Raw genomic sequence first — 144,179 nt, 5'->3', positions numbered from 1 at the left:
TTTTTCCACTGCACTGACATTTCTTCTTATGTGGTACCTGTGATATTTAAGGTGTCTGATATGTTGAATATATATATATATATATATATACACACACACACATATAGATAGATAGATAGATGGATGGACTTCTATATCACCACACTCCCCAATTTTCAGTTGAAATTTTTCTTGATCAGATATGCTCATCAAATACATTTTTATGTTAAATTTTATCTTAAGGAACCAACCATCATTCTTATTTCTTAAATTGTAGTTCAGAAATCCAAATTCTTTTTTCAAATATTCTCTTCTGAACCAGCTATTCACTTCCCAAATCCCTCTTTCTCATCTGAAGACTTTTTCTTTTACAATGATGTAAACACTAATTATAAAGACCTAAAGTTTTCAGTTTCTAGCCTAAGACTTCATAATCCCAGAAATGTTTCTTACATTCCTTCTGACAACATCATTTGTCTTCATCTGAATCATTAGCAGTAGACAGTAGTCACCATCAGTATTGATATGGGTTGAGGTCCCTTTAAGATTCCTTTATGATTCCCAATATCCCCCCCCCCTTGGCTGAAGAAGCCAGCACCTTTGATTCACAAATCCTGGTCAAAAGCACCCTTTTGAATTCCAATGATATCTGGCTTTCCCAGCCCCCACTGGATCTGAGCTAACTTGGGCTGTCTCAGTCCCCACTCTAATGTTCTACCCAGGTTTCCCCAACCCCCTTCCTCCTTATCTAAAAACCCATTGAGTTCTATTCAATTCTAACCTTGGCCAAACCCAGCCAGGAATCTGGGACTCCAATCACCTTCAAGATTATAAAAAGGGGAACCTGGAGCCCACTCTTGGCAGGAGCCCCAAACATGGCACCCTTACATTGGCCATGCCAAGGATTCCCATCTGCCTGGCGCTAGCTCTGGCCCTGGCGTCTTTCTACCTTTACCCTTACTTCCAAACCCTAAATAAATCTCTTTTATTAATCTGGATGTTCAGGCCTGTAAATTCCTTTACAGAAGACTCCGCACCATCACTAGAATACATTTAACTATGTATCCTTGCGCTGAACCAAAAGGGGTTACCCCTTACCTAATTCTCATCAGTATCACCACATCCACCAGTAGTAGACAATAGGTTTTAACCAGACTAGCAAAATCATAAGCACAATATTAGAAACCTTCCCAGTAAATTCCTTGGATATTTGGACTTGCAGTAGAAGCATTAAACTACTTCTTTATATAATTAGCTAGAGAAAAGAGAAGGAAGTGAAGAAGTAGTGAGGAGAGTGAAAAAAACATTATTAAAAGAAAGGTTGGGAGAGAGAACAGACTAAGTTGAATAATCTTTCTACTTTTTTCTGATCAGAATCTTCATGGAATTGTTCAGTCTGGCATTTGTCTATGTGCATGGATCCTCATTCAGATTTGAAACATAGAAATAATACCTTGATTAGGTGTTTCAGTGCATCAATTCTACAAATATTAATAAAGCACCTACCATGTGGAATGCATTGTGAAGGAATACAGAAATGAATAAAATCACAAGAACCTTGTTTTCAAAGAGCTTACAGAGGAATTAGAGGGAAAAAAAGAAAAAAATGTACAGAATCATGCTTAATACTGCTGGAACTCTGTCTTCCCAGAAACCAGCCAGAGTCAGGATAATCAAGTCTTTATTTTTTGGTCTCTTGAGCTCGATGTCAGGGGATTAGATCTAGTAATCTCCACACCACCTTTCTCTCTCAATCCCCAGGAGAGAGAATGCCTCAATTTCCTCCTCCTACTCTCCCCACACGTGTCACTTCCCCCTCTTTGTCCCACCAATCAAGTCAGCACAGAATAGCTAGGGAGGGTCAACCTTCAAACAAGTTAATAGAGAACTGTCTAATTGACAATTAGTCTCATGTGCTCCATTATCCAAGTGCATTTGCTCAGTTCTAGCCCTTTACATTATACAAAGGAAATATGATCAATACATAGAGAGAGACAGATGAAGTACTTCTAGGAAAGGAGAAATCACTCTTTTAAAGGCAATATTTTTCTTTAAGTTATTTTTGTTCAATTATTTTCATAGCCAGAACCACTACATAGTGAAATATTGAATTCTTGTCAAAAAGAGCAATCATACATTGGCCTTTAAGTAGGACTAAAGAGAAAAACTTCTTTTTCCTCTCACAAATCCTTGGTATAACAGGAAAGAGAATTTTTGCTTTGGTCTTTTGTTTTACTTTCTGGGGTTGAATTCCTAAATCATTAGGGAGAAAGCAGTTTATTCTCTTTCAGAAAAGCCAAAATCTAAAGAGGGTTCATCAGCACTCATTTATCCCTCCTTCTGAATTTGCCCTGCCTGCTGATGTTTGCTTTTTGCAACTTCCATCCCCAATCCTTATAGACACATATCCAAAAGGCTCAGCATAAGGTTTGTCTCAGGACAAACCTGAGTGAGGACTCTTTGTAATCAAGGACCAGCAGGAAGTTCCTGAGCCTTTTGGATATGTGTCTATAAGGATTGGGGATAGAAGTTGCAAAAAGCTCATTTGCACCCATAAAAACTTACCTAGTCTGAGTTCCAATTCATTCAGGGACCTGCTTTCTGCTAGAGTAAGATAGTTAGATCAATAGGTAGGTAGGTAGGTAGGTAGGTAGGTAGGTAGGTAGGTAGGTAGGTAGGTAGGTGGATGGATGGATAGATGGATAGATGTTAGATAGAACTTTTATTAAGCACTCATTTTGTTCCAACCATTGTGCTCAGTGTTAGAAATATAAATAAAAACAAACAAACAAAAAAAGACAATTCTCTGCCTAAGGGCTTTATATCCTAATAAATATCCTTCAAGTGTCATTCCCATCTTCTATAAAGAAGCTTTTCTCATTCCATTTTAAACTGCTTTCCTCAGGTATACATAGAGAGGTTTACATAAAGTATTTGAAGCAAGAGAGAGCTTTTGGAGTTTTTGGGTAGGAAACTGGAAGTAATGAGGGAAATAGCATGAATTATCAGGATTTGTCCTTAAAAGTTAATCTCAGGTGGTCTCAGACACAACACTTCCTAGCTGTGTGACCCTGGGCAAGTCACTTAATCCCAATTGCCTCAGAAGAAAAAAAAAAAAAAAAAAAAAAAAAAAGGTAATCTCAGGTATGAATTTACCAATAGGAGAAGACTACAGGGACAGAGGCATCTCCAGGGCATTATAAATTGTGCTAGAATGTTAGTCATTGATAAGAGCTTAATAATAATAGCTAACACTATTACAAACCTTAAGATTTACAAAGAGTTTTCTAGAGTTGGGAGATTGAAACAGGATCTCTAATCAGTTGAGTCATCCCTGGCCCACTTGATGAAATTATAAAACAGAAGGAAATGAAATGGTAAGGTTTTGCTTTTTTTGAATTTGAAAGGACCAATTATTTTACCTTTAAAATGGTGTGCCCCTTTTCAGATTTTGAATTTTTTATCTTTAAAAGAGTATGAATCCTTCAGTGACTCACATTCTGTGTCTCACTGATAGACTATAAAAGAAACATAAAGAAGTGTATACTACTTCTTTAATCTTTTAGGTGTGAAATCACCATCTATCAACCTAGCAAAAGGATCAGCCACATATTTGATATCTTTAAAAAGCAAGCTCTACAGTTAAGAGAACTCAAAAAATCAAGAAGAAAGCCAACTATGAAGGAATTAGCAAGTTTTTAAGAGAAATCTTTGTCTTTTCCTTTCTGCTTTTTCCAGAGTACAGAAGTTAGGAAAGAGCATTTCTTTCTCTCCTGCTCCCTTCCTTCACTATCATACAATACTTTGCCCAAGAGAAGACACCTATCCAGCACAAAACAGGTCCCCAAAAGTTCAGCTTTAGTGTCAAGTTGAAATGTGAAAGGAGCAGATCCAAGGGCTTTACCCCTTAGAAAAATGCTTCTTTCAGGAAGATCAGTAGGAGGATACCTTAAAAAAAGATAAATCACCAAGACCCTGAAATGCCAGGGATGTGAGTTGCCCTTGCCATTTACATTCTCTAAATGTGCCCCTCTCTGCCTATATAATATCTATATGTTCCACTCTTCCCAATGATACTGTATTTGTGGGATAGTAAACCTCAAGTTTTATGAAAGAAATATTTTATTATAACTTCTTATCATGGTAAGTAAATTTCAGTAAATGCATTTTCTTTTCTCTAATTATATTCTCTGACTGTTGAAGGTAAACACAGTGGTGGAGGCTCATGAATAGTTAGTTTTAGGATCACATACCCCCAAATGCCTTAAACATGTGATATCATTCCCAGGATATTCAGATCATGAATACAAGTTGAGGGAGTAGCCCAGTAAGATGTATAGAGGACTAGGTACAATTGTCCTTTTTATCTTAATATATTATCCCTCCTAATATATATCTACATCTTAAATGGATTTGGTCATTCCTTGAAAGCAAAGAAACTTCAGGTCCTATGACAGACAGTCAAAAATTATTTTGGGATCTTCCCGCATCCCCTTAAGTCATATTTTATGATGCTTGCTTACTCTATGTTTAGGGGGGGAAAAAATCTTATTTTCCCTCAATATCCTTCATGACTTCAACCAAAGCACTTTTTCTTCTTTTATTTACTGAACTCCTTTGAATGGATGTTTCTGATGTTTATGTGTCGTAAGTAAGAGTTCAAAAAACTAATTAATGTTTAAGAATATCTGAGCTGAACAGAAAGGATACAGAAGGGAAAGGGAAGATAGAACCACTTCTTGGAGTGAGTAGATTAATAGCAGTTGATGGAGGAAAATCAGAAATGCTCAACTAATTCTATATTCTCTGCCAAGACCAATGATATCGAAAGTACAAAACAAAAATGTCTAATGAGGAATTGATATAAAAAATAAATTAGGAGATAGGAAAAGAGTACATAGCCAGTATTATTCTAATCTATTCTGGGAATTCTCTCATGAGGTGACTCTATCAATTGGTTCATAATCCACTTCATGCCCCCTAAATATACTAAATTTTTGTCCTTGGTCCTCTTCTCCTTTTAAAGTATCTCTTTATCCCTCTTTTTTTTCTCCTCATCAGCTTCCAACTCCTATGAGAGTTTCGGCTTAGTAAACCTAAACTCTGAGATATTTAATTTTCATCTCTATTTAAGTGACTCCCTAGTCCCAATGACTCCTAAATGGTGTGTGTGTGTGTCCCTAGACTTTCTCCCTAAATTGCATTCTCTCATCTCCAACACCTATTGGACTTTTCAAATAGTAAGTCATAGCATCTTTGAACTCAACAGATCTAAAATTGAATTCACTGTCTTTCTCTTTAAATGTTTACCTTTTCCAAACTTCCCCATGTCTTTCAAAGCATTGCCATTCTTCCAGTCTCCAGGTAGGGAATCTATGTGTTATTCTGGACTTCATACTTTCCCTTACTCTAAATATCTGATCAATTGTCAAATCTTAATTTTTTCCCCATCTTTTTATCCATTTCGTTCTCTCTACTCACTTGGCCATTACCCTAGCTTAGCCCTTGATCATTTCTCATGTAGATGACTTTTAATTTCCTAATTGCCCACACACACATCTAAAATCTCTTCTCACTCTAATCCACCCTCCACAGAGTTGCTAAAGTAATTTTCTTAAGGTGCAGGTCTAACCAAATCATTCTCCTACTCAAAAACTTCAGAAGCTCTCTGTTGCTTCAAGTACCTTATGTAAACCTCTCTATTTGATATTTAATGCCCATCACAATTTGGCTCTGGTCTGCCTTTCTAGTTTTATTAAACATTACTCCTCACCCTCAATTTTATGATCTAGCCACACATAATACTCCTTTTTTTTTCTTTAGGGACTTCATGCTGACTGTCCTCTATGCCTATAATGTGTTCTCTTCTATACCTAACACAGTTTTGAAATATAGTAAGTAGACTCTTAATTAATATTTGCCTATTGATTGTTAAGTTTAAATCACCTGGCCAAGAGGTATGCTCTAAGATATAAAAAAAAAAAAAAATTGCAGAACCATTGTCAATTATCTTTAAAAGATCATGGAGAATAGAAGGGCACAGGAAAAATCAAAGAAGGTCAAACAACTCAATTTTCCCCCAAAAAGGACAAGGATGAAGTCTATAAACAATTGACCAGCACGCTAGCTTTTGAATCCTAGAAAAATTATTTTAACCCCAACAAATTATTATTTGAGGGATGATTAGTGAATATTAAGGAAAAAGCCACAATGATTTCAAGAGCAGGTCATGCCATAGAAATTCACTCCAGTCTGTGTAACCCGGACATTTTGTAATGGATCATTTGGTTTATATGCACATTGAGCCTGACTAGGACAGAGTACAGTGATGGTATAATCCACCTCATTCTAGACACTATCCTTCTATTAATATAGCCTAAACTCACATTAGCAATTTAATGGATTAACAAATTCATTAACTATGGTCACACTTCCGTGGTCATGACTAATCATTTGTTTGTTTTAAATAAAGAGTTCTACCTTCATTACAATCATTACTGACCATAAGAAAATTATTATGTTTGAATTTGTCAATGTGTTGTAATTATTATTTTGATTCACAAGGATACAGGCTCAATCAATACTTACACACACACCTACAATCAAATCTAGTGAGGAAGTGTGTTGGAAACAAGCTCCTCTGAGAGCTAGAATATCTGAGTTCTAACCTGATTGCCTGACCTTGGGTAAGAGAGGTTTACTTGACCTTGAATGAGCCAGGCAAAAAGAAAAGCATACACAGAATCAAAGAGTTCCAGAGCTGAGAAAGACTTCACCTATTTCATCACCTTTCTTAGAGGATCAGAGCCAGGATTAGAACTCGTCTTCCTCACTTACCTTCTCTTAACTTTTTACTTTACATCTAATTGTATCTTCCTGAGCGGTATAGCAATACAAAGGTATGATTGAATAATTTCTTTCTAATCAATAAATTTACAGGCTCTTCCTCACTAATTAGACTCATTAAAAGGAAAAAAATATTTATTAAACACTTAATATATGCCAGACATTATAGAGAATGAGTGTTTTTTTCCTTTTAATGAGTCTAATTAGTGACGAAGAGCCTGTAAATTTATTGATTAGAAAGAAATTATTCAATCATACCTTTGTATTGCTATACCGCTCAGGAAGATAAAGAAAAAGAGATTAAAAAAAAGAAATATAATTTTTAATATACTATTTCATTTGACCCTTACATCAGAGATGGTAGCAAATGCCATTGTTACAGCCAAGAAAACTGCAACATATAGTTGTTAAATGACTTGCTGGGGGGTCATGTAACTTAAATATCTAAGGGCAAATTTGAACTCAGACTTACCTGACTCCGAGTTTAGAACTTGGTCCATGTATGTGTTTTTTTCTTTTTCATTGTTTCCCCATGATTTTAGTGCCTGAAATCTAGTAAGTCTAAGGACTTACTAAATGTTAATTCCCTGACTGTCCCCAAATTCATTAAAGATTAGTAACTTAATGAGCTAGACAAACTTCTTTTCCCTATAGTAATTACATTTATTTCTCTATAATTAAATGAATATTAAAATTATTATGCAATCCATGAACAGTGAGAAGAATAAGGGTGTGTATAGTTTCAATATTTTGTCTATGACCAATGCCACAGCCTGAATCATTTCAAATTTTCATTCTAACAGATAATTCCTCTTCTCTTATTTAGAAACTTATTCTTACACCATTCAATTCATTCCAGATAATGATCAAATTCACTTAAGAATCTTTTCCATATCTCTCCTCAGCTAAAGAAAATTAAATGTTTTGGAAATAAGCTAGACTTTTTTTCTTTTCTCTCTTTTATCTTAAGAAATAGTCTTTCCAAAATATACTATGCTTGCAAGTTTCCCCATAGACTTTTTCATAGAATTATTTTTAAAATTTTCTTTATAATGCATCATAAAAATTCTGACAAGGAAGAAATTTCACATTACTTTCTTTCTCTGTCTAGAAGACATTAATACTTAATGTTAGGAATTGTTATAATAGAGATATTATTCATGGATTTTAGTTTATTAGTAATGTAGTTGAACCTTAACAAATAACTTCAGTTTTCTTGCTTAAGATTTAATAGGCCGGGGCAGCTAGGTGGCACGGTGGATAGAGAACCAGCCTTGAATTCAGGAGGACCCTAGTTCAAATCTGGTCTCAGACACTTAACACTTCCTAGCTGTGTGACCCTGGGCAAGTCACTTAACCCCAGCCTCAGAAAAAAGATTTAATAGGCCATGTGATATAGCTGAAAAAGGATTTGGAGCTAAAAGACTTAAGATCAAATTACTTAACCTCTTCAGGCCTCAGTTAGGAAACTGAATCTATAAAATGAAGAATTCAGACTAGATGTTCTCTAAGGATCATTCCAGCTCTAAATTAAGCCAAAAATATTTGGAAAGAGAAATAAAAAGGGAGGAGCAACCAATTAAATATTTGACACAGACCCACGAAATAAATGAAATGTTATAACAATAATAAGATCAATAATAACTTATGTCTATATAGTGCTTTACTATCTACAAAGTATTTCCATAAGAATTATTTCATCTCCTCCTCACAGCATCCCCATAAGGTAAATACTATTGATATTTTTAATCTCCTTTTCATTGATGAAGAGATGAGTCTCAGACATTAAATGGTTTGCTTGAACTAGAAAGTGACAGATCATGGACTCAAATTAACAAAGTTTTCTGATTCTAAGTCTAGTGTTCTTTCTGACTTTTAGGCATATCCCCTTGTCCCTGCCTTTTTAGAATTTGAACTGAAGCTGGAAGGGGTGTAAAGGGGCAATCTATACACACACACACACACACACATAAATAAATAAACTCATACACATACATATATTAGAAGATAATGCAAAAACTCATATAATGAAGTACTAAATTGAATATGATCAAGGGCTCATATGTATGATGGCCAGGATAGGGAGAAAACAACATCATCTAGAGTCACCAGGGGAATGTTTCATTGGCTATATAAAAGTTAAGCTAACTGGTTATAATGATGAGAAGAAAGCATTCATAGAATCACAGAATTTCAGAACTGGAAGAGACTTTAGATATTATTTAGTCAATACCCTCTTTTCTTAGAAGAGAAAACCAAGACCCAGAAATGCAAAATTACAAGTCAAGCATCACAGAGCTGATTAATGGTAAAGCTGGGATTAGAACCCAGACCTTCCTGTCTTGTTCTAACAGAACACATTCCAAGCAGGTAGAACAGCATATAACAAAAATAAGCATATCATATGCAAGTAACAATGAGAATCATGGCCACCTGGCTCACAAGGTACCTAGAACTGAGGGTATGTTTTTAGGTCTAAATACTGTTAGGCTTAGTGGGGAAAATGTTCTTTAAATTACCATACTTATTTCATTACATCTAATTGAATAAATCCTGGAAATTCTCAATTTAAAATGTCACTAATTTAGGGAATAAAAACTGATATAGGCTACTTAAGAGCTGGATTTGTAGAAGAGAAATTAGGTGGCAGACAAAAGATCATCATACTTATTATTTAGCCTGAAATAATGGCACTACTTACAATATACATCTCAGAGCCCATTCCCAGTCACATCCAATATCCCTCATGTCCCAGCCACTGCAATGCCTGTGAATTGCTTACACAAAATCTTGAACAAGTAGCCCCAGCATTATGCCCTCAAGGCAAACAACTGAGAGAGATGACAAGAATGTATGTAGAATAATGTGAAACTACCTACAGGCAATTTTGGTTCTTCCAAACCAGATACCAGAAGTCATCTCACACATAGGAGTCACAGTACGACTAACTGTGAGTTTACTCCTCTTAAAATGAATATTCAGTATGTCCCTTGGGACACATTCATCACATAAGTGGCATCCTTTGTCCTGCCTTCTCCTTCAATACAGGGGAAAACATCAGCTGTGCAGTGTTTCTATGTCATAACGTATCATATTATCAAGAATGAAATGTTATACTGGGCAATCTTACTCATTTAAATCTCTACTACAGTCTGGGTACCAATAAACAGATACAGATGTTATCGTGAAAGTGGAAAGTCAGTGGGGTCTAGGGGAAAGAATATGGTATATGCTTCCATGCATCAATTTGGAATGAATAGTAATAATGAATGAGACAGAGTATATAAAATCCTTGCAAATCTCAAAGTGCTCTATGTCAGCAATTATTAATATTATTGTTGTGGAATTGTAAAGAAATGATAAAATTATTTTAAAATTTATAATTTTTAATTATAAGAATTATATATAATTTTAGAATTATAAATAACTATGAAAGGCAATGTGATATAGTGAATAGAGAATAGTTTCAAAATCAGAAAGTTCCTATAATCTGGACTACAACACATATTATGTGATTTGGGACTTAATACCTGTGATTCAAGCAACTCTCTAAGACTAAGTGCCAACCTGTATAGGTGGAGGGAGTTTCTTAATTGGGAGTTCTCTGTATCAGTGGAATCAAAGATCCAGTTCCTGTCCCATAGACACAACTGCGTTTGATGACAGCCCAAATGATGTCTCCATTTATGTGTCAAATCATTAAGACCAACAGAATTTGGTTCACATCAACTCTCACCTGTCACCCTGAGCAAGTTAGCTAACCCATATGGGTCTCAGTTTTCTCATCTATAAAATGGAAGGAAGAGTTCACAAGGTAACCTCTAAGGTCCCTTGCAATTGTGAGTCAATAGACAATAATATTATTTTAATAATAAGAAGAATAGCCTGTGCTTACAAAGTGCTTTAAGATTTGCACAGTTCTTTACAAATATTATCTCATTTGAGCCTCACAACAACCCTGGAATTATTATGTCCATTTTACAGTTGAGCTTACTGAGGCAAACAATGAGTAAATGACTTGCCTAGTGCCACACAGCTAGTAAGTGTCTGAATTTTTCTGAATCAAGTCCAGCAGAATTTAACTGCATAGTTTTAGTGAGCGCAACAAAAACAAAATGAGAAACCCACAGCATGCAGGAGAAGTGGAGATTTGTAAACTATGGATTGCATGAAATTATAAATATATAAATGGAAATGGTTTCTTTTAATTTCTGCATTTTCTTTTTTATGTGTCACAGCAGATGCACTTTAAAGAGAGGTATAGATGAGGCAAGTTTTTTGGTTTTATCCCCCCCATCAACTGTAACTCCTGGGTAAGGGTCTTTAAAATGTTTTCATTTCCAGGAGAGAACAGGGAACCTGATGTACATAATGCAATAGGCCAAGGATTGAAGCAGCATTCTCAGGCCTAATCATCCAAATGGGAAAGGACACGCAGAACAGAGGAAGAGAAGTGAGATGATCCAACAGGGGAAGCAGAGAACAGGGGAAACAATTTGATATTGACTCTGACATGACATATCAAAGGTTCCGAAGGGAGAGAAACATTTCATTTGGGAATCAAATGAATCATTATAAAGTTGAGAGAGAAAAAGGACCTCACAGATAATAGGACTGGCTTTCAGCCATCTTCCTAAAGAAGTAGCCCAGAGGAACTCTTCAAGTGCTCAATTAGAGCATGCTGTCTAGATACTTAAAATGAAAAGCTTCAGGGATTTCAGCTAGACAGCATCTTCAAATTTTTTATTCTATTGAAATGACCTTTAATCTCACAGGTGACCTCTTCTACCTGCCCACTAACCTTCCTACAAAAGGTTATTTCCCTTAAAGTATTTATATTATATTCTTTCTACCCAAAAGTCTATCCCCTACTACAGTTTGTGGCTATTTTTTTTTTACTTGAACTAATATTACTACAGACAAATTACTTTATTTTTAAATATTGCATTAAATGCTTTAAATAATTATAATAAATAAATTTTAAAATATTATTTTTTTAAAGAGTCACATTCATGGGCAGCTAGGTAGATAGAGCACTGGGCCTGGAGACAGGAACACTTGAGTTCAGTTCTAGAGAAGGAAATGGCAAGCTACTCTAGTATCTTTACCAAGAAAACCCCAGATAGAGTCTTAAAGAGTTAGATAAAACTGACAAGACTAAATAACAAATATATTCATAGAATCATAGATTTACTTTTTTCCAGATTTTTTTTTATTAAATAAAGCTTTTTATTTTTCAAAATATATGCACAAGTTCAGCTAGGTGGTACAATGGATAGAGCACCAGCCCTGAAATCTGGAGGACCTGAGTTCAAATCTAATCTCAGATATTTAACACTTCCTACCTGTATGACCCTGGGCAAGTCACTTAACTCCAACTGCCTCAGCAAAAAAAAATTTTAAAAATAAAATAAAACATATTCATGGATGGATTTTTCAACATTAATCATTGCAAAACTTTGTGTTCCAATTTTCCCCCTTCCCACACCCTCTCCCCTAGATGGCAAATAACACAATATATGTTAAGCATGCTAGAAATATATGTTAAATCCAATATATGCATACATACTTATACAATTATCTTACTGCACAAGAAAAATCAACTCAAACCAGAAAATAAAATGAAAAAGAAAAAAAAATGCAAGCAAACAACAACAAAAAGAGTGAAAATGCTATGTTGTGATTCACACTCATTTCCCATAGTCCTTTCTCTGAGTGTAGATGGCTCTCTTCATCACAGGATCATTGGAACTGGTCTGAATCATCTCATTATTGAAGAGAGCCACATCCATCAGAATTGATCATCCATCGTATAATCTTGTTGTTGCCATGTACAATGTAGAATCAGAGATTTAAAGCTGTAAGAGACTTCAGAGACCATCAAGTTACAGTTGAGGAAACTGAGGATCCAGAGAGATCCAAGGTAACATAGGTAGTAAAAGGGGAATGATTTTAACCAATGATCCCTAACTCAGATCTAGTTAGATCTTACCTGTGTCTTAGTTTATCCTAGTCCTGATTATAGTTGTTTGGAAGAATCAAATTTTCCACAGAAGAAGCCTGGCTAGTGATGGTAAAAGTAGTAGGCCTTTATTTAAATAGCTTATTGCATTTAATTTAAGGAAAGACTTTGTGGCTTAATTTGAGACTTGTTGGGGCATAAATGAAGGTAGAAAGAGAAAAGCAAGAACAAGCCTAAATTAGAACTACAATCCTTGAACCTTGGAGAGATTTTTACAACCTTATCTCCAGAAGAATTGACCCTCCTAAAAAAAAGTGACCATCTATTTAGTAAATGATCCAGTCTAAAGCTAGCTCTGCAAGGTAAATTTTTCTTTCTGCTACTGCCTCTATTTATCTGAGTTAGGCAAATAGCAACCCTTTTATCTTGGCTTTTTTTCTTTAAATTGTGTGAAAATAAGAAAAGATAAGGAATCATAAATTTGGAGCTAAAAGGAACCTCAATAAGTCCAGCCATCTATTTGAAATGAGGAAATTGCCATTCAGAGAGTTTAAGGGACTTGTCCAATATCACATAGGTAATAAGTGTCTAAAGATGGGTTTCAAATCCAAGTCTTCTTAACTCAAGATTTAGCAGTATACCCATTCCACCTGGAAAGTCAAAAAGTATTCAAGAATTCCTCAGAAGGACATCACATAAATGTAGTGCATTAAGGATTAATTTCCTAATGAACCAAAAGTTCTTGAAATTAAAGAGAAGAAATGTTACAGTTTAGAAAAAAATTATGAATCCCGCAACCTCTGTTAATTAGGTGTAGCTATGTTTAGGGGTATTGCAAGACTCAAATGAAATAATAGATTTGAAGCATTTGCAAACCTTAAGGTATTATATAAATGGCTGTTTATTATTATTATTATTATTATTAATTATTATTATATATTATGTATTTAGGGGGCAGAATAGATAGAGTACCTGGTCTAGAGTCAGGAAGACTCAGCTCCCTGAATTCAAATCTGGCCTCAGACATTTATTAGCTGTGTGTTCCTGGTCAAGTCACTTAATCTTCTTTGCCTCAGTTTCCTCATCTGTAAAATGGAAAGGAAGAAAATGAAAAGCTATCCTGGTATCTTTGCCAAGAAAACCCCAAATGGGGTAACAAAGAGTTGGACATCATTGAAATAACTGAAAAACAGCAAAAGTCATCATGTCTCTAGTCTGATGATGATTTTTTTCTCTTGAAATTTCTATTGTTTTCCTTAATCAGTATTATAAGGCAATACAGGGATGTGCAGGTAAATGTTTAATAACTAGGCTGAAGAGGAAGGTAGGGCTGAGTCAGAGAATTTATGCATATAGACTTTTAAATGTAATCTGCATGATTGCATTTTCTTAAATATAAAGGACCAATAAGTCCTATAAAACTCCTGAATGAGACCTGAACCAAATTGAAATTTAATTGGGAAATGTTTAATAAAATCAATAAAAATACAATACAACATAAATAATGTCAACTTGTGGTTTTTTTAAAGTCAATAAGTAATGGTAAAAAGCCATTTCTCTTTGAGTTTGCCCTTACTGGTCTAGATAATCAACCAAACAATAAAGCAAGTCTGATTTCATCTCATCACAATGCCAAGTTAAAAATGTTTATTGAGTGGAATTGCTGAATGGATTCCTAGCGATTGCCCATTTCTGAGGTGTAAATGCTCACAAAGAAAATTTAACTATGTGCTCTCACAAGCCAGCAAACCCTGTGTAGAAACAGCCAATCCTGGGTTTTTGAAACCTACCTTATTGGGAGAGAAAGAAAGAGAAAGCTATGACAAATTCCTACCAAACTGCAAAGACTTAAGGCAATGCTTAGCATTTTTGTTGTCTAATGACCAGACTAGATAAATTCAGAGTATCTTAGCATTAGGTTGACAGCAGTGTGCTAAAATTTCAGTTCAGTAACAGGAAAGAAAAAAACCCTTACTCTTCTTAGGAATAAGAATAAGGATAGCCAGGAACATTAGATATATTGGGTGTTCCAAAACATCCTACAAACCTACCTGTAACACAGAAGCAATGCAATATGCATTAGCAGAAGGCAGAAGACTCCCCAACAAAAATCATGAATCCTTGAAATCCTGAAAGCAATGTCCCTGCAGTAATCACTTGCAACAAGCAGATCCTGTTTTTTCATCATCAAGTCAAAGGAAGTGAAATTGATTTTTTCTTATATATTTCTCCTATTCATCTACCATAATTGGGATGCTGCTCATCAATATACAAGCAGAGAAAGCTGTGAATAGATGAGACTTCATGAACAAGTGGAATCCAATCCAATTTCTGTTTATTGTATACTGAGTCTTATCCTATCATTTGCCTTAAAAAGCATAAACTTTTTGGTGGGAAAGACAAACAATGTTAAAATGTTTCAGGGAGATACAAAAATAGAAGTTCGCAGCAACTGTAGCATGTACTTGAGAATATAGGTGCACTAGTATAGAGAATTCTAGAAAAAAGTGCAGAATGAATGTTTCTCATTAGTCACAGGGCACACAGATAGCTTCAGGGATTGATATGTAATGCCACAGTTTCTTTTAATTGTCCTGGCTCAGTTTCCCTGAATTGTTCTGCCTCAGTCCCCCTTCCTGATCATTAGGACTGATATAACTTAGGGCTGGCTACTCTAGAGTCATAAACTGTAACTGTTTAATCTCAGATAAGGGGAAGATCTTTTATTTCAGACATCCTAGTTCCTAGGTCCTCTTAAGTTATCAAGAATTTATGATCGTCTCCCCCAACTTGTCAGAATCAAATTTATGGTCTGCTCACCAGTGCTCTACTCCCTCTTCCCCCCTCCCCACTTGCTCCTCCCTCTTTGTTTCTCCTAATTGCTGAAGTCCTATAAAAATCCCTGGAATTCTTCACTTGTTGCTGAATGCTTTAAAACAAGAGCCCAATTCAGCCCTGGGGGCAACATGGATCCTGTTTTGTCCTCAGCACAATCTCTCCCTCTCAAATAAAATATTAAAAACTCTCTAATCTCTATCTTGCCTCAGTTTCTCCAACATTACAATAGTGGACCTTGGTCACTAGTTCCATCATAGTGACAGCACAAACAGAAAGTATATAATAAGATGTAAAAGAAAGTCAAGAACATATATTAAATGTTCTTTTATATCAAAGCAATCAAAAGTCCAGGCCAAAAAAAAATTTAACTGCCTTATGTTAGACATTAGGCAAACAAAATTAAAAACAAAACAGTTCCTACCCTCAAGGAGCTTACATTCTACAAATATATAGGGGGGCACTATTATAAAATGTATAGCAAGCATGACAGATAATAAATGGACCAGCTGGTTAACATATAGACATAGTTTGTTTTACTGTGCTTCAAAGAATTTTATAAATTGAAAATTTGTGGTAAGCTTGCTAAGCAAGTCTCCCACCATCATTTTTCCACTAGCATATGCTCACATATTTCTGTTTCACATTTTGGTAATTCTCATAATGTTTCAAACTTTTTCATTAATATTATATCTGTTATATCAATTGTGATCAGTGATCTTTGAAAACACTATTGTAATTGTTTTGGGGAATCACAAACCATGTCCATGTAAGATGGTAAACTTAATCAATAAATGTTTTCTGTTGCTCTGACTGTTCCACCCAACTGACCACTCCCTATCTCTCTCCCTCTCTTCTGGCCTCCTTATTTCCTGAGACACAATATTTAAATCAGATCAATTAATAACCCTACAATGGCCTCTAGTGTTCAAGTGAAAAGAAAAGCTAATTTATGCACAAAACTTCATTGATGTGTTATTTTAAGAAATTTCCCAGAGACCCAACCTTCAGCAACCATCACTCAGTCAACAGCCATCAAAATCAAGGCAAGACCTTCTATAAGCAAAAGATTAAGATTTACTATAGGCTCAAGTAATGGTTAGCATTTTTAGTAATAAAGTATTTTTTAATTAAGATACATACATTTTTAAGTCATAATACTATTGCACACTTAATAGACTATAGTATAGTATAAACATAACTTTTATATGTACTGGAAAACCTAAAAAATTCATGTGACTCTCTCTATTGCAATATTTGCTTTATTGTAGTGGTCTGGAACGGAATATGTCCAAAGTATACCTGTATACAGATTATAAATACTTAACAAGGTGGCTGAAAATTGGATAGACTAAGCCAAAGTCAGGTTGTCTGGAAAAAGTACGGATTGGTACATACTCTGTAGAGGGCTCTACTTGAAGTCAAGAGAACCTGTGTTCAAATAATTTATTAGTTATATGGCCCTGGATGTGTCACTTAACAATTCTGATAATCACACCTACCTCAAGGATTGTTGTGAAGCTCAAATAAGATAAAATATATAAAGCAAATCTTAAAGCTTTTTACAAATGCAAGTTATTTAATTGTCATTTCTATTGTTTAGTGGACTTCTGTCTCCGTTTTGATGAGTGAAGATGGATTCAGCTCTCCCTAAAGGACATTCAGTTCTGTAATTAAGAAGCTTGAAAAAGAAGATATGCTTAAATATTACCAGCAGAGTGGATTATTTGACTTGAAACCCCCAAATATCCTTGTACAACCAATCATCAACATTTACTGAGCTCTCAACATGTTCAGAATGCAGATTCAAGTTCCATTTCAAAAGTTATAACAGGAAATTTTCTACTGGAGAATGAATGCCATCTCAGGGTTGCTAAAGTGCTCCATGCTTGATGGGTACATGAAGAACATCAGTGATTTCTTTTCCCTAATCAGATGATGCATTTTCCCAACACATCAAGGCCTCTGCAAAGACCATAAAACAGCCTGAAGGCAAATTAAGTGGGCTAGCCATCAGAACCACATCACTGAGAATAACAGAAGAAGAACCAGTAGATGAAAGAACTTTCCATTCTAGCTAAGTAGGGTCCGGATCTTGACCAAAGCTGGTCACAATGATTGAGCCAAATTCTCTCCGGACAGATATAGTCTCTTGGTCATGTAGCCACGTGTCCGATATTCCTCCTACACTCCCCAAAGCTTGGCTCACTAAGATGGAATCATATCACAGCAATGAAAAAGACCTACCCTTTACCCATTCTTAGCCCACCAGTGACTGAAGGAGAGGGGAGCCTTATTCACATTTATATTCTGAGCAAATCTTCTTCCTCCTCAGCTAAGAGGCATTGAGGGTAACCAGTGGTGGTTTGAGTCAGTTTTGTATTTCTTGCCCCGAGCATCGCCTCAAGTCACTTGCTCTTGCTTCAGAGGATCATTTGCTACTGATGTTTGCTTGGAGCAGCAGCAAGATGTGATAGTGCTTCCTTTGCTTCACAAAACAAGCCACCTTTCAAAGTAAGGCAACAAGCTTTCCCACAATCCCAGACAGGCCTTAATGAATACTGGAGTGGGTAAATAAGAAGGTTTTCAAGAATCAGGACCTGTAGAATCTTACTGAGACTGCTCTGTGAGACTGTATCACCCTGGGGAGGGAACCCTGATAACTGAAGCCAGAGGACTTCGCTGAAATCCTGACTCTGATACTGGCTAGTTATGTGATCCTGGGCAAGTAATTTTATCTATCTCACTGAGCCTCAGTTTGTTCATCCCTAAAGTGGAGATAATAATGTTTGCACTTATGGACCTCACAGGCTAGATTTAGGGAAGGTTTTTTTTAATTATAAAGTGCTGTATATGTTATTATTTACTTTTATTATTTACCATAAAAGAAAAAACACAAGATTCATCCAATATTTGTTTTCTTCTGTGATGTGTGCTCCCCTCAAAATGAAAAACTGCCTAAACACAACAGTTTATATCAGATGAAGGAAATCAAACCGGAAGAATTTCAGATAAATAAAGAGTTTTTCTGCAAAATGGAAGCCTGAGAAGCAATGATAATAACATCACAACTTTCCCCATCACAGTTCTGATATATCACTGGTCAGCATAAGAAATCAAATGGGAATTTAAGGGAGTTTTGTAGAAAGTGCAGACAACTTGTAAAAAAGGTAGTAAATGACACAAAAATTTTAGAAACTGAGAAGTACATAAAATATCTGCATAGTATTGTATAATGTCAAGAAAAAAAAAGAAGGAAATTTGTGGAGGGCTTCACTGTGGAGGGCCAAAACAATTTTATGCTGTTTTTCCAGATCATGAGGGCTCACATCCCTAATCCCCATGATGTAGAAGGGATAACTGTACATTTAAGGGTGGTGCCTGGATCCTGGAGGTTAAGTAGCTTGCAGATGGTTACAGAAACAATAGGCTAGAAATATTTCTTGAGTTTAGGTCTCATCCTGATCGTAGAGACTAGCTTTTTTTCTACTACCACACACTGACTCTATCTCTTACTTCACAAATAAGGAAATTATGACTCAGAGGTGCTAAGCACTTACCAAGAGTAACACAGCTAATTAGTATCAGAACCTTGTATCCAACCCCTTTCTTCTGGTCCTATATATCCCTTCCCCTCAAAAATTAGTTTGCCATTAAAGAGGAATGCTAGGTGTTCTGCGCCTGGTGAGCAGAACTCGGTGCTCCAAAGTTAAATAAGATTGCTGCTATTAAGAGAGAAACTTAAATCTTAGAAAAACATGAATAGATTTGCATGAAATAATGAAGAGGGAAATTAACAGAACCAAGAGAACATTGTAAAAAAATATTGTTTTAAGAATTACTTTGAGTGAAAAAGTCATTTATATATTATTATAAATTACCCAAATTATAAATTTTTAGAAATTCCCAAATTAACTACAATACATATATATGTACATATATATATACATATACATATACATATTCATATCTAATGATAACCACTTCAGGGGGAGAGGGAAAATGTACATAATAACTTTAAAAAGAATAGCAAGGAGTACATAATAGATTTGCAATTTTAATGCAATTATCTTTTTTATTACATACTATCTTATGGAAATTCTTGTTTTGTTCCATAAATGAAAAATAAAATAAAAGGTTTTTAAAAGAGATAACCTACACTATGAAACTCTCCAGGACACAAGATATACCTAGTCATGAGCAATAACAGCTTTCTTCTCACTGCTCCAGGGAGGAAGGATGTGCAGATATACACATATCCTGGACTGATGCCTCAAATCTGTAGTGAGAGTACGAAATCCTAAATAATTATTAGTTTTCATTTGATCCTCTTATTTCCAACATCTCCCCTGAAAGCCAGTACATCTAGCCACCTTTATATATACCTGCCTATTATTCAGGTGTCATACCTCTGCTCTCTTTGCGCTTTTACCAAGATTCAACTCAGCTGCATTCAAATCTGACCTCCTATAAAGTAAGGCTCATAAATAGTATATCTTTAGGCATGAAATGTATGTAGACTTTAATGGACAAATTACTGAATCATCACATTTCAGAAATGGACAGCACCTTAAAAGTTTTATGTGTTATTATTATTAATATCATTGTACCATGTTATGGAAACGTTTGTTTCATTCCATAAGTTAAAAAAGAATTTTTAAAAAGTCACCTAATCATCCCTGGACTATCTATAGCTAAACAAAAAGTACTTCTGTGTAATCTTTACCAAATAATTATCCAACTTTTGCTTGAAGATCTTCAGTGAGAGGGAACTCTACTTCCCAAAGCATTCCAGTCTGCTTTTGGACAGTTTTAGTTGTTAGGAAGATTCTGCCCTTCAAAAGCTTCCAGACATCATTCTTAATTCTTCTCACTGACCCAAGGAAGACAAATCCAAGGCCTCTTCCATATGAGCTTTTCAAATTCTTGAAGAAAATTACCATATTCTTTCTAAATCTTTTCTTAGCAAAAATTAATATTCTCAGTTTTTTTAACCATTTTTTTCTTTTTTTTTTTTTTTTACTGGATTAAAAGTCAGAATCCTACTATATAACCATTTTTTTCAATGGCATGATCTCCAATGCCTTCTCCATATTTACTGATTATCCTTAAGTTTGTCACTCTAAGTTTGAAAAAGTAAATCAGAAAAAAAAAAAAAGAAAGAAAAAGTGAATCTGTACCAATACTATATATGAGCAGCTAGGTAGTACAGTGGATAAGCAATGGGCTTGCAGTCCTGAAAACCTGAGTACAAATCCAGGTTCAGACACTTACTAGATGTGTAACCCTGGGCAAATCACTTAAATATGTTTGCCTCAGTTTTCTCATCTGTAAAATGAACTAGAGAAGGAAATGATAAATCATTCCAGTATCTTTGTCAAGAAAACCTTAAAAGGAATCACAGAAAGTTGGAAACAAACTAAAATGACTCAACAACAAAACAATCAATGTTAATGGATCTAAACCCAAAAATAAAATGGAAGCTTTTTAAATGTTCTTTCTAGATATAAAAAAAATGTAATTATCCTGGTTCTTCTTGGTCTTGTAACACAATTCAGAGGTTCCAGTTTCAGGACCACCAAGAATAAGAATACCACATTACTTCAAGATTGCAGAATGTTTCTTATCCACCTGAAACCAAAAAAGTACTGGATAAAATCCCAACTCCTACAGGATTTATGGGCCAATTTTCTAAACTAAATTGGTTTGCATAAGCTTTGGATAAGCATCAAAAAATTATGGTTTCTTATCTAAAGTGAAGCTCTCCATTTTTTTAAAAGAAGTGATAGTTTTTCAGGTAGTGGTTTCCAGTTATATGAAACCAAAGGAAAACAATGATCTGGAAAATGAATGTTACGAATCAACAGTTCCTGCACTGAGAAGGTAAGAGACCACATTTCAAGGAGTCCATGAGTCTATACCTGAAGTAAATAACATGAAACAAAATTCACCAATGAAGTGGAGCTACATTTATTCAAACAGGTTATGGCTGAGTTAATACCAATCACAGAACTGCTATCTACCTGAACAACGGACTGAATGTCACAGATCTACAGAAATGCTAACCTGTTACCAGACCCTCACCAAAGAACTAATGATTCTTTCCTAGTTCTCCTCCTATTTTTCTGACCTTCTCTTTTCACTCTCCTTTCTTTATCTCACCTCCTCCCTACACCCCATCTGTATGTCTCTCTTTTTCTATCTCTGTCTCTGTCTTTCTCTCTCTCTCTCTCCTTCCCTCCTTCTTTATCTCTTCGGACCTTCCCTCTCTATTTCCCATGCTCCGTGGGCTTAATTCTCATTTCTATGAATATACCTACCAAATCTATACACTAAAATCACATCTGTCTCCAGAGCTTCAATGCCCACTGGTTGTGTAACAGACATCTAAAAGTCAACATGTCCAAAACAGAACTCCTTTAAATAACCTCCTTTAAATCTACACTCCTCCTCAACTGCTCTTCTCCTGTTAACAGTACTATCATCTTTTCTAATGTCATTTGTTTGGTAAACACCTGATTGACTTTTCAACCTCATTCAACCTACAAATCCAGTAAGTTACCAGATCTTATTGAATCTTTCTTCATAAATCTGACCTCTTTCTCCTCTCACACAGCCACCACTCTAGTTCATCACCCATTCCTGGACTATTGTAATAGCTTCCTAATTGACTTACCTTGTTTCCACTCTCTCTGCTTTCTACTCTTTCACACAACTGCCAAATTGATAATCCAAAAATACAGATCTGACCATGTCAGCCATTTGTCCAACAAGCTTTGGTGGCTCTGTGTTATTGCTAGGATAAAATACAAAACCCTTTCTGTTTAGTATTTACATCCCCTAGAGTATCTTTCCAGACTTATTCCTATCACTCTCCTTTTACATTCTGCATTCCAAACAAACTGATCTTCTTGCTATTCCCTTTCCATCTCCATGTCTTTGCATAGGCTTTCCCCTATAATGTTTGGAAAGTTCATTTTCACTTCTTCTAATTCCTAGACTCATTTTAAGTACCACCTCTTTCCATACAAAGCCTTTTGTGATCACCCTAGTTGTTACTCTTTTCCTCACCATTTCCCAGAAAATACATTATTTTAGTGTGTATATATTATGTACTTATTTAATTCTATATGTGTTAATTAAACAGTGGGAATGCTTCATTTGTATATCTTTTACTAGTATAATATCTGACATATAGTAGGCACTTACTAAATACTTGTAGGCTTGAATTAATAAGGCCAATCCATTCCCAAGAGTGTAAATCTACAACTGTCAGTTTCTCCCTGATGCCACCTATGGCTTCTTTGATATATTTAGCCACTCTAAATAAATCAATCAACAATCAGCATTGAACTCCCACAGGATGAATAGTATAGAATTAAATGCACATTTAAAATGCATATTTTAAAAGCTAATAAGAACAAAAAAAACTTTAAAGTAACACAGGAGATTCAAAGTAAAAACATTTTAAGTACAATTTTAAAACTTAGTAAATACAAGAAATTTTATATTAGGGCAAAAGATTCAGAGTAAAAACTGTAAAATTTATACCCATTTCTTTATCATAGAGATACTTGTACTGAACAGAGAAAATAAAATCATTTAGTATAAACAAAACACTTATTTAATAAAGCAGATTAATAGGTAATTTGCTAAACAGTGAGTAGTTACAATATAGATTCTTTTTCCTTAACTTTTCTATTCCCTACTACCAAAAAAAACCAAAAAAAAAAAAAAAAAAACCTAACAAAAAAAGGGGTTCACAAATTACCTTTGATTAATTTTCCCTCCCTCTCAAATTACCTTTGATTAATTTTCCCTCCCTCTCTTAAAAATAATAACAATAACAGAATTTGAACTCAAGTCTTCCTGACTCCAAGCCCAGGGTTCAAATCCACTTTACCACCTATCTCCTAATTACTTTGATAACACTAGTTACGTCATCGTCTTTCCTCTCTCTTTCTTCTTCAAAGAGTCTGTGTTTTGCCATTCATTCTATAATCTGTCTCTGATTTGTTGCATGAGCAAACTTGGACTACTAAACTCATATTTGATAGCTGGCTCTTCTGTCTACAGGAACTAAAAGTCATCTCCAATATACAATGTTACATTAGAGTAGGATTTTAGTGGAGCTTTCTTCCCAAATACTTAGCCCTATATCTAGTGTCTGTAAAAAGGGATATCTTCTGAATATGTGTTTTAGACCACAAGTCCTTAAAGATAGAAGTCATATTCTCTCTTTTTGTTTTAACTCCCATAACTCCTAAGAATGAACTCTTTATCCAAGGAGTTCTCAGTAAATACTGTTAGCTGGAAGTAGAAATAGGTAAATCATCTCTTAGAGAAGAGCACCACCTGCTGAAGCAACAAATGGAAACAGCCTCCAAAGCCAAACACATAAGAGCAGAGACACAACTAAATGGAAAACATTTTCTTAGGCAAAAATCTATTTTTCCAAAGATAATTCTGGCAAAACACACACACACACACACACACACACACACACACACACACACACACACACACACAAGATTTTCCCAGAATTTATATGAGAATTTGTTACTTTTTTTCACTTTCATTTAGTTGTGAAAATCTATCGCAATATTAACCTTTGGAGGTCTTTCATCCCAATTCAACTTGAAAGTAAACTGTTTCCTCACCATTGCACAAACTACTATATCTGCAAACAACCTTCTCTCAACTATTGACCTTGCTAATAGAATAATTAGGATTCCATGTTACATGGCTTCTTCAAGGCATAATGGAAAAGATTATCTTCATTTGCAAAGCTCCATCAGGTCAGTTAATATTGCCTAGCTTCTGACCAATAACTCTTTACTGGAATCTCTGACAAATGGCTGTAAACTGGTTCAGGGAAAGAGAAAGAATGGGAGAGAAAGGAAAGGAAAGGAAGAAGAGAGGAAGAGAAGGAAAAGGAAGAAAGAAGAAATTAGAGGGAGAGAGAAAGGGAAGAAGGAAAGAAAAGAGGAAGAAAAGAAGGAAACTGAGGAGGAAGGAAGGAAGATGGGAAGGAAGAAGGGAAAAAGGAAAGAAGAAAGAAAGGAAGAAAGAGAAGGGAAGGAAGGAAGGAAAGAATGAAAGAAGGGAGGGAGGGAGGAAGTAAACTGTTCTTTTCCCTTCTTTCCACAACAACATCCCCAGCATTTAGGCAGGTATCTTCAACATAATAGGTGCTTCATAAAGGCTTATTGGCTTGTTGCTGACACCTCAAAACCTAAGTTTCCTAGGCTGCAAAGTAGGAATAGAGTGTTGTGAGGAAAGAAGTTTGCATATTTTTAAAGCTTTTTGGTATATAAATATAAGCTCTTACTGTTATTAAGTGTTTTATGAGCATCAGGCAGCTTAGTTCCTAATGAACAGAAAACCACCTAATATGAAGAAAGTAAATATGACTGCACTAACTGTCACAGCATTTTGAGATGAAGAGAAAAATTAGAATCCTTAGTTTCCCTTAAAACTCAGCTCAAACACTACCTGAAAAATTAAGCCTTTCCTGATAATTCCAATTACCTTATATATTAGTCCAGTATATACGAACATATTGTCTTCCTGAGTAGGATGTAAGCTCCTTGAGGACAAAGACTATTTCATTTTGTCTTTGTCCCTAGAATAAGACTTATAAGATAATGAGCATATAACACATGTTTGCTGATTGATTGTGGAGGAGAAAAAAAGAATGCAATAATAATTTTTTTCAAATAAGGAAATGTTGTTGCCATATACAACTGAAAAGGGTAGACAACTCAAGGAAAAAGATCCCTACCCTTTTTTTTTTCCTGGAGTGAGTCTATTCCATTAACATGTTATTGATTTCAGTTATGGTTAAAGCTAGTCATTGTCCCCCAAAGCTCTCAAATCTTCTTAGATAATGAAGACTCTGGCATATCAACAAACTCTGTTCTCCTCAAAAAGAAAGAGCACTGAGCTATAACTATGTCTACCCCCCACCCCAAATATCATTATTCTAAGAGAAATAATTTTGGAGTTCTATTTGAGCTCCTTGTATTATATTATATCCAAGTCTTTACTCCTTGTCAGTTCTACAATGAACACATGTAGCATATAATAATTAAAAGTTATAGGAAAGAAAAATCAGAGAAATATATATATATGTAATGAATGAACTCTCCCATTGGAAGAAAGAGATCTCAGCTCAACCAAGAGAGAAGATCCTAGATCTTACACCAGCATGGAACACTGAGTAATTTACCTCCTCCCTCAAAATGCTCTTTGAGTATTGATTTACAAATAGCATTAGAGCTTCCAGATCTACTGGATGCATCATAAAACTCAAGGACATGAAAAATATGAAGAATTAAATTCAGTAGTTTTCCTTGTGTCAGAAATTCAACTGTAAACACTGAAGTCAATAGTGAGCATGGTAACAACTTGGTTATATCAAGTAGATATAAGAATCCTGAATACTGAAAAATACCACTTTTGGAATATACTTAAGAAGAACTGACCTGAAGATAAAGGAATTATTTATAACAAAGAGAAAAGTGTATAATTCAAATCTATCAGTTTTCAAAAAGCAGGAAAAGGAAAAAGTATGCAAAACTTTTCATCAGATCTCTCTATAGAAAAAGGAATGGACTTGTTCTGTTTAGCCCTAGACTTTAGACCTAGGAGTAATGGGTAGGGGTTGCAACAAAGAAAGTTTAGACCCAATAACAAAAAAAACTTTCTAATATTAAAATCAGTCTCCTCATCTCAATGAGGATCTTCAAGCAAAGGCTGGACTTATATGTTGGATATGTTACAGTAGAGATTCTTTTCCAGATATGTATTGTATTGAACCATATACCCCGAAGTCATTTCCAACTCTCAAATTCTTTGATCCTGTAAAAACTGAATCCAATACATACCCAATATCTGAGATGAGCTGACAAAGATATCCAAGACTATGCAGACCAATATACAAAGCTTTGTAGGATACAAAAAAAAAGTTTAAAAAGAAACCTGTGAACCATAAAAAATTTTTGAGTTGTAAATTTTAAAATAATTCTACCATGACATAGCTAAGAAAATAAGGACATAATTATTTCATTTTTAGTCAATTACTTGAGAGGATATATTTAACTCAGCTATCTCTAAACATTTCCCAGGAACCCACCTCCAGTTCATAAAAATAAACCTAAGGTGATTTATATAATGCTTTAAGGTTTGTGAAGCACTTTAAATACATTTTAATACATCTTTCAAGAAATAGATCCTATTTTTTAGTCATGTCTGACTCTTTGTTATCCCATTTAGAGTTTTCTTGACAAAGATAATGAAATGGTTTATCATTTCCTTCTCCATATTATTTTATAGGTGAAGAAACTTAGGCAAATAGGTTTAGTGACTTGCCCAGAGTCACACAGGTAATAAATGTCTGAGTCAGATTTGAACTCAAAGAGTCTTCCTGACCAGTGCCTATCCAATGCACCACTTACCTGCCCTAGGGCCTGCTATTACCAATATTTTGTGAAGCCAGAAGAAAGAAATTAAACCTACCATGTTGAAATAATATATACTTTATACTCATTTGGGTAGAATTAAATACTTCAGCGAGAGCCAAGAAGAATCAAACTTCAGAGAAGGGAAAGATTATCCTGATGTTGAATGATTTTTTTTTCTTCAAAATGGAGCACAGCAATCCTCATAATCAGTTAAGATGCTAAGAAAAGGGAATATTTCTGTTTCAACTGAATTTTCTGGCTAGTGATTTTTAAAAAAACTCTCATTGAAAATTTTTAAAATACCCATTTTCTGTCCTTAGTAAGTAGAGCATACTTTAAAAATGCAGAATTTTGTTGAGTAAGAATTTTCTAATGCTTCAGGGTCACCTTTCTATATACTAGTGATCCCTGAATAGTCTTGTAGATGAAGATAGTGTAGAAGACAAAACTGAATCTGTGCTGTTTTTGGATAACTTGCTAGAATTAGCTTTATTTATGTATTTTTTGCTTTGCATACCAAGGGCTAAGTACAGAGCCTCTCATATAGCATGTACTTAATAAATATTTGTCTGATAACTTTCCTCCTTCACATTGAAAGCTTATCCCCAAAAGAAATAGGTACACCCAAGATAAAATTTGCCTCTAACACAACTTGGATTACCTATTGCTGACCCCAATCCCCAAATTTGCAGTACCATGAAGCACTAGAATCTTATTCTTCTTTATATATTGAAATGTTTTTTGTGGATAATTAAGTTCATAATTTTAAAAGTACTTTGCTTTTTAAAGTAGTAGGATCAAACTATTGCTTCTGTGCTCTTTCACTAGCTACTCTTGCAAACCTTGGCATCTAATCATTCATTAAATATTTATTAGATATTTACATGTACCAGGTACTATGCTAGGCACGGAGAATAAAAATACAATGAATGAAGCAATCCTTACTTAAAAGAAGTGTGCATTCTAAATACCACATCCATCCCTCTAAGTCTCAATTTCTCCATTTACAAAAAGGATAAGTTAGATCAGGTCACCCCAAACTCAAACACTGAACAGTTCTCTAGTAGCAAAGGATTGTAAGCTACCTCTTCCTTCACAACACATAAGTCCATATATGCTCTATGATCTATATTCACAAATTATTGACCGGTCAATATTTATGGCACATTTGGTGAGTGACATAAGCAAAGAGAGGAGAGGTGGGGGGTGGGAGGGAGAAAAAATACTGTAATTAAAAATTCAAGACTATGTTGTTGTTTTTCCTCCTTGGGAATAAGGCCCTGACCTTGAGAGAGGTACAGACAAAGGCTCAGCTCCCCACAAGCCTCCCCAGGCATGAGTGACTTAGCAGAGAGGTGATAGCCTTCTCCTTCACTTGCCACACTCCAGTGATAAGTTGTACTAACAAGGATCTGAAGGAAATGTGTGAAACCTGCACAGGGAAATGAAGCCCGAATCCCATTCCTCACATCAGCATCAAATTTTTATTTCTTGACAAGAGAGAAGTTCCAGGGAAGGCAAATGAAATGATTAAAATACAGCCAGCAGACGAGAATGCACAAATAACTAGATCATCTGCTGCCCTCCAGTGGGCACTTGAAATCCTGTTCTGGTCCTTCCCCACCAGAGAGATACAGATATAATACAGCTTTAGACAGGCAGGTGAGAACAGAGGTGACCTTGATGTCCCATAAGGCTTTGTAAAACCTCAGGCAAATGATCTAAAAGCCAGTGGCCCCCATAATCCTCCCATCTTTTCATCCTTAGAGATTTCATTTTCCATTCCCAGTACCTAACAGTAACTTGCACAGAATTGCTGCTTTAGTAAATGTTTGTTGAATTGAAATCAGCCTAATTCTGACCTAGACCATTCTCACTAATGAAAACAAAGGATATATCTTTAACATCTGAAGTAAGTTACATGGAAGGAAATAAGAATCTAGCATGAATGTTACCAATAAAAACAAACAAGTAACAACAACAACAACAAATAGTAGGCTGAATGGACCATTGATGAATACCTGTATAGAATTTCCATTTTTTTTTTTTTACACAGGTCTCCAACAAGACTTTTGGTCTCAGCCTAGATGATTCCCAGACAATCTAGTGGTTCAAATCTAAGCTACAGTAAAGTAACATTGAATCTAAGATCAAAATTCATCACTAAATCTTAACCAAATCCTCTATCAGTCTTGAAATCAAGTCATTTGCAGGAGATAGTAAATTGAGACTAGTAAAATAGGCCAGGATTGTGCCTCTGCTCTCCCTAGGGTCACCCTTCTTCCTACCAACATACCCTCCTTTAGATCAAAAAACTGACCTTCAGCAGTTGGAGACTAAAGGAATTTTTTGTACTGTGAGATTTCCAAAAATTACTCTGCCTTGGAATGTATCCAGACAGTGTATTGAAGTAGCAGCCTCCCTCAGGACCAGTCTGTGCTAATGAAAGATTTAAGATTTTTCCGTTAGCCACCAGATCATTTGCAACTTAAACAGTAAGATATAAATGAATCAGAATGGATAAGAACACTATTGTGTACGCAGAATATACTCTACATTTTTTTCCAGAAATCTTATCCAGAAATATGACAGCACAGCAAGGCAAGAGAGGCATCTTAATCAAGTAGAGTATGTTTATTATTATCTTGTTCTTGATATTTAACAGAACAAAGGCTACTTAAATGGGTTTTGGAAGCTTGGCTTATATTGCTGCCATTCGTTTTGATTAAATAAGTTTTCATTTTAGTATTTATACTATGAAAGAACTCTGGCTTCTCCCCACTCCATGCCCCTAAAGATAACCACTATCTCAATCCCCAAGGGTCTATCTACCCACTGATTTAAAAAGAAAAAATATCAACAACTTAGTTTTAATCTCCACAGTTCCCAACTGAGTGATTTTTTCCTCAATCACTGAACAGGCTAGTTAATTTGGCATCATATCGACATGGTTTAAGACTTATAAAATATTCAGTTGGTAAGACTTAATCAAAGCAAAAAGTATAAAATTCAGAGAAAAAAATTGAAGGTCTTTTAGGTAGCATAAAGTATCAACTGTTGGACTTAGAGTAAAGAAGAATTGAATTCAAATTAGATATTTATTAGTTGTATGACCCTTAGCAAATCATTTAACTTTTATCAGCCTCAGTTTTCCCATCTGTAAAGTGAGGATAATAATAGCATCTACTCCCACCAGATTATTACATGAAATGGGATATATAAAATATTTTGCAAATCTTCAAGAATTATGTAAATATTATCCATAATTATTCATCTTAATCTAAGCTGACTCATTTTTGTTAAACAATTTTCATACAATTAATTTAAGCTTTATAACTATATAACCATCAAGTAAGCTCCTTCATCTGTCCTCCTGACACTTCAAAATAGTTTTTTTCTTTCTGCAACCATCCTATCTTATTTTTTTCTTCTTTAAAGATGAAATGTACCTCCTCCTTTTCAAAAGTAATAGCACCTTTATCCTATCCACTCCTTCTTCTTCTGAAACCCTATTTCATGTTTCCCCTCCTTCCCTTCCCTCTCCTCTCCCTTTCTCTCTCTCTCTCTCTCTCTCTCTCTCTCTCTCTCTCTCTCTCTCTCTCTCTCTCTCTCTCTCTCTCTCTCTTTCTCTCCCTCCCTCTCTCTCTCTCTCCCTGTTCCTCTCCCCTCCCTCTCTTTCTGTCTCTGTCTCTCTGTCTCTGACTCTCTGTGTGTCTCTCCTCTCTCTCTCTCTGCTCTCTTTCTGTCTCTCTCTCTCTCTTTCTCTCTCTCTCCCTCTCCCTTCTCTCTCTCTCTGTCTCTGACTCTGTGTGTGTGTGTCTCTCTCTCCCGCTTCCTCTCCCTCTCCCTCTCTCTCTGTTTTTGTCTCTCTCTGTCTGTGACTCTCTGTGTGTGTCTGTGTGTGTGTCTCTTTCTCTCTGTCTCTCTTTTCTCTCTTTCTCTGTCTGTCTCTGTCTCTGTCTCTCTCTGTGTCTCTGTCTCTTTTCTCTCTCTCTTTGTCTCAGTCTATGTGTGTCTCTTTTTTTTTCTCTCTCTCTCTCTGTCTCTTCCTTGTTCTCTGCCTCTCTCTCTTTCTCTCTCTCCCCAGTAATTCCTTTTCCTCTCCCTTTAAATGAGTTGTTGTTATAGTTCTTTTTATCTTTTTTTTAGTTTATATGGAAACAATTCTAGAAGATAACAAAGCTATAATTCTTTTTTATTGTTGTTCAATCATTTCATCTGTGTCTAAATCCTCATGACACCATTTGGGGTTTTCTTGGCAAAAACATTGGAGTGGTTTGCCATTTCCTTTTCTAGTCCATTTTATAGATGAGGAAACTGAGGCCAAAAAAAGGGTTAAGTGACTTGCCCAGAGTCATACAACTAGTAAAAATCTGAAGTCAAATTTAAATTCGAGTTTTCTTGACTCCAGGCCCAGAACTCTATCCACTATGCCACCTTCACTATCATTTTTTATTTTTAATGTTTGTCAAATTTGCTCATATGGATAAAATAATCTCAGACAATAAGATGAGGACAGAAAGTACTTCATGTTATTCTTGTATGATTTTGCAGCATCTCTATGTATAAAGTGGTTTTCGTTTCATATAGATAAGAGTTAATGAGATGAGATGATATGGTAGATCTCTATTTAAAATGCTATTATGCAACAACAACAACAAAATTCGGTTCTGCACATATATATTGTACTTAAGATATACTATAAGATATTTAATATGTATGGGAATGCCCGCCATCCAGGGGAGGGGTGGAAGGAAGGAGGGGAAAAACTCAGAACAGAAGGGAGTACAAGGGATAATGTTGTAAAAAAAAAAATTACCTATGCATATGTACTGCCAAAGAAAATGATATAATTGTAAAAATTAATAAAACAAATTTTAAAAAATAATTTTCAACAGAACAGTAAAAAAATGCTGTTATGAAATTTTTATGGATCACTATCCTGTTCAGATCCTTTGACCATTTATCAATTAAGGAATGACTGATATTTTTATAAATTTGACAAAGTTCTCTATAGTTGAGATACCTTCATCCAAAAAACTGTCTATAAAAATCTCTTCTCAATTTTCTGCTTTCCTTCTAATTTTGGATACCAAGTTTTAAAACTTTTTAATTTGGCACAATCAAAACTATCAGTTTTACATATCACAATGCTCTCTATCTCTTGCTTACCTATAAATTCTCCTATGCAAAAGTCTGATAAATAATGTGTTCTATATTCTTCTAATTTATTTATGATATTGCCCTTTGAATCTAGGTCAAATGTCCATTTTGACCTTATATTGGTAAATGGTGTCAGGTATTGGTCTATACCTACTTTCTGTCAGACTGTTCAAATTTTTCCAACAATTTTTTTTTTTACCAAATAGTGGATTGTTAGTTCAATAGCTTAAATCTTTACGTTAAATCTTTATATTTGTGGTGCACATGATTATCTACTAGCTGTGTGACTTAAACAAATCACCCTGATTACCTCACACACAAAAAAAAAATCAAATAAAAGAAAGGAAAAAAAACTAAATCAACAAATGGAATGTTCAACTAAAAAAAAGAATAGAAAAAGCCAATAAATTTTAAAGCTATTAAACACCAATAGAGAAATTTTTAAAATCAGAGGAGAGATTAACAAAGTTGAAAGTTAAAAAATAAACTATTAAATAAAACCAGAAGTTAAAAAAATAAAGCAATAAAAACATTCAAATAATTAACTAACTTAATAAAAAGAAAAAAAACAAATGTGAATGTACAATCAATGAAGAAGAAATAAGACTAATTCTATGAGTTATTTCACCTAGCTATATGCCCAAAAAACCAAAAGTCTAAATGAAATGAATAATCATTTATAAAAATATAAATAGTTTTACATAATAGGAAATAGGACACGTAAATAATCTTGTCTTCCAAAGAACTGAACAAATTATGAATAATAACCCAAAGAAAACTTCCCCAAGAACTTAAGGATTATATGTGAATTCTATTAAACATTTAAAGAACAGTTCATTCTAATGCTTCATAAACTGTTTGAGAAAAAAATCGGTAAAGAAGGGACCCTATAAAATCCTTGTTAGGACACAAATATTTCTTCAATACCTAAAGCAGGAAAAATCAAAACAGAGAAGAAGATGAATATTGACATATTTATAAGGAAACAGTAATAATATATTATAAATATCATATACCATAACCAGACTGGATTTAAGCTAGATGTGTATAGAGCTGGTTCAGTTTTAGAAAAAATACAAATTAATTGATCATATCTATAACAAAAACAACAGAAGTCATATGATTATATCAATAGGTGCAACAAAGCTGTTCAAATACAATAGCCATTTATGTTTTAAAAAATAATACAAAGCAAAGGAACAAATGAAGCTTTCTTTTATATGATAAGTAATAATTATCTAAAATCAAGAGCCAATGTTTTTCTATAATGCAGATAAACTAGAGGCCTTTCCAATATCACAAGTAAATCAAGGACTCCATTAACATCATCTCAATTCAATATAGCGTTAGAAGTGCTAACTATAGTAAAAAGACAAGAAAAAATTGAAAAAAATTTCAATATAATGTGAGAAATATTAACTATGGTAATAAACAGAAAAAAAAAAGAAATTAAAGGAATAAACATGGGCAAAAAGGAAACAATATTATCCTTTTTTGAGGATGATATGATGGTTTACTTAGAAAACCCTAGAGAGCCAACTAAAAAAACTAATTAAACAGTTAATATTAGCAAAGTTTCAGTATATAAAATATAAAATAAAATAAAATCATCCAGCATTTTTTATACTGCCAACAAAATGCAGCAGGATAAGATAAAGAAATTCTGTTTAAAATAACTACAGAGAGTATAAAATACTTAGGAGTCTCCCTGCCAACACACATATAAGAATATAGGAAGTTAGGTAGTAACCTAATAAAGAAAAAAAATGATTTCTAAGAAACAAAAACAACAATAATATAGATATAACCCTCTTAGATTTTTTTTTAAAGAAATGCTCTTGAGGGAAAGTAAAGACAACCAACAGATTTTGCTGAAGGTGAGAGATAGCATGTAGTTAGCTATATTTGGAAGAAAATAACAAAGGAGAGACAAGATGTTTATATGGGAGGGATGGGACAATGATAACTGACAAAAGAAAGAAGGCAAAGTTCTTAATTTCTTTGTTTCTGCCTTTTTTACGCTGGAAAATACAGAATACAAAGAACTAACAAATAACTAACCCAGAAAAATCTTCCCATGGAGGTAGGTTGATTATTTTTTGAAAAGAAAGGAAAAGAGAGAAAAGTCCTCTCTTGTTCTCTTTCTTTAATTCCTATTTGGACTTGAAAAGGCTTACTTGTTCAACTTTTTTGATGAGATTCTGCTAAATAAATATAAATGTAGATCATGCGATTAGAAATTACTCATTTAATCAATCTGTAATCTCAGTTGTGTGGGCATTCTGTCCATTGATATAAATCTCAAACTGTCTATGTCTTATCTTGAGTAAACCCTAGTTCATTACCTCCCATAAATGTTCTATTGGTAGAATACACAATTTACTGAGGCCTTCTTCTAGAGCTTGATATGGCAAGAATACCAATGGACCAACTGGATTGTCCATTGATTAGGCTTTGATCTTATTACATGGCTGGAAATCTCCTCTTCTCATTACAGATCTCTCTTTTTATGTCTTTTACCAGTTCTCCATACAATGCTCCATTTGAAATATTAATTTGAAACGCTACTCATGTCTGACATTCATCTAATGATTACTTTTTGAAAGACTAGTAATTTTAACTTTTAAGACAAATTAATCACAAGGGGGGAAATGCTTATTGTATTTATTATATGCAAATTGGTGGAAACTGAGACATTGATGTGTATATTTGTGTGTGTGTGTGTGTGTGTGTGTGTGTGTATGTGTGTGTGTGGGTAGATAGGAATTTATTAGCCATGCCCCTTCACTCTCTGTGTTTCAGTTTCATTAGCTATAAAATAAAGGGCTGAACACAATGATCTCTTAGGTGTCTTCAGCTCTAACTCTATGATCCATGACAATGTTTACCACTTTTACTTACACTTTCAGAATATCTCCATTATCTGCAAGAGAAAAATTCACCAGCATTAACCAATCCCTCCTATAAAATTTCATCCCTCCTCACCAATGGAGAGAGAATCCACATAGGAAAAACCACAATTGACATATGCAAGGAAAGGATGGTGATTACTTGGGCTAGAGTAATGGCTATAGGAATAGAGAATATTGTTGATGTTTCTAAGCCCTTCCTGACCCCTGTTATAGTCCAGAAGGTAGCATAGTAGATAGAGCATTAGAATTAAGAGTCATTCCATTCTTGTCTCTCACACTTACTAGCTGTGTGACTCTGAATATATCTTCTGACTTCCTTCAAACTCACTTTCTTCATCTGCAAAAGGGGAATAATAATAATAATAGTGCCTACTTCACAAGGTTGTTGTGAAGATCAAATGAGATATTATATGTGAAGTGTTTTGCAAACCTTAAAGCCTAATATAAATCTTAGCTACCATTATTATTATTATTTTGTTATTATTTTTCAGATTCTTAAAGTCATGAATTTCCCATATAAACTAATTTCTATGTGAACAACTACTTTTTCTTTAGGCTTTATGCTGATGATTTTTAAAACACCATGTCTACATGCCTTTTAAAGGTTAAGTTACTGTTTAGCCAGACACTCAAATATTTATATATCAAGACTTATACTAGATTATCTGGATTAATAGCTATCTTGCAAAGGTCTGAATAATGCCACATGACCTATGTTATTTCACTAAGAATTCACCCACTTAGTTTAACTTGTAGGTAGTAACAATTGCAAGACAGAAGCAGTTTGCTGAATATTGTTACAATGCTGTCCCAGCTCATTCATAGTTAAAGTGATGATTATTTCCCCAGAAGACATTGAAAAGATAGCATGACCAAGGACTTAAGGAAAAGCCAAGCAGGTGTCACTGAAACTCAAAAAAAGATTCTTTCATTAAAGAAAATTGCTTTTTGTAGATACAAACCATGAATCCCGGATCTACCCTCTACTAGTTGGGTGACCTCACATAAGTCATATAATCTCTATATTGTGTTTTTATCACCTGTAAAATGGAAGAAATAATATTTGCATTACCCATCACATAGAGTCATTGTAAGGATCACATGAAAAAATAAATGTAAATGTATGTTATAACCATAAAGCATTCTAATGATATAAAGAGGTGCTACTATTTTTAACTGACAGTTTTAATTTCTTGGAAATGATGGAACTCCTATGTTATTTGAAGTCATATCACATCATCAGACAAATAGAGACTTTTTAAAATGGCTTTTATTTCAGGAAGAAGTCTAGAATTAATAGAAGCCTAATCAGTTTCTCAAAAGTGACTTACAGACTGGGATACTGAAACTAAGAGAGGTTAGTTGAGTAACTTGCACATAATCATAAAGCTATATCTATATATGCATAAGTGTGTGGCTATTTATAAACTAATATGTATTTGTGTGTATATATATACATCCCAATTCTCCATTTGATTTCATGCCATAGTCTTCAACACAAGCAATGTTTCTCTACTTGGTTTTTCCTGTGGAGACAGTAAGAAGAGCTCAAATTGTACCCAAAAACAAATGAAGAATTGTGTAGAGAAGATAAAAAGGGCAATGAGATATTTCAAAAAGTTTGTTAATGAAGAATTAGTGCTTGGCCATCAGGAGAGAAGAAAGTTGTCAAGGACAAATAGTTCCCACAAAACATCTTTTGATATTATCATGAGGGGGGAAATCCTGAATCAGATGGAGAATGAATCTGACATAGATAGCATTTTTCCTCTTAGGTGCAGTCAGATTGAGGGGAACAGAGCACAGAGCAAAAAGAAATAGATGCAAAAGTCCTGAAAATGAGATGCATCAAAATCATGGTCAACAAGCACTCATTAAGTGCCTATTATGTGCCAGGCACTGTTCTAAATTCTGGGTTTACAAAGAAAAGAAAAGCATGGCTCCTATCCCCCTGATGGTCTCATCAAATGGTAAAGACAACATGGAGCATAGTACCCGAAATCAGGAAGGCTTAGGTTCAAAACTGGCCTCACTAGTTGTGTGGCCTTGGATAAATCTCTTAAACTCTATTTGTGTCAGTTTCTCTGTCAAATAGAGACACTTATAGAATCTACCTCCTAGAATTGTTGTGAGAACAAAAAAGATTTATAAAGTATTTAGTACTGTGCCTAACATATATTAAGTACTAAATAAATGATATTATTATTACACTATCATTTAACTATGTATAGAAGAAGCTTGATAGAGGCCATAATGCTTCAGAGCTTTCACTTTGTTGACTTATAGCAAGCCACCCAAATCCCTTCTTTTCACTGAGTACCACTGAAAGTAGAAAATCATTTGGGAGAAATGTGCTATTCTTAAGGTAATATAATCATGTGAAAAATATGACTGGAAATTGGAAATTTTTGGTTCTATTATTAATTTTGCCACTTATTTAATTGTGCAACTTTGGGTAGGTCATTTAGTCCTTATGGAACTACTCATCCTCTTTCCATCCCTTTTTTCCTCTTCTCCCTCCATTCTCTTCTCTTCCTCTGTCTACATAGGGAATCATACCCTTATTTGTCATTGCCCTGGCCAAAGGAATATAAATTTTGATTGCTGAAACCTCAAAAGTTATCTTGATGTTTACAGGCATTTTTTTTTTAATGAATCATGCCTTAAACCCAAATTACTATGGCTCTCATTGATTGGCCAAAGTCTCAGCCCAAGCTTCATTTTTTTTTTTTGGGGGGGGGGTTCTGATTGGCTCAAAGTAAAGGTAAATAACAATTATTTCTGCTTGGGCCAGAAACCCTAAGGGTCTTCCCTTCCCAGATTGATTTTTTTTTTCCTTTGGTTAAGTACCTTTTTTTTTTTTTTTTTTTTTTTTAATTTTTATTTTATTTTATAATTATAACATTTTTTTGACAGTACATATGCATGGGTAATTTTTTATAACATTATCCCTTGCACTTACTTCTATTCAGATTTTTTCCCTTCCTCCCCCAACCCCCTCCCCCTGATGGCAAGCAGTCTTATATATGTTAAATATATTACAGTATATTCTAGATACAATATATGTGTGTAGAACCGAATTTTTTGTTGCACAGGAAGAATTGGATTCAGAAGGTAAAAATAACAGTTTACATTCATTTCCCAGTGTTCCTTTTCTGGATGTAGCTGGTTCTGTCCATCATTAATCAATTGGAATTGGATTAGCTCTTCTCTATGTTGAAGAAATCCACTTCCATCAGCATACGTCCTCATACAGTATCATTGTTGAAGTGTATAATGATCTTCTGGTTCTGCTCGTTTCACTCAGCATCAGTTGATGTAAGTCTCTCCAAGCCTCTCTGTATTTCTCCTGTTGGTCATTTCTTACAGAACAATAATATTCCATAACATTCATATACCATATTTTACCCAACCATTCTCCAATTGATGGGCATCCATTTATCTTCCAGCTTCTAGCCACTATGAAAAGGGCTGCCACAAACATTTTGGCACATAAAGGTCCCTTTCCCTTCTTTAGTAGTTCCTTGGGGTATAAGCCCAGTAGCAGTATGGCTGGGTCAAAGGGTATGCACATTTTGATAACTTTTTGGGCATAATTCCAGATTGCTCTCCAGAATGGTTGGATTCTTTCACAACTCCACCAACAATGCATCAGTGTCCCAGTTTTCCCACAGCCCCTCCAACATTCATCGTTATTTGTTCCTGTCATCTTAGCCAATCTGACAGGTGTGTAATGATACCTCAGAGTTGTCTTAATTTGCATTTCTCTGATCAATAGTGATTTGGAACACTCTTTCATATGAGTGGAAATAGTTTTAATTTCATCATCTGAAAATTGTCTGTTCATATCCTTTGACCATTTATCAATTGGAGAATGGCTTGATTTCTTATAAATTAAAGTCAATTCTCTGTATATTTTGGAGATGAGGCCTTTATCAGAACCTTTACCTGTAAAAATGTTTTCCCAATTTGTTACTTCCCTTCTAATCTTGTTTGCATTAGTTTTGTTTGTGCAGAAACTTTTTAATTTGGTGTAATCAAAATGTTCTATTTTGTGATCAATAATGGTCTCTAGTTCTCCCTTGGACACAAACTCCTTCCTCCTCCACAAGTCTGAGAGGTAAGCCATCCCATGTTCCTCCAATTTATTTATGATTTCGTTCTTTATGCCTAAATCTTGGACCCATTTTGATCTAATCTTAGTATGTGGTGTTAAATATGGGTCCATGCCTAGTTTCTGCCATACTAATTTCCAGTTTTCCCAGCAGTTTTTGTCAAATAATGAATTTTTATCCCAAAATTTGGGATCTTTGGGTTTGTCAAAGATTAGATTGCTATTTTTATTCACTATCTTGCCCTGTGAACCTAACCTATGCCACTGATCAACTAGTCTATTTCTTAGCCAATACCAAATGGTTTTGGTGACTGTTGCTTTGTAATATAGCTTTAAATCAGGTACACTTAGACCACCTTCCTCTGACTTTTTTTTCATTAGTTCCCTTGCAATTCTCGACCTTTTATTCTTCCATATGAATTTTGTTGTTATTTTTTCTAGGTCATTAAAATAGTTTCTTGGGAGTCTGATTGGTATAGCACTAAATAAATAGATTAGTTTGGGGAGTATTGTCATCTTTATTATATTCGCTCGGCCTATCCAAGAACACTGAATGTCTTTCCAATTATTTAAATCTGACTTTATTTTTGTGGCAAGTGTTTTGTAATTTTGCTCATATAATTCCTGACTCTCCTTTGGTAGATATATTCCCAAATATCTGATACTATCGACTGTTATTTTGAATGGAATTTCTCTTTGTATCTCTTGCTGTTGGATTGTGTTGGTAATGTATAAAAATCCTGAGGATTTATGTGGATTTATTTTGTATCCTGCGACTTTGCTAAAATTCTGAATTATTTCTAATAGCTTTTTAGCAGAGTCTTTGGGGTTCTCTAAGTATACCATCATGTCATCTGCGAAAAGTGACAATTTGATTTCTTCATTTCCTACTCTAATTCCTTGGATCTCTTTCTCGGCTCTTATTGCCAAGGCTAGAGTTTCTAGTACTATATTGAATAGTAATGGTGATAGTGGGCAACCTTGTTTCACTCCTGATCTTACAGGGAAAGGTTCTAGTTTATCACCATTACATATGATGTTTACTGAAGGTTTTAAATATATGCTCCTTATTATTTTAAGGAATAGTCCATTTATTCCTATACTCTCAAGCGTTTTTAGTAGGAATGGATGTTAGATTTTATCAAATGCCTTTTCTGCATCTATTGAGATGATCATATGGTTTTTATTAATTTGATTATTAATATGGTCAATTATACTAATAGTTTTCCTAATATTAAACCAGCCCTGCATTCCTGGTATAAATCCTACTTGGTCATAGTGTATTATCCTGGGGATGATTTTCTGAAGTCTATTTGCTAATATCTTATTTAAGATTTTAGCATCAATATTCATTAAGGAAATTGGTCTATAGTTTTCTTTCTCAGTTTTCGATCTACCTGGTTTAGGTATCAGTACCATGTCTGTGTCATAGAAGGAATTTGGTAGGACTCCTTCAATCCCTATTTTTTCAAATAGTTTACATAGCATTGGAGTTAGTTGTTCTTTAAATGTTTGGTAGAATTCACCTGTAAATCCATCTGGTCCTGGGGACTTTTTCTTAAGAAGTTGGTTAATAGCTTGGTCTATTTCTTTTTCTGAGATGGGACTATTTAGACTACTTACTTCTTCCTCTGTTAATCTGGGCAAGCTATATTTTTGAAGGTATTCTTCCATTTCATTTAAGTTATCGAATTTATCAGCATAAAGTTGAGCAAAGTAGCTCCTAACTATTGTTCTAATTTCCTCTTCATTAGTGGTGAGTTCACCCTTTTCATTTTCAAGACTATCAATTTGCTTTTTCTCTTTCCTTTTTTTAATCAGGTTTACTAAGGGTTTGTCTATTTTGTTGGTTTTTTCATAAAACCAACTCTTAGTTTTATTAATTAATTCAATAGTTTTTTTACTTTCAATTTTATTAATCTCACCTTTTATTTTTTGAATTTCAAGTTTTGTGTTTGTCTGGGGGTTTTTAATTTGTTCCTTTTCTAGCAATTTGAGTTGTAAGCCCAATTCGTTGGCCCTCTCTTTCTCTATTTTATGCAAGTAGGCCTGTAGAGATATAAAACTTCCCCTTATTACTGCTTTGGCTGTATCCCACACATTTTGGTATGATGTCTCATTATTGTCATTTTCTTGGGTGAAGTTATTAATTATGTCTATGATTTGCTGTTTTACCCAATCATTCTTTAGTATAAGATTATTTAGTTTCCAATTATTTTTTGGTCTATTTTCCCCTGGCTTTTTATTAAATGTTATTTTGATTGCATTATGGTCTGAAAAGGATGCATTTACTATTTCTGCCTTACTGCATTTGATTTTGAGGTTTTTATGCCCTAGTATATGATCAATTTTTGTATAGGTTCCATGAACTGCTGAGAAGAAAGTATATTCCTTTCTGTCTCTATTTAGCTTTCGCCAAAGATCTATCATATCAAACTTTTCTAGTATTCTATTTACCTCTTTGACTTCTTTCTTATTTATTTTGTGGTTTGATTTATCTAATTCTGAGAGTGCAAGGTTGAGATCTCCCGCTATTATAGTTTTGCTATCTATTTCCTCTTGCAGCTCTCTTAATTTTTCTTTTAAGAATTTAGATGCTGCACCACTTGGTGCATACATGTTTAATATTGATACTGCTTCACTATTGATGCTTCCCTTTAGCAGGATATAATGCCCTTCCTTATCTCTTTTAATTAGATCAATTTTTGTTTTTGCTTGATCTGAGATGAGGATGGCTACTCCTGCTTTTTTGGTTTTGCCTGAAGCATAATAGATTCTGCTCCACCCTTTTACTTTTAGTTTGAATGTCTCATCCTGTTTCAGGTGTGTTTCCTGTAAACAACATATAGTAGGATTCTGACTTCTAATCCAGTCTGCTAACTGCTTCCTCTTTATGAGGCAGTTTGCCCCATTCACATTTATGGTTAGAAGGATTAATTCTATATTGCTTGCCATCCTATTAACCCCTGCTTATGCTTTTCCCCTTTCCTTCCCTTTTACCCTTCTATACAGTATTAAACTGGTGAACACCACTTGCTTTTCACAGCCCTCCCTTTTTAGGATCCCTCCCCCACCTTAAAGATCCTCCCCTTATTTTACCCCTTTTCCTCGAAATTACTGTATTCCCTTCCCCTTAGCTTACTCCTTCCCTTTCACTTTTCAATGAAGTGGAAGAAGTTTCACCATAAATCGAATATGTCTATTGATACACACTATGTTCATCTCCCTCCTTTCTTTCTCTCAGATATAATAGGTTACCTTTGCCTCTTCATGAGATGTAGTACCACCACTTTACACTTTTTTATGATATAATCTCCTTTCCACCACTATTTTCTAAGACAAATTGTACATATGTTCTTTACATATTTTTTTGACAGAAGTATAGTTCTCAAGATTTCTTTTTACCTTTTTAGAAATCTCTTGAGTTCTGTATTTGAAGATCAAACCTTTTATGTAGGTCTGGTTTTTTCATCAAAAATAGATGGAATTCATTTATTTCGTTAAATGTCCATCTTCTTCCCTGGAAAACGATGCTCATTCTTGCTGGGTAAGTTATTCTTGGCTGCATACCAAGTTCCTTAGCCTTTCGGAATATCATGTTCCAGGCCCTGCGTTCTTTTAATGTGGACGCTGCTAGATCCTGTGTTATCCTTATTGTGGATCCTCCATACCTGAATTGTTTTTTTCTAGCAGCTTCCAATATCTTTTCCTTTGTCTGATGGTTCTTGAACTTGGCCACTATATTTCTTGGCGTTTTGATTTTAGGGTCCCTTTCAGTAGGTGATCGATGAATTTTTTCAATGTCTATTTTACCCTCTGTTTCCAAAACGTCTGGGCAGTTCTCTTTGATAATTTCCTCGAAAATGGTGTCCAAGCTCTTTTTTTCCTCCCATTTTTCAGGGAGTCCGATTATTCTCAAATTGTCTCTCCTGGATCTGTTTTCCAGGTCTGTTGTCTTTCTGGTAAGGTACTTGACAGTCTTTTCAATTGTTTCATTTCTCTGGTTTTGCTTGACTCCCTCTTGGTTTCTCCTTGAGTCATTCATTTCCACTTGTTCCAGTCTAATTTTCAATGATGTATTTTCTTCACTCACTTTTTTTATATCTCTTTGTAATTGTCCAATTGAGTTTTTATCTTCTATGGAATTTTTTTCCATTTTATCCATTTTATTTTTTAGAGAGCTGATTTCTTTTTCCAGCTCACTAATCCTGTTTTCCTTGGAGTTGTTTACCTTTTCCAGCTCACTAATCTTGTTTTCCTTGGAGTTGTTTACCTTTTCCAGCTCACTAATCTTGTTTCTCAATGATTTGATTTCTCTATCCACTCTGTCTTTGAATGCATGGGATGACTTCTCCAGGCTCTCTTGCCAAGCTTCCCTTTCCTTTTCCCATTTCTCTTCCAGCTCTCTTGTGAGAGCCTTTTTGATTTCCTCTATGAGGTTCTTTTGTATTGAGGAGCAGCTTATATCCCTCCCAGGGAATACATCTGGGGACAGTCTGTTCCTAGTCTCCTCAGCATTTGAAGTCTGCTCCCTCTCCACACAGAAGCTGTCAATAGTTAGAGCCCTTTTGAACTTTTTGTTCATTTTGTCAGAGCAGGAATCAAAGAAAACAAATTGACAAGAGAAACAATTGGTCTGTTTTGCGGGGGATGGGGCTGGATGGTATTAATGGGCTTCCTCTACAGACTGGGGGTAGGGCAGCAGAGAGCCACTAACAGAACAGCAATGACTGTACTGAGTCTGCGCTCTGAGGCTCCGAGAACGCACTGAGTCAGTCCAGGTGGGGGTTGGGGGTGGCCAGGCTCTGAGAGACGCTGGCTTTCTGGGGTTTTAATCTTCACCTCCAGTGTTTACACCCTGTCCACCGCTCCTGGCTTGCTGCCAAGACGGAGCATCCACACTGGGGCAAAAGCCCTTTCACAGAAACGGCAGAGATTGTACCCCTCCCCCTCAGGTCTGAGCTGTGTGAGCTGCCTGTCTTGCTCTGGCTGTCTGCCCTCAGTCTGCGCCCAGTCTGATTAACCCTCCCCCGAGCAAACACAGACCTTTTCTGGCGACTTTCAAGGATGTCTTCTCTTGGTGATAATTTGTGGATTTCTTTCTGGGTCGAGCATTAAGTCAGAGGCTTGTCATGAAGTAAGTTCTGAGAGAAAACGAGGAGCTCAAGCAGCTGTCTGCCTCCACGCCGCCATCTTGGCCGGAAGTACAATTAATATTTTTATTGACATTTTTGTTCATCTAGTAGTTATCTTCGAATATATGCTTTTCCCCACTCAGAAAGCCATTCCATCTCAAAAGGGACTTCAACGATTACTTTCCTGAAAAAAATCAAAATCATTCACTGGTTAAGTAAAAGAGGTCATTCTCTGCCTCATTTCTTACGTAGGCTTAATCACTGATTGGATGTTGCCTCAGTCAACTAGAAACCTGTTAAAGACCTTACTTTAAAAAAGCCAAGACCTCCCACTGCACACAGGGCCACTTCCAGTTGTCCTGATTTATACGTTGCCACTAGACCTAGATGGTTCTGGAGGAGAGAGTGAGACTAGTGACTTTGCACAATCCCCCCACACACCCCAATTTAAATCCAATTCACTTGCAAGTCATGACATCTCCTTCCTGATGCCATGGTGCTTCTGTCAAGAGGATAAATAATAACATGGACCTCATCACTTTTTTAAAAATTTCCCCTAAACCTGTGATTTCATCTATAGAAACTCCTTTTATTCACATAAATGAACATTTCATCTGAAACTTATAGCCAATCAGTGAACAAACATTTAGTAGTTACTATGTACCACACATTATGCTAAGTACTGGGGCCACAAAGAAAGATAAAAATAGTCTCAGTCTTCAATGAGGTTATACATTTTTTAAAACACTGAAAAAATTTTCTTGATGAAAATCTGTTTTCTCTTTCACCTCTCTCCACCCTTTCACTAAAGAAAAAATGCTATTATAAATATGAATATAGTCAAACAAAACAAATTCCTTCATTGGCCATATCAAAAAAAAAAAATCCTATGTAAGTATTCATCTGTATACTGAGTCCATCCTCTCTGTCAGGAAGTGGCGTCATGCTTCATCATGAGTCCTCTGCATCAGAGGTTGGGCATTGCATTGATGGAGTTCTTAAGTCTTTTGAAATTCTTTGTCTTTGTGATATTATTATCATATAAACTCTTCAAGGATCTTGCATTTCAACAACGTTAGAGAATTACCTGAGGAGCTAAGCAATCTGACCAGTCAACTAAATATGTATCAGGGACAAATCTTCATAACTCAAGGATCCATTTTGACTCCTGTCTCTATCTCTCCTGATCTTAAAATAAGGATACTAATATGTTCTATCAAATATACTTTTTTGCATCTCTAAAAGAGAATTTTTTTTTATTATAACTTTGTATTTACAAGATATATGCATGGGTAATTTTTCAGCATAGACAGTTGCAAAACCTTTTGTTTTAACTTTTCTCCTCCTTTTCCCCAACCCCTCCCCCAAATGGCAGGTTGACCAATACATGTTAAATATGTTAAAGTGTAAGTTAAATACAATATATGTATACATGTCCATAGTTATTTTGCTATGCAAAAAGAAGCAGACTTTGAAATAGCGTACAATTAACCTGTGAAGGAAATAAAAATGCAGGTGGACAAAAATAAAGGGATTGAGAATTCTATGAAGTGGTTCATAGTCATCTCCCAGAGTTCTTTTGCTGGGTGTAGCTGGTTCAGTTCATTACTGCTCTATTGGAACTGATTTAGTTCATCTCATTGTTGAAGAGGGCCTCCTCCATCAGAATTGATCATCATATAGTATTGTTGTTGAAATATACAACGATCTCCTGGTCCTGCTCTTTTAACTCAGCATCAGTTCATGTAAGTCTCTCCAGGCCTTTCTGAAACCATCCTGCTGGTCATTTCTTACAGAACAATAATATTCCATAACATTCATATATCACAATTTATTCAGCCATTCTCCAGTTGATGGGCATCCTCTCAGTTTCCAGTTTCTGTTCACTACAAAGAGGACTGCCACAAACATTCTTGCACATATAGGTCCCTTTCCCTTCTTTAAAAATCTCTTTGGGATATAAGCCCAGTAGTAACACTGCTGGATCAAAAGACATGCACAGTTTGATAGCTTTTTGAGCATAGTTCCAAATAGCTTTTCAGAATGGCTGGATGTATTCACAACACCACCAACAATATATGAGTGTCCCAGTTTTCCTACATCCCCTCCAACATTCAACATTATCTTTCCCTGTCATTCTAGCCAATCTGACAGGTGTGTAGTGGTATCTCAGAGTTGTCTTAATTTGAATTTCTCTATCAGATATAGTAATGCAGGTGAATACACTCAAAAAGGATACAGAAATTTTAAAAACTTAAACTATTATAAACAAATCCAAATTCTTACTGTAAAGGAACGTGTCACAGGAGTTGGACAAGGTAAAAGATGGAGGTCAACCACAGAGAAATGCTCCATTAATTGTAGGTTTGTGTATAAGTGCTTGCAATTCTCCCTTTTTAAGAATAGATCCCAAATATTTGATTAAAAAGGATGGACTTTTGCTGTGAAAAATCACTTGACTAATTACAGAAGCAAAAGGGTGTAGTAAGAGTGGGGATGGGGATAGAGAATGAGGAAGTCAAGAATCCGGCCACTCTGGAGAGCAATTTGGAACTATGCCCAAAAAGTTATCAAACTGTGTATATACCCTTTGATCCAGCATTGTTATTACTGGCTTATATCCCAAAGAAATACTAAAGAAGGGAAAGGGACCTGTATGTGTCAAAATGTTTGTGGCAGCTCTTTTCGTAGTGGCTAGAAACTGGAAAATGAATGGATGTCCATCACTTGGAGAATAGTTGGGTAAATTATGGTATATAAATATTATGGAATATTATTGCTCTGTAAGAAATTACCAGCAGGAGGAATACAGAGAGGTTTGGAGAGACTTACATGAACTGATGCTGAGTGAAATGAGAAGAACCTGAAGATCACTATACACTTCAACAGCAATACTGTATGAGGATGTATTCTGATGGAAGTGGATATCTTCAACATAAAGAAGATCCAACTCACTTCCAGTTGATCAATGATGGGCAGAAACAGCTACACCCAGAGAAGGAACACTGGGAAGTGAATGTAAACTGTTAGCACTACTGTCTTTCTACCCAGGTTACTTATATCTTCGGAATCCAATTCTTAACATGCAACAAGAAAATTGGATTTACACACATATATTGTATCTAGGTTATACTGTAATACATTTAATATGTATGGGATTGCCTGTCATCCAGGGGAGGGAGTAGAGGGAGGGAGAGGAAAATTTGGAAAAATGAATACAAGGGATAATGTTATAAAAAAATTACTCATGCATATATACTGTCAAAAAATTTTTATAATTATAAAATTAATTTTAAAAGAAAAAGAGAATGAGGAAGTCATAATGCCTTCTGAGAATAAAGGATTCAGGTCTATGCATTATATCTGCCAAGCAAACAGGAACACTTAGAATTACAGGGCAATAATTTCATCAAGGGACATTGGGAACTACATAAACCACTTGAGTTTCACTCACAGAATAAGAAATTACTACCCTATAATTCAACATCACCTGCATCTTGTTCTGTGTAATTCATCTGTTTCCTTTGAAGTGCATGGTATTGAAGGCCTCCAACTTGCCATGCTTCTGGATAATTTGATTCTTATTTGTTTTTTCCCTAAGAATTCAGGTAAGTCAGTCAAAAAACATTTATGGGCTCTTACTATGTGACTAACACTGTGAGAAACAATAAGGAGGAAAAATAAATACATGATGGCCTCAACAAACATTTATTAAGTATCTATCAGGTAACAAGGAACTTCTAGGAAATAGAAGTATAAAAAAATTTTAACACATTCCCTGTCATAAGAAGCTTGCATTTTGCTGGGGGCAACAATGTACAAATAGGTGAGTAAATTCATTATAAAAATACAATGTAAGGGGGTGAAAGGAAATATTTGGAGAGATCAGGAAAATTGTCATGTAAGAGGTGGCCCTTGGGTCTAATCTTGAATAGAACTACAATTTATTTAACTATTCTGTGTTTGATAGTCATCCCTTTAGTTTCTTTTTCTTTGTTTCCATTTAACTACCACAAAAACATCTGCTCTAAATATTTTTGTAAATACAGAACCTTTTTTTCTTTCTTTGATCTCTTTTACATATAGACCTATAATTCCAAATTGTTTTACAGAATGACTATGGCACTAAAAATGTATTAATGTATCTTTTTTCACATAACTCCTCAAACATGTCATTACTATTTTTTTTTTTGCCTTCATTGCCAACCTGATTGATGTGAGATAGGATCTCAGAATTGCTTTAATTTGCATTTCTCAAATTAGGAGTGATTTAAGCATTTTTCCATAAGGCTATAGACAGACAATGTTTCTTCTCTTGAGAACTTCCTATTCATATCCTTGGATCATTTATCATTTATGGAATAGCTCTTATTCTTCTATATTTGAATCAGTTCTAATGAGACCTTTTTCAGAAAAACTTGCTGAAAAGATGCTTTCTTTAGTGAATTGTTTCTCTTTTCATCTTAGCTTTAATGGATTTGTTTGGGCAAAAAAACCTTTCATATTTATAGCTATTTTTAAGCAATAACAAAATATTTTGAAAATCATTATTCTACAGAATAGTTTGTTATCTGACACTGTTAAGCCCCCTTCATTTCTATTTTTTTCATTATTTCCTTTGAGATTCTTGACATTTTTGCCTCCTTGTATATTTCATTATCATATTTCTAATTCTATGAAGTAATCCTTTGGTAGTTTGATTAGGATAGCACTGAATAAGTAAATTAATTTAGCTAATACATGTGATAATAGTTTGCAAGGATAACAGGATAAAGGGAAAAGTGGTTTGAGAAGAACCAAAAACATATTGAAGCAAATGAATTCTATCTAAAAAAAAAAAGGAACTTCAATTCTTGTTGGTGTGACATAACTTTACAATCCCTCTTGCACTTTCTCTCCAAGTGTCCTTAATGTTACAGGCTTTAGAACCAGTATCAGTGGCAGTGATTCAGGAAAACAACCCTTAAAGATAAGGAAGCGCCTCATTACATATCATGTAGATGAAAGTATATTCCAAACCATAAAGTCAATACAAATATAAGGTTTTGCATGCACACACACAAATGGAATATGTATATGTATATGTGGGTGCATGTGTGTACATGCATGCGTATTGAATACTTCTCTACTGTGCAATAATAATTGCTGTTTATATAGCAATAAAGTTTGAAAAGTTTTCTACATATATCATCTCTCTTGAGCCATATTCTCTTTACTTTTACTCTCTCTATCCCTTCAAGCTAACCTGATTTTACCTGCCTAAAAATATGGGGGAGACCAGCCACAATATGATTTTGTCTGCATCCAAAATCCCCAAGAACTACTCCTACAGTTGCTCACATTTATACTTCATACTTAATACCTAAGAAGAGAGAGCTTTGAGGCAGTTTTGGAATATAGACTTTTTGCAACAGTGTAAAAAAGGAACTGCAAATTGTCAATCTTAAGATCATTCAGTCCATAGTGGAGTCCAATGAATCAAATCCTATACTCCTTCATTTCTAATATTTCTGGCCTTGCCAATAATCTTTTTCACCTAGAAAAATAACACACATATCATCAATAGAGCACTGAAGGAGCCAAAAGGGTCTATGTGTTTTGTGACCTTGGAAAGAGTTATAAAACTTACTTTCAAGGAAGTAAATTATTTTGGCATTAAAAGAATACTTGTACAAAAGATTTCTAGTAAGAAGATCTGGGTTTATCTAGGTTCAGATCTCAGTTCTATTCCTTACTGAGTAATCTTGGCCAAGTCAATTCACTGGGTCTTTTTCCTCTTCTGCTGAATGAAAGAGGGAGTTGGATAATATGTCTAAGGCTTCTTCGAGATCTAAATCCTATGACTCATTGGATATAGGCACAGAATAAAACTGTTTAAAGAGAAAGACCCTTCTCACGTCCCCTTCCTTGGAGAAAGTTCTTTCAGAAGATAATTCTTCAGGGATGAAATATAGGTCTATGTGTTTTGTGACCTTGGAAAGAGTTATTAAAACTTTCTTTCAAGGAAGTAAATTATTTTGGCATTAAAAGAATACTTGTACAAAAGATTTCTAGTAAGAAGATCTGGGTTTATCTAGGTTCAGATCTCAGTTCTATTCCTTACTGAGTAATCTTGGCCAAGTCAATTCACTGGGTCTTTTTCCTCTTCTGCTGAATGAAAGAGGAAGTTGGATAATACCAAGCTACATCAACTTTCCCCCCTGGAACTCAGAGGAAATTGTAGGCAAATAGTGTGTGACAAGCACTGGAAACTAGTATGGGAAAGATACCAGACCCATGCTTTTCTTTTATGTGTAGAACTCCCTCTCACATAGTTAATAACTGCTCAGCAACTAATAGTCTTAGAGAATGATGAGATTTAGAGGTTAAGAAACCTAGCTTCATATCACCAGTTTGCTTCGGAAAAGAGACTTTAACCCAAATCTTCCTAAAGCCAAGACTGGCTCTGATTCAATTATTCCAGAAGTTCTCAAAGTTTGGTCTGGGTTCTCATAATAGTACTAAGATATTGTAATTGCTAACATAGAAAATATTGATAGATATGATTCATATAAGCAAAGGAGATCAATCATTTTCAAGAGTATGAGGGAGTCCTGTAACCAAAAAGTTTGTGAATCTATTGTAAGATAAGATCTAGTGGCCTTGAGACAACCATAACAATCTCCTCTTAGGAGAGGCTGTGATTCATAGTATCTATACATGTCAACCATTGCAATAAGATTAAGCCATGGAAAACCACTGACAATTATATTTTAAGGTTAATATAGCTATTTGTCCAAAGAGAGCATCTTTACAACTACCAGTGTATATTCTCTCACCCCTATGCCTGTTTCCCTCAAAAATCTTCTATATACCTTGAACATGTGAATCAATCAGTTCTAGGCAGTCACCAAGATCAGTATTTAAGTATATCTTTCTCAGAAGGACACTGAAGGAGTATATTTCTCCTCTCTGGAAGCATGTCACTACTGTAGGACTAAGACTTCCCGCCTGAACATTTGAATGGATCCATAACCCTGTGATCTCTAGTATAATGCCATCCTTATGTGACTGTTATATATTATTTACAAATCTATGTATGTGCAACATGACTAGTGTGAAAATATATTCAAAATGATTGTACATGTATAATCTAAATCAGACTGTTTGCTGTCTTAGAGAGGGAAGAGGAAAGAGAGGGAAGGAGAAAAAAAATTTAGAACTCAAAATCTTACAAAAATGAATGCTGGAGAGCAGTGGCAAAGTGGTTAGAGCACCAGCCCTGAAGTCAGGAGGACCTGAGTTCAAATTTAGTCTCAGATACTTACCACTTCCTATCTGTGTGACCCTGGGCAAGTCACTTACCTCCAATTGCCTCAGAAAAAAAAAAAAAAAAAAAAAAAAGAATGCTGAAAATTGTCTTTACATATGATTGAAAAAATAAAATATTATTGAAATTTAAATATATAAATATGCATGGGTGTGCCCCCCCCCACCTTCTCCCTCTCTTATCTATTATTTATCAATGAAATTTGAATGTTGAACTGGCACCTATTGTTATGGCTTTATTCCCAGCAATCACTCATTAAGCCACATGCTTTCCCTCAGGGTATTTCTTAGACATAAACCTGGTTCCCAGAGACTTTCTTTTTTTTCAACAGTTAGACCCTCAAGTGGGTGTTGAAATAAAAAGGGAAATCTCCCCTTCCCAAAAGGAACTCTCTTGTGCCTAAGAACTATCACAAACCATCTCTATTATAAGGGTAAAGACCAAAAGGAACAGCGTATACAACATGCACACATTTTTTTAAAGATGGAAGCTGATTTGAGAAAGAGAAGAACATAAACAACTGGAAGATCAGGAAAAGCTTCCTTGGGAATAAGCTCCTCTTAGTTTCTTAAGAGGAGCAGAGTAAGAGGGAGGACATTCTAAGTAAGAGTGACTGTTTGAGAAACATGAGGAGACAAAATGTCAAGTTTAAGGAATATAAGTAGGCTAGTTAGGTTGCCTGAAGGGGCATCATAAATGGAAAACAAGATGACAACTTGAGTGTGGAAAGGTTTGGCACCTTTCCACTATGGCACCACCACTGAATTGTACTTTATCATAGAACAGAGGTTCTTCCCACTTGTGTACTATTGACACTTAAGTGTGTCATGGCTGCCTTTAGCAATCCAGTGAAACTATGGATTTCTCAGAATAATATCAGGTCTCAGGTTAAATCCCATATTCTTCAAGAAAGGCTTCTTGAAGCCATACTCCTTCATCCTAATATTCCTCTGAGACTACCCCCAACTTATTCTGTACATGTCTTACTTGTACAATTATTTGCATGTTGAATTTCCTATTAGACAATGAACCCTTTGAGAGTAGGAAATGGTTCTGTTGGCATTTTGGTTTTCTTTTTTTCTTTCTTTCTTTCTTTTTTTTTTTTTTCCTTTCTTTGAATCCCCAATATTCTGCAAAATGTATAACCCATTTATTTTGCTGTTCAGCCATTTTCCATTGTGTCCAACTCTTTGGTGATCCCATTTGGGGTTTTCTTGGCAAACATACTGAAACAGTATCTTTTAAAATGAGTCTTCAGTTCATTTTATAGATGAGGAAACTGAGGCAAACAGAGTTAATGGCTTGTCCAAGGTCATAAAGCTACTAAGTATCTCAGGTCAAATGTGATCTCCGATCTTCCTGATTTCTGCCCCTGTGCTCTTTAGGTGTTTGATAAATAGTAGCTGTATGCATAAAATAAATACATAAGATTACAAAAGAAATATGGTTATCAAAAAATGTTTAAATAAGTTCTACAGACCCCAACTTAAGAACCCCTGTCCTACAGACATTAAGAAGTCATTGATGACAGAAAAAGATGTGGGATGTGAGAAAATCATTGATGGTGGGAGTTGTGAAATGATCCAACCATACTAGAGAGCAATTTGAAACTATGCTCAAAGGGCTATCAACTGTGCATACCCTTTGATCCAGCAGTGTCTCTACTGGGTCTGTATCTCAAAGAGATCATAAAAAGGGGAAAGGATCCACATGTGCAAAAATGTTGGTAGCAATTCTTTTTGTGGTAGCAAAGAATTAAAATGAATAGATGCTCATCAGTTATGGAATGGCTGAATAATTTATAGCATATTAAATATTGGAATATTATTGTTTTATAAAAAATGATGAACAAGCTGGAAAGATTTATACGAACATTGCTGAGCGAAACAAGCTGAACCAGAAATACATTGTATAGAGAAACAGCAAGATTGTGCGATTATCAATTATGAAAGACTTGGTTCTTCTCAGTAATTCAGAGATCCAAGGCAATCCAAATAAACTTTGGATAGCAAATGCCATCTGCTGCCAGAAAGAGAACTATGGAGATTGAATGTAAATCAACACAAGCTATGTTCACTTTTTTTCTGTTTTTTTTTTTTCTTTCATGGTTTTTCCATGATTTCTTTCGTTCTGATTTTTCTCTCCCAATATGATTTATAAAGAAATGTGTATTTACTATTTCAAAGTCTGATTCTTTTTGTACAGCAAAATAACTGTTTGGACATGTATACATATATTGTATTTAATTTATATTTTAACATATGTAACATGTATTGGTCGACCTGCTATCTGAGGGGAGGGGGGGAAGGAGGGGAAAAATTGGAACAAAAGGCTTAGCAATTGTCAGTGTTGTAAAATTACCCATGCATATATCTTGTAAATAAAAAGCTATAATAATTAAAAAAAAAAGAAATGTGTATTTAAAAAATTAATATACATGTATAATCAGAAAAATAAAACAATGAATTTTTTAGAAAGAAAAATAAAGGAGTCATTGAAGCTTTTTTAAAATAGGGGAATGACAAGGTCTACCTGTCTTATGTGGTAGTTATATGAAGAATGACTGGAGACTGTAGAGACCAGAAATAAAAAGTCCAATGTTGTAGCTATTTTAACCAATTTTAGGAGAGGTTTTAAGAGTTTGTTCTACTCTGGCATCTCTGAAGAATAGAAGAAATGCTGTAGAAGTAGAATCAACAAAATATTGCAATTGATTGGAAATGGGGAGTAGGATTCTTGTTTGAAAAGTAGTACCTGGAAGCTCTGTGATGCTAAGCTAAAAGCCCAGAGGCAAGGGACTCTGGGGAGTTTTGACTTCAGGTTAAAAAAATTGCCTTCCAAAAGTTTGTTTTTTATCAGGATCTAAATATAATAACAGATTTAGGTTAACTTATTCAGGGGATATCTGCACTTAGAGAGGATTGTGGGGATGGGGGAGGAGGGAGGGAGAGGTTGAGTAAAGGTTAAAAAAAAAAAAAAAAAAGGAAAAATGCACAGCAGAGAAGAAAAGAAAACCTAGAAGGAAGCAAAGAAAAGCTAAAAAATTTGAAAACTATGTGTAATATTTATTATATAGGTGTTCTTAAAATGAAAATTTATTGTTTTATATTGACTTCTCTCTTATGTTCTACTGTATATTTAGAAATTTTCCCTTGTTTTGTATTTGTTTAAAATGAATAAAAAATTACCAAAAAATGATCATTATAAGCATTTACACTTCAGAAATTGACAAAGGCTACAAATCACAGCTTGATTCATTGTGATTGAAAATAATGTCACTTATGCAAATTAAGTTTAAAAATTTAAAAGCATGTCTTTACCTTTGGAAAGTCAATGATTAAACATTTACCAGTAAGTACAACTATAGAATTTATACTAGTGAAATGATAGTGGGAAAAATTACCTCATATATCATAAGAGGTTTTCCAGTTTTGACCAAAACTTTCTTTCACTGCTAGAGGGAATCTCCAGGGAAGAAGCTCCATCTGTCAATACAGATCAACCCCTAAACTACAAATTATAGTCTGAGGGTATTGCCTGTGGCAATACTGAGAAGTTAAGTGACATGCCTAGGGTCACATAGCCAATATGTGTCAAATTCACCTTAAGCCCAAGTGTTGCTGACCCTGAGGCTAGTTTTGTCTCCACTGTACACCACCTTTCTGAGTTGTTTTAAAAGTTTCCACAAAATTAAAAAAAAAAAACTTTTAAATTTAGTTTAAGTTTAGTGTTGTTTAACTGTTAATGAAAAACTTTCTTTTTTATTAATATTCAAATGTACCATTCTTATTGTGGTGGCAAGGCATCAGAATATCAAGGGGATACTCATCAGTTGGGGAATAGCTGAATAAGTTATAGTATATTAATATAAAGGAATATTATTGTTCTATAAGAAATGATAAACAGGCTGACTTCAGAAAAACCTGGAAAAATTTACATGACCTTGATGAGAGTTAGGAAAGGAGGAACCCCTTTTGGGTCAGTGCAAGGATAGTCCCATGATGGCACAGAGTCCCCTGTAAAAGGAATTTACAGGCCCGAAAACCTAGATTGATTAAAATAAAAGGTTTATTGTAGGGATTTGGAAGTAAAGTTTAGTTAATAAAGTTGAGGGTAGAAATAAGGGGCACCAGAATAGGTCCAGTGGGCAGAAACCCTTGATATGACTGACATAAGGATGCCATGCTTAGGACTTCTGCAAAAATGGACTCCTGCAAAACATGGACTCCAAAGTAGCCCCTTTTATAATAGGGACTCTTGGTGATCTTAAAGGTGGATGAAGTCCCAGGCTCCTGGCAGGTTTTCAGCCAGGGTCAGCATTGAAGAGAATTCAATGGGTTTTCAGGTAAGGAAGAAACTGTGGGGGTTGGGAAAACCCAAATTAGCTCAGATCCAGTGGGGGCTGGGGAACTAGGATTTGTGAATCAAAAGATCCTAGCTTAAAGGGACCTCAACCTCCATCAAACTCATGCTAAGTGAAGTGAGCAAACCAGGAGAACCCTATATACAATAATAGCAAGATTGTGTAATGATCACTATGATAGATTTAGCAATATAGTAATCCAAGACAATTTCAATAGACTTTACATGGAAAATGCCATCTGCATCCAAAGAAAGACCTAAGGAGCCTGAATGTGGATGGAAGGTTACAATTTTCATCTTTTTGTTGCTGTTGTTGCTGTTGTTTTTCTCATGGTTTTTCCCTTTATTCTGATTCTTCTTTCCCAAGACTCATATGAAAATATGTTAAAAAATTGATTGTACATGTATAATCTATATAAGATTGTTGTCTTTAGAACTCAAAAATTTACAAAAATGAATATTGAAAATCATCTTTACTGGTAATTGGAAAAATAATATACCATTAAAGTAAAAAAAATACTCAAATACACCAATGAAGTATGAGTTCATCAATGTGGGCATTCTTTCTAACAATGCAAATTGCAAAATCATCTTTTTCTTTCTAGCTTGTGAAATCCTTATCCATGTCCTCCATTGATATCTTTCATAACAAAGAACTACCATTTTGGACTCAGGAAAAACTCCTTATTAAGGAGACTCTGGAACTGTAATAAATAACTGCTGCTTAGTAATGGTATACTCAAAATGCAAGGACAGTAACAAGCTAAAAAGATCAGCTTCATGATTTAAAATTTTGTAGTTATGACATTTATCAGACCACACCTAAGCAGGAATAAAAACTTGAACAGAATGAGAATTGAAATTGTTCTTTTTAATTCTTTATAACTGGATTTTCAGGGGCAACTAGGTAGCCCAATGGATAGGATGCTGGACATGCAATCAAGAAGACTCATTCCTGAGTTCAAATCTGGCCTCAGATACTTACTAGTTTTGTTACCCTAAGAAAATCACTTAACCCTCAGTTTTCCTCAGTTCCTTTTCTTTAAAATAAACTGGAGAAGGAAATGGCAAACCATTCCAGTACTTCTGCCAAATAAAACCCAAATGGGACTATAAAGAGTCAGATACAATTGAAAAATGACTAAGCAACAACAATAGAGTTTCCATATCTGAAAGATGAAAGTAGACATTTAAATTATAGTAGGTCCTCTCCTCTTCTCCCTCTATCCTTTTTCCCTTGATGATCACATCAGCTCTATCTCTATGCAAGTAATTCTCAAATCTCCTTTCCCAATTTCTATGCTGAACTCTAATTTCTCAGTTCCAACTGCCTTTCAGACATCTGGAACTGGATAAACATTTGACATCTTAAATTTAATATGTCCAAAACAAAATTCATTATCTTTCCCCCTAAAAATTTTCCATCTCCTACCTTCTTTATTACTGTAGAGGGCAGCCCTATACTCCCAGTCCTTCACTAAGAACCTAGAAGTCCTGGATCATTCCTCCATATACAAGCTGTTGCCAAAGACTGCTAATTTCACCTTTGCACTATCTCCTGAACATGCTCCCTTTTTTCTTTTGATATTTCTACCATTCTAGTGAGGTCAGCTGCTGCCTGTCTCGTCTCTCCCTCAATCCGTTCTCCATTCAGCCACTAAAATGATTTTCCTAAAAAGCAAGTTTGATCACATCACTCTCCACCCTCCAACTCAATAAATTCCAATTGCTCCCTATTGTCTCCAAGACTAAGTACAAAATGCTCTATTTAGTATTCAAAACCCTTTATAACCTAACTTTCTAGTCCTCTAATATCCCACCAGTACTCTTCAAGCCAGTGACACAGGTCTCCTGGCTGTTCCATGAGCAAGACATTCCATTCCTTCATTCTAAACATTTATCTAGATATTTACCAGTGCCCGAAATGCTCTCTCTCTTCCATTCTGACTTCCCTAACATCCCTAACTTCCTTTAAATCCCAACTAAAATTCCACCTTCTACAGGAAGCTCAATACCAGTGTTTTTTCTTCCTTATATGTCCTTTTTAATCCTGTATACAGCTTGCTTTGGGTTGTTTTTTTTTGTTTGTTTGTTTGTTTTTTTTTTTTTTTTTTTTTTTTTTGTTTATATGGTTTTACCTCAATAGCCTCAAAGAAAGGGACTGTGTTTTGTCTCTTTTTTGCATCCCTAATGCTTAGAACAGTGGCTGGCATAGAATAGATGTTCCATAAATGAATTAAACTGACCTGAATTGGTTAGTAGTGAATAAATCCCACTGGCAGGTGTAGATGAAAGCTCTCATATAGGTTATACTTTAATTTTACAATTGAAGAAAAGGTACAAATAAAAAGGAAAAGAAGAGGAGGGGAACAAGGGCTATTGATGGTAATGAGTGACAAATCATATCCCAAAATATCCTTTAAGGAATGTCAGGCAAGCCACTAAGGAACATAGAGAAGAGAAAAAGAAAAACAGTGCTTTTCCAAGGCAAACTTTCCTTTTATAATTTATTAAAATTAATGTCCATTAACCTAACACCTGCTTTAATTATATATATATTCTCCCAACTCCAAATACATTCATCTATGGGATTAAGAGAAGGATGAATGTGGCAACTCATCATATGTAAAAACATTTTCAAAAGAGAAGCACATTTCTCCAGCAGATAGTCAAAAAATAAGTGCAAATAGGTTTCTAGTGAAGACTTGAGAATTATAGATGACCACATGATCATTACTAATAACAAGAGAAATACAAAAATTTTTAACTGAGATTTCATCTCTCATTATGTAAACTGGCAAAAATGAAAAACCTTCATACTGGAGAGTCTATAGAAAGAAAGACACACTATTACACTGTTGTTGGAGCTGTAAGTTGATTCCACAATTTAGGATATTAACTTGGAATTAAACAAGAGAATAATTAACATTTATACTTTTTGTGTCAATGATACCACTACTGGGTATGTACCCCAAGAAGGTAAAAGAAAGAAACAAAATTCAAATAACATATTCAAAAATATTAGTAGCAGCAATTTTGTGGTAGCAAAGAACTGGAGACAGCATAGATGGCCGTCAATTTTGTACTTGCTGAAGAAAAAAAAAGTGTGATACATGAATGTAATAGAATATTATTATGTGTACTTAAGAAAAAAATTTTTTTTAATATTAAGATATATCAACTAACACAAAGTAAAATAAGCAGAATTGGAAAGTTTCCTCAGAGAAAGGACAGTCTTGTTTTCATGGTTTATATATTTAGCATTTAACATCATGCCTGGAACATAGTAAGCACTAAATATTTCATTTATCTAAGAAAAAGTATATACACGATGAAGACAACAGAAATGTTGGAAGAGGGAGAAGATAAATGGAGCAAGTTAAAAACCTGAATAGTTCCAGGAAGCAGATAATGAAACATTCCTCTCTCCTTAAAAGAAGCAGAGGACTTATAGGGTACAATGTTATATGCATTATCAAAGTTGGTCACTGTTTTTGCCTAATTTTTATTTGCTGGGTTATGTTGTTGATTTGGCAGGATTACAAGATAGGCTTTAGTGAGGGAGGATTTTTTTTTTTTTTCCAGAAAATGCCTTAGTAGAAAAAAACAAAAGGCATCAATAAAAATTTGTTGCTGTTGTTAGTCAGAGCACATTTGGAATAAAGACACAGAACTCAAACAATTTCATATCCATTAATGATCATTTACACATCAGATACATGAAGCATTGAGACCAAATATACAGATTTTCACAGATTTATATACATAGTGATCAACCTTATGCACAATTCAAATCTATTTTACAGTCAAGTGTACAAGTTTAGATATGGCTTTATAAACTAGTAGTAATAATAGTGCTAAAATAATTCATCTTGTGTAGGTCAAGAAACAAACAATAGGACACAGGTTCCTCTAATTAATAGTCCATGATTAGCAATGTGTTCTTTCATGAAACTTTTAAAAGGAGATTGTACAGATGTCTGTCCAAGTTACTCCTTAAGTATCACAGGAAGAGGGATTTTGATTAAGAAATTGTTGGGCTTCTCAAATTTTCTGAAAATTAAAATCTGTCCAATTTAAGAATATATAAACACATTGAATCATAAAACAACATAAGATACACATACCAGTCGATATCGTTCTGAGATACATCATAGAATTGTTGATTTAAAGCTGGAAGAGACTTGAGAATCCATTAATCATTATCTATGGAGTTAAAAATAAGTTTTCTTTAAGAGAGATGTTAGAAGATGAAGGCTGAGATTTTTACGGGATCCAGTCTTCATAAAAGCTATTTGGATTTAGTATCTGTTTTGTTCAGATCAGAGGACTACAAATATCTTCAACAACATTAAAGACATACTCAATCTGGGGTCCATGATTTTTTAAAAATACATATTTGCTTAACTTTTGAATATATTTTGTTTTCTTTGAAATCCTATGTATTTTATTTTATACATTTAAAAACATTTTCATTAGAAAAGCTCCACATGTTTCACCATATTGCCAAAGGGGTCCCTGACACACACAAAAATGGTTAAGAACCCCTACTCTAAACCATCTGGAACTAAAAATGGAGAATAGAAAGAACTCACAGAAGACTTATTCTAAATCATCCCCCTCTCAGAATGAGAAATACATTTTTTATTATAAACTACAATAAAGAAATCCCAAGTTTCTTTCTAACCAAATATCCAAGCCTTCTCTCTTTTGCCATTCCCACAGCCCACTGAACAGTTGATGATTGTTTAACTGCCTCACACTCCAGAAAAATGTCATCTTTGTTTTTTTAGCTTTAAACAAGTCACTGTAAGATCTTAGATTTAGAAGTAGAAAGGACTTTATGATCAATGGGCCAACTAAAATCACTTCCCCATCTTATAGATACAGAAACTGAGTCCCAGGAGTGGTATATTGAAGAAAGGACTCAACCTAGAGTCAGAGCCCTGCTGCTTACTATCTATTTATCCCTGACCAAGCTACTTTACTACTCTGGGTCTCAATTTTATCATCTATAAAATGAGAAAATTGTTCCAAGTCCCCTTTGATCTCCAACTTTATGATGCTATGACTGGCCAAAGATTAACCAGGTAGTGGATAATCATAAACATAAACTCAAGGCTTCAGACTCCAAATCTAGCACTCTTTCCACTGGATCCTTTGATCTCACCTACTTGAGAATGTCTCCAATTTTCTCTCAAAGACTATTGCAAATTCTCAAAATAAGATTGTTTAATTGGATTTGTTTAAACATATGCAATGCAGCATTTTTGAAGGGGTAAGGGAGGATAGCTCAAAATCCAATGATGAAGAACTAGAATTGTCCAAAGATTGGTTGTCAGTATTCTAGAGGTCTACAATAGAGTAGATCCAAAACACAGGCAGAGTAGGCCATATACGTGGGTATGTGTATATCTGTGTGTACATATATATGTGACTATATCTATACAATTATGTATATATATATATATATATATGTATATATACACACATGAACATATTACTTCCCAGAATATCCCTAGTTTCTTGAGCAGTTAAAAAATGAGGAATAATTACTTAATGGGCCCCTGCATTCATCATTTATATATACATATAAGCAATAGCTTTACATATTAAGTACATTCATTTTCAATTTCTCAACCTGCAATTTGCTTGAAGGATGCCAAATCCCAAGAAAATATGAGTGGAAGTTACCTGATATTAAACACAGGCTTCAGTTTCTTCATCCCTGGAGTTCTTATTAATTTAACATAATTATTCCCACTCCTTCTACTTAACGTTTCAATGCTAACAAATAAAGGACTCAGACCATCATTTTTTCAGATTACCACCATCTAGAAACCCCAGCCATCATAGAAATTTCAATTGTCAGACATCCTGCATAGGGCAGTTCATTGGGAAGAACCTATGTGTGCACTAGGCCTGATTCCATAAGGTTTACTTATTTGAGGTAAACTCATCTTGACAGAAATAAGATGAACATATCACCACTACTGGAACTTATATCCCTTGCAAAGTTGAAAATTGTGTTTAGTCTGTTGCTGCAAAACAGTTCAGATGCAATTTGTCAAAGGTAAAAATGAAACCATGGGCAGATGGTTTCTGTTTTAATGAGCCAAAAGTAACTTCTCATGGAGAATTCCAATCAAACAGGAAGGGATACATCTCAGTCTAACAAAATAATAATAATAATAACAATAAGTCTAAAACATGAAAAATAGCCTTCTTTTTGAAGGCCCTGTAAAAATTTATTCCCTCTATAATTCTGTTCAATAGAAATTAATTAGCATAACATTTCAAGGCATAGTAAGCTACAACAGGAAAAAGAAGCCAATTGTTCACAATGAGGTTGTAAAGCAAGCAAAAGGTGTTACTTCTCCTTTCAAATGAAGAGTTATTTTGTCCATGCACCATGCCAAACAAAAATCAATGTCTGCCAAGAGCAAAAAGCTATAGACTACATAAATGGCTCATGAATGATCATAAATAATAAATAACTATTTTCTATTTTAGATAGCAAGTGGTTTATTATATTCAAAGTTATTAAGAGTGGCTATTCTCCAAAAGTTCATAAAGCAAGAAAAAAAGGCAGCCAAAAGCTGGGAGGAAAGGATTGTCCATGCAACATTAACCAAAAAAAAAAATTTTGAGACTAAGATGCTAAATTCAATCAGTAACTGCTTTGTCTACTCAATAGATTTTTTTCAATGGATTGAACAATTGTTTGTGATTTCATGTAGACATTGTTTTGGAATTGCTCAGTAAAATTGTTTATTTTCACATTGAAAATGTTAGCTTATATGATGAAGACAGAGAAACATGGCCTAACTTTTATGACTTAAAGCAAAATGAAGCAGAATCAGGAAAACAATGTACATAATGACTACAACAAAGATGGAAAGAATAACAACTATAAAACAATTGAATATGAAGAATTATAAGAACTCTGATCAATACAAAGATTCTTCTTGATTCCTGAAAACTGATGATATAGCATGCTATTTATTAGAGAGGCGAGAGATTTAAGGTTAAGAATCTCACACAAACACACATATGTATATATGTATATCTATACATACTATGTATAGAATATACACATATATACATGTGTATATTTTAACACAATCATTTGGAGAATTCGTTTTGCTTGACAGTGCATATTTTAGAAGAAATTGAATTCTTTTTCTTTTTTTTTTCTTTTTCTTTTTTTGCAATGGGATAAGGGGTAGGAGGGAAAGAACATAGATTTGTTAAATATTTTTTATAATAGAGAGGTAATGTGAAAAGTTACATGCACTTTCCTGTGAGGTCACTCTATTATTAATTTTACTTAACTGTTTTCCTTTGTTAAAAGAATACTCACAAAGCAAAACACATAAACTAAACTTAAACTGTCCCCCAAAAAAGAAAATTAAGTTTGTAAAATTATAAAGGACAAACTCGGCCCCAAATAAAAATAATGAAAAAAAGATATTCTACCCACCAAGTCTTTTACAAAGATGGGGGGTGGCAAGTGAACATCAGATTTTTTACATATGTTTTATTGGTTTTGCTGGATATTTTTTTTATTAATTTTATAATTATGACATTTTTTTGACAGTACATATGCATAGGTAATTTTTTTTTTTTTTTACATTATCCCTTGTACTCCCTTCTGTTCCAAATTTTTCCCCTCCTTCCCTCCACCCCCTCCCCTAGATGGCAGGCATTCCCATACATATTAAATATCTTATAGTATATCCTAGGTACAATATATATGTGCAGAACCGAATTTTGTTGTTGTTGTTGCAAAGGAAGAATTGTATTCGGAAGGTAAAAATAATCTGGGAAGAAAAACCAAAACAAAACAACAAAAAAAAATGCTCACGTTTTACACTCATTTCCCAGTGTTCCTTTTCTGGGTGTAGCTGATTCTGTCCATCATTGATCAACTGGAATTGGATTAGCTCTTCTCTATGTTGAAGATAATCCACTTCCATCTCTGCTGAATATTTTTGTCTTGAAAAAAAACTTTGTTACAAGAGGTGACTTCAGGAGAAGGAGGGAGTAGGTTATATGGGAAAACATAGGTCATGTAAAAACAAAAGATGTCAATAAAAATCTAATTTAAAAAAAAGAAGTTGTTGACTTTGGTTTATCTAGAAATTTGAGAGAAGGAAGAGAACAAGGACAATTCTTGGGGTGCTTTTTAGAGCAATTTCTTTTGTTTGATAGAACTCCTGAGAAGGTTTTGCTTTAGTTCCTAGATCTAGTCCTAGCTTCCAGTAGCTCAGAAACATTGGGAGGGAGAGGACACATCCCTAGCCCCAGGCTTGGGATATGCTGGAATTTCTCTCCAGACTATTTTGCTTACTGACACCTCTCGGGATTCCTGAGCCAAGAAAGTTCCCAACAGAGACTTGAAGCAAGTATTGGGAAAATTAGAGTCAAAAAATGGGCAAACTTCTCAGAAGGAATTTAAAAGAAATACACACACACACACACACACACACACACACACACACACACACACACACATACTCATGCAAAAACCCTGAAGCTTTTATATATAAACCTATGCCATAGGCTTCAAGAGAGTTTAATTAGGATGCATTACTGCTACTCCTATTACCTGATGCTTTCAACCTTTATAAGTTGCGCCAATGCTAGGAGAATAAACCAGACCTTCAAGATTTGGAATAAGTTACTTGCCACATATATGGCTTTGGATCATATACTTTCTACTTGAAAGCCAATTCTTTGTCCCTCTTAAATAGCTATCCATCATTCACATGACAGAAGGCAAGGGTTTAGCATTAGTCATGATGAGAAAAACACAACTAGCCAGACCCTGTAAAAATAACCTGAGTTATTTCATATCAATCAAAGGCATTTACCTCCTATTGAAAACAACATTCATACAAATGATCAACACAAAAAACTGAATGAGGACCAGCTCTTGAAGACTTTTAAAGGGCAGGAATGCCTTTCCAGATAATTTGCTGTTCCTCCCTCACACACCAAGCACTCCCATAGCAGTTTGAGCTGCCTACCAGTTAGACAACTTACATTCAAAAAGGTGCTCATTTGATACTGAGTCCAATTTGAAAAAATATGAGCTCTTTAAATCAAATTATTCTTCATAACTGTCTTATCACTCCCCATTATATTCTCATGGTTCAGATAATTTTGCTCTTCAGTCCTGGAATACAGTCTTTCCTTAACTCCACTTTTTAGATTCTTATTTCTTTCAAGAATCAGTTCAATGACCACTTCTATTTGAAGGCCTTATTAATATTCCCAGATGCTAGTGCTCCCCCTTGAAAAACTATTCAATTTCTGTATATTTTGTATGTACTTATAGACAGATTTGTTATCTCCACTTTTGGAACATAAGCTCATTGAGAGCAGGGATAATTTCAGTTTTTTCTATCTCCAACCTTTGGAATTATGCAATTTTCTTGGCAAAGATATTCAAGTGGTTTGCCATTTCCTTCTCTAGCTTTTTTTTATAGATGAGAAAACAGAGTTGTGACTTGCCTAGAGTTATACATCGAACCAAGTGTTTGAGGCTATATTTGAACTCAAGATCTTCCTGACTTCAGGCCTAGAGCTCTATCTATGGTGCTACTTAGGTGCCCTTGCCCACACATAGTAGATTCTGAATAAATATTTTTAATCACCTATTTGATGATAAGAGGGAATCACAGGATCAAAAACTGGAAGGATTGGATCCAATCCCCTCATTTTTCAAAGAAAGAAACTTAGGAGCAGCATAAAGTGATTTAAGTCATACAGTAACAGAGCCAGAATTTGAACTTAAATCTAACTCTAGAGGTAATCTATTTCCATTGCACCACAAACCTTCCACTATACTGTTTGTATTTTCTTAAACCACAAATTTTAAAATTTTTCAAATTTAAAAGAATTTTCTTTACTGGAATACTAAATCTGTCCAGTTAAATGTGAAATTCATAACCATTTTCCTATATGCTATTCTTTTAGGAGAGTTCTCTTCCCATCTCCCAACAAACATACCACCTTCTACACTGTTGGGATTTATTTTGCTTAGGTTTTTTTTTTTTTCAATTTTTTTCTCCTTTCTGCATTAAAGGGAAAAAAACCAATATATGATGAATTTAAATAGCACAATTTAGTGCTAAAAGTTGAGTTCCATTTCTAGCCTTAAATGCATTTCCACTGTACCATGATAATACATGCTATAAATTCATAGGTAAAGAGATCACTATAAACTGAAGTGATTAGAAGTGGCTTCATGATAGGGAAGAATCTGGTACTGGGTTTTAAAGGATAGCTGTGATTTAGATAAGGAGATGGAGGAAGGAGGATAATCTAGCAGTAGAAGTGGTGTGATTAAAGATACAGAGGTTGGAAAATGCAAAATGAGTTCACACAATAAAAATCTAGAATGATGTGGCAGGGGCAGGAGAGGAAAAAAGGTGGAGTAGCAAATATCTGAAAAAGTTTGGGATCAGATATTATTGGGCTTAAATATTAAGTCAAAACTTTAAATGTCTATAGCTCCTATATGAAAAAGGTCTTTGACCAAGGGAATGATATAATCAAAGAAGTGATTTTTGGAAGTTTAATGAGAAGACTAGGAACATGAAGCTCAGCTAAGACATTAGCAAAAAAGTCTGGATGTGAGACTGTATGTCAGAGTCTGAACTTTGGAGTTCAGACATTTCAGTCATATCCAACTATGGGTTTGCTGTTTCCTTCGCCAGTTCATTTTATAGAAGAGGAAACTGAAGCAAATAATATTAAGTGACTTTCCCAGGATTACACATCTAATAAACATCTGAAGGTATATTTAAACTCAGGTCCTCCTAAATCCAGACCTGCCATTTAGCTGCCCTTTGGTAAGAATTATAAGAATATAATTGAGGGAAACTAAAGGAAGAATAACAGACAGGCCTTTATAACTGATCCAATATGGGAACTGAAGTAGAAGAAGGAATCTAAGAGGTTTCTGGGGTTTCAAGACTGGAAAACCAAAAGAATTGTGATATCATTAAAATAAGCAGGAAAATCAGAAGAATGAGTCATTTGGGGAGGAGAGGGGAGAAGATAAATGTAGTCTACTGGAAAGAGCATTGGACTACATGCAAAACACTTCAGTTATTATTCCATAATCTGCTACTTCTTAGCTGCATGACCTTGGAGAAATTCCTCATGTCTCTGGGCCTTTGGGTTGATCATTTATAAAATTATGAAATGGGCACGTGCATGGTGAATTTTAGTAAATATACAATACAATTTGCAAATTGTGTTCCTTTGACCTTTGAGATGATTGGTACATGACTTCCATGTTGCTCTTTGCAATTTTATTTCTTGCTAAAACTTATTATAATGACTAGAAAGGGGGAGGAGAGGTCCAGGGATCCAGGACAAGATACAACTCTAACACAGTCTCTAAATTAAAGGCCTGAATTAATTGTTCTGATCCTTTACCATTCTAAAAGATTAGTTTTATGCTTTCTTTCAACTTGTCAAGCTAAAAACCTTCACACATTTTTGTCTTCAAATTCCACCTATTCTGCATTTGTGCAGATATCCTAAAATATAGCTTATGAGAGGTATAACAAATGAATTCCCACTGTGTTCCCAGTGGTCTACAAAATTAGTTGTCAGTGTTTACAAAGTAATAATATTATATTTCTTTGTTATAATGTATGACAATTATTATGTCTAGGATTACACAGAAACTAAAAAACCCTTCACAACTTGGCTTCAACCTACCATTCCAAATTCTTTATAAATTACTCCCATTTCCATACTCCATGAAAAGCCAAAATGGTTTCTTGCTGCTACTTCCATGAAAACAGCACCTCATCACCCATTTCCATGTCATAATAGTAGCTATCTGGAATGCTCTTCTTCCTCTCTTCTACCTCAAAATTCTCTTATTTCCTTCAACTCTTATCTCAAACACTTCTCCAGAGTCCTCTCCTGATCCTTCAAACTGCTAGTGCCCTTATTCTTTTAATTTTCAATTTATTTTGTATTATTCTGCTTGTACTTAAATATGTGCATGTTATCTCTTCTGAGAAAATATTAATTCCTTGAGAGTAGGTACTGCTTCATTTTTCACTTTATATGTTCAGCACCTAGCACATGCATGGCACACAGTAGGTTCTTAATAAGTGCTTGTTGAGTGGTTTAATTTCTACAGAAAGAAATGATGCCCCTTCATTGGTATTTCATAAAAATTGATACTGTACTATTCATTAATTTTAATGAAATGGTCACAAGATTAGAAATTTAGACCTGGACAGGACCTCAGAAACCATCTAGTCCAACCCCCTTGAACTTTAAGAAGAGGAAGCTAAAATCCATAAATAAGTGATTTGCCTAAGATACACATGTAGTAAGTAGCAGAACATTTGAACTCATGTCCTTTGACTCTAAATTCATCATACTCTACCCTCTATCATGCTTCCTGGGATTCATTTTTGTTTGTCATTGTTTTTTGCCAGGGTAAATAAGTAAGATGGTGGGTTCAAGGGTCTTCTGACCTCCCAAAAAAAAATCTGTGGGGAAAGCTCCAACTATATATATATATATATATATATATATATATATATATATATATATATATATATATATATATATATATATATATATATATATATATATATATGTAAATGATCCAAGTACTTTAAAATTGTCCCTTCTATCTGTTTCCCAAGTTCTAGGTCTTGCTTAAAAGTAGCACCTTTTCAGCAAAGACTAGGAAATTCCAAAGCCAGATATCTTTTTCCAAAAAAAAAAAAATTTCTGAAAAACTTGGGTGGGAGGGAGGGGGAGGCTAGCATACAAGACTGCTTCAAGTTACACTTTATGAATATTTGTTTTGTTTTAGAGTTCATCTTGCAGAATTATTACATAGTTATCTTAGCCAGTAGTCAATCAGATTTCTATCTACATGAACAATTATATACAGAGACATGAACTCTCACTGAGTTCCCCAAAGAGAAATTCTGTAAGATAGCCTGAGCAAATCATCTGAATTAAATTTGTTTTCTACCCACTCTTTGGAAGCTGAGTCTCCATTTTAATACACTCCAAATTAGACAGAGGTTCACAGTATCCAACTGCCCATGTATGTGCATGAGTAGCACTTCATATGTGTCACACAAGTATACATACATATACTTGGGGCACTATTCACAGATTCATTGATTTAGACCTCAAGGCATCTAAAGTCATTGAATCCAAAACTAAATTTTATTTCAAAGGAAATTGAATTGGTCTAGTGATTTGCTCATAGGCAATAAGTGATGGAATTAACCAAATTCAAATTTGTTTCCCTTTCCACCTACCACTCTGCCTTCCTCAGATTGTAAAGAAAAGAAACTTTCATACAACTTTATGACCAGCCTAAAAACTAAAGGTTACCCACCACTGACTAGAATCTCAGGGACAATTCTTTCTTTGCCATACATACAGCAGGTCCCAAAACCATTGATGGCAAGACATTGTTTTAAAATATCTTTGTATCACTTCTATATTCACTATGTTCATATTTCCTTGTCAATAGTTTATCCATATTTCAATCAAGTGTATCTATGACCAGTCTGTCCCAACAGCATTCCATGGCTTCTCTGAAAGGCAATGAGAGAATAGTACCCTCAATAAACTTCCAAAAAGAGATTCAAAACACTTGGTAAAATCAATGGTACTCCAGATTCCAACTACACTTCTTACATTTGCCCTATAAGGACCAAATAAGTTTTGTCAGATATGAATGATTTTGAACAGACGTTAGCCCTAGAATCCTTTCCAGTAATTCCTGAAGGCAATTACTTGTGGAATAAAACATTAGCACATTCCTCTTTCTGTTTACAGGACTTCAGCTATATGTGCCCTAGAAAAGCACTAAAATCCTTGCTTATGGAGACACAAATACTTTTCCTACTTCCCTTTTATGATTCAACTGTAGTTCCCTAAGGATTTTCTTTCAAAAACTATCTTTGAGATAAAACTTCAAGAAAGAAGTTAGTCTGCAATCACCATTTGGGTCTCATAAAATAAGACACTGCCCCCAAATACCAGCCCCCAAATCCCAAAGGGATCATTGCTTTGTAAAATCCTTATCCCTTTCAGAAACCCAAAGAAGGGGGACAGTTAATTAATTTGCAATTGCAGGAACTACCTTATGAGCTAGATCAATTCATCCAAACCTCTAATCTCTACCCAAACTTCTGAACCAATAACTAGAGGTGATTAAATGACCTTTAAGGTCTTTCCTGATTGTTATTCAAAGATTCTCAAATTCATGTTCCCATGAATCAACAAAAATATCAATAGCAGAAAAGAAGATATCTTTTTTTTAAAATCTCAATGAAGTTCATCATTTCAGACAGAGTCTATGGGGAGGACATATCATTAAGAACACCACATTAGCCTCAACAGTTGCCCTGTCTTTTTGGGCTATAGGCTAAAATATCAGAAAAATCACTTTAGTAGAACTATATAGCACCTATCTATTATCATTGGAGTGTCTAGGTGCTCTGATATGAATAAGTTGACTCCCTTTCTACTGCAACTATCTTTCACAAAGTCTTGGATTTGTTTTTTGTACTTTTTTAAAGAATTTTTTTTGTAGGTATGCTCCTGATTACCCAAATCCATAAAATGTTGCCTCCTTCATTTCCATTAGACACATGGTCTTTCTGTGCTTTACTGCCTCTAAATAAAAAATGGCAACTTAACTTCCTGGAGATGGGGGAAACAAGGATAGTCAGCCTATATGAGGACAAACAAGAAAAAGAACATTATTCTTCAGATATACAGAAAAATATCAGAATGTTTACAGCTGTCCTGTGATTTGCAGCATTCTTTCAAAGAAAGATTTCAAGCAAAGTCGAGAAAAGGAATGATAGTTGATGGAGCCATAAGTGCCCTCACCTGTATATATACTTCATCTGCTAAGATGGTGCCCCTAACTGGCCAGTTGATGGACTTATTTTCCTTTCCTTCCCTCAGTGTCTCTCTCACACATATAAATCACAAAGATAGATGATATTTTATGTCTATGTAGTGCCTTTCTGCCCAAAGGTTCAAGGCGCCTTATTGTATATTATCTCATGAATCCTCACAACATCCCTGTGAGGTAGGTAGGTGGAAATTATTTTAATCCCCTTCTTACAGGCAGGGGAGACTGAGGCACACAGAAGTTAAGTGACTTGTCCAAGCGAGTCACTGGCAGAGCTTAGAAGAAGCATATTCCTGATCAGCACCTAGCATAGTGCTTTGCACACAGTAGGAGCTCAATAAATATCTGTTGATTTGATTTATGCTGCCTCTAGAAACATATAATTCACATACACACAGGATAAGCAGCCACCAGGAAAAAAACAAAACAAAAAAAACCAAATAAACAATAATTCTACATTCTCCCATTTTAACATCATACACCCATTTCCAATATAAGTAGGTACAGGAATTTCAGGGACTCCCCTTTCAACTAAGCCCCTGACCTCTTTAAAAGAGGCTTAGTCTATGTACTTCCCTGTAAGCCCATCTCTCTGTTCTCTGTCCCCAGGACTCTACCCAAACTGACTGACTGAAATATTAGTTTTCTCATGAAAACAAAAATGGATTTCAGGAACCATGCTGACTTGGTTGGCCTTTTGTGTTTTTAAATGAAGCCATCTGAACAACTTTGTTTTCCACCATTTGTAGGTTTTGTCTTTGCTGTCTTGGTCTTTTGTTACAAAAAGAAATAAGGCTGACCTAGTCCAGTTAACCTGGGAGAACTGTATGTACCACATACCAGGAGCTCTCCCTCCCTGGAGGGTGTGGTGCTCTACCTGGGAACACTGGACTGATCCCAACAGGTGACAGCTCTGAGAAAGGAGGGCCAGCAGGTCTGAACATCATTTGCATTGTTCGTGGTCTGTATAATCGTCCATGTCTACATCAGAATCAAAGAGGGAGTGTCCAGTGAAGTCTGTGTCAGGCGTCCGGGATATACTATTCTCTGCCCCTTCATCATCAAAGGTTTCTGTCCTTGAATAAAAGCTGAAATCCGGCAAAGGGGTGTGCGTCTTGCTGCCTTCACTGCTTTCTTCAGACTCATAGATGGTGTTGTCATCATCATGGTGCCACTCAGGCCAGAATTTCCTCCTTATTCTTTCACAATACATGGCAAGGTTAATCAGTTCTCCTGAAAAAGAATAAGATGAAGGTTAGTTCTCAAGACCATCAATCTTCCTATCCCTATTGCTCCAGAGGACATTGGAGTTAATAGATAGACATTCTCAAATGCTTGTCACAATCCATATTTTAAAAAAGAGGATGGATGGAATGAATAAAAGATAAATAAGCAAACAGAGACACACTGATAATAGATAGATAGATAGATAGATAGATAGATAGATAGATAGATAGATAGATGGTTAGAGAGATAAATAGGTGGTTGAATAGATAGGTAAATGGATGGATAGATTGATAGATGAATGGGTAGATGGATAGATAGATAAATTGATGGATAGATAGATAGTAGATAGATGGACTAATAGATAGATAGATATAAAGAACATAGCATACTAAATAGAAGTCCAATCTTAGAATTAGGGAGAACTACATTCACATCTTGTCTCTGATACATATTATGTGGCCACAAGCAAGCCCAACAGAGAAACAATGTGATGTAACAAAGTGCTGAATTTAGAATTAAGAAGATCTAAATTCAAACTCCCCTCCTGTTTTTACTAATAGTGGGACTCTAAGCAAGTCATTTAAAGCTCTCTAGGCCTCAGTTTCCTTATCTATAAAATGAAGAGATTAGAGTCTATGATTAATAAAATATCTTTTAGTTTAAAATTTATGATCCAGGAAGCCATCTCTTACCCACTCCCCACAATGAAGGAAGTGTCCACACAAGGGTTCTCTACAATGATAAACATATATAGGCAAAACATATATATTGCCATATAGTGAAACCTACAGATCTTAATCATTTATACTGACAGAAATGATCAAGGGCAGGAAGGTATATATACTGGGGAAAACCTTGGATTTGGAGTCCAAAAATCTGGTTTCAAATCCTGCTCCTAATGTTAATTACCTGTGTGAACTTAGGCAAATCACAACCTCTCTGGACCTCAATTTTCTCACGTACAAAAAGAGAAGGTTGGACTACATGATCTCTGAGGCCCTATGACCCCATCTATGATCTTAAGATATAAAGCAGATGAAAATGAATGACTACTTGTGTTTCTTTCTAACACATTTTATAACTTTGGAAGGAAGTAAAGAAAATATAGATTGTTGTGGTTCCTATTTGGACATATTTCTGTGAGAATTTATGGGATACTTTGGACAAGCATCACAAAGTATAACACATGGATGGTCCATCATCATCTCCACCACCAGAGGGAGTATTGCCATTGATAAGACCATATATCCATGAAAAATATTAAAATAAAGTTCTCAGGGAATATAAACAGAAGATTGTCCCAAAAAAAGCCCCAAAATGTTACATTATAGGAAAAATGACTTTCCAAATTAAAAGCCTGGGCAGAAATCATCCACAAAGTAGACAACTGGATAGTGACTATATATAACCAATGATAATTTTTAAATACCCAATTACAGATGTTATTGAATTACTAGAATTTGTATTTTCATTCCCTAAATTTAGTCTATTAAAATATGAACCAAAGGAACCTACTTCTAACTTTGTGCCATGAAAAAACAGATATTCGAAAGATAATGAATCAAAAGCTTTAAATAAAAATAATTTTAAGAAGAAATGCAGGTGATCAATAATTTTTCTAAAGAGTTCCAATTTATGAATAATGAAAGATATTCAAATTAAAACAACTCTGAGGTTTCTCTTCACACCCTGAATATTAAGGGAATACCCACTGATTAAGAAATGGCATAATTATGACAAATGATTATACAATGGAATATTAGTACACTATAAGAAATGACAGAAATAAAGAATTCGGGGAAACATGGGAAGACATATAAACTAATATAGACAAAAAAGCAGAAAAAAAAAGCCAACTGAATTTACTTACAATCAACATCCTGGGTAACAGATACAGAGGACAAAACCTATTTGACTCTAGTGAACAGAGAGGGTGGAGGATTGCAAGTGTGGAATGATATAAACCTGTGAGTTGTAGTTACTTTATCAGTTTTATGTAACTTTTTTAAATAAGAAAGAGTTTAATGTGGAGGGTGGGATATGCATTAAACATACCAAAAAGAAAAAGGAAAGAAAAAAGAAAAAGTAGGCAAGTGATTAAAATATAACATCTAGTAATATCTGACTTTATATGCTGAGAAAGAAAAATGAACAGAGTACTTTTGTTCCACCAGATGGCAACATTGTTTATAATGATAGATACAAGGTGTCCTAAAAAGTCTAAATTTAATACAGTTTTAAGCTACTACAAGGAGTTTAAGAAAAAGCTTAAAACTCCAATACTAGCAATAAGCTCCAAGTAGCAATAAGAATTTTGGAACCACACAAAGAAATGCATCTATATTTACACATATTTATAACATGTATACATCATGTCTATTGTACATACCTATATGTGCATACGCATATTATATAGAATTCACACCTAATAATTTTCTTTCATCTTTATAGGAAAGTACATACATGTGGCATGAAAATTGGAAGTTTTGAGAGAAGAACATTTTTAAACATATTATTCCTAACTATAGGTTAAAAAACATTTTTTAGTGTCTTGGCCATCTACAATTTAACAACTAGGAATCTCGAATAAATAGACTTATTTACTGCATTCAACTTTTAGAGGAAAAGAAGGGAAATTATTTACAAACAAAAACAAAAAACTTTCAAGAATATACCCTGAAGTCAATAAATATCCAACCCAGTTGTCTTCATCTTCTACACTAATGACCATGAGACACTATAAAATCCTGACTCAACCAAAGACAATCTATATATACTCAATATCCTCTACTTAGAAAAGCAGGAAAGTGAACTAATGCATTTTTACAGTAATGCATTATTCATTTAAACATCAACAAAATTAACAATATATTTTTAGCTATTTATATATTGAGATAAATTTCTAAGGACAATATGTTCATAACAATTTATATTTTAGTTTCTCCCTCTGTAGGCTCTTTGTTCTCTATTTTGATATTCATTATTGGTATGCAATCAACTTTTTTATAACTTTATAAAATAGAATTTTTTAATATTTCATTTTTCAAAATGCCTCAATGGGTTGAAACAAAAAAAAAAAAGCTTTTTTAGTTAATCTTTGATCAATTGAATTTTCATAGGATTTACATATAAACATTACTCTAGAGATAATCAAGTCCTACTCCCTTATTTTACAGAAAAAGAAACTGAGGCTTTAAGAGATTGCATAACTTGGCCAAGGTCATACAATAAGTGAGCAACTAAACAAAGAATCAAATATGAGTCCTTTGACTCCAAATGCAAGACTTTTTCCATTACATCATACCAACTCTCAGCAGCCACAGGATCATGGACAAGGCATTCAACCTTTCTCAACCATTTAGGTACCAATTTAAAAAGGGATAATAGCTCTTATCTCCCAAAGTTATTTTGAAGATCAAATGATATGATATGTATAGTGCTCTGCATACCTTAAAGTAATTCAGTAATGCTAGGTATCATTATTATTGACATTATTATTATTATTGTTATTTGCAATTCTCTCCAACCACGCCAGTTAACCAAAATTATATAGACTTTGGACATGTGGAAGTCATTTAATGGTGTACTTAAACTAGTAAAGTCAAATCATTGTAACCAAATTGTAACCAAAAACAATTATAATATAATAGTAACAAATAAAAAAAACCTTTAATTTAAATCTTACAGAAAAATGTGTGCATTTTGTATTATATTAAGAATATTTTTTTGTGATGGGAGGACAAGGAAAAAATTATTTGTACACCTACATACATATAAAAATTCTGTACCGGCAAATTCAACCATGGAGAAAATTTTAAATAGAGGACATTTTTCTTTAAATGTATCTTCCTTAGAAGAAAACTTTCAGAATTTCAGACAAATATTTGGGTCTAAGAGTCAATGAGTTACTGATTCAGAGAGCAAGTACTTATTAATCACCTCATATGTGCAAGGTATTAAAGTAAATGCTGGGGATACAGAAAAAGACAAATACATGATTTCTTTCAAAAAGCACACATTCTAAGAGAGGAGACAATACATAACTCTGAACAGAAAAATATATACATTTCTTTATTTCACATCACAGGGGTTGGGGACTAGGAGCATGGTACCCCCACAATTTGAAAAATCCACATAAAATTTTTGATCCTTCATACCAAAGAAGATGCCTGAATTATTATGATATTAAAATATAAAAGATGTTATTACATACAATACAAAAACATATATATTTATGGATTTCTGAGTTTCTAAACTTTCCTGTGTCATCACATGTTGTTTACAGTTTCCACAAAAATATAAAAAATTTCCAATTTAATTTCTTATGCTAACCCACAATATATTGAAATGTCTAAATGTGAAAGGGATAACTTTAAACAATGCAAGTGAAAAGTTACCTCAAAGAGAAGAGGTTGAGGGAAGGGTAGAAAGAGAATCCAGAAAGTCCTCCTCTCAAAGGTAGGATTTTACCACAGTCTTAGATCAAGAGGGAAGCTAAGAGTTGGAGGTGAGGAAGAACAGAACTCCAGGTAAAGGAGTTGTTTGTCCTTCCTTCTCAAAAAGAATCATGACATCAGGGAGTTGATGCCATGACATGCAAGTGAATTGGATTTGATTGTGGGAGAGCTGTGAAAAGGCACCAGCTTCAGTTTCTCCTCCAGAGCCATCTGGGTCCAATGGCAAGATACAGATCAGGATGATTGGAGATGGCCCTGGATGCAATAGGGGACCTTGGCTAAGTCTTTAACAGGCCTAAATTTGACTGAGGCAAAGTCCAATCACAGATTAAGGGTAGGTAAGAAATGACGCAGAGAATGTCCTCTTTTATCTTGTCAAAAAAAAAAAAAAAAAAGACAGCCCATATTAATGCAAATGGTCATGAGATGGAGTGTTGTTGGTGAACACTGCAGAAGCTACTTATCATGACAACTCTTCATCCTCAACAGCAATTTTCTAGGACCCTCCCAGCTCCCCAGCAACCATGTTGAAAGCAAGTGCAGTTGACACTGATCTTGGTACCACTTATTCCGGTATCGCAGTTTTCAACATGAGAAAATGGAGATTGTTGCTAACGACCAAGAAAACAGGACCATCCCAAGCTATATCACTTTCATCAACACAGAACATTTAATAATGCTGCAAAGAATCAAGTTGTAATAAACCCAATCAACACAAATTTTTTTTATGCCAAACATCTGACTGATTGCAGATTTGATGATGCAGTTGTACAAACATGAAAGATTGACCTTTTTTGGTGGTGAATGACTCATGCAGGTCTAAGGCCCAACTGCAGTAGACCAAAAGGTTCTATTCAGAAGAATTATCTCCTATGATCTTAACTAAGATGAAAGAAATTGCTGAAGCTTACATTGGAAAGATGGTTACAAATGCCATGGTCACAATACTAGTCTATAGAAACAATTTCCAATGTTCCCTACAAAAGATGTTGGGACCAGTACTGGTCTCAGTGTGCTCTGAATTATCAATAAACCAACTGTTGCTGCTTTTGCTTATGGCTTGAACCAAAAGATTGGTGTCAAGAGCAATGTATTGATCTTTGACCTTGTAGGTAATACTTTTGATGTCTCCATCCTTACCAGTAAAGATGGCATTTTTGAGGTCAGATCCATAGCTGTAGACACTCACTCAAGTGAAAGGATTTTGATAACCACAGTCAACTATTTCAAACAAACAAAAGCACAAATAAGAACAACAGGACTGTTCACTACCTATACATTGCTTGTGAATGTTCAAAGAATACCCTCTCTTCCACTGCCTGGGCCAGTATTGAGATTGACTCCTTCAAGGAAAGTATTAACTTTTATATATCAATCACCCAAGCCCATTTTGAAGAGCTGAGTGCTGATTTCTTCCATGGCATACTACACACCCTGTGGAAAGAATCTTAAGAAATATCAAGCAAGGTAATTCACAGATTCATGACATTGTGCTTGTAGGTGTTCTCACTCAAATCCCTCCTAAATCCAGAAGCTTCTGCAAGACTTCTTCAATGGCAAGGAACTCAACAAGAGTATCAATCCTGATAATGCTGTTGCTCATAAGCTCATGGAACCAGTCTGAAATCTGAAATCTGAAAATTTGCAGGACTTACCATTGAAGGATATCACTTCTCTTTCCTTGGGATTAAAACTGCTGATAGAGTTACAACAGTTCTGATCAAATGTAATACCACCATCCCCAAAAAGCATACACAGACCTTTGCTACCTATTTGGACAACCAGCCTGATGTGCTTATTTAGGTTTATGAAGATGAAAAAGTCATACAAAGGATAACAGCCTGCATGGCAAGTTTGAGCTCACAAGAATCCTCCCAGCACCCAGGAGTATTCCTCAGACTGAAGTAACAATTGACTTTGAAGCAAATAACAACCTCAATATTTCTATTGTAGACAAAAGTATAGGCAAGGAGAACAACTAATGGCAAAGGTCATCTGAGCAAAGAGAATGAATGTACAGTCCGAGAGACTGTGAGAAATACAAAGCCAAGGATAAGAAACAAAGAGATAAGGTTTCTTCCAAAAATTTTCTTGAATTTTATATTTTCAATATGAAGGATGAAAAACTGCATGGTAATATTGGTAAAGACAAACAGAAGATACTTGACAAATTAATGAAATAATCTACTGGCTGGATTAAAACCAGACTGCTTCTTCAAAGAAGAATTTGATCATCAGCAGAAAGAATTAGAGAAGATTTGCAACCCCATCATTACTAAGCTGTACCAGAGTCAAAAGACTGGCTTATTGGGTTCCTATGGGGAGAAGCAGCCTTATTTGGAGATGCTCCTTCTGGATCTACCATTGAAGAGGTCAACTAAATGCACAAGAAGAAAATAGGATTCTACACAGCTTTCCAAAAACTTAAGGACTCAATTTTGTAACCAAGACAGTAGCTATTTAAAAGTAACATTTAAGCTACTGTATAAATCTGAACATTCTCAATACATGAATGTGAGAAGAGGGAATGTGAATGACACTGCACTTTATCAGTACTATAAACAAGTAGAAATGCAAATCTTGCCCTGGAGAATAAAATCTATTTTAAATTAGCACCATATAATAAAAAATAATTTTTGAGAAGGATGTATATAGCCAGATGATAGACTATGGAAGGGAATAAGGTGAAAGATGACTAGCAAGTCAAAAAGAGGCTAGATATTTTAAAACCAAACAAAGCATTTTATGTTTGATATTGGAGGTAATAGGAAACTACTAGAATTTTTCAAGTACAGGATGACATAGTCAAACCTATGATTTAAGAAAATGATTTTTTAAATGAAAATTATTTTAGCAGTTGAGTGTAGCATGGATCAGAGTGTAAAAAAGACGTGAAGCAGAGAGACCAATCAGCAGGTTCTTACAATAGTCCAGGTGTAAGATGATGGGTAAATGTGAGTTAGGAGTCAAGGATGACAGTCAAGCTCTAAGTTTAGGTGACTAGAAAAACCATAATACTCTCAACAGAAAGATCGAAGTTCAGAAGGAAAGAAGGTTTGGGGAGAAAGGAAAATCATTAATTCTATTTTGGAAGTGTTACATCTTGGATGAATACAGGACATCTAATTCAAGTTATCTGAAAGACAGCTGGTGACATGAGATTAGAGGTCAAGAGAAAGATTAGGGATGTACAAAGAGATTGGAAATCACTAAACAGAAATAATGGTAAACCAATAGAAGCTGATGAGATCACCAAGAAATATATTAAATAAGGAAAAAAGAAGAGTTAGGAAAAATCTTTGAGGGATATCTCAATTAGAGGGCCATAACCAGAATGAATATCCAGCAGAGAAGAATGAACTCTGCAGACTGGTAAGAATAGAACAGAAGACTACAGAATTAAAAAAAAATACCTGGCAAGAAGTACTGGGAAGAAAAAGTGATTGATTACTCTAAAGTTGTGAGGGATTAAATAAAAGCATAAAGATTGAGAAAATATCAATAGAATTGGCAATTAAAAAGATCATTAGTAGCTTTGGAAGAAGAAATATCCGTTAAATAAGGAGAAAAACAGATTAAATAGCCTTCTATAATTATTCAAAAGAGTTCAGCCTAACTATCCATAAAGGAAAAACTAAGTGGATGAAGAATGCTTATTGCCAAGGCTATGATATACAACTGAATGAACAATCTATAAAAGTCATTCAACAGAATTGATATCTTTTGAAAAGAATTTACAAATGAACAATAAGTTAGACTCAGAATTTAATAGGAGAAAAATAGGCTGGACTGTCTTTGAGAATTTGGAAGGTCATTTTAAGGATTCCAAAAGTATTCTAGGAAAAAAAAATGAGCTCAGTTTTTTAAGAAAAGTATTCTTTGGGTGATGCTGTATGATTGTGAGTCATATAATATTACTCTCTACATGATTTGAGATCACCTCTAGGAAAATGGGAAGGATAGTAGAGGGCCTGAGAAGGTTATAATCCATTACAAATAAGAAATTATAAAGGAAAAAAAAACAGTATCAAGCATGCCATTATAGAGATGTCCATGACTTTTTAAAAAAAGTCATGCTCACTAAACAAAAACAAGGGATAACTGACAGAAAGTCCACATTCTTCACTGGTATCCATGAATGTGAAGAAAACAATAGGAAGAGTCTCAACATTCTGGATAGACATACCATGGCAAATTTAAGAGATTTGCTGTTCAGTCATTCATCAGGTATAGTTCTACATGTGACACCATTGGTTTTCTTTCCATGGGATTTTCTTGGCAAAGATACTGGAGGAGTTTGCCATTTCCTCCTCCTGTGTGCCTTCATTTTACAAAGAACTGAAGGAAATAGGGGGGAAGTGACTTACTGAGGGTCATACAACTAGTAGATACACGAGACCACATTGAATGCAGATTACCTTCACTCCAAGTCCAGTGTTCTAGTTACTGCACTATCCAACTGCCCAAAATTTAAGAAAACATATGGACAAAAGTTGCACAGGATAAGCAAACATAGATTACATTCTGTGTCATTGGTGCAGTTTACATTGATGAGATTATAAATCCAATTAAATATATTGAAATACATTTTTCAGAAATAGAATTTTATTTTTATAATAAATTTATAAAACTTTTTGAATTAAAATAGTTAAAACTATTATTTGAAAATTTAAATATTATTCTTTGAGATACCACATATGTTGATAGAATCCTTAAAAAAAAAATCATAGGATTTCTAAAACCTCTCAGTCTTTATGCTGAAATAATCAGGTTTTAGATCAATGAGTGGCAGCACAGAATCAGAATTTGTAGGCTCTCTTCCCAGAACTTATGCTCATTAGTTATGTGAGCTTAAGCCAAATGTGTAATGTCTCAGGAACTCAATTTCACCATCAGCAAAATATAACAGAGAACCTTTTCTAAAGAATGACACCATTCTAATGGTACAAAGCAATGCCCTAAAGGCTATAAATATTCAGATTTTACCAGTTTCTCAAATGCTCCCTGCTGGGTCTGAGGTAAGTAATTTTAAAGGTCTCTCTACCCCAGGAGGGGTGAGAGGAATAATTGTAGAGAGAAGCAGGAGTTGTGTCACAATTTCAGTCATCATCACTATACCATAGTATCCTTTCTTCTATTTTGAGAAAATCACTGGACTATAAAAGGATAGTTAAGAAGCCATCTCACCTACTTCCTGAATTCATCAAGTTTTTATGTTCTGATGTGATGTATCTATGTATTTCATAGATGTCTAGTGTCTTAGTTTCTCTAAATAAGAGATTTTAATTTTTAGAAACCCTCTGCTTTCAAAAATCTTCTTTATATCTAATTTTACCTTGTAAAAATCCATTTTTTAAACTGAATGAGTGATTTCATTTTTAGGGAATACTCCTAAGGAGGAAAAGCATGGTCAGTACTTTCTCTGAAACTTAGTCTTAGAGAATATTTCAGGTCATACATAAATAAAGTTTTTTTTGTTTACATGTATCTTCAACAATTAACATTGTTTGTGCTTGGCACACAATGACTGCTTGATAAATGTTTGTTGTCTGAGTGAACTGATAACCAGAGTTTAAATCCATGTCTTTTCTCTCTGAGGTCAACTCTTTATTCACTACACTACCCCATGTGTCTCATTTTCTTTCAAAACTGTTTATAAAATGCCCTCCAAGATCAAACAATGGCCCAAATGTAAGTGACTATTATTCTAATTATTTCTAACAAATTGAATTTCTATGTGGTTTTTCATCATTGATTTTCTTTTTTTTTTATTTAATTTTTTTTTTATTTTATAAGTATTTTTCATCATTGATTTTGAACATAACAACTTCAAAGAGAAATACATTATATGTCAGCAAATTTGTTCATACTATATCATTTCATTTCCAATAAATTATAATTGCAAAAATACAACAAAGAAAATCTTTGCTCTCTAACCATAGAAAGTCATTTCTCTCTAGAAATAATTTCTAAGGACTTCTCAAGTATTAAAATCCAATAGTTCTATAAAACTTTCCTGAATTATGTATCTCCTATTAACTTATGCTGCTTTTCAGGCCCAAACACAATTTTCTGACTGATGAAATCAAATCATTGATGACAGAGTAAAACTTAGACTAGTTAGTAATCTATTTGGGCAATAAGCCCTATTAGAAGAAGGTAAAGGAAGGGCATAATCATTTACATAGCAGCTACAATGTGCCAGGCATTGTGTTAAATGCTTTCAAAAAAGAGATACACAGTGGATAGATAATACTAGACATAGAGTCAAGCAAGACATAAACTCAGCAGCTACCTCTGATTCTTACTAGCTGAAGGACTAGACTACAGACAAGTAGACTACAGACCTTAAATGGCCTTAAAGTCCCTGAGCCTGTTTCCTCATTTGTAAAAATAAAGATAATATTTTAATTTGTAATATTTAATATTATAATTATATAAATTGTAATTCAAAAATAGAAATAGACAGTATAAATATATTATTATTATTATTTTAGTTCAAATAGTTATATATACTCTCATGGCCTTTTTCCCTCTTAGGAATATTTTTAGGGTCTAAAAAGCAAAAGATAAGTGCTTCTGTATCAGTTTTGGTTTTGTTTATATTTTATTCCCCAACCAATCATTTTATATTCTTTAAAATGTACTTCCTAAATTATAGGCAAATGAAAACTCTTGATATTTTACTAGAAAATCTGAATTTTACAACCTTCACTCAGATATTAATTAATAAAATATTAATCAAATATTTTCATAAGATAATATATGTCTAAAAGTTTTTGATAGGTCATTAGAATAGAAGCATACAAAAATACATGATGAATTTGGCAATTTCTTCTCACTGTCCTGATTATTGGGTGGATGGTTTTATCACAGAAAGAAATCACTATGTAGTGGAAAGAGAAATTATACTGAGTCAAAGAAAATAGATTCAAATTCTTCCTTTGATTTTTATAACATGTGTGACTTTAAATAAGTAACTTTCCCTCATAAGAGCATAAATAAAAAGAAGGCACTCTAGAAACAATCTAGTCCAATCCCTTCAATTTACAGACAAGGAAAACAGAAGCTCAGATAGAATAAGTGACACACTTGGCCACACAGGAAAGAAGTGGAATTTGAATATATTTTCTCTAACTCCAAATCCATGGAGCTTTTTACTACCATGTTGTCCCTTTCTGGGGTATGGTTTCTTAATTCAGGATGAAAGAATTAGTCTAGATGAGATGATGTCTCAGTTCTCTACCAGTTCCAAAGTCTATGATCCCAAAAAAGACCCAATTCCTTAATTTTTTTTAATTTTTAATTTAACTTTTTTAATGTTTCAACTTATATTCTTTAATTTTGTGTATAAATATCATGAAAAAATGCTACTTAAAAAGAAAATGCTTTTCTCTTGGTTTACTGGAATTTCAATTTTGCAGTCCCAGGTATTTTATCCTCTCTTAAAGAAACCATGGTTCATTTGTCCCACAAAGGAAATGGGGGAGAAAATACTTCATCTGTTTGTTTAGGCAAATCAATTAATTAAATGTTTATTAAGTGTTTACTATGTATATATATATATATATATATATATATATATATATATATATATATATATATATATATGTATATATATATATAATGTTTAACTTCAACTTGAATAAATCTCTTTTTAAATGTTTGTTTTCACATTTTCTATTGAACTGAATTTGTTGTTGAGTAAAAATGCCCAAGAACATTGGGAAGACAAACACAAAGAGTGACCATAGCAAAATGAGACTGGTTTTGGGCAGGAATCATTATCACTCTGCAGTGCAAGCTTCAAATATTTATTGGCTTTCACTTTAGAGATAACTACCATGCACCTACTTATAAGTACCAGGAGAGTTTGAATGACTGGCAACTTTGCTAATATTAACTTTGTAGGGAGTACTTTCAGTTAAATTAGGAGACAAGGAGACAAATTGCAGAGCATAAGAATATTGGATAGCCTCCAAAAGAGATCCAAAATCATTCAAAAGAGATTGGCTAACAATCCACACAGAAAAGACTAGGTGGATAAATAATCATTGTTATCAAGGTTATGATATACAGCTCTTCAAGAGGACAACCTCTTGAAGAGAGATTGCAAGTAGATAATGAGTTGGATCTAGAATTGAAAAGGAGGGGAAGGGGTTGGATTATCTTTGAAAAATTAGAAGATCATTTTAATGATCTTAAAAGTTTTCCGAAAAAAACAGGCTCAGCTTTTTCATACCAATATTCTTCATGTGGTCCTATATGGCTGTGAGTAGTGGAATGGTACAGGCTCTAAATAGTTTAAGGATCAATTACCATATTATGTGTTATATAGGGTGGAGATAGAGGAGGTGTGAGTTTTAAATTATTTTGATTATTTAGAAGTCTAAGGGGGAAAAATGTTTCCTCCAGGAGGTGATTATTGCTTAAATCATCAATAGAAAAGTAGGTAATTCAGGCAGCTAGGCTGGAACACTTATAAAATGCTCCTTGTTCCCAGAGTGTGTTATCAATTTTTAAATTCAACAATCATTAAAAAGGCCCTATTATTAAGGAAAAAAAGATAGTGTGTAACCTCTAGGAGTTTACATTTTTGGGGGGACATCATATGTACACAAATAAATACAATATACATATGAAGTATGTAGGAAAGAGTGAAATTAAAGAATTGTAGGTACTTGATGGAATTGCACTACTATATGAGAAAATAGCGTTCAGTGAAAGGGATAGGATTTTTCTTTAATCTCCATTGATTCTTTTCCTCCAGGGAAACATAGGTATTACTGATGGACATATAAAATATGAGCTTTTCATATCTTTTCTTTACCCCTATTTTCTTATGGTAGAGTTGCCTAGCAACACAGAGGAAAAATGAAGAAGGGAGAACTATTTAGCATCTAAGAAAAATCAATCAAAAAAATTTAATCCTTTTGGGCCCAGTAGAAGGGTGGGACTTGGCCAATGCCAGGATTACAGGAATATAGACAAAGAGCTAGAAAGGACCTTAATGGTCATGTAGTCCAGTTTCCTTATTTGACAGATAAAAACTGAGACCCAGAGAGCTTAAGTGGATTGTCCAGAGTTCCAAAGAAGAAAGTGACAAAACTAAAGTTCTATATTCCTTTCCCTCTCTACTATAAGTGACATTACTCAATTTTTGTCCTAGAAGTTCCACAGGCTTAAATGTGTTGGAAGGTCTGAGATATAAAGAGACAAGAATATCAAAGAATAGTGGCTTAGAGTCCTCTCTTCTTGAAGGCCAGTCCATTTAAAAATTTAGGAATTTCAAACCAGTGTCCAAAAGTTTTCTCTTTCGAGGCTGCAGGGGCCATGTCTGGCTGTCCTTGGGGAATGTAGGCTCCAAGGTCATAAAAAAATCAAAATTCTGTCAGTAGAAAGCCTTTACCTTTCTGTATTTAGTGTCTGTTTCCTTTATGTATATTAGAATTTTTGTATGAGTAGCAGCTAATTGCTAATGTCTATACAGCACCTCCTATATTCCTCACACTGAGCTTTACTGATGTCCCATTTGATCCTTACAACATCCCTGAAAAGTAGTATGCCAATTAAAACAAATATCTCCTGTAAAGAACTTTTCTGATGAATTGGCATGCTTATTTTTAGATAAATTTCATACAGTAACACCAAGAAAGTCATTTAAATTCTCTCTCCTTCAATTTCTTCCATGTAAAATGAGGATAACAGCACTAACCTCCAAGGGTTGTTTTAAGGATCAAATGAGATAAGTGAAAAAGTACTTAGTACAGTGCTTGCCACACAGTCAGGGCTATATGAATGTTAGTTATTATTAAGTGAGATAATATTTGTAAAGCACTTTGGTATCTGGCACATAGTAGGTGCTTTATAAATAGTTATTTCTCTCTTTCAATGAGATGATCTCTAAGGCTCCTTACAAGTCTAATAATAATAATAATGGCTAGCATTGATGTAGCTCTTTAAGGTTTACAAAGCCCTCTACAAATATTATTTCATTTGATCTTCACAACAGCCCTGGTGTAGGTGCTATTATTATTATTCCTATTTTACAGAGGAGAAAAATGAGGCAGGTAGCAGTTAAGTTACTTGCTCAGGGTCACATCCATATCAGTCTAGATTTGAGCTTGCTTTACCCTGCACAACATAACTGCCTCTTGCTGCTTCTACTTTTATGGTTGTGTGATCTATGATTTCTAAGATCCTATGATTCTGTTTTAACCATATGTATTTACTATTGTTTTCAAAGAGACATCCATCCATGTGAGATTTATCAGCTGCAACCTGCTGAGATGTTCTACTCAAGAGTCAAAAGTCAAAAAAAAAATCTGAGTATGGAAAACTAATTATTCTACTAGGGAATTGAGAAGTCACTTTTGTAACAAACGCAGGCAAGTGTTAACAAGATTGTAAAGAGCAGGTAGTTAGAGAGCTAGAAGACAACTTAAAAATAAGCTAGTTCAATGCACTTATTTTTCAGATAAGGAAACAGAAAGGGATGGGATGGAACCAGACTTAGAGTCAGAAGACCTGAAGCTGTTATTTACTAGAAAACTTACTGAAATGGCACTGATAAAATTTAAACTTTGTTTCTGTTTTTGCAAATTGAATCTAAAGACAACTATTATTACAATATGGTGGGCAGCATTATGAGATGCTCTCAGCTCCATATTTTTTGGTATTTTGTCACACTTGGCAACTAATTCTTAGAGAAGGCAAAAAGAGTTTCCCTTCCCCACTTTGATCAGATTAGTATAGAAATGCTCCCCAAGGAATCATGAACTGAAGGTATGAAATAAAGATTAAAGATTAGGATCTTCTTGATCTGATTAAGTTAATGAAGAGATCCATGGACTAGATAGTGGTTTTCTCATTCTTAACAGATTCAAACTTGTCCCCATTCATAAATGGCCTAGAGTGGCTGGTCAGTTCCAGTTGGGCAACAAAGATCCTCCCTCCCTCCCTTTCACATTTTCTTCTTTTCTTTTTCCTTTCCTCCCTTCTTTTCCTTCCTCCTTCACTCCTTGTCTCCATCCCTTCTCTCCTGTCCACACAGAGAATCATATACCCTTATCTACAAGTGCTTTATCCAAAGACATATAAATTTTGATCACTGAAGCCTAGCAAGATACCTTAGAATTTTAGGCCTAAATATCTTTTTTTTTTTTAAAAGAACCATGCCTTAAACCCAAATCACTCTGGCTCTCATTAATTGTCCAACAATAGGATCCAACCCAAGCCTCATTTGGTCACTGTTTGGGTTCTCATGGCTCAGAGTGAATGTAAATAGCAATTGTTTCTGCTTTGTCCAGAAACCTTAAAGATCTTCCCCTCCCAGGTTGATTTTTTTTTCTTTGATGAGGTAAAAGAGACAAGTTTTTCTTTCATTTCTTCTTATCTAGCTTTAATCATTTAATGAATGAGACCTGGCTTTAGCTTAAACAACCCAAGCCTCCCATGTATCCAGGACCATTTCCAATCATCCTGATTTGTATCTTACTACTGGAGCCAGATGGTTCTGAAGGAGAGAGTGAGATTGGTGGCTTTGCACAGCACTGTCTCACCTAAATCCTGTTCACCTGCAAGTCATGAATGGCATCACCTTCCTGAAGTCACAATTCTCTTAGAGAGAGAAGGACAAATAAGATCAAGAAGACTGGAGCTTTGAACAAGAAATTCTGCCACACTTGGGAGTAGAACTGAATTATAGCTTCACTTCCTAGTTTTAGGTCACACATCCAAAAGAACTTCATCTAGTTTGACTATAAGGAGTAAAGTTGATTTCATTCAATCTCTTTGGGATTTTTGATTTTTCTTCCATTTAGGTAAGTTTAGAGTTAGAAATTGCCTGATTTGATTTATAAAACAGTAGCAGAAACTAGTAAGTATCCCAACTTCTTAGTAGACAGAGGTAGAAAGAAGATTAATCTTTTTGAAATAATAATAGCTTTTATTTTCAAAATACATGCAAAAAATAATTTTCAACATTCACCCTTTCAAAACCTTGTGTTCTAAATTTTTCTTCCTTCCTCCCTCTCACCCAGATAGCAAGTAATCTAATATAGGTTAACATATACAATTCTTCTAAACATATCCACATTTATTAGCTACATAAGAAAAATCAGATCAAAAGGGGGAAAATGAAGAAAGAAAAAAAAAAACAAGCAAACAACTTCAAAAAAAAAGATAAAAATACTATGTTGTGATTCACATTCAATCCCAATAGACCTCACTCTGCATGTAGATGGTTCTCTCCGTCACAAGATTTGATCTAAATCATTTCATTCTTGAAAAGAATCACATCCATCACAGTTGATCATTATATAAAAAGATTAATCTCCTGATGAGTAGAGAAATGATTATGTCTGTCCCTATCAAAACAGCTTAAAGCCTAGTGGGAGTTCAGAGCCTATACATTGGGCCAAGGTAATCAACTAACAATAATTCATTTTATGGATTCAAGATTATTGTTAAGTTTTATTTTTATTTTATGACACATTTTCAATAGATATGTTACTAAATTAATATTTTATCTGATAGAAGTGTCCTAGCATGTTCATAGACGTGTCAGTGATCCCTTAGCTGTGAAGTGATGCTTTCCAAAAAGCTATATCAAACCCACAGACATTTATATTGAATTTGACAAGCATATTTTCAATAAGATAAAAAAATAATTTCCCACACAAAAAGTTTTCAATGCTTACCTTTGATTAGTCTCTCAGGTCTTGTCCCTGGTAAGGTCCACATTGCCTGTGCCAAGTGTCCAAAGACAGTGGCATCAAGAGTGGAAAATTTTGGTCCCATGATGTATTTTTTATCACCTACAATAATGAAAAAGTAAAGTGAGCAGAGCCAGTCTCTGTTTTTCTCAGATAATCTTAATGACAATATCTTAAGCCATTCTTTAAAAAAGGGCTTCCATTGTATTTCATATTTTATTAACTTATGGTCAAAAATCATTCATCTTTTCTTTTAAAAAATAACAGATATAAAATTATGAGGAAGAAAAGCCAAGCAAACAAAATAATACTATAGTGCTTGAATACAATTAAATATGATAATAACTCTAAAAACTAAATTGAGTCCACACCAATGGGTGAGAACTTTAGCTAAATAGAATAAGAAATGCTAACAATAATGTCTCTATGAAAAATTATTTTCTTCAAATTCTAACAATCTTATAGTTAGTTATGTAACTAAAATTAGAGTGGGGGCAAGCAGGGTTTGCATAGATAGCAAGAAAATTTAATCAAAATCAGAGGTTACTAAATGGATACCATTTCCTCTCCCTCTTTATCCCCACACTTCTGAAATTATTATGTTGTATGGATTGATCTGTTAGCAATTTTCCCTCCCTCTTCCTCAAACCAAAGTGAAATAAATGTAAGAATGCACAGAACATTTTGTAAAGTTCACCCTGGGCAAAAAATTCTAGTTATGACTCTGACTCATCTTGCCAGAAGAAACATAAAGAAAAAATCTCTCTCAGGTAACAAAAGCCCAAAAGATTCTGATAGAAATGAAAGTATTGCATGTATTACAGCAGTATACTACAAAAAATTTAAATCTAAGCCAAAGCCAAAAACTTTCGCAAAATATCACCCCAGTTTTACATAAGTTACAGTCATCTTGAATCACCTTCTAACACTTGTTTTTGGGGGCTCCTTGAGAAAAAACTCCAAATAGAGGACTTTTATGATATACTGTAGGAAGTTCACACACACACACACACACACACACACACACACACACACACACACACACACACACACACCATACAGACAACTTATGTGATCAATCTCTTAAATAGGAAAGGCAGTATGGCATAATGAATATATGGAGCTGGTCTCAAAGCCAAGAAGACAGATTCTACTCCTGCCTCTGATAATTATTAGTTGAATGACCAAATGAATCACTTAACCTTAGGAACCTCACAAACTATGAATTGCAGATAGAGTTTCCTATATCAAGAGTTCCTTATATCACTATTTGACCCTACAATAAATGTCCCTAGACAAAAAAAAAAAAAAAAAAAAAAAAAAAGAGTTCCTTATATCAATGAAAACTAGTCCTTGTCCTTATTATTAAAAGAATAAGCCTTTCTAATTTAAGGAAATTCTGCAATGTATGGTTAATAGTCTTCCTTTACATTGCTACCATTACCCTGCTGATGCCGTCTCTCATTCTTCATACCTAGGCTACTAATAAATTCTTATTGTTTAAAAAAAAAAAAACTTCTTTCTTCTTATCTCCAACTTCTTTATATTTTAAGCCTTTCTGTACATGTCCTACAATACTTCAAGTACTCAAGATTGATCAGCAAAAACACTCTAAAAAGTGTCTGTGCCTCTATAGGTCACTATGAATTGATGTAACCAGAAAAAAACATTATTACCTAGTAAATGTGAGAAATGATTATTGATAACTAATAATTTGGGAAAGATTCAGAGTTCTCTCTTTCTTTTGCAATCCTTTAAAAATTCAGTCCAAAGGACATTACTGTTAATGAGAATGTGTTGACTCACCAGATCTTGGTCAGACCCCATCCAACTTTATAAAGAATTTCATTCAGGATGGTGAAGCCAGATCCTTTTTGTCAAGATGGACCAAGACTAGGAGTAATCTAATATAGCTGAGGGTGGTCTGGTATAGTTGGTAATAGTCTGGCATAGAGATATTTTTTCTTAGGGTGACATGATGATGAAGTGATATCAGCTCCTCATCAGAAAAATATATAAACTCTTGAGTCACACTTTCATAATTGTTTTTGGTCTAAGAGAGATGGCCAAATAACCATACTTTTATTAATAAACTGCTAGCCTTATTAACAAAATGATTAAATTACCCAGGAACTGTCTTTTAAACCTTTTTAAACATCATTAACTAACCACCTGAGGATGAAGTTCCTATCCTTCTCAGATCACCTTGATATAATCCTTGATGGGTTCAAAGCCTTTCTGCCTCAGTAAGAATAGGCTCAAAGGAGACTGAGCTCCTGTCCTGCTAGAATAATTCTCATGAGCCCAGCGTTATCGTCACAGTCTGATAAAGAATCAAGAAAAGAACCATAGAAGAGTCCTCTGTACATTACTATCCTAAATACTCTTTTCATCATTTCAAAAATCTTCAACAGTTCTCCATTTCCCACAAAAAATTTTTAAAAACAGAATTTTTATCTTAGAAGTGAAGGCCCCAAATTATTGAGTCTCAATTGAGCCTCAACTGTTTCTCCCAGTAGGAATGTTCTCCTTATTTCTCTCCACCTATCTGGAGAGGTAAGTGTCATGCAATGAAAAAACTAAAGGGCCTTCCTTGGAGACATGACCTGAATACAAGTCCAACATCTCCTAATTACTAAATATATGACTTGAACAAGTCATTTAACATTCTTCATCCCCCCAATTTTTTTATTAATTTTTTGTTTATTATAGCTTTTTATTTACAAGATATATGCATGGGAAATTTTTCAGCATTGACAATTGTAAAACCTTTTGTTCCAACTTTTCCCTTCCTTCCTCCCACCCTTTCCTCCAGATGGCAGTGGACCAATACATGCTAAATATGTTAAAGTATAAGTTAAGTACAATATATGTATACATGTCCAAACAATTATTTTGCTATACAAAAAGAATTGGACTTTGAAATAGTGTACAATTAGCCTGTGAAGGAAATAAAAAATGCAGGTGGACAAAAATAAAGGGATTGAGAATTCTATGTAGTGGTTCATAGTCATGTCCCAGAGTTCTTTCACTGGGTGTACCTGGTTCAGTTCATTACTGCTCTATTGGAACTGATTTGGTTCATCTCATTGTTGAAGAGGGCCTCATCCATCAGAATTGATCATCATATAGTATTGTTGTTAAAGTATATAATGATCTCCTGGTCCTGCTCATTTCACTCAGCATCATGTAAGTAATTCATGTAACTCTCTTTCTGAAATCATCCTGCTGGTCATTTCTTACAGAACAATAATATTCCATAATATTCACCTACCACAATTTATTCAGCCAATCTCCAATTGATAGGTATTCACTCAGTTTTCAGTTTCTGGCCACTACAAAAAGGGCTGCCACAAACATTCTTGCACATACAGGTCCCTTTCCCTTCTTTAAAATCTTTTTGCATCCCCAAAATTTCTGATCCCATGATAAGCATAAAATGTTCTTAAACCCATAAAGAACTATATAAATTATTATGAAAATCTTGTACATCATCGATTAAATGTCAGAAGTGATATTTGAACTCAGATCTTCCTGACTATCCAGCACTCTATCCACTCTATCATGTTGCTTTCTTGTATTATATTGGTCATCAAATTTCTAAATAGAGGTATCTTTTCATTGCTCAATATAATTAAGCACTCTAAGGAACCATGTCTTACTACCTGAATGAAATTAACATTAATCTCGTAGGCAGGTGAAGGATGGATTAGAACTGCAGAATATAAGGAACTGAAATTGTATCTTGACTACAGAGAGATAATTGATGGAGACAAGGTTCTGACTGCTGAGCTAAGAAAGGGGGCTATTTGACCTTTCCTTTAATTTATTAACACTGTTTTTGATGGGCTAACAAGTGTAGGCTGCCACTAAAGGGAATTTTCATTCTTTGGATGCTTATAAGTAGCATCTGTAATAATAATAATAATAACAAACATCTATATAGTGCTTTAAGCTTTGTAAGTGTTATCTCATTTGATCCACATAAAAAAGAGAGGTGAGATTATCAGTCCCATTTTACAATAAAGAAAATGATGCAAAGGTTAAATGTTTTGGCAGGAATCATACAGCAAGTAAATATTCAAGGTGGCATTTGAACTTGAGTTTTCTTTTCCAGATCCAACACTCCAGACTACCAGTTACAACAAATAAAGGCTTAAGTGCTTTAGAGAATTCTATTACAATAGGTCCTTTATAAAAACTACACAGAAAATGATCTGCCCATTGTCCTTCATCCATGTCCATTGCATTCTACCTCTTCACATTTCCTTATAGTGGTGGATTCCTACCTATAAAAGGAGGCATTTGATAAATTAGGGTAATGATTAACAACAGTCAGATGACACCTCAGACAGATGACATTATGTGTGTTTTATCCTAGATGAGTTTAGAGGTAGGAAGCTTGGGATGTTAAAAACCACACACTCCTCACTATAGCAATTCCAAAAGTAGGCCAAAACAAAAAAAATAGAGATGTAATATACATGGATATAAATATGTGTTATATATTGATATAATATCCATATTATAGGTAGATATTGTCAACAACATACAATATGTAATATATATGATAAAAGAAAAAACTTCTTTTGAAAATATATATGTATGTATTTATATTAAAAGCAATCATAAAAAGACTGACTGTGTGACTGTAGGCAATTCTCTAATGCTTTCAGGAAGTTCTCTGAGACATGTAATTGCAGAGCAGATGACAAACACTATTAGTAGGAGTTTTTTCACTAGCATTTCTCATACCAATAAAATCGCAGGTCTGGATCAAAATATGAATACAAATAAATGAGAATTAGATTTGATGAGAGATACCCATAACTTGTACATGTCTGTTTGTATGCAATACTACTTTTTAATTCTTTTAAAACCATTAATGACATACTTTTACAATTCAGAATCTGCCTCTGATAAATACAAATTTTCCACAGTCATACCAAAATCAGATAAATAGTTCTTAGGATATGCTTGCCAAAGTGGGAGGAAACTTTGCAGAGAACTGAAGGTACTTATAAAAATAAATTCTCAGATCTCTCCGCTGCCTGGTCACTTCCAGCTACATAAGCTCCATTTCTGTCCTCTGGCTACAGTCCCAAGTGTTCCAATTAGCAGACAGAGTAGTTCAGTGAACCAAACATGAGATGCTAGAATTGGAGGGAGGAAGTCAGAAAATTCTTTCCATTATTGGGATCTGAAGAGACACATCAATGAGAAATAGAATCAGATTTTTCAAGGACCTAAGTTCTTTTCCATTAACCTATTAAATAAAAATCAATAATAATGTTTTTTACTGACAGACTGAATCTTGTTTCTGGATATCAACATGACTTATAAACAATTCCAGTAATGCTAGCATAGACATCACACTCTCCTTTTCTAATAATGCAAATGAAGAGCAAAAAGTGCTTCTCAAGACCATTTGGGGAGTCTGAGACACAAAGAACTTAAAAAGTAATGATAATTTTGTTCACATTAAATTATATACACAATTGCAACTCTTTCCTAAACCTGAATCATTTGTATCCTTTCTTATCATGTTCCAAGTTATAAATAGACATTACTATGTGGATATATTATCAGGGGAAAAAAAATGTCCATTTCCCATGACCCTCAACCTCACAGATAGATCTCACTTTATTGGAAACAAGGGAACTTTCCATCCCATTAATGCTTAATTATGTTCCTACTGATCTTTGCAGCCATTTCAGTTCTCTCTGCTACAATAGGACTCACTAAGAAGCAAACCGCAAATAAATAGAATGATATTTTAGGACCCCTAGCTCCTCCTCATTTAAATTTACTGCCTTTTCAGAACAGCCTAGATAACCTATCTAGTGAATTTAAGCCCGTATAAAAGCCAACATAAAAATATTTAAATGGAGAACAATTTCACATGTCTCCAAACAACATTGTGTTCTTTCACTCTCTGGTCTTCTATACTTAACACATAGAGAAGGAAAATAAAGAAGAGGTGCTACAATCTACTTTGTTGCTGTACATACTAAGGACCATGGTATGTTCCCATCTTACTTGCAGCTGAAACCTTCCATGTGTTATCTCCCCATTGGAATGCATACTCCTTGGAAGCAGGGACAGTGTTTTCTTAGTTCATATTAAATGTTTAATAAATGTTTTAACCATTTATAAGTCATTGCTTAATTACTTTTCTGGACTCAGTTTCCTTATTTTCAATATCAGATTGTTTGCCATCTTGGGAAAAGGAAGGTGAGGAAGGTGAGGAAAAGAATTTGAAACTCAAAATCTTATAAAAAAATAAATGTTGGAAACTATCTTTATATGTATTTGGGAAAAATAAAATACCATTTACAAAAAGAAAAGAAAAAGAAATGAGGAGGTTGGACTACATGGTCACTAAGGTCTCTTATGGCCTAAAATTTATGATACTAATTAATAAATTAATAAATTAAATAAATTAACCAGACAAGGTTACCAATTTGTGAATTTTTATTTCAATACATATATACCTATGGAACTGGAACCCTGAAGCTCAAAAAAAGAAAACAAATAAAGATGCTCTGCAAATGGGCCATACAATGAAAACCTGTTTCATTCCCCATTGGAGCCGAAAGCTTAAAAAAACTCCGTAAGCAGAATAAAAATTATAGTATAGCTGTCAAGATTCTTCCTCACTCTGTGGTTAAATAGGGCTCCCTGGCTCGCCAGCATCTCAGAAGAGTACCTTTGTTGAGTTTTTGTTAAAATGAATGAAATAAATGTCATGTTCCAGCTAATATTGATGGCAGCAATGAACATAGAAAGCAATCTTCTCTGCCAAGGGGCTTTGTAGAGAGTATCCCTGAAGTGTAACATGAAACCAGTGGGTTCAGTCTCAGCAGGGTCCTAAAAGACTGGGCTCAATGCCAATATCCTCCAGTGCTACAAGGATCCAAACAATTTTACTATCATATAGGATTATCTTTTTCCCAAAGGTTTATCTGCATTAAGGATTAAATTAAGCACCTTTACTATATGACTACTCAGCTGGGTTCTAGTATCCTTCCTCCTGGAAAGAGGATGTATTTTCCTGGAATCACCTTCTTTTGACTTTGTAACCTATTTGCATTGATTGTTTTTGTGAATATACTTATTTGCTGCCCCCCTATATTACAACATAAAAATCCTTGAGAGGAAAGATTTTCATTTACAGTATTTGTATTTTCAGCACATTGTATAATGGTTAATTCAAAGTAGTAATTTAATAAGTGTTTGTAGATTTATTCACAGAATACAAGGTATATTCAAATCCACATCTTAATAATTCCAAAGCCAACTCTCTATCCAAGTCATGTCTCCTAACCTTCTGGACAAGCCAACCTAGCTAAAACATCAAGGTACCATAAAGGACAGAAAGGAAATATGTTTTCCTTTTATACTCCAGGGCCCTCAGCCTAAGTCCAGATATAATACTTTAAAATACAGGCTATAAATCCAGTGATCTCTTTGCTCAATCTGAGAGAGGTTGGAGATCCTCAGGCGTGGCAGTGAGGAAGGAGAGTTACCTGGGGGGTAGAGAGAGTCATACAAAGGTGCAGAGATGGAAGATGCAGTAATGGGTGAGAGGAACAATGAGTAGCCCCGGATGACAAATTCACAGAGTGGGGGTGTTAAGGACCATGCCTAACTGAAGGCTTTTAAAGGCAATTATTTCAACTTCCATTATCAATTAAAGAAATCAAAATCTTCTTAAAGAGATACCTAAAGCTTGACTGATATAATCCTCTCAAACTAAAGAAAAGGTGAATTTAATAATATATGAAGCTGATTTCTAGGATCAACAAACACAAACACAGAAAAATAAATACTAGAAATAGAGATAGGCACAAGACTTGTGATTTCACTGATGGAGGGAATTTCCAGGTGATGAAACTCTAACAATGAAAGTTAGGCACCTTCTCTGTAATTTACAGAGCATTAAAAAGTCAAGTGAATGATCAAGAGTCCCATAGCCAGTACATTTCAGAGATAGGATTTAAATCTCCTGGTCTTTCTGACTACCCTATCTCTGTTCATAATATCAAACTGCGTATTTATAAAGTAATTTTAAAATATTAAAAGCAGGAAAGGGTATGGAACAACAAACAACGTGGGGAATACTATAAAAGATCAAGAAAAACCCTTGAGCTATTAAGAAGAGAGGTAGAAATTCTAAATGCTTCAACAAGAAGAAAGAACATACCAGACTTAGGGAACAGCCTACAAAAAGGTACACATGTGTCCTGTGCCAGAAACATCTAGAAGCCCCGAGCTTGAGTAGGACTTAGGGTATATGAGAGGTAGTAATGTGTCATTAGCCTGGAAGGCTCGGAAAGATAACCAGATTAAATGACAAATTGAGAAATTTGTTCCTGCAAACAAAAGGAAATCATTAAAACAATCTTCTCAGAACCTCAATTTTCTCATTTATAAAATAATCCCTGCCTTGAATACCTTACATATGTGTTCTGAGAATCAATTTATAGAATGAATAATTATCACAGTAGTAGTATTAACATTTATATAGGGTTTTAAAAGTTTGTAAATTGTGTGACTCTGGGCAAGTCACAACCCCAACTGCCTCATCCAAAAAAAATTTATAAGGACTTTATATGATAGCTCATTTTAACCTTATAAGTCTGTGAGGTAAGTGTTAAAGGTATTAAAAATTGAGGCAAATAGATTTTAAGTGACTTACTCAGGATCACACAACTGATCAATGTCTGAAGCCAAATTCACACTCATGTCTTACAGATGCCAAGCTAATGCTCTATCTACTGTGACACCTAATTGCTTCTACTCTTTTAAAATATAGAAAGAGGAGCAACAAGATTATGCAATCATAGATTCTGATGGATGTGGCTCTTCAACAATGAGATGATTTAAATCAGTTCCAAGAGACTTGTGATGGAGAAAACTATCAGCATCCAGAGAGAAGACCATGGTAACTGAGTGTGGATCACAGCATAATATTTTCACTTTTTTGTCATTTGCTTGCCTTTTGTTTTCTTTCTCATTTTTTCTCTTTTTATCTGATTTTTCTTTTTTTGTTGCTAAAGCTTTTTATTTTCAAAACATATTCATGGGTAAATTTTTCAACATTGACCCTTGCAAAAAATCTTGTGTTATAAATTTCCCTATTCCCTCCCCCACATGGCAAGTAAACCAATATATGTTAAACATGTTAAAAATATATGTTAAATCCAATATATGTATGTATATTTATACAACTGTCTTGCTACACAAGAAAAATCATTGAGCTGATTTTTCTTATGCAACATTATAATTGTGGAAATATGTATAGAAGAATTGCACATATTTAACATATATTTGCTCACTTGCTATCTAGGGGAAAAGTGGAAAGAAGGGAGGGAGAAAATTTTGGAATACAAGGTTTTGCAAGGTGAATGTTAAAAACTATCTTTGCAAATATTTTAGAAATAAAAGGCTATTATTTTTTAAAATATAATATAATAAGAAATGCAAACTCTCACTGCTATAGTCTAAAAGAACAAGCTGTTCAAACTGTTGATAATCCCAGGATGGGTTTTTCCAAATCTCAGATCTTATCTAGCTGAATATATTGTCTTGGGTCTCTATTAGCCAAGATTAAAATGTTTCATGAACCAATCTATATCTCATAACACTTTTTCAAATGGAGAGGGAAAAAGAATTCTTGAAATTAGTTTGTAAAAACTTAGTAGTAGAATGTGCAAAACATAAGGAATGTACAAAGCAGTTTGAAGACAGGGTTACAACTCTAAATGAAAGAAATCTATTTCTTTTTTTTTTTTTTAGTTTTAAAAAATTTTAATAGTATTGTATTTTTTTCCAATTGCATGTAAAAACACTTTTTAACATTTTTTAAAATAAAATTTTGAGTTCCAATGTTTTCCCCTCCTTCCCTATCCCACCCTAAGACAGAAAGCAATTCAACCTGTGTACATTCTTTTTTTTTTTAATTATAACTTTTTATTGATAGAACATATGCTTGGATAATTTTTTACATTATCTCTTGCACTCACTTCTGTTCCAACTTTTCCCTTCCTTCCTTCCACCCCCTCCCCTAGATGGCAAGCAGTCTTATTCATTTTAATTATGCTATAGTATATATCCTAGATACAATATATGTGTGCAGAACCGAAGTTCTCTTGTTGCACAGGGAGAATTGGATTTAGAAGGTAAAAATAACCTGGGAAGAAAAACAAAAGTGCAAACAGTTTACACTCATTTCCCAGTGTTCCTTCTCTGGTTATAGCTGATTCTGTCCATCATTGATCATTTGGAACTGAATTAGATCTTCTTTTTGTCGAAGATATCCACTTCCATCAGAATACATCCTCATACAGTATGAAGTTGAAGTGTATAATGATCTCCTAATTCTGCTCATTTCACTCAGCATCAGTTGATGTAAGTCTCTCCAAGCCTCTCTGTATTCATCCTGCTGGTAATTTCTTACAGAACAATAATATTCCATAACATTCATATACCATAATTTACTCAACCATTCTCCAATTGATGGACATCCATTCATTGTCCAGTTTCTAGCCACTACAAAAAGGGCTGCCACAAATATTTTGGCACATACAAGTCCCTTTCCCTTCTTTAGTATTTGAAAGAAATCTATTTCTAAAGTTATAGGTTTAAATCCTGCCTCTGATGCTATGAGTTTGGTGTCAGTTTCTTCATTTGAAAGAGGGGAATCATAGTAGGTGGTTTCTGGCTCTAGCTCCAGTTCTATAATCAGTGGCACACTGGTAAATATTTAACAAGTCAACTTTCTGAGGAAAAAAAAAAGATGTATTCAGGATACATTCTTCCATTTTATCTGCATGATTCGCACTTTCCCCATCATTTTGTTAAGTCTAGATAATCAACAAAATAATAATATCAAGCTCTGATTTGCAGTTTACCACTTTCCAAGGTGATAATGTTAACCCTGAAAATTTAACCATCAATTCAAGCTGATTGGAGCTAGCTCCAGCACACTCCTATCTGTAATGCTATAATTATAATTGTTTTGCAGAAACTTAACAAATTCTTTAAAATTCTAGAGCATTTTAGTCTTCAAGTCACAAAATATATGTGTACTTGGAGAAAAATTGTTGATACTGTTATTTTAATCAGATATTATCTCATGGCAAAAAAAAAATCTATTGTCTTATAATTCACATACAGGGTATCCCAAAAGTCCTCGGGTCATTGTAACATTACCCAAAACACAATGAAATTTTAAATTTTAGTAACTCTTATAGCTTTAGATTGTCCTAAGACTTTTTTTGGAAGCAATTGAGGTTAAGAGGCTTGCCAAGCATCACACATATAGCTAGTATTTAAGCCCACATTCAAATTCAGGTCCTTCTGACTATAGAGCCAATGCTCTATCTACTGTTTCACATAGTTGCCCCTGTCATAAGGGGCACTTCTGGGTACTTGTTGTGTCCATCTGGAACACACTGAGATTTGCAAGCCTCAAGGGAAGATCATAAACTAGACATTTTTATTTTCTATACACCACCATTACAGTATAAAATGACACTAGTATGTCTTTTTCAGTATCAAAGAGCTATAAATATAGCAATGTGGCTAGAACATTATACTTAGAATCACAAATTCCTTAATTCAAATCTTTCCTTAAATAATAATTCATTGTATTAATTCCTCATCCATAAAATGAGAGTTGGTTTCTAAGCAGGTACTCTTAATCTGAAGTCTGCAGACTTATTTCTTATTTATATTTTACTAACTGCATCTAAATGGTGTGGCATTAAAAAAGTTCGAGAGACATAATTTCTGGGTAATTTAATCATTTGATTAATAAGGCTAGTAGTATATTTATTACCAAAAAGAGGTCAGTGATAGTCTAGAATACTAAAAACCCCCTCATGGTATCAAGTTCATAGTTTAAATTCTCTAGGAAGAGTAGGTATTCCTGAGAGTAGCAATCAACTCTGACGGGTTAACAATTAATGAGAAGATGAATATTATAATGAAATGTGGGACTCATTCTAACAACGGTTTGGGGAGTATATGATTTGGGATCATGCAAGTCTATGTCAAATAGACTTGTCAATTTTCACATTACCTGTCTGATAAAAGGGAGATTCCACATTTTTGCAGACCTGTCTAAGTAAACACAATGAGCAGAAATCCTTCCATTAAGCCCAAACGTAGATTTCCTTTACTATCTGATTAGATCTTAGCCTGAGTAAGTCTTTGAGCAAAATTTATCATGCTGATTGATTTATAGTTGAGGAAGTAGAAAAAAAAAGAGGAAACGTTGGTCCTGATTTAAAAATTACTAATACAAGAGAGAAATAATAATTTCTTTCATTGGTTTCCTCTGTAATCATGTATTTTATGCACTTAACATTTCAAAAAGGGGTCCATAGCCTTTACCAAACCAAAGGGAGCTATGAACCTCCCCCAAAAAAGTAAGAATCCCCACTCTAAGGTCTCCTACAATTCTGAATCTATTAACTTACTTTCTTAATAAACTATATATTCTCCTCTCCTTTTCAACTCCAACTTTCTTTTAGCCTGGCTCATTCCCATCCTTTCTCAAATACTCTCTCCCTATCTCTACTGTCCCTTTCAACCCCCAAAGCCCTCTGCTATATGCAGATCATGAAGCCCAACTTTTTTATGTCCCAATTTTATGCAGTGCAATGGAAGGAAGAAGAACTAGGTTCAAGGCCAACTTGACCACTGTAAGACTTTGGACAAGTAAATTAATCTCGCTTGGCTTCAATTTCCTCCTCTGTTAGATGACAAGATTGGACACAGTGATTTCCCAATGCTCCTCTCAGCTTGAACAAGAGCAAGGGAACTTTTGACATTTTGCTCCAGATGTTTTCTGTTATTGCTGAATTCACTACTGGAACCAAGGTTTGAAAGATGTCTTCCCACAGGGGAACTCTCCACCTGACACTTGCCTTTTGATTTCTACTCAAGTCACTTCTTTAATATTTCAATGTGAGTACTCTTTCCACTAACATATATCATCACCCATTTCTATTCATGCCTTCTCATCCCTATGATTCTTGTCTGAGCCTCCCATAAAGAGGCCATCTTCTACATCTTCAACATTTTATGGGTACCAATTCAACATTAGACTGCTTTTATCACACCTTATTATCAATGAATGACCAGCCTACCTTCTTTTATAATAATACACTTCTTTAATGATACTTCCAAAAGCACTTCAACTCAGAATGGTGGATTGAGAATTGGATGATAACTTCAGAGGCATTCTATTTTACAGATGAGTAAAGTGAGGTTCAGAGAAATTCAACAACTTGCTCAAGATAACTAAGGTATTAAATAGCACAACTAGAATCTAATCCTAAACCTCTATCTCTAAATCCAACACTCTTTCAACCCTATTATATTCTAGTAATCAAGTCATCATTGTAATAGTCACTCATACACAATAGTCACTCATACACATCATTGCTATAGTCACTCATATACAACAGGCATTTCTTCATGACCCTTTGTGTCACTTATTGAAAATATATTTTTAATTATATTATTTTTCCAAATATATGTAAAGATAGTTTTCAACATTTTGTTTTGCTGAGGCAATTGGGGTTAAGAAACTTGCCCAAGGTCATACAGCTAGGAAGTGTTAAGTATCTGAGATCAGATCCTCCTGACTTCAGGGCTGGTGCTCTATCCACTGCACCACTAAGCTGCTCCTCAACATTCATTTTTGTAAAATTTTGAGTTCCAAATTTTTCTTCCTTCCTCCTTTACTTCTGCTTCCCCAAGACAATAAACAGTCTTATATAGGTTAAATATGTGTAATCCTTTTAAACATTTTCATATTTGTCATATTATGCAACTTACTGAAAGACTTAAGCCACTAACAAGGTTTACAACATGTAATTCTTCCTTCAGTGGGAGTAGGAATTCTTTTAGATGAGCTTCCCTTAATTTCCATTGAAAAATGAAAATAATTCCTCTTTTGAATCTTTATAAATATATTTACATGGACAGAATTAAGAAGAAAAAAATAAATTGATTTCTCCCCTCACTTCACTTCCCCTACCTTCTCTCCCCATCCCATGAGTTAAAACTTATCTTTCCTTTATCCATTCTAGTCCCCTAGAATACTTGTATATGGTTTCTTTGAGGTTGAGATACAGTATTTAATTGCATATACAGATATTTGTTGGGTATGTTCACTATAAACTTTATTTAATCTAGGGTTTTTTGGTTTTGGGGAGAGATATCTGGGGGTTATTTTATTTTTGTTTTATTTTTAAATATAAAAAGAATCATCTGTCACTGAAAAAAAAGAAACCACTAAAAATCCTCTTTCACTGAGGATCTATGTCAACTATGAAAAGTGGTATGTTAGAAAGAGTGCTAGCTTTGAAGTTAGAGGACCTGGATTCAAATCCCATGTCTAGCACTTATTACTTCTGTAATAAATCATTTTACCTTCCAAGACCATTGTTGGACTAAATGATCTTTGAGTACCCTTCTGTACTAGAGCTTTGGTTTGAAGTCTATTTTTCACTTTCAATTCCTTGTCTATTCTCAGAAGGTTAGAAAGATCTGAGTTCAAATCTAGCCTCAGATATTTACTAGTTGTATGACCCTAGGCAAGTTATTTTACCTGTCTAACTCAATTCCTTCACTGTAAAACAGGGGCAATTATTATTACATAGCATATTATCAACCAGAATTATTATAAGTATAAAATTAAAACTTTGCAAAAATACTATTTAAATGCTAACTGTTATTATTAGAAGACTAAGAGAAGTTAAATGTTAGTTGTGATTTAAGCCATCAATTAAGGAGTAACCAATATTGAGATTATACTGCTTTCCCACATGGGCTCACTCTGGTTCTTCTCAAGTCTAATTAAAATTAAACCCTTAAAAAAAAGAGTCCATTGAAAAACCTCAGTGCTCATTACTTGTACACTCCTCTATTCATTAATGTTCCAATAGTTTCTTATCATTAGAAAAATTTAAAAAGGAAAGACAGTCAAGGAAAGGCGGGAGGGGGGAGGGTATTGATAAAATTATTTTATTAAGGGCTGAAATAATGCTGGGAGCTATGCCCTAACTTAAGAGTTTTTGTTATCCCAGACTCCCTCAAGAAAAGTCTGTGGAACTATTCTCAGAACTATGTTTTTCAATACATAAAATAAATAAGATTACCAAGGAAACCAATTATATTGAAATACAGTTAACATTTTTAATACAAATGCGTAGACTTATGTCATTCAGCATCTATTAAATTATTACTATGTGTGATTCACTATATGAGGCCTCATGAACATAAATGCAAGAGCACAATCCATGCTCTCAAGGAGTTCACAATCTAATAAGAAGACAGCATACAAGAACTATACACTGATATATAGATACATACAGAACAAACAAGATAATCAACACAGGGAAGACATTAACATTAAGGAGGATCAAGAAAGGCCTGTTACAGAAGGGGGAATTTTAATTAAGACTTAAAGGAAGCCAGGAGGCAGAGGCAAGGAAGAAAAGCATTTCTGTATGGAGATTAGCCACTGAATCAGGTGGAAGATGCAGTATCCAGTATAAAGAACAGCAAAGAGCCCAGTATCATTGAATCATAATGTATATGAAAGGAAATAAAGTACAAGAAATCTGGTAAGGTAGGAAAGGACCAGGATGTAAAGGGCTTTAAAAGTCAAAAAGAGTATTCCACATTTGATCTAGAGATAATAAGGACCAGTGAAATTTATTAAGTAGGGAAGAAATATGGTCAGACCTGTTCTTTAGGAAGATCACTTTAGTAGCTAAGTGATAAATGGACTAGAAAAATGTGAGATGAGGCAGGGAGACCAAGCAAAAGATTATTGTGAAGTGAGGACTTGAACTAAGGCAGGGCTATAGAGGGAAGAAGAAAGGCAGAATTAATAGGAGATACTTCAAAGGTAGAAATTATAAGAATTGGAAGCAAATTGGATATGTGAAATAAGTGAGAATGACAAGTCAAAGATGATATCTAAGTGTTTTCTAGTCTTCATGACTGGGAGAATGGTGGTATCTTGGACAATAATAGACAAGTTCAGAAAAAAATGGAGTTTTTGGAATGGGAGAAAAATAATGAATTCTTTTTTGAATATGCTAAGTTTAAGATAGCTTTAGGACTTTCAGTTAAATATGTGTAAAAAAAAAAAAAAAAAAAGCAATTAGGGATGTGAATCTTTAATAGAATAGAGAATTTTCAAGCTGATCCAAAGATCATGGAGGGGTGATATCAATGAAAAGCAAACATAGGAGAAAAGAGTAGAAAAATATTAAAATTATTATTTTAATGAAATGACCCTAATTTTAATGAAAAACCCTAAATAAACATAAAATTGATTTTCTAAAAAAATCAAAGGAGAGATAAAACTGAAAACAAGAAATATGTGGAATTAGTCAATAAAAATAGAATCTGTTTTTAAAATTTAACAAAACTAATTCCTAGATAATGTGATTTTTTTTAAAGTTTCTATGCTCAAAAAGGGAAAAAAAGGAAAATTCACAACAGATGAAAAAAGAAACTTTTTCTGATTATTTTGCCCAATTCAACAAAGCTTATACTTTGTGATGTGGAAAAGTGATGTGGAAAAATGTTTACAGAAAAAAAATTAATTAATACCCAGATTAACAGATCAAGAAATAAAGAATTTAAATAGCTAAACCTCAGAAAAAGAAACTGAACACATTATAAATGAGCTTCCAAAGTACAAAACTCAGGACCAGGAATAACTTGCTCTTTGTCATCTATATCTGACTCTTCCTGGTCCAATTTGAGTCCATGTAGCTTCCTCTAAGTTTTTATTACCTATGAAATATATAGTATTCAAAGAATTTTCTCTTTGTGAAAATGAAGTGAATTCATCTTTGACAAATGAGGAAGTTTTTCTTCAGGTATCATCACTTATTTTTTCCTCAGAATCTCTTACCCATCCCCACAATATCATTCAAAAACTAATTATGATTATCCGCTGAATCAAGATGGAAGAAGCAAAATCAGTTTAACAGTCATAAGTATAGCTAATAACAAAGGTCAGACTGACCCCCTCATTAAGGCCACTTTTCCTATTTGGAAAGGCCCTTTTTATTGACGTAAAGGAAAGAGGATCTCTGGGTAGTTGGAGAAATTGCAATTGGCTACAACTGAGGAAAGTGGGTTGGCATTAAGTTCTGGTTGATCACATTCCTCTCTAACAATAAGGGAATATTAATTGCTTTATGAAACTCAACTGCTTCTTGTTAGGTTGGCAAGAATATCAGAACCACCCAGTTCATCACCCTCTTGGATGATCAAACCACCCCTAATTGCACAAAGACAGGCAAGGAGCCTTCTTTGGGTTGTTTACAGAGAACAAAACAGTTGTGGTTAAACTATACCTATTTGAGGTATAGACAACAAATAGATGTCCCAGGGGCTAGACTTATGAGCTATAGCCACACCTTTAAGCCAAGTAGGACTAGGACAGAACTAATTTTTGAACTAGGTGAGTTCAGGCTGATACTAACTGTTATAGGAATCAGTACAGCATAACATCAATTAAGTTATAAAATCAATACAGTAAAAATTAAATATAATGATGGCGTGAATGGATTCCAGCAAAAGACCATGTCCCTGGCAGCAACCCAGTATCTGAGTGGACCCCAGTGAGGAAGTGGAGTCTACAGGATCAAACTGATAATGTAGAATTATCTTATACTAGCAGAGTCATAGGTACTAGTACCCAGTTACCTTATACAATTGAAGCTATGTTGTATAAATAGGACTGCCCCTTCACCACTTCATGTACTGATATACACAATTAGCACAGTTAGCACATATTGTTCTGGGTCTTTTCCCACAAAGGTCCCATCTCCCCTTGTAAATTCCAAGCTGTGCTAGGAGACTTAACAGGCTTGTTAAAGCATTATAGTAAAGATTTGTCTCTTGATTTGAAGATGGCCTGAGCCTGTGGATTCTTTTCAATGGCTCCCCACCTTCATGACTTGGACCTCAATCAGCAAAATAATAATTTTCCATAATAAATAACAAACAACAATGATCCTGGCTAATCGGGTGCTGAGTTCAATAATTCCTATCTCCTAAAATAGTAAAAAGTAGTATGACATCTCTAAATTTCAGAACGTTAGGAAAAGCCCCAGCATTTTTTCCTAGTTAACATTCTAGTTAAATAGTGATACCACACTGTGATTCATAAAGAAAAGAAATATCCCCCCAAAAAATGATGCCAAATAAAAAATTTTTCATAAAAGAAAATGGATTGTACATTACCCAAAAGCCCTGCTAAAGATCGCATGTCTTTCTCCATCAGCATGTAGATTTCTTCCTCAGAGAAGCGGCCAATGCCATGGCCATACATTTCACGCTTCACAATGCCTTTCGTTAGGTGGCAGAGAATCCACTTGAGCAGGTCACTAAAGGGACCACTAAGAGAAAGCATCTTCTGGGTCTCATGGAGATTGTCCACCCACTGACAATAGGCTAATGTCCTAAAAGGATGCAGAAACAAATTAATGAGAGTATCAGATATAAATGATTCTCCAGAGACATTTGCAAATAACTCTTTAAAAATTTATTGAATTTTAGCAAAAACAACTTTTTCTGGCCTCAAAAAAAAAAAAAAGATATCTGAATGCAATGGGATTAGATTTAAGAGGTTATGGGATAAAATTAAAAATTCAAACATGACTGGCAATGACCAAATGCTAAACCATTTTGTATTCATAGACAATAATAACAAAAAATCATATTTACATATTGCTTTAAAAGGTTCTGTACATAAGTCATGGCACTATTCTACAAAACCTGTGCAATCAATTTTCCTTGCCCCTTTATTCAGTATGTTTTTTGCTTCCTCTTATGCTTTGGGGATTTTTTTTTTTTTTTACTATAGAAACCTCTCCCTCCCCCCCAAAAAAATTATAGGACTTATAAATTCCATTCTTTTAATGAAACATCTGTCCACATCTGGTATATAGAGGGAATTTTTTTTATATAATAAATTTATTAGCCAACCTCCGACATTTACTAGCTGTGTAACTCTGGGCAAGTGATTTAATCTCTGCCTGTTTCTTCATCTGAAAATGGGGATAATAGCCCAAGATTGTTGTGAGGATCAAATGAGATAATTTTAAAGTGTTTAACACAATGCCTAGTATTGCTATGCAAATGTTAATTATCGTTATTAGCAGCAGCAGTAGTAATATTTATTACTTTTCAGAAGATCAACAGCTAATTAGGCTTTATCTCTGACATGCTATAGCCAATATGAATATAAGAGGTGTTTGAGTGAATTATTTGGGTTGTTCCTTTAGGAGTTCATAGAAAATGTTCTTCTTCTGGGGTCTCCTACTTAATTTGTGTTCTGTTTATAGATACTATGGGATAAAATTTTAAATTTTAAATATGACTGACTGACTAAAAGATGTTAGTTTTTTAGCAATAATTCAATAAACTGTTATTATCTATCACCAAGGAATATGATTTTATTAGAGTTGATCTAATGATAGGGAAAAGAATTATAATGAAATTAAAGGTCATCATAGCAACAACAAGATTATGTGACAATTTTTTAATTTCCTTTAATTAATTAATTAACCAGTTCAACTCCCTCATCTTATAGAAAAGTTAAGTGATTTGCTTAAAATCACACATATATTAAGTTACCAAGTTCATATCTGAGACCTTTATCCTAATCTTCACTTTTCCTTTGTACCATATGGCTTCCCTAACTTATATTTACTTCCTGTCACACACAAAGAGACTCAGTTGAATAAATTCCATTTTTTTTAATTTCTTCTTTGGGCCAAAATAGTTTTAACAGATACAGCAGGAAGAAGGGAAATAATCTAGGGAGGAAAGTTTGCTTCCCCCATGTCTCTTCTGGAAATTGATGTTCTTGACAGTTCTTGCTGGGCAAAGAGCCCACAGAACTCTTGAATTATTGACTGGGCAAAACAGTGAGGGCCAATTTGTAAACTAACGTTGACTAAACAATTAACATCATGTATCATCTTATGAGTGTATTTCAGGAAGCTGAAACACTCATTTCCCTGAACTTTATGATGTTTCTGATTAGTCCAGAGAAAGGGCACTAAAGCTAGATAATTTAATTAATTCCTATTAATTGCCTTCAGAATTCAGAAGAGAAAATTAAGAGGATGCCACAGAATGAAGGAAGATGTTTACATTTTTTAAAGGAAATAAAGATAAACATCAAACCTGATAGTTTTTCTATTACCTCTTAATAAAAGTTGTGGGATTTTGTTGGATTTTTTTGGTCTGGATTTCTGACAGTGATTTTAGCAGTGTAGGGAACCGACAAGATGGAAGCTACTTGTCAGCAACTGATTTGGTTTTTTTTGTTTGTTTTGTTTTTTGTTTTTTGTTTTCAGCAACTGATTTGAAACTTAGAATATTGCCTAGGACATTGAGAAGTTAAGTCACTCACCAGGGATCACAAAGCTATTCCTCACCAGCAGGAAGCCTTGAATCCATGACTTCTATTCCCTAAGGACAATTCTCTAACTACTATACCACACGACTTCTCACAAAAGAATAGAATAAAAGCCAAACCAAGGAATGGTTTTGTTTAGTGGGTTCATTTGGATATTGTCATTTCTTAGAGAGTAAGATGTTATTTGGGGCAACTAAGTGAACCAATACATAGAGTGCTGAATTGTACTCAGGAGGAACTGAATTCAAATGTGGCCTGCAGATACTTTCTAGTTGTGTGACCCTAGGCAAGTTACTTAATTTCCTCATCTGTTAAATGAGCTGCAGAAGGAATTAGCAAACCACTCCAGTATCTTTGCCAAGAAAACCCCAAATGGGGTCATGAAGATTGGACATGACTCAAAACAACAACAAAAAATTTTAACTCTGTTGTCATTTCAGATAGCTTATAGTACAGTGAGCCCTAAGTGCATCAGCTGATAAGAGGAAAATGAGAAAGAAAAAGAGAAGTAATCAATAGAGATATAATCAGAACTTGTTCATGTGATTTAAAAAGGTCCTTTTTCCACATTTGAGGAGTTCCTGAGGAATTTATTTTACCACCACTTCCATCAACAGCACATAATCTACACAATCTGAATTCACTGTTCAAAAGTTAACCTTTGTTTAAGACATGAGAAATAATATGAATGTAGTCTGACAGTAGTGTATTTCGCACCTGATCAAGCATTTGATATTATTTTAAGAGTATGCTATATAAATGCTAGTCATTATTATCAATTTGATTCAAATAAGTTGACCTTGAATTCTAGTTTCTCTTTACTCACATTAGTCTGCATTTAGTCTTATAGGCATCAAGTGAAAGCAAGGAAGTAAAGAGATTTTGCCTTCCTAGACTCCAATAATAGCTTTTATAATGCAAACGGAATATAATTGCACAAATTTTATATGCAAGAAAATTCACTCTGCAATTCAGAGTGCATATCTGAACACTTTTAAAATAAGAGTGTCAGAATTAAAAAGCATTGAGATCACAGTCTGGCATAACTGAAATGACCAAACAACAGTGAATAACAACAAATAACAACAAATGTGGTTCTGAGGAAGAAATGCTATATTTAGGGTCGAATGAACTATGTTTGAATCCAGACTCTGGGAATTATTAGCTGTATAAACAGAAACAAATCATTCAGCCTCTCTAGAACTGTTTTCTCAACTGTGAAATGAAAGGGCTAGATTAGACCAGGCATTTTTAACCTCTTCTATGTCAGAGACATCCATGGAAGTCTGACAAAACCACCTATGAACCCTTTTTCAGAATAATATTTTTAAATAAGTGAAGAAAATGCTACATTTATATTAGAGGTTAGCAAAAATAAAGCTGTCATTTGTCCCATCCAAATGTGTGGACCCCCCTGAAATCTATCTACAGACACCAAGTTAAGACTCTAAACATTCCCTGAAGTCATTTTCCACTCTAAATCCATGATTTTAGCCTTAAATTGGGACAGCTAATTGGTACAATGGATAGAGTGTCAGGCCTGGAGTCAGGAAGACTCATTTCTCGGAGTTCAAATCTGATCTCAGACACTGACTGTCTGTATGGCCCTGGACAAATCATTTAATTCTATTTGCTTTGGTTTCCTCATCTGTAAAAGAGTGGAGAAGGAAAAAGCAAAACATTCCAATATTTTTGCCAAAAAACTGCTAATGAGAGACCAATCTATACAAGCATTGTATGTAATTCCCAGCATGGACTTTGAATCATGCCCAAGTATTTTGTTTCCAGTTTTCTAATCACATAGTAAAGAGATGGTCTTATACTGAACTGGGAGGCATATAAAAGATGTCCTAAGGGCGAACATAGGCCCTTTTCCTTCCCTCTTGGTGAGCAATTAGGATGAATTGCTGTGGATTTCTAAGTGGGAGAGCTTTCCCACCACAAGCTGTATTTCTGAGAGAAGCAGAAACAATAAACTCTACCTGCCACTTGTCTAACTACCCATCTTTAACCCATAAACATGGACTGGTGCCTTTTGCTTGTTTTGTTGACATTGGTTTTGTCTCTTAGCATTTTTTCTTTCCCACAACTACAACTTTATATGTTTCAAAAAGTAGTAATGGCTAGCTATCAGGGGCCCAGGAACCAAAGTATATTCAGAATTTTGTTAGAAACTGAAATGAGAGATGTGCCAGCACTGCCCTGAGGGAGTGACCTAAGGGACACCCCCAACTCCCATGATAACACCTTGCTGGGGACATGACTTTATCAGCAGCTAATCAATAAACTTGATTGGGCAAAAGTGTTTTTTCAACTGCCTTAATCTTAAGGCTACTCTTCCCAGCACCTTATGTTATAAAAAGGCAAGTTCAGAGAATCATTTGTACCTATGCTCATGCTATATATTTTCAGCAAATATCCCTTTGTAAAAGCTACTTGATGTTAATTGGCTAAATGATATTGGAAGACCAAAAACTGACAGTTAGTACCGGGGTCAATAGGAATGTGAGCAAAATATTTTGAAAGGTATCCTAACCCTGAGGGGAGATATAGCTAACTGTATTGGGGTCCCAATTTACTTGTGGGAGGTGGGATAAAAATGACTATTCCCGTATAGACTATATAAGTAACCAGTTCTTCAGAAACTCAAGACTAGAAATATATAAATAGGGATTAGGTCTGTGATTTCATTGATATAAGGATCTCCCAGGTGAGGGAGCTTCTCCACAAACACAAGTTAACATATTTTTACTCTTACAGAACTCCTTAGAGCCCTGCTGGAGTCATGGAATCAGTATATATTAGATGGACTTGAACCCACGTCTTCCTGACTTTAAGACTAGCTTGAGGGGCAGCTAAGTGGTACAGTAGATAGAGCACCAGCCCTGAAGTCAGGAGGATCTGAATTAAAATCTGGCCTCAGACACTTATCATTTCCTGGTTGTGTGACCCTGAGCAAGTCACTTAACCCCAATTGCCTCAGGAGAAAAAAGATGTCTGAATTATTTTTAAGGAAAAGTAAAAAACATGAATATAATTACTGCCATTCAAGCAAAAGAGTAGATTTTGGTGGCTCTGAGAGGAAGACTTTATTTTACTCCTATCCCACTGCAAGGTGCCTCATTAGGGTATCCTCTATATATTTCTTCCATGGAGATTCAAAAGTTAAACTTAAACCCAATTAAATAATATGGATGCTCAAATCAGTTTTCATGTGAGGTCCCCCAAGTTCCCACTCTCTAAGATAGAGGTGATTTGTACTTCAAAAGAGATCAAAGCACAGATTAAAGAAAATTATTACTTTTATCATACATAGTGTTCCAAGTTATTATTGAGATATATCAAAGTTAGAAAGATAAACCGGAACATATTTTGCAGAATTGACTTCCAGTTCAATCTCAAGGTGTGGTTCTAATTTCACTTCTTATACATACAAGCTGTCTGACTTCAGGCAATGTAACATCTCTTTTTCATAGGCAATTCTCAAGACTACAAAATGAAGAGCTGGTGTCAATATACTTTCAGAGTAAAAATTTCCTTACTGGGAGTTCCCTATGTCAACAAAATCACAAGTCACATCCAAAAAAACTATGTGTATATTTAGCTAGAGGTTATCCAGTGAGTATCTACTTGAACCTTGAAGAGTGGTGAACCTATAAGTGAATGTTCCAAGAGACATCTACTCTGAGATGAGCTAAGGAGAAATATAAGCCTGCTAAGAGTTAGTGGAAAGAAGCCCCAGAAATGACTTGCTGCTGCAAGGAGCATAAAGGAAAAAGAATCATAATTTCAGTGATATGTGGAGTCAGAAGAATGGCTGCCAGGCCCTGCCATAGCCTTCCAGTAACTTAACATGGAATGACTATTGGCTAAACATACAAGAAAAAATGGGAGAATGGCATGCTGACTTCATATGGTCTAAGCACTACTGGTGCTGCCCTAAGCAGGGGTAAAACCAAAAGACAAAAGACTAAGGCTGAGCCAATGTAAGATAGTGGTGGAACTGTCCCTATTTGCAAAGAATGGAATGGTGAGACTGCTTTCTTTATTTCAAAGCTTATCAGTGTTTCTTTCAAGTCTATTTTGAATTTCTCTCTACCTAGGTGGGGCAAGGGATAGAATGTAGAGCCTGGAATCAGAAAGATTCATTTCTGTGAGTTCAAATCTGGCCCTCGACATTTTAATAGCTATTTGAACCTGGGCAGGTCATTTAACTCTTTTGCCTCAGTTTTCTCATCTGTAAAATAAGCTAAAAAAGGAAATGGCAAACCAGTCCAGTATCTTTGCCAAGAAAACCCCAAATGAAATTACCAAAAGTCAGACATAATTGAAAACAACTACAACAATCTCTAAAATCCAGAAGAAAAACAAATTTGTAATTAATCCAATGCACTACTATATCTTTACATGTCTGTATGTATGTTATTTGTTCAAAAAGCATTTGAGAGAGAGACTATGATTGACTACACAAAGAAAGGAGATTCTCTTTTTAGTTGCTAAGATTTCTATTGGGTGAAATAACTGAGACAAAGCAAAGAGTTTTTATTGATAGCATATTTTTTGGAAATAGGGAATTAATTTATGATTTTATCAGTATAGGGAATTTCCTGATGAGGAAGCTCCTTCTACTAATATTCATGTCAATGACTTTCCTGAAAATTAATAGGTTTATAACTGCTTAGTCACATTAAAAGTGACTTGCCAGGGTCACACAGCCTGCATATGTCTGGGTTTTCCTGGCTTTGCAATGAGCCTTCTATCCACTTAGACCATATAGCCTCTCTTACAGCATATTATTAAACTGCTTTTAAGCAGAAATCAAAATGAATTCTGACCATCCAGGATTCTCCTGGGTATAAATGAGTTAACTTGGTAAATAGGAAGAGGAGAAAGTCCCTTTCTGAGGCAATGATCTTGGATAACTCACCTCTCCAAAGTTCATTCACACTTCTGGTTGAAAAGATTGTATCCCTATGTGATGATCAATTCTGATGGATGAGGCCCTCTCCAACAATGAGATGAGCCAAATCAGTTCCAAGAGAGCAGTAATGAACTGAAACAGTGAAAGAACTCTGGGAGATGACTATGAACCACTACATAGAATTCCCAATCCCTATATTTTTGTCCGCCTGCATTTTTTACTTCCTTCACAGGCTAATTGTACACTGTTTCAAAGTCCCATTCTTTTTGTACAGCAAAATAACTGTTTGTATTTAACTTATACTTTCACATATTTAACATGCATTGGTTAACCTGCCATCTAGGGGAAGGGGTGGAGGGAAAGAGGAGAAACAGAAGGTTTTGCAATTGTCAATGCTGGAAAATTATCTATGCATAAAATTTTTGTAAAAATTTAAAAAAAGAAAAGATTGTATCCCCCAAAGAGGGAGTATAAAGCAGTGATTGGAGAGAAAGCCATGGCTGAAGGAAGGTGTTAGGAATACAGTGGCTCCATCTCCACAAAGGTGGGCATAGAGAAAGAGAGTAACTAGTTTTCCCCAGCCAAATACCATTATTGTTAGATATGCATCAGAAGAGGGAAGTAAAATATCTAGTATTCACTGGGGATAATTTTTCAGGCAAATGAGAAGAAAAAGTTCTCCATCAACGGGCTCATCAATCGTTTTTCCAAGCTACATAGAGATTTCTCTTCCTCAAGGAAAATTGGATGTGAGAGAGGAATGTTCTGAAAGAAGCCTAGACTTGTGTCTGGAAGGTCAATAAAGCAGATATGGTCCCTAGGACTCTTCTCAGAAGTCACATAAATATTAATGAGGAAGCCCAGTCACAAGGGAAACTGCTTTTTTTTACTGAATTCTGTCCCAGTTGTTTCCATGCCCAGAACATTTCTTCAGTGAGAAGCCCCTTTGTCTATCTGTACATCCTCTTCCCCCAACTCGGTCTTGTCCTCCTGCCCTCTTCACCCCTTTCATTGGAAAAGTAACATTTTGGGTATTTAAATGACTCCTGAAAATTTTTCCTAATCTTCCCATGCCAACTCAATCAGCCTTCCCCCTCCATTTTCTAAACCAGAACAGCCCCATATCTGTGCCTCTCAGGGGAAACAGCCTCGAGTCAACTCAAAAGGAAAAGATGCCAGCAGTAAAAAATAGAAAAATTAAAAAGAATGGATATTGCAAAAAGCAAAAAGGCATCAATAGCAACTTTTCAATCCCAAGAGGCAGATGAATAGATCATACCATAAAGACTATAGGAAAATAGAATGGAAGAGCAGTTTACAATCCCAAGCCTAAAATAACAAAGAACAAATTCCTATTCTAAATTATTCCCTGGGACTATCAAGTAATGTCTACTTCATTGAGGCCCAGTGTATAAAATGCTGGGCCTAGAGTCAAGAAGACTTGAGTTCAAATTCTGCCTCAGAAACTAGCTGTGGGACCACAAGCAAATCATTTAACCTTTGTCTCTGTTTTCTCATCTTTAAAATGGAGATAATAATTGTACCCACCTCCCAGGCTTATTGTAGCAAATGAGATAATAATTATGAATCCTTAGCATTGTGACTAGCACTACATGAATTTATTATCATTATTATTACAGGAATTACATTTAATGTCAAATAAGACAAAGGACTTTTATAGTTGTGATCCTAAAAAATGTGAAAGTTAACTTTAAAAAACAAAGCTTCTAATTCTATGTAGGGAGTCAAAAAAGTCCATCATATTCTCAAAAAAAAAAAAATCCAGAAGATTTTAGGATGAAAAAACAACAAAAGGCTAAATCAAATCAACTTTAATTTAGCACAGCTTTCAGGCTAGCACAAAGGTAACTTATAAGCATTATCTTTTGAATGAAAAACAAGAAATGTGAAATTCTAAGATACTCACAAAGAAAATGTTAATTCTTCAGCAAAGAAAAGTAAAGTCATCCAGGCAAAATCATAATCAAGATAAAATGTTGTATGCATGCAACCATAGAACTAATAAGATAACAGATTTTGAAAAGGAAGGAATCTCAGAGGCTGTCTTGTCCAAACTCATTTTACCAGTAAAAAAAACTGGGACTGTCCAAGAGTACATTAGTAGTAAGAGTCAGAGGCACATTGACACATCATCTGCTTCCAGGACCAGGGTTCTTTCATTTGGGGCCTTCAAACTGCTTCATGTAATTGTGATAATATGTTTAGAAGAATTGCATATGTTCAACATATATTGGATTGCTTGCTTCAAGGACAGGGGGTCAGGGGAAGGGAGAATGGAACACAAGATTTTGCAAAGGTGAATGTTGAAGTCTATGCATGTATTTTGAAAATGAAAAGCTAAATAAATAAATAAATGAAAATTAATTATTTTTTTAAAAACTGCTTCATGTATTTCCTAATGTTCTAATGTATCATAATTCTTTCAACCTGGTACATAGTATTCCTGAGCTGTCATTAAACCAACTTCATGAACCCTTTCTATCACCTCAACCTATTCTAGTTTTTTGAGTAAGAAATTCAGACTTAATCACATCACAGATTTACCCTACCAAATTCATACGGGGGAAACTTTTCAAGAGGTGGGAGAATATCTGGAAATGGAAAAAGGCAAACATTAAGTATATTCCTTTGGAGGACACTAGGAAGATTTCCTTCTTGACTCACACTAAATGTTACTCACTAGTCATATCTCATTTTTCTAAAACAGACTTACCAATAGAAATGCTCTTCCACCATCTTGGTCACAGCTCGAGACACTGCTCTTTCATGGGGGCCAAGGTTTTTATTTAAGTTCACTCCAAGTTTCTCTTCCAAAAAGTCAATGATGAATTCTGTGCCGGACACTTTTTCCTGATTGTATTCAATCCAAGGCATTTTCCCTTGAGGGGAAAGTTTTCCATCAAAATAGTTCTAAGCAAGTGAATGGAAAAAGAAAATGAAAACATTAATAAAAACACCTCCAATTTCTGTCTGATTAAAAAATGAGTATGGAAGTTTTGTGACCCAGGAGGAGTGATTCATTTGGAGCTGGAGAGCCTGGGTTTAAACCCTGTCTTAATACTTACTATCTGCGTGATTTCAGAAAGACACAACTTCTCTGGACCTAATCTCTAAAACTGTTGGACTAGATGTCCTCAAAGTCCCTTCCAGGTCTAAAGCAATGTATCTTAAGTCTATGACCTGTGAGACAGTAGCTAAGAAAGCCATTGTGCTGATAAGATAAATGAATTTAATGTGCAAGTCTTCAAGAAAAGCCCAGATATTACTCATATCTAAGTAATGAGACATCTAATCTCATAAAAGCAAAGAGTAGGTTTAACCTAAACATAAATTGTTATTAAGAAAACTTGGTTGCTCATAAGTGATGTTTAATATTCTGTTTATAATAAAAATGTCTAATTTGAAATAATCACACATTAATAATTAATGATAGAGAGCAATATAAAGTTCACCAAGTTCTTTAGACATATCTTCTTGGAGCCTCACAACAACCTGGGACAATGTGGACCACAAATATTTGTGACACCCTTCATGAAGGGAAGTAGGTCGCTCCAATAAACTTTATCATAGCAAGAGCAAACCCAAGGGGAACACTTTTCCCTAAAAATGAAATAAGGGCCAGTTTTTTAATTTTTATTTGAGGGGAAAAAAAGAATTAATGTATCCTAATTCCATCCAACTCAACAAACATTTAATGAATATCTGCTGTGTGCAGAACACTGTGATAAGCACTGAAGAAAATAGGTTTCAATAAAAAAACTATCCTTGCCCTCTTGGAGCTACATCTTATAGTGAAAGATGCAAAAATAACCATAATACAATGTAGCATATATATGTATGAAAGATATAGCCAAATATAAATAGGGAACATTGAATAAAGACCTACACTTAAGACAGACAGACAGATAGATAGATAAATAGATAGACAGATATGACATATAGGGTGAGGTAAAAGTTACTTTTATGAAAAGGCTTTCAAAGAAATTACAAGGTATTTGGGAGAAAAAAAATAAAATTGTAGGCTGGAGTGTTTAGTGTTCTGGGCAGCCTCCATATAAAAGTAGACTCAAACTGATCATGGTCAAAAGAGGAAAACTAATACACTTATCCAAGGTTGGTCACTTACTGGCTGTGTGACACTGGGCAGATCATTTCATTCCTGTACTTCAGTTTGCTCATCTATAAATATAATATCTGTAAAGAGAAGGGGTCCTTTCCCACTCTATGATCCTTTGATGAATCTGGAAGTATATAGTGACTTTTACCTTGCTTTAATGTTCCTGATTATATTAAGGGATAAGAAAGCTAAAGTTTTAATTCAATTATTTAATTTACATAGCTAACTTAAATAATTATGGCAATTCTCAAAGTGGTCTTTCTTGTCTGAATTAACTGGTCAGTCATTTCAGTTATGTTAATTCTTTATCAGACCCATTTGGGGTTTTCTTAGAAAAGATACTGAAGTGGTTTGCCTTTTCCTTCTCCAGCTCATCTTACAGATGAGGAACTAGGGCAAACAGGAGTAAGTGACTTGCCCAGGATCACATAGGTATTAAGTGTCTAAGGCTGAATGTAAACTCAGGTCTCCCTGTCTTCAGGTTTGGTACTCTATCCATTTTGGCAACCAGCTGTCCTGGCTTGACTATATATATATATATATATATATATATATATATATATATATATATATATATATATATATGTATGTATATATATATATATAAATTAAATGCAATCTTCATTTTTTGTTGGATCTATCCTTAGGTTGAAGAAATTCTGACTAAATACTCAAAACTTCTATCAAATGTCTAGAATCAGCCCATCTTAGCATAAGCAAGCAAAAAAAAAAATGTTTATCTCACAACAGGGAAGCTATGGGATTAATTTTGTTTGTTGTTAAGTGAGTAAATAGAGGAGAAAGGAATAGTGTTGGTAAGAAGATAGAAATCTATTTGGAAAAAATTATTTAGAACTTAAAAAAAAGATAGTAATACATTTTCACTGTCAGTGGCTTTCTTCAAATTGAAGTTTCAGATACCCTACATATATATCAGACAGAGCTCTCAGAACTTCTGTTTCAGATTTTTTTTGAAAACAAATGACTAGGTCCAAATATGGATACCCTTTGACCTATCAATACAGATGCTAAGTCTAAAGAGATCAAAGAAAACGGGCCCCTATGTACAAAAATATTCTTAGCAACCCTTTTTATGAGCACAACGAATTGGAAATTGAAAGAATACCCATAATTTGGGGAATAGCTGGACAAGCATAAGAATGTAACAAAATACTATTATGCTATAGGAAATAATGAAAAAGATGGTTCCAAAGAAATCTGTGGAGATTTGTATGAGTATGGAGATTTGTATCTGTATGAGCTGATGCAAAGTGATCAGAACCACGAGAACAATTTATATAATGACAAAAATATTGTAAAACATAAATAATTTAATGACTTAGGAACTCAGATCAACGTAATGACTGACTGCAATTCCGGAGAATTTATAATAATATTTTTTTAAATAATAAAACATAGTCTGTACCATCTGGGAGAGAAGTAGTAATGAACTCAGTGTGTAGATTGAGGTTTGTGTTTTTATTTTTTTCTTGTAAGTGCCAATGTGGTGGGTTTTGTTTTTCTTGCTCTCATAATGGGAGGCAAAGGGGAAGGAGGAAGATATAAGACAAAGGAATGAAGGCTTGAAAATAAATCTGAATTTTAAAAAAATGAAATAAATAGCTATGGAATAATTTAGCACAAGAGCTGTGAAAAATAGCCACAACATTTGATTTGCCTAACTATGCTTATTTGTTATAAGAATTGTATCTTTTTTATGGGGTGGGTGAGGGAAAAAGATTTTGGGGGTAAGAAAGGAGCTAATGATAGTGCTTCCAGAAAAAAGAAAAAAGAAAAAAAAGGACAATCATTGAAGTATATTTTAATTTTTTTATTTTTTTTTATAATATTATCCCTTGTATTCATTTTTCCAAATTATCCCCTCCCTCCCTCCACTCCCTCCCCCCATGACAGGTAATCCCATACATTTTACATGTGTTACAATATAACCTAGATACAATATATGTGTGTAAATAACATTTTCTTGTTGCACATTAAGTATTAGCTTCCGAAGGTATAAGTAACCTGGGTAGATGGACAGTAGTGCTAACAATTTACATTCACTTCCCAGTGTTCCTTCTCTGGGTGTAGTTATTTCTGTCCATCATTGATCAACTGGAAGTGAGTTGGATTGAAGTATATTTTTAAATGTATAGAGGACAGAAAAAAGTTCATAAGAAAACAGACAATTTATAACTTGAAAGTAACTTGCTGAATTTATTATATACTTTTTTATGAAAGCAAGAAATTCATGGTTTCATATAGATGGTGTTCCAAAAGTCTTAAATAAACTTTAATAGCTTAAAAGTACACAAAGGCTTTTGGAACATCCTGTATAATCCTATACACATACACATACACACACACACACACACACACACACACATATAGTTTATGGAAATGTTCTCTTATTTTAATGTTCATTAAATTCAGAATTTTTTAAAAATGGAAAAAAAACACAATGAACATGCTTATGTGTGTTTGTGCTCATGTGCTCATCAGCCCCACACACACACACACAAAAAAAAAAAAAAACCTTGGCTAATTTTAAATAATTTTCTTAGATTTAGCCACAGAGGACAACTTCAAGTCTAAAGATCACTCTAGGAGAAGAGACCTCTATTAGAGGGAAATCCTTTCTGGTCAAAATCTGATCAAGTTCATGCTTTTCTCAATCTATCAATGAAAGAATAATACCTTCATGTTTCAATGCATCATTCTAACTAAAGAATAAAAATATTCAAGAAAGTATAGAAAAAGAATTAGTATTGAAGAAAAAAGCACTAAAAATATCTTGGGCAAATCATTTTTCACTTCTGGACCTCAGATTCCTCATTTGTCAAATAAAAAGATTGGCCCAACTGATCTCCAAGATCTCTTCCAGTATAAATTCTATTTTGACCATCTTGTATCTGAAAAAACTGATAGAGGACCCAGATCTTAAAACTCCCTGCTTGGTAGGTCAACTGCTCGATAGACCATACTGATCAAAACATCTTTATTTAAATTTTCATCACATTAAATTCAGGATCCAATATTTTGAAGTTAAAAAGGAGCTAACATCACTTAATCTGACTAATGACATTAAATATTTATATAACTCTTAGGGGAGAAAAAGACTTGAAAAGTAAAAGATATGATCTTAGGAACATGACATTTTTGACTGCCCTGCTCCCACTTAAAAAAAAATCCTTTAATCTTGCTAAAACTCCCTTTAGATCTAAAAGTCTGTATTTGAAAGCTTCCCAACCTAGGAAACTAGAGAAGAGGTTAGGGAGCTAAAAGAGTAAATAGAAAGATTCAAATGTTTATCTCCAGATGATGGGAGGAGAGGTGAATGGATAAGAAGGAACATGACCTGTACTCTAAAGCAGAGAAGAAAAACTCTTTGGCTATGCATAAGGACTTAATTGAGAAGGTTGACCCATGAGACTTTTAATAGCTATCTGAGTGATCTGTGTGTGTATGTACCAACTAGGCCAACTGACTTAAAAAAGAAGTAAAAATCAGTAGACTATCCCCATGTCATATTGATTATCTCAATTTGAATGAACTTTGTTCCTTACACTGAGAGGAAGGGGACTCTTGAAATGGAAGTTTGATTATACTGTTATATGGGGTGCCTGTATCAACTGATTTTAACTGTTTTGTTTGTTTCAAGAGAATTTACTGGGAGAGGGTGACATTTTAAAAATCTTTTAAAGTCAAAGACTATAACTCTTTGCCAAGAAAGTGCCAGTGGCAGCAGCAATGGAAAGCAGATGGCCAATTTGGAGGCAATGATGAAGTACAATAGTAACTGAGCAATATAACCCCTAAGCATTAATGGCAGACTGGGCAATATTGAGTTATATATTTTCCAAAGATAGTGATTAATGCAGCATAAACCTAGAAGAACTATAGATAGTGGGCAATGAAGTAATAAAAGAAATGGAGCAATGGAATATGAAAAGAGGAAGAACTGGTGAGATATAGAAGTACAGACACAGAAATCAAAAGACCATGATTCATAGAATTATTATTGAGAAACCTTCAAGATTACCTCCAGTAAATGTTAAGTCTGACTTAAGGTCTGAGTGATGAGTTATAATAGCACAATAATGTGGAAAGAATGGAAATTTACTTTAGGTTATTGAATTTTATACAAGAAATAAACAATGGTCCCTCCTTAACTCTCTACGGCTATTTTGTTTGACTTTTTCTAATTTGGATTATAGTTAGGCAGCAGAGGCTGAGTTCTTTTTAATTTTGGTATCCCTAGTGCCTATCATAGCACCTTATACATAGTAAGTGCTTAATAAATATTTGTTGAGTTATAAAAGAGCTCTCGGAAAGAGACTAACAATAATTTTGCAGATTTTCAAGAGCTGGATGGGAATTAAAAGCTCATCAAATCCAACCCAAACAGGTAGGTAAGCCTTCTACACCATCCCTGACAAGTGGGCTTCCAGGCTTAGCTTGATTGATAGGGGTTCCACTACTTCTTGGTATATATTTGATATACTCCATTTTCAGAAAGCACTAAGTGTAAGGAAGTTTTTCATTATATTAAGCCAAAATTTATCTCACTATCTTCAGAAAATATGCAAGATGTACAAAGCTAGACAACCCCAAATGTTCACAGAGACTATTTGTATCCGACCTGTGGCAGAACTTTCTGAGTTCATATTGATCTGATCAACCACAGTCAGACACACTAACTGACTCTAACATAGTGATGTGATTTTTGTCCTCTTCAAGAATGAAGGACAACAACCAACCAACCCCTCTATTCACTTTTATCTTCTATCCTGTGCTCCTAATTCTAACTTCTGAGGTCAAATAAAACAAGTATAATAATATTCTCATCCATATAACTGCCTTTTAAATACTTGACAAGAACCATCATTTATGCCCTAAAATATCCCTAAACCAGCTTACTAAGTATTCCCACTAATTCCTTCAGTTAATCCTCATGTGACATAGTCTTCAATCCTCTCATCACCTTGGTTGTGATGAACATGTTCCAGCTTATCAAGATCCCCCCCCTCATTCTGGGCACTGTGCTTCTGTTAATTCTATTAAAGTTTCTATTATTGTAGCCTAATGTCACTGCTGTTAGCCTTTTGGTGGCCATATGAACTTGTATAGTATATAGTATACTTGTAAAAAACAAAGCCTACAAATTTTCTTCCTATCTTCCCAATCTTGTATTTTTGCAGTTGATGTTTTGAACCAAAGTAATTAATTCATCCTGAGAAACTGCACCATTAAATATTTAGAGTATCTCTATAAAGGATACACTTTTTCTTTTACTTCTTTGTGAAACCTTTATACAGGAAGAGGTTTCCATTACAATTTCACGTAAATCAGAACACTGGGTATTTTAAAGCATTAATCAGAAATGGTCTTTTCTAAGAGAAAGGAGGTACGGGGAGTGGAAGGGGAAGAAGGAATCTTTCTACTTTGACGATAGTTTCTATGAAAATAAACCAGTGTCTAAACCATATAATTCTAAGCAGTTCAGCCTGATGTCAACTTTCACACTAGGGCCTGTGTTTGTCCCACCAAATAGTGGCAGGGCAGCATCTAGAATTAATTCCTTCAAAGCAGCTTCTGTGAAGATGGAAACCAAGTAGTCAGCTCAAACAACAACTCAGTCTTCCAACATGGTTGAGAGCAAAGAATGGTCAGGCTGAATGACAGCTGCAATCACTAAAGGCTTCTCTTCTATAGAAAGGAAAATAGCAGAATCACTTGAGCGTGGAGGAAAAAAATCTACAGAAAAAAAGTTCTGGAAGTAAAGAGTAGCTACAAATTGCAAACATTCTAGAGGTTCATTCAACTGTTGACAACACTGCCATTAAATGTGGTGGTGTTTGGTAGAGCGATTATAGTATTAAAACAGATGGATGCATATGTGGCCCATTCTTTCCTTAATTTAACATTACTACATCTTCCACAGAGGGCTGAATGCCAAACAATGACCCACAAAATCTGATGAAGGTAAGCAGTCATGGTGGACAATTTGGGCAAATATAAACAGTGATATCTCACATTTGTATCTAACACTTCATAGTAGTTCACTCATTTCATTTTATCCTCATAGACACCCACTGAGGAAAGTAGTATAAGTTTTTTTATAAGCCCCACTTTTCAGAAGAAGGAAAGGCTCTCAGAGAAAAGTGACTTGCCCAAAATCACATAGCATGCCAAGTAAACCTCTGCTCCTTGAGTTCTACCCACTGTACCATGCTGATGAACAAATAGAAAAACCCTAATTTTTTTTCCTAAAGAAGACAGAAAAAATAGCCACTCCAGTTACTTTACCCATCCATTACATTATTTTCTCTATGCAGAAGCAGATGGCCTGCATGAAAGAACAACACAGCAAGACTTAACTGCTTGCTGTTTGCCAGCTTCCTGAGAGCCCATAAAGAACCTGAAAGGCCTTGGGGGGGGGGGGAAGAGATTATGCTAATGTAAACTCTGATTATTATTATGTTTGTTTGAAAAGAAAATTTAAACTGTTTCAGGTAATAAAAATAAAGCTTATTATTTCAAATGGCTCTCTTAAAATTCTCCAAGAGCTTTAAAGTACAGGAATCCAATAACCCAGGTAACATTCAGAGCTCACCAAATACAACTGATCAATGGCCCAAATTCAAGGGATGATTGTTCACAGGAGGCTAGCCAAATCTGGAACTGGAAAGAATAGGCAGCTAGCTGGATTATTTCTCTCTCTTGGTTCTCTTCTCATGTGCCTAAACTCCAGTGAAAAGTGAGCATCCTTCTTTACCTCGACTCTCCTCCTACACTGGAGAAGTACTTTACCTTAATGATGACAAAATTGTCACTTCTTACTTCTTACTGTTCCAATCCTACCCTTCAAATAGAAAAGTAAGGATCTTTAAAGACTCAAGGGAACGAGTTTACAAGCACTGTCATTTTATAAAAAGAACTGCTAAGTTTTTTAAATTTTCCTTTGAGTAAACTAGATGGTACAGTAGATAGCTTTAAAGTTGGAAATAGACCTGTATCCAATCCTGTCTCATGAAATTTATGTAATTTATATAATATTAAGCTAGCTAGCTAATGGAATCTTGGGCAGTCACTAAATCTTTCTGAACCTCAGTTGCTTCATTTGTAAAATGTCAATAATAATAGCACCAACAATCATAGGATCATTTTTGAGAAACAATGGAGGCAACTGTTCATTTTTCAGTCTTGTCTGACTTTCCTGATCCCATTTGGGGTTTTGCTGACAAAGATATTACTGTGGTTTATCATTTCCTTCTCTACCTCTTTGCGAAGAGCAAACTAAGAAAAAAGGGTTAAGTGACTTCTCTAGGATTATACATTTAGAAAGTGTCTCAGTCCAGATTGAATTCAGGAAGATGAGTTCCTGACTACAGGCCGATAGTTCTATCCACTATGCCATCTAGTTGCCCTAATACAGGTAAAGGGTTTTGCAAAAACAAAACAAAACAAACAAGCAAACAAAAAAAACTTTCAGTCCTATGTAAATGCTAGCTATGATTACTGTTATTTAGACTTATGGTTTTAACACCAGATATTTCTTTGATTGTTAACCCAAACGTTAACTGATACATTTACCATTACACTTCCCATTTCTTTCACAGCAAACCCAATTTCCCACTAACAGCACCCAGAACAGAACCTGAAAACTTCAGAAGCTCAATTCCCATTTTCCTTGGAATGACTGGAATGTTCTGTTCTAACCTGAAATTTCAGCTGTAGTAGACAATTACATAGCATGATAACTTCTGGGAAGCACATCTATAAAGGGACTGTGGCCAACAACCAGGGGTATGCTGATAAATTTATAACATCTAGCTAGCTGGCTCTCTGTGGAAATAAATCTACCCAAAACAAACTTAAATTTAATCTGTTATTAACATTTTCTCCCTCACTTTCTTAAGTTCAGACAATCAACAAAATAATAAATCAGTCCCCATTTTAACAATCAGGTGGCGAGATCCTCTTTGAGCTAGATCCAGCACACTCTCTGCCAAATATTCTTTACCGAACAAATGCCCTAAATGTATTTAGGCTTGATATAAGAGGAAATGTCCTAATTATAAAGTGCTATCCACAAGTAGGATAAGCTTCCTTGGGAAGAAGCCACACACACATACTAACGCCCAGAACCCAAGAACCTCTCCCTAATGCCTCCGGGCCTGTGAAAAGGCAATATTAATGGAACACAGGTTCTAACAGGTTCTGCCAAGTTAGAAAGACTCTGAAGATGGACTGGCAAGACCATGTCTGTCATCAGAAAAGATCAGTCTATTTAATCAAAGTAGCTCATGACCAGAAGGTGGACCAACAGGTGATGACATTTTTTTTTGTCCACAGCAGCTCCATAAAGACCATCTAGTAAATAATTGATCAGTACTGGCAAAGAGAGCATCAACATCAATGAAATTCCAGAACTATAAAGTATTAAAGAATCACCCCAAAACAAAGGGCTTAGCAAAGCCAAATAGAATGGTTTAGTAAGAGATGTGGCCAGTGTGATTCTCTCATAGCTCAATGCTTTATAGTGATATGTGAGGAAACTAGAGTTTAGAGAAGTTAAATTACTTACCCAAGATCACAAAGCTAATAAGCTTCTGAGATAGAATCTGAACCCAGGTCTTACTCCAGAGCTTTACAATCCAAATATTTCAATTGCTACATTGTTTTTAGGCTTATATCACTAGCTCAGGCAGAGCAACCAAAGAACCCTAGTTCTGATTATTTAATTTCAAACAAGCCAGTTGGTAGCTGCCAATGATTAAGCTGGGGAACTAGAGTTAGGAAGGTTTGAATTCAAACTTGGCCCTAGACCCTTATTTAGGCGTGTGACCTTGAGCAAATCTATTTGCCTCAGTTTCTTAAATTGTAAGGGAAGAATAAAATTACCTCACAAGATTGTGATGAGAATCAAATGAGATATTTATAAAGCACTTAGGCTATCAGATTATAGGCACTTAATAAATGTATGTTTCCCTTTCCCTTCCTCCTAAAATCTTTCTATCCAGAAAGACCCAAGGAAATAGAGAACCACACCCTTCCCTTCAATCACAGCAAAACAAACCTAAAATCTATCCAAAGCTCATGCACAATCATGGTGTAATACTATTATTCAATTTTGTCCATATGAGAAGAATTATAACATCATTGACACAGTAAGGAATTTTTCTTCTGATTCCTTCTCCCCTTCTATTTCCCCTCCACCCACCCCACATTTATTGACATTTATTGACTTTTCCTTAAATGAATGAAATAAGAATGGTTCAACTGCATAGTACAATAGAAAGAGCACTAGATTTTGAATCAAACATCCTAGATTTGAATTCTAACCCTACCATTTACTACCTATGCGACTTCAGGCAAGTTGTTTAATTTGCCTAAATTTTAGAGTTCCTCATCTGTAAAATTAGGGGGATTGGACTAAATGGCCACAAGCTCTAAATGTATGCTTTTGTGATCTGAATGGAAGGAAAGAAGGAAAAAGGGATATGTTAAGCATCTACTGTGTACAAAGCACTGTCCTAAGCACTTACAAACATTATCTCATTTGATCCTTATAACAATTCTGGGAGATAGGTGCTATTGTGATCCCCATTTTACAGTTGAGGAAACTAAGGCTGACAAGTTAGATCACATAGGTAGGAAGTTTGTGGGGCCAGATTTAAACTTCCTGACTCCAGGTTCAGTTCTCAGCCCATTATAACACTTCATTGTCTCCTCCATCTATAAAGTGAGAGACTAAATGACCAGGACATAAGAAACAACTAAACAATGCCAAATTCTATAGTACTTTAAAATATATACAAATGCTTCCCTCAAACAAATTAACTTCCTGATTTTACAGTTGAGGTCTCTTGGGCTTAAAAAAGTAAAGTGGCAGGACTTTCATTTATCCCTTTGGTCTAGTCAGTGTCCAAGATGGATTCCTTAAAAGGTTGGGAAGTCATCTTTCTTGGTCTTTAGATGAGTCATTAGTACTTTTAACAAGTGGCTAAGAACTGTTCTCAAAATCCACAATGGAAATGGGAAAGAAAAGAAAGAAAACAGCCAACACTAATAATAAGATCACAAAATCATACATCAATAGAGCTGGAAGGGACCCGAATTCCATTCCAACTTCTTCACTTCACAAATGGCAGTTAGGCCCTGAGAGGTTTATTGATTTCCATGATTGTAAATAGTAGAAATAGGATTCAAATCCAAGTCCTCTCACTCTAAATCTATCACTCATCTACTCTAACTCTACAACATATTATTTTTATCAATCTGCCAGTATTCTGAAGAACAATCTCTACTCTTCCCCACACTTGTAATAATAGACAGAGCCATGGTCTAAAGAAAACTCAAGTTCAAATCTAGCCTTTAACACAAAAACAGTGACCACAGATAAATTATTATATTTTTTACCTTGTTTCCTTATCTACAAAATGATTATAATAATCTCTGACAATCTACCCATTAGGATTGTTTTGAGCCTTAAGGGAAATTATGCATATCAAGAATATGACAATTTTGAAAATAATATAAAAAGGTTAGTTATTTTTAGAAGGGAACTAAATAGACCAGAGAGTCTCCTTGTCTTCCAAATATCTATATGTCTAATTAAGCTGCTTCCAAGAGAAAAGGACTTTCTCAATACCACCCCACCCTTCTAACATACCCACTAACTAAATTCATATTTGCTTGCCCCGATGTCAACAGGAATTCCAATGCAAGATCAGTTACAGCTTTTTAAGATGAAGACTAAGAGCTAGGAGTAGCAGCACAAGAAATCATCATAGGCTACTTGACATTTGGTCCATTCCAAACACTCTGGAAAGCTTTCAGATATAATGGTATTCCCAGCACAAAAACAAAGCTGCCACAATCAAGGACTTTCATAAATCATTTATATATCTACCTCAATTCTACCCACATGAATCAGCTAAATGGAGCAATTATAGATTCATCAATCAATCAACAAGCATTTCTTGAACATCTACTATATACCAAATTATTATGTTAGGCTCTAGAGATACAAAGATGAAAATAAAATATTCCCTGTCTTCAAAGAGCTTACAATCATTTGGAAATGTCTTTTAAAAGGTGATTACCAAAGATTACGGAAAATGACAAATACTAAACACTTTCTAACACCTTTTTCTCAGTTTTCCATAGCAACTAAGTAAAGATTTCCTGTCTGTTACTATCTCTGAGTTATATCATGGACATTTATGATATAAAAACCAATTCTATTATTTGCCTTTATAATTTTTTACTTCACAGAGGAGGTTGTAAAAAGAAATTTCTTTCTCTGAAGATTTTTAAGAAAGGATCGACCAAGAAAGTTTAAATACAAGATGGTTTGTAAACAGGGGATAGAATAGATAGCCTCTTTGGCTTCCTGCCACCATGATCCAATCAAGCATTTAGTATCTCCCAAACAAAAAATATAATACTGAGTGGAGCAGTGTATGAGTTTTAAGAAATACCTTAGTTTTTACTATCTCTCAGAAACTTTATCAGAAATGAAATCTTTTTATTGTAACATCATCATGACAAGAAACAGCCCCTTGCAGTCACAGAAAATACTGCTAGGAATTTGCTAATCACATGACAAGAAACAAATAAGTTTCATAGATCTCCACAACAGCATAAGAATGAAAAAGAGAGGAAATGTTAGTGAGGATAAAGCAACCTACAGAGATACCATTTCTTAAATAATGACAGGTTAAGAAAAAACACTGTATTCACTAAGTACCCAAATCTAGAATCAACATTCAGTGCCTTAGCCCAAGTATAATAATGAAATGCAAAACATTTCACTAAGTTAACTTCAGAGAAAGCAAGAAGCAATACACGTGGCCTCAGAATATACCTAAAAATAAAGAATAAGAATAAAAAAAATCTATATTGGGGCAGCTAGATGGCTGGAGAGAGCACTGGCTGTGAAATCAGGGGGACCTGAATTCAAATCCAGTCTCAGACACTTAATACTTTCCTAGCTGTGTGACTGTGGAAAAGTCACTTAATCCCAATTGCCTCAGGGGAAAAAAGCCATATAAATTCAAGAGAGAATAATTTATATGGTTAGCACAGTGAGCCTGGTCAGGCCAAAAGAGTAGTATTTTAACTCAAAAAAAAAAAAATTCCAGTATACAATGGGTCACTTTATCAAAGAATCACAAAATCACAGAATTGGAAAGGACTTCAACTCATCTACTCTCATCCCAAATTGAAGCTCAAATTCCCTCCATAATAACCCTGAAAAATCATCACTTAAAGTAATGGATAACTTCCAGTGAAGGATAACTCATTATCTTCTAGGATAAACCATTCCATGCTGGAGTAGCTTTAATTGTTAGGAAGTTCCTCTTTACATATTGGGTTGAAATATGGTTTTCTATAACTTTTGCCTGTAGTTCCTAGTTCTGCCCTGTGGAGCCAAGCAGAATAAATGTAATCCCTCTTCTTCACAAAGAAAGATTAGTTAATATATCCTCTTGTGCCATCCTTAAGCCAGGTATCTAAAAACATCAACAAACATTGAGAACTGTGATGTCCATAGAGCTAAGGGCACACCATAGACCAATGAAGTCTAACTAAGGTGCCAAGCATACACTCAGCATTTCTGCTGAATCAAATTAAATTTTCTATTACCAGTAGGCCCTATTAGGGTGAAGGTTGAGGTATAATGGGGAAGGAGGGGGAACCTCATATGCACAGAACATGCACAGATGTACCTGGTAAGGTAAGTCGGCCATCCTTAAATAAGTTTCCATTTTCAAACAGAAAGGAGACAAACTGGGGACACCATTGTTTGGCCTTGAGAATTGATGCAAAATAATAGCATCTTTGGAGTCAACCTCTTGCTCTTTCCTGTCAAAACCAGAACAGAAATAAAAAAAAAAAAAAAACAACAACAACAACAATAGAACACAGTGTTATACATTCAGAAAACTGAGTTCAAAAACTACTAAGGCACAAACAGCTCTTTAAGCAAATAGTAGACCTATTTTATTCATCAAGTCTTAAGGAACTCTAAAGCACTTAGCTTACAAAAAGGAAGCTTAGCTAATACATAGGAAAAGATTAGGAAACTTTAGAAGTTCTCACTAAATAGACAGTGTCTTAAGGGCTTAGGAAAAAAATTATTTCATATTTCTATGGTTAAGCATATAATGATAACGATGTTGATGACAACCAAGGAATACTACAATGATGATCTTTATATCTCATTTTTGTATTTGCAAAATGCTTTACTTATGTAATCTCATGTAAGCTTCACAACAACCCTGTGAGGTAAAAACTACCAAAAATGTGTACAATTCCTCATTTTGCAGATGAGGAAATCTAAATTCAGAGAAGTGGTTTATTGACTTATCCATGATTATCAAACAGGTACTTGTCAAGACTTTGACACCCACATCTTTCTGACTCCAAATCAGGCACTCTATCGACTATACCAGGCAATTTCTCCTCAGGTATAAGGAGGCCTTGTGAACAAGAAACGCATTTTTCTGAAAAAATCCATTTCATTAACTATGGACTATATTAGGGCCAAGTTGGATAAGACTGAAATAATTCAATCTACTACAAGTATAAAATCACATCATATATAAATACCCAGAAACAACAGTCTGTCTATACATATACCACCAGAATTGCCTACAGGAAACTAGCTCAGCTAAATGGTTTAGATCCAAAGATCCAGGAATCATGAAGATTGGACTTCTCATCATCTTCTCTTTGCTCCCAATATCAGCTGCTTTAGCAATGTCCTTTTCTGTCCCTTTCAGTAGCATGTTTCCTGTCCTCATGATCTATAGCCTAAACAATTGCTTTAACATTTTCATCTAAAAGAAAGCATTTGTATATGAAGAAAGAAAAACTTATTTTCATTCTCCTCTTTTGTTTGCCTCACTCTCACATTTCTTTCTCATTTTATTTTTAAGTTTTAGCTACTTTCCTCTTGGAAAGTACTAAACTACTCATTGGTATCCATGAAGCACAGATTATCAATAATAACAGATAAAGTGTTCTTATCCCTTATCCCTTTCTCATAAAGTCCTCCTATATCCCTCCCACTCTATTTATTTCAGGAATTGATTTGAATTGTCACATATTTTTTACTCTATAATTTTTCCAAATCAAATGACAAAATTTATGGAGACTCTTAACTCTTGATTTACTTATTTGTAAGCTTTATTTGAAGTAGTATTATACCCCCTCACACTTTCTTCAGCCTCAGTATTTGAAAATCAACAGACTCTGAAATCAAATATGACCATTTAGTTAAGAGCAGGCCAAAGTACTTTAAGGTCTCACTATGCCAATAAGCATGTGCTTACCGTTTTTGATAAATGAGATTAAATTCTCTGCCACTACTCTCATGATGGGTGGTACCATGGAAAAACACTACACTTATAATCAGAAGAACTGGACTCAAGTCCTAACTATACTAATTGCCAGCTATGTGTATTTGCCTCAGGAAAATAACAACCTCTTCCAACCTCAGTTTCCTCATCTGTAATCAGGCCACCTTATAAACATGTACTTACCAAGACTTTTATAAAACTCACAAAATGTTAAAGTTAGTGATTATCTATTTTACCCCCATACTTTAACATATAAAGATCCAGAGAGGAAAAACATTACTCAGTGTCACACTTTTAATTATTGGCATAACCAAGAATGGGGTGGCTAGGTGGTGAAGTAGATTGCCTGGAGTTAGGAAGACTCATTTTCCTGAGTTCAAATCTGGCCTCAAACACTTATTAGCTGTGTGATCCTGGGCAAGTCACTTAATCCTATTTGCCTCAGTTTCCTCATTTGTAAAATGAGCTGAGAAGGAAATGGCAAAACATGACAGCATCTTTACCAAGAAAACCCCAAATGGGGTCAGGAAGAATCGGCAAGACTGAAAAAGGACTGAACAAGAACAAATGACCCAAGAATACTACCCAGGTCCTCTGCCTCCCAGGCCTGTGCTCTTTCCATTTTACTCTATTCTTCAAGATAATGCAATCAAAAGTTTATTATGTAATCAAAGTCTATATAAAATGAACAAATTCAATAAACATTTATTAAGTGCCCTGCACAAAGTAGGTGCTTTTTAAATAATTGAAAAATTATTTGTTATTATACCTACTAAAAGGCATTTTCTTCTTTATTGCTCTTAGGTTTCATCTACATTTGAAATTATCCCATTTAAGTAAATACAAGATTATTTTTTAAACTTTGCACAGATATTTACTAAGAATACCAATATTTAGAGAAGGGAAGCATAGCTTTAAAATGTTTGCTTTTCCAAAATTTTTGCCACATTAATGACCATAAAACTGAAATTAATGAGTAAAAGATTTTGAATATTCCTCTTTATTTGTCAAAAGAATGGAAATAAGTTGTTCTTTCTGTAGATACAAATGCTTTCTTTTAGATGAGAATGCTAAAGCAATTGTTTAGACTATACTTAAAAAGCACTAAGTAAAGTGTGGGTCAGTTATCTAGGTATGTAATTCGAAAAGGTTGGACATCAAATGAGACATTTTTAATTAAGGATAAACATAACATGAACCCCTTATCATGCTCCATAAACACAACATGAACCCTTTATATAAAGATAGCATCTAGTGTTACATGCCCAACACATACTAAATACTTAATAAATTCTTATAATTGATTGCTTGAATTCACTTAAAATTTTTCTACAACTTACTACTAGATGACACAGTGGATAAAGTACTCAACCTAGAATCAGAAAAAGCAGAGTTCAAATCCCACCTCAGATGCTTACCAGCAATGTAACCTTGAGAAAGTAATTTAATTTCAATTTGTTCAAGTCAAATGGAGATAATAATAATAGCACCTATCTCACAGGGGAGTAGTGAGGGATAAATGAGATATTTGTAAAGCTTTTGCTTTATAAATGCTAGCTTTTGCTACTTTTATTATTACTGAATAATTCACATTTTGTGCCTATTTTCTTGATAATTGAAATTGGGCATATTAGAGTTTAGCCTAAATCCAGCCTAAATAAACTCACAGTTTGACTTTGGTATAACTCTTTCCTTTTCAGCTATCTCTATCTAAGAACTTACTGAAGACAGCATAGGATAAGAGAAAAAGTACTGGTTCTAGAATTTTTTTTTTAAATTATCTGTGTGACCTACAGCAAATCAATTAATCTTCTGATTTGTAAATGGTGTGTGTGGGAGGAGTTGATAGGCTCAGAAGTTACTTCCAGTTCTAGATCTAGGGCTAAGTAGGAGACATTAGGTATTCCATTTGGATCTGCTTTCCTGGGCATTACCTTACTATCTGGTCCTTTTCCTTCCTCTTTCCCCGTCAAAACTTTCTTGAGTACCTATCATTTAGGGAATATCTGTCACCAGTGAGGAGTATTAAAAATACAAAGAAATTTCTTGATGACTAGCTCTAACCACTAAGATATATTTCAAGGTTATTTCTGGAATATTTCTGGAAGCTAATTTTTGAGACTACATCTACATATATAAATAACATGGAGAACTGAGATAAATATGCCAAGGTGGTGGGGTTGAAAAAAAACAACATCTTATGGACTGAAATCTAATAAAGATAAAATTGGGTTCCTATTTCAGTTCCTCAACATCCCTCCATTAAAGTCCTACACTAATGACTAATGATGGACTGAATTTTCAAAGGCTATGCTGGAAGGGTGCAAATTCTATTAGACTCCCTACTAAACTCAGTAGTTCCAGCAGTGGTCTGTTCATGAGCCAGCCACACTAATGTGTAGATAAGAGTGGCCGATAGGTAATAAAATTCTTTCCCCAAAACAATTAATGAAAACCATCTCAAAAATCAGGGAGAAGTAATCTGCATCAGTAGAGGGAGTCCTCAAATAGATATAATTATAAATTATTGAAGTAGTTACATATGAATTGCCAAAAGCATTTGAATAAATTGCTTCAAAATTGTGTTTTGCTTTGCATAAATAAACACATCTTGAGACATAACCTTGTGTGAGAAAAAAAAATAGACACAAATATAACCTATAGTGTTAAGAAAATCAAAATAGCAATAAAGTTTGAAGCAGAAAACTCTTCAGATGTGGGCATGATGGTTTAAAATGCAAACTCTTTTCCCATAGCTACGCTGTATAAGATTCCTATCCTGCAAAGTGAAGGATCCATAAATACAAGACAATGTCATCACACATTCTCTTCCTCAAATGTGAGTGTTTCTGATTTTTGTTTTCTATAAATATTATTTAATAGTTTTCTGAAATGGGAATGGAGAATTGGGCTGTTTAAATACTATTTTAAAAAGCAATAGAAAAATTTAAAGGTCATTAAAAAGTCTCTGTTTACACTATTTTGTAGAAGATTCTCCACACATACACACTAGGTGAAAAACAAAAACAAAAAAACAAAAGTCTGCATATGATTCTCTTTATAGGAATTTCCCAAAAGAGATTTTAGCCCTTTGAAGATGATTTATATAAAATTGGCTAATGTGTATCTTGGTCCTAGAGACTTTTCAGCAATTTAGGGAAGACTTTAAACCTATTATAATTTTCATCACGACTCCAGCCACCTAGTCCATGAACCATCCCTCAGGACACCAGCTCATCCTTCAAGATAATAAACACTTTCCTTTCCAGGTACCTGAAGCCACCATTTTCGGAGATTCCCCACATCTTTCCCTGTAAACAAACTGCAGCAATCTCTACTATCATTTCTAGCACTTCCAGGCTTCCTGGTAAAGGCAAGCAAATAAACACACGTGGAGCCCTGACTCTCAGATGTTCTCAGTGGGCACAAGGTTATTCATGTGGAAGTTGAAGCTGGCAGGTCCAGCAGCCAGATCCACAAGGTGGTATGAAATAACAAGAAAGCTACCTTATTCTGTCTGCAGGCAGTTCTAAACAGGTTAATACTGCATCATTTTCCAAGGCTGCCCACACACTTCCTCTCAACATTGAAAGCAGCCCTTCAAAGACACTACTACATTAAGAGCTGCTGAATTTGTAACTACAATCTCTGACAAATCCAAGGGAGGGACTGGTGGGTTAAATTGAGGGTGATGAAAACTCATTCCAAAGACTTCCAAACAAGTGCTGCAGCCAGTTTTATTTTGTTCACGAAATAAACAAATCCTCGGCCTAATTCAATTCCCCAAACCTAGGCTAATCAATAGTAATATAGGCAAAACTTAAAAAAAAAAAAAAAGAAAGAAAGAAAGTGCCTGGCTATTTCCTTTCATGAAGACCACTGCCCTGGTAATTTCTGCATAACACCTCTCTGGGTTTGGGTACTTTCTCAGTTCATTCAGCAGCTCAACCTCCAGGAAACTCAAAAATTGCACACAACAGCAGGGGACTTGAGACACCTTCGGGGGGAACAGCTACCTAGAGTGCGGGCATTTCTGTAACCTGTCCCGACATAGGGAAGAAAGGAGGGGCTGAGGCTCACCTGCCTAGGGTAGGGCGCCTGGCTCGCCCCCGCCCCCACCCGTGTCAACAACGCCCCAGACTGCAACAGCAACAACAACAGCAGCTGCTGCAACAACAGCCTCCGCAGCCTGCTCAGGGGCCCTCTGCCAGTCTCCCAGGGCTCGCAGTCTCTCGGTCTCACCTAATGGCCAGGAGCTCGTGGAGCAGGTACGCCGCTGCAGCCAGCAGGGCTCCCCCAGTCAAGTACAGGGTTTTCTTCCACCAGGAATCCGAACCCAACCCTGCCATGATCCCTCCGTAATCCTGCAAAGGGAAAGCGATGATGTCCCCATAAAAGGTATAGGGCTCCTCAGATCCGGCCCACAAGCCGAAGGAGATGCTCTGGTTCCGGCTCAGATCCACCACGCACGACCTGGACGAGGCAAAGCCAATCCCCCAGTGCATGCTGCGCGGCTGGCGCCCGGCGGCCTCCGGCTGGCCAGGGCGATGCGCATGGGACAAGGAGGAGGAGGAGGAAGAGGTGATGGAGGAGGGCTCCGAGCCTGGGCGTCAGGAGCGCGAGCGAGCTCAGCGAGCAGCTGGCGCGGAGAGAAGTGGGGAGATGGAGAAGGAGGAGGAGGAGGAAGAGGAGGAGGAGGAAGAGCAGAAGGAGGAGGAGGAGGAGAAACAAGAGCTGGAGCAGCAACAGCAGCAACAAGAGGAACAGCAGCAGCACCTGGCCGGGCTTGTTCTGGCTCTCTCTGTAGCGATCGAAGCCGCAGCCACCACCGGCGCATCCTTCAGCTGCCTCTCTGCTTTTCTTTGTGCCCAGAGGAGCCTGTGTGATGTCATTGCTCCTCAGGACGGGAAAATAGATGGGGGAGAAAAAATCACCTTCGTACCTGCCCCACCCCCACCCTTCACCCCTCATTTCTCAAGTCCCTCCTCCTTCTCGTCCTCCTCCTGCACCGAGCTTCTCGGACCCAGACCGGGGAACCACGGGCGAGGCCATGTCTAAATCTGGGGCTGAGCCCTCACGGCCCGGAGTCCATGGTCTCTGCGCCTCTAAGCGGCGCTCGCTGCGCAGCACACCCGAGAAAAGATCTCCCTGGACCAGAAGGGCTGTGGCAGGCTGGGAAGTCTGCCGACAATGAGGGAGCTTCCTCTCCGCATTCTCCTAGGGGGAGCGGAGAGGAAGCAAGGATCTTACAAGGTCCCCTCATCCTCTCCGCCCTCCGCGCCTCATCCTCTTCCTGTGCCCTGCCTTTTGTATTTGGGAAAGGTCACGGGCATAGGGCACAACTCACCTCAAGCTAAGAGTTCGGACTAGCAGACCTGAGCTGCGGGAGCTGGGGAAGGGGCAAGGGAAGGGGGCAGGGCCGGGAGGGGAGGACCCGGATTGATGTTTGGAATTAGACTACACACTAATCATCCAGTTTCTGTTTGAAGAAAAAATCAGTCAGCTAACATTTTTTTAAAGGACCTACTATGTACACAGAAGGTTGTGCTAAGTATCTTGGACGGAAAGAGAGAGAAAGAAAGAAAGAAAGAAAGAAAGAGAGAAAGAAAGAAAGAAAGAAAGAAAGAAAGAAAGGGAGGGAGAAAGAGAGAAAGAAAGGAAGGGAGAAAGAGAAAGAAAGGAAGGAGGGAGGGAGAAGGAGGGAAGGAAAGAAAGAGGGAAGGAGGGAAGGAAAGAAAGGAAGGAAGAAAAAAGAAGGAAAGAAAGAAAAGAAATTTAGATTTCTTTATGTGTTCTTTGGAATATGAAAGGTATGAGTGTTTTGATCACTCAAAAAAACTAAGAGTAAGAAAGTTAATCCTTTGCAAACCCCCTCAAATATTGCTTCCTTTGAGATTTTGGGAAGGGACTAATGGGATCCACATCCAATATTTTTTGGTTTAACAAAATCTTCCAGAATTTAAGGTTGTGAAGAACATCAACATACTTCTTAAGTGTCCAAAACCCTGTGCTGGGATTTATGAAGGGCAAAGATAGGGAGTTTTCAATGAGCCAGGAATGGCAATAAGGGAACTTTTGGCGGCACATAAAAACCTGGGTTTAAGTCCCACCTGTTTTACATTTTAGATGTGTAACCCAGAGCAAGTCACTTACTCTTTTCAATGACCAAGTCAATTCTGAAAGTATATAATTGCAAAGGTGTTGAATCTCCTTGAAACAAGGAATTTCCCCAGTCTGAGCCCCTATGCCAATGAAATCAGAAGTCAGGTTTCTCCTTAAAAATCAATTCATATACATTTGGTAAATGCCTGCTGTCTGCTTCTAAGCATAGGAATGCCAAAAGAAGCAAAAGACATTCCTGCCCTCAAGGAACTCACAATCTAATGGGGGGGGAAAAAAAAAAAAAAGAATGCATGGTAAAACATTAGAATCATGCAAAACAAAATGCTCTGTGATGTTTCTGGAAAAAGTAATTAAAGACCTGGTGGACTGGTACCATATTATAGAGGAGAATTTGAAGTTTATAAGACCTCAAATTTGGAGCCAGAAGAGAACCTCAGAGGTCATTTAATCCAACCTGAATTATGAGAAAACTGATGTTTAGAAAGTTGAAATGATGCACTCAACATCACACACACAATAAATAGGTAATAAGACAGGCATGAAGCCACTCAGCTCTTTAGATACTAGATCCAATGCTCATTCTAAACGAACACTCTGGAGATGAATTAGAATACTCAAGTAAATGAGAATGGGGGTCTCTATTGTGATGGTGGCAGTAGAAATAGAGAGAAAGGGATAATAATAATTCTTCTGTCTTAGGTGTCTGGGAAAGATCTCAGGCATAGGGCACAACTCACCTCAAGCTGAGAGGGATATTTGGACTAGCAGACCAGAGCTGCTGGAGCATTATTGTTATAGGTTTTGTAATGCTTTACAACAGAACCAGAATGGCCTCTTACCTGTAAATGGCCAGAGCTGAGCAGAGCAGGTTAGAGAGAGGAGGGTCAGGGATCAAATGAAGTTTAATAAATTTCAGAATGAAGAAAACACTTGCAAGCCATTCCTCTCCCTCATTCCCCTCCCCACTGTCCCTAAAGGAGGGTGTGGGAACAGTCTCTAAGTTGAGCCTTATGATCATTCAGTAGAGTACAGAACCAAAATGTGGTAGGAACAGCAGTGAAATATCTGGTTCAGTTTACCTGGCAGTTACAAGAAAGAGATTGTGAGTATATCAAGAAATGTGATAGATAGCTTTCAGGTCCTGGGAAACAGGGGGAAGTCTAACAAATATAAACAGTGATACTAATAAGAAAATCATATGTCCTTCAATGAATATCTGGTTCTAGTCAAAGCAATACACTTTGCCAGAGTGTAAGATCATCCAGAGCACAAAGGATTATTATGTCATGCTCACAGTACAACCTGCTTGCTGGACCTTAGCTCTTGAAATAGAGTGTGTCTAGATATTTTGACCCTCACAACAACCCTGTGAGAAATATATTGTGATTAATCTCATTTTACGAGAGAAAACATGAAGGCTTTGAAAGATTAACTTACTTGCCCATCATTCCATAGAAACTAAATCATTGAGATAGGATGGGCGTTAAATTCAGTACCTCTGACTCTGAGCACTCTATTGCCTTTATCAAGCTGCTTTGAGAGGGGTGATGCATTTGAGATGTGAATAACATGTAATCCATAGGACATGATAGCTGATTGGATATGAGAAGTTTAAAAAAAAAAAAAAGAGTCAAAGTTAACCCTCAGGTTATTCACCCTTGATGAACAGAGATGCCCAAAACAGAAATAGTGAAGTTGAAAGCAAGATTAGGCTGAACACAAAAGGGGATGAATTTTATTTCAAACATGTTGAAGGTTAGGTGCCATCAGAATATCCTGTTGTAGATGTTAAGTAGATAACTAGAGCATTTATTAAATTCCTACTATGTGTCAGTCACTGTGCTAAGCACTAAGGATACAAAGAAAAGCAAAGAATTAAAAAAAAAATCTACACTCTCTGCACTCAAGGAATTTACAGCCTAATGGACAGAAGTCTGAAGAAAGGTCAGGATTGTAGATATAGATCCGGGAGTCGTTTTTTCATGGAGACAGTGATGGAAGCCATAGGAGTGAATAAAATTACCGAGGGGAAAAAAGGAAAGAGAGAGAGAAGAGGGCCAAGGAGGATGCTAAATAGATCTATATTAATGATCAGAAAAGGATAATAGACAAAGTACAGCACAAGAGCAGTTAGAGAAATTGGGGTCAGGGTTAGGGTAAGCATAATAAATTCTTTGAGGCCAAAAGACAAGACTAATGGAGTTGATCAATAGTATTTTAAACTGCAGAGGGCTCATCAAAATTAGGCTGAAAAAAAAATCACTGATTTTCAAAATCAGGAAAAAATGACGACTTTAGAGAGAATAGTTTCATTTCAGTGGTAGGGGAAAAAAAATGATGGAAAGGATTTGAAAAAGTCCAACTCTTTGTGACCCTTTTTGGGGTTTTCTTGGCAAAAATACTGAAGTGGGTTGGCATTTCCTTCTCTAGTTCATTTTATGGGTAAAAAAAACTGAGGCATATAGAGGTTTGACTTGACTAAGGCCACATAGACAGTAAATGTTTGAGGCCAGATTTGAAGTAAGGTCTTTTGACTCCAAGTCTAGCACTCTATCACTACACTAATTAGCTGCCACCAGATCGGTAGTGACTGACCAAAAAAAAAAAAAAAAAAAGTGCTGTACTCTCTTTTGAGAAATAAGCTTGCCAAAAAAATTACCAAAATTCAAGCATTTTTCTGCTTAGATAGCAAAATGTCATAATTAAGAAGAGTTTCCTGAGACTCTCCAACATCTCTCCCAATTAAATCATTTTGAAATCTCAATTTATAGGATTCTTTAACAAGAATATCGCACAGCCAAGGCTGAGCAAGGTAACAATTTTATTAAAAATTTGTTTCGTCTACTGAAGTGTATCAGGTTTATTTCACAAAATCTCAGTCTTCTTAATGAAATAGAAGTATAGGCTAGATGCTTTTAAGTGTGGAGGTCAGTGTGAAGATAAAGATGAAAGGAGAGAAAAGTCTCTTCCCCCATAAAATAAAGATGAAGGCTATGAAATAAAGAATTGGTTAGGGAAGAGTGCATGAATTGCCTAAAAACATCAAGGACCCAGATGAATGATTCGACTTTAATTTGGTAGAGTGAAACTTATTCAATTATATGACTTCTCCAGTAATTCTCTACAGCCTTTGAGTAAGAGAACAGAAGCCAAAAGATGAAAATAGCCTCAGGAAAGGGTTTCTCAAGTCAAGTTTCATATCTTGGAAGTGGATCTTCCTGTCTTCAGGAAATGGAATGACCACTGTGTTAGTTCTTAGATAAAGTACACTGGAGAAGACACCTGAGCTGAAAAATTCTGTGGGCAGTTGGCTGGAGCAGTCATCAATATTGAAACTGAAGAAAGTTACGATGGAGAATAGAGTGAAGAGGAAAGATTATAAACAAGTATTGACAGTCTTGAAGAAAAGAGAAAATCAGAAGAATAACTTGATAAATAAGAATGAGAACAAATTAGTTAATAAACATTTTTAAGTGTCCATTATATTTCAGGCACTGTATTAAGCTTAAATACAAGAATTATCCAAAGTCCATCCTCTATCCTGTCCAATTAGAAGAAGGGAGTTGCCTCAGGGCCAGAGATACTGAAGAGCTAAGAGTTTCCAGAGTTGATACAATGTTATAGGAAGATGAAGTAAGGGAGACAATAATGAAGTCCATGACATTAACCAAGTGGGGAATTTATTCTCAGCTTTGTTTTCTTTTCTTCCCAAATACTTTTAACATGATAGTCCACCCCCATATTCTTCACACCAGTCTTGGATGAAGTGGAAGTTTTTCTCTGTATTAAGGCCAGGCCCTTAATATGTGTCCTTGATACCATCCCCTCCCATATTCTCCTGAAGATTGCCCCCACATTCATCCCTATTCTCTTTTTAATCTTCGAGTTTTGCTGATGTACTGATTTTTTCTCTGCAATTTACAAACACTCCCAAGCCTCCTCCACCATTAAAGAAGCCTCATTAGATCCTACCATCTATTATATAATACCTCTTCTCCCTTCCTAAACTCTTTGGGGGAAAAAAAAAAAAAAACTGTATAAAGTAGGTGTCTCCACTTTTTAAACACTTTTCTAAACCCTCTGCAATTTTGTTTCTAACCTCATTAACTAAACTGCTCTCACCAAAATTAGCAGTGATGTCTTAAAACCCTAATCTTGACTTTTTTATAGCATTTGACACTATTTGACCTTCTCCTCCTAAATGTTCTCTTCTTTTTTTTTTTTTTTTTTTTTTAGAATCTTTTGACTTTTCTCCTACTTAATACATGTTTTGTTGACTGACTACCTATCTGATTTCTCTTTCTTAATCTTCTTTGCTGGATTTTCATCCACCTCATACACCCCACCCAGGGCTCTATCCTAGTCCTTTTTCCCTTGCCATAATTTCTTATTTGATGTTCTTACCAGTTCCCATAGATTTAATTATCATCATTAAGCAGATGATTTCAAGATCTATTTATCCATATCTAGTCTCTCTCCTGCTGGCAGGCAGACTCATTTTCTTAAATTCAAATCTGATCTTAGATACTTGCTAGCTGAGTGATACTGGGCAAGTCCCTTAACCCTCTTTGTCTCAGTTTCCTCATCTGTAAATGGATTGGAAAAGGAAAAGGAAATTACTCCAGTAATTTTGTCAAGAAAGTCAAATGGGTCACAGAAGAGTCAGACATGATTGAAGTAACAAAACTGAATTAACTCTTTCAGTTTTATTTTTGTATCC

General features: G+C 34.9%; 1 protein-coding gene across 1 annotated transcript; it reads right to left on the bottom strand.

The window, feature by feature from the left end:
• Positions 1-68,678: 68,678 nt before the first annotated feature.
• FAXC (failed axon connections homolog, metaxin like GST domain containing) lies at positions 68,679-138,735 on the bottom strand. The gene is made up of 7 exons (XM_074310232.1): positions 138,113-138,735; positions 137,579-137,700; positions 131,702-131,837; positions 117,558-117,754; positions 107,718-107,935; positions 89,409-89,525; positions 68,679-72,256 (listed from the first exon to the last, which is right to left on the bottom strand). Exons 1-7 carry the CDS (start codon positions 138,305-138,307, stop codon positions 71,967-71,969), a joined length of 1,275 nt encoding a protein of 424 aa, XP_074166333.1. The 5' UTR covers positions 138,308-138,735; the 3' UTR covers positions 68,679-71,966.
• Between the last annotated feature and the right edge of the window lie 5,444 nt (positions 138,736-144,179).

Source organism: Sminthopsis crassicaudata, chromosome 4 (genome assembly GCF_048593235.1).
Source record: "Sminthopsis crassicaudata isolate SCR6 chromosome 4, ASM4859323v1, whole genome shotgun sequence".
NCBI lineage: Eukaryota > Metazoa > Chordata > Mammalia > Dasyuromorphia > Dasyuridae > Sminthopsis > Sminthopsis crassicaudata.
The sequence above is the reverse complement of the archived record's forward strand: the minus strand, read 5'-3'. Positions and strand labels throughout refer to the sequence as shown.

What these genes read in the sequence shown, in the direction of transcription:
- FAXC (XM_074310232.1), bottom strand. Translation starts at nt 138,307, where the DNA reads ATGAGGGGTGAAGGGTGGGGGTGGGGCAGGTACGAAGGTGATTTTTTC. An exon ending in TGGCCGACTTACCTTACCAG is followed by an intron (nt 117,755 to 131,701) that starts GTACATCTGTGC and finishes TCACTTGCTTAG; the next exon opens with AACTATTTTGATGGAAAACT. An exon ending in ATCTTTAGCAGGGCTTTTGG is followed by an intron (nt 89,526 to 107,717) that starts GTAATGTACAAT and finishes TCATTATTGTAG; the next exon opens with GTGATAAAAAATACATCATG.